The sequence below is a fragment of the Furipterus horrens genome, unplaced genomic scaffold (genome assembly GCF_987537825.1).
Source record: "Furipterus horrens unplaced genomic scaffold, mFurHor1.1.pri manual_scaffold_9, whole genome shotgun sequence".
In the NCBI taxonomy this organism is placed as follows: domain Eukaryota; kingdom Metazoa; phylum Chordata; class Mammalia; order Chiroptera; family Furipteridae; genus Furipterus; species Furipterus horrens.
In genome coordinates this window covers 7,071,113-7,215,291 of record NW_028327179.1, presented here as the reverse complement: position 1 = coordinate 7,215,291, position 144,179 = coordinate 7,071,113, and the positions used below count along the sequence as shown (strand labels likewise).

Below are 144,179 nucleotides of genomic sequence, written 5' to 3'. Positions count from 1 at the left end.
AAAGCTGGATTTCGGTGGCACTCTCTACATCAGCGGAGTGGTGAGGGGTGGAGTTTGGGGCTGCCGAACAGTGCCTTCCAACAAGCTCCCTCCAGCTTTCTAGGAGCTGTTCGAGCAGCAGCTACACTCAACACTATAAACATGATGCTGCAGAGGCTCTTACTGTAAGGGAGTCTCTTTTACGAGGCTGAGCAGTGGCCTTGCCTTTAGTGACTGAGTCAGAGTGCTGACACCTGCAATGTCCGTTCATTTTCTTCGCTGACATGAACAAGAGCTGCCCCCTGCCACGCTTGTCTGAGAGCCCCAACTCATGAGAATCAAACGCAATGAGGCCTCAAGGCCGTGATACCTGTGTTCACCCAGGCCAGGTAAGTGGTCTCCTCCAGCACCCAGGTGCTGCAGAACAGGTCAAAGAGGACGCTGAGCACCTTGTCACTGGAGATGGCTGCTGGAGACCGCATCAGAGAGCAGAGTTGGCGTCTGTGATCAGCGGGCTCCCCAGTAGAGGATTCCCTGGAGGCCGGGCTCTGGAGGAGGGCACAGCTTTACAGGGGGCCACATGGAGGAGAGTAACAGGATCTGTGTTCTCTGCAGCAAGATCATCCCCCAAGAGAGCTCAGAGGGAGGAAGAGATGGAGACCACGACTCAGAGTAAACAGGTCCCAGTGGAGTCCTGTTGGATTTACACAGAATAATACATTGTGACCACAGGTGGTTGAGTCCAGAAATGGCATGTTGGTCTAAGAGCTGGAAATCAATGTCATTCAACAGCAAAATGAAAAAATGATGTGATCATTTCAGGTAGAAATGCTGGACAAGAGCAGGGCCCTGAAACCGCCCATGGACTCTCGGTCCTGCTGAGGGTGAGAATGACAATGTTGCTCTTAAGAAAAGCTCATCCCAAGAAGGAGGGAGAGGGAGAGACGGGCAGGTTTCCCCTGTGGAAGTCACCGATCAGATGAGCGACTCCAGAGGCCAGAGCGTCGCGCTCCTGGATGTCCCTCCACGTGAACGGAGGGAAAGGTGCCGGCCTCCATCCTTCCATTGCCTAGATTGTCTTCATCTTTGTCCTCTGAGCTTAAGCTTTTGGTCAACTAGGGGTGTGGCTGCTCCCTGGGGACTGCAGGGAGACCTGCTCCCACGTCTATTAGCCTCAGTCCAAGCGCCCACCGCTGCTTCTTGGCGTATCCTCATAAGACTGCTGATGGGAAATGTATACAGTCTTCCCTCACTTATCGCGGGTATTACGTTCCAGACCCCCGCAAAGTAGGAACCTTACATTTATTCTACACTCTTAAACCTACGTAACTTTAACAACATGCATATACAGTACCACAAAATCCCACGATGTAGTGGAAAATCCACAATAAGTAATTAAATATAATATTTTTAAAAATCCCATGATACAGTGAGGCCGCAATAAGCGAACTGCGATATAGCGAGGGACTACTGTAATTTGTCTCCATAGGCCTCTGATTTAGTTAACTGATTAGGACAACCCCCAAGGCATTCAGTTCCTGAGGATAAAATTTGGTGTCTATTTTCTTTCCCATGTCAAATTATGTCCAGTCAGCATACTAGAGGTTCTGCACTAAAAACAAATGAGTGAATTGCCATCCAGATTTTGATTATTCAAACATCTTCCTTTATCAATCCAATGCCGGGGAGAAATTAAAGTTCCGAGATTAACAACACCCTTGCTTGTTAATGTCCGAAATTTATTCTGATTCCCTGTTCTGCTCATCTCAGCTAAAGGAGCTGAGAGCCTTTAACCTTCCCCCAGAACGACTTCCTGCAGAACTCTCCGGAACAGTGTGGCGGGGGAGCCTGTCCCCCGCTGACTCGCCTGCCGCCTGTCTCACAGCCCCCACGGCACAGTGCGGAGGCCCGGGCTGCGTTGGGTTGGGTTCCCGCTACAACAGGTAGGCTTTCTCATCTTCTGCATCTTCCTGCCCCGTCCAGATGTGAGGCAGATGTGACGCGGTCTCACTTCCTGCTTCTGTGTCACAGGTTTCATTGGGTACTCTCACTGGCTCAGAAAGAACTAGCAAACTGAACGTTTGATACACAGGTTTTTCTGTCCCTAAATAAGGGCAACCCCCAAAAGTTTCCCCGTCACTGTCGGAGAAGCAGAGATCTCTACGGGCCATCCCTCCGCCAAGGAGTGCTGATGTCTCCTGGCAAGAGTCTGCTCCTCCGGCCTTCAGGGAATTTCTAAACATTAAATACTTCGAACCAAAAACTGACTGGTTTTGCCCCAGGCTTTTGTTAAGAGAACCTTGGTGACGTGATCCTCAGGGAACGTGCCTCATAATGAGACCCTCCTGGTTTTGGAACATAGCTTCATAAATAAGGAAAGTAGTTTAACTTACCTGAAACTACAATATCAGGGTTTTATTTTTTTTTCACTTTTCTAACCATTACAACCAATTTTGATAAATAGCTTCTGACATTTAAAATGTAGCTCTACAATCTCCCTTCTCATTAAAAAAAAGGAAAAAAGGGAAGTTTGGGAAATAGCCGTCCCTCCTGGCTCTATTAATGGATGGTTCACTTTTTAAATAAATGCTTTTACTATAAAACTAAAACATGCATATTAAAAACATTTGGAAAACCCAGAAAACTAGACAATAAAAAAAGGCACACTTGGCCTCATTACCCAAGAAAAAACACAGTCAACATTTTAATGCTTTCATTTAAGACTTCTTCTTCATTTTATGCTTATAAAGTATTTTTTTTGTATAGAAAATAGGTCAATCACCCTATTAAATTAAGTTATTCATTTAATGTAATATTAAATGGTTATTTTTTTATTAGAATGCAATTCTAATTTTAAAATTCCCATGGGTTTATTTTAGAATGAATTTACTCAAAATTCAACCAAAAGTATAAATAGACTGGACTACATAAGAAGTTTTGAAATGGCAAAAACAGAAACAGTCTGGTGACATACATAAAAGTAAAAATGCATATAATCTTTGACCTAACAAATCAACGTAAGGAAGCTTTCTTTAAAAAGTGTAACACCAGGAGGTAAAGATACATGTCAAAGGGCACCTTGGAGTGGTTTGTTCTGTTTTGCAGCTGCAGGTACAATGTCAAACTCATCACACTGCTCAATCCATGGAACGTTAGTGACATCCTCCACATGTGAAAATTACTATCACTTATTTTTGGTTCTTGTGTCAGTTTGTCCCTTTAGCTCTCCAATCCTCTTTCCCCTTTTTCTCTTTCCCCAGTGATCACACACCGTGTTATAATAGTTCATGCTTTCAGGTAGGGCACCTAAATTGCCTCTAAGATATTTTTTTATCACAAACAATGCGCAGGGAACCTCCCCCCACTTTTCCTTATAGATCTATGTAAAAAAAGTAACTTAACAAAAGGGGGGAGGAGGTGCCGCTAAAGCAGAGGCTAAAGAGAAATTCGGGTATCAATCATTAACTTCTAAAGTTCCATCTCAACAAGCTAAAAACAAACAAAGAAGGAAATAGGATCAGCAAATCCTACCGAATGAATGCGAATAGAAGAAATAATAAAAAGATAAGAGCACAAGTCAATGAAACACACAAGAAATACCGTAAAGAAAATCAAGAAAGTCAAAGCTAGTTATTTAAAACGTGTCATAAAATTGAAAAAGAAGGAGAAGAAGAACGCTTCTTTTTAAAGAGCAGTTTTAGGTTTGCAGCAAAATTGAGATGAAAGCACATGGATTTTCCACACACCCTCTGCCCCCACTAATGCATAGCCTCCCGTTAGCAACATCGTTCGCCAGAGAGGTCCGCTTGCTACCACGGATGAACCTGCACCGGCGCGTCACGATCACCCGAAGTCCATCGTTAACACCAGGTTCACTCTTGATATTGCACCTTCTACGGGTTAGGACAAAGGTTTATAAAGACACACGAGTCCGCCGTTATAACATCACACAGAGTGTTTTCACGGCCCTACAAGTCCGGTTTCTGCCTTCGTGCTCCTACAGGTGACTGTGCTTTCTTCCCATGGCGGGTTTCCATCAACCACGTCCGCCCTTTCCCCGAGGCTTATTGTACCCTTTGAGGGGCTTCCTGGGAGGAATGGAGACCTCATCCAAGATCACTGACAGAGAAAAGGGTCAGGAGTCTGTGACCTGCAAAGTTGGGTTCAGAGAGTAACTGGCTTCAACTTTTCTGAAATTACTAGACCAGGAATAAACAGGTGGGATGTCTCTAGCCTAGGAAAGTTCTAGAAAAAAATAAAAGGAGACCTTCAGCATGTCCTTCAGTGCAGAAAGAAGGAGGGAAAGAAGCCCCTTCCAGAGAGAAGTTCTTCCTTGAAAATAAGCCTTAGGGATAATCAGGAAGGGCTGAGATGGGCAAGGCTGATCCAACCTGGAGAACAAGCAGGGGAAGAGGAGCCACAGAGCTGGCAGGTGTCCCCCTGCTTTCTTGTTTAGCCGTCACCTTTCAACTTCCGGTGACAAATATGTCAAGAGACTGGTGTACTTAAGAGAGAGAGAGACATGGTGGTTCTTATCAAATGGAACATCATTTCTTATGAAAGGGTTCTTGATTAGGATAAAGTCTGAGATCCTTCTGGATTCAAAAATGTGCTTCGGACCACACTGTTCTCTTTCCTTGGGTTACTTGACTCATCTAGAAAGCCAGCTCTTTATCCACAATAGAAAAAAGAGAGAATTCATTACCTGAGTTGATGAAAATTTTTAGCTTGGTAAAACAATTCTATTCACATACCTCCTTCAGAGAGGAAAAAAAAACACATTTTCAATACAACTCTTTAAAAATTATTCTCTAGTCTCATTAAGAAATAAATGCAAAAGTCCATTAAGAACTACGTCCCCTCATTATATAAACGGTTACTGTAGAAAATAGTATAATAAGAAAATTGCACATGAAAGAGGACTGGAGAGTACCTTAATAAATATTCAGTTAGCAAACTACTCCCAACGGCCCGATTCCTGTCTCCTTTGTTTCCTTGCAATAAAAACTGAAACAGCCGCTAAATGAGAGTAGACGAAAATGCATTGTTTTGAAAGATTACATGGACATTATCTATCATAGAGGTCACCAATCATGAAAAGGACATGTTCAAAGTAAGCGGTCTCTTCTCAGCCTGACAATTCATCTTAAGTCCTTATCTTTGAGAATAAGAGTTTTAAAGAAAATGTGATGCCTTTAATGGTTTGTTCTGTTTTCATTTTTGCTCCGGTCACTGTTTCTGTTAATGACTGGAATATGGACAGGAATAGTATGCTGCTTTTATAACCCTGACCAGAGGTGATGGGGCAGGGGTGGGGGCGGGGATCAGCGTGGCAGCCCCAACTGCAGAAGCAGAGATTGTTAGTGTATCAGAGGGTGGAACCGGGGTCCAGTAGGCACCACCATACGGCTGGGAGCCATTCTGTGTCAGCCAGGCAGGTGCTTATTCAGTGACAGGTTCAGTAGAAACCAACAGTCCCGCGTGGCTTCCAGCACAGTCGATGTGAGTCTGAGGCGCACGAGCCCCGGAACAAAGGAAGTCGGAGCCTCGTATCTGCTGCGCCCATCACGCACGTGAGCTGCACAGCAGGGTTCAGTTCTGGATTCTACCCGTCATCATGAACTGCTTACGCAAACCTACTGCAACCAGCAGAGGAGGGCACCCGAGACGGGCCAGACATCACAGGATTGTCCCACAGGGAGCTATTGAAGAAACACAGAGCCCGGGACGGGGAGCTCTGTTGGTTAGAGCCTCATCTTGATCTGCCAAGGTTGCGGGTTTGATCCCAGGTCAGGGCACATACAAGAATCAACCAATGAAGGCGTCAATAAGTGAAACAACAAATCAATGTTTCTCTCTCACTCTCTCTTTCTCCCCCCGCCCCATAAAACCAATCAATAAAAACTAAAGAGAAACAAAGAGGAGAAACGATACACAGAAGACAAAACACATGTCTGCCTGCCATCGCCGAGGCTGGCTGCACGCCAGTGTGAGGCGGAGCTCTGAACAAACAGGGCTCCCTGTGCAGGGAGGGAGCCCCACTGCTGAGGACAAACAGACAAGCTCTGAACAAACAGACAAGCGTTAGCTGGGGAGGCGTGGGGGGCATTCTTGGGCTTGAATAGAGGTGGTTGGCAGTGGCTGGGGATTAGAGGACAGGCCTAGGTGGCCTCTGCAGTGACCTCCACGCCAAACTTCTAGGAGCTCCGAGTGAGCCGGGTTTCCTCCCATAACCTTCTCCTTCCTCTCACCGTTATTTTTAAGGTCCTTAACTGTGCTCCCCACATTCTGCCCTGCACTGCGCTGCTCTGTCAGTGTGTCCTTGCCATGCAAGTGTGAGCTCCAATGAATTAGGAGGGGCTCTTCCTTCCTGTCAGTGCCATGCCCTTTGCCTTGTCAGGAGTGAATATGTGCTTCATTGTTCACATGCGATAAGTAACCTGGAAAATAGAAGAACCTGCATTAAGAAAAAGGGGAGAGACCTCGGGTGTACTAAGAGAACAAGCCAAGGCTGAAATGCTCCATTATATAACCCACGGACATTGGACTTAGATAGAAAATCATTTCTTCGGAACTGGAAAGTACCCTTTACACATTGTCAGCCATACAATGGCCCAGGGATGGAAAACCAGGAATTGGGAATTCAGAAACATGGAGTGGGGCTCATTAGAGCATCCTCGAAACGCCAGGGTTCTGATTATGCCAGTCTGATGTGTGGGACAACCAAGCCCAGAGTCAATGGGAAATCCTATCTGGCTGTGTCATGGCTGTGCAACCTCATCCGTGACTCTGCTTCGTGCTGCCTATGGCCCAGAGTTCACTTGCGAATCTGAGGTCTTCGCTCTGCAGCGAGAAGTTACAAGACGGGTCTTTCAGACTCTTCAGCACAGGGCAAGCTGTCGACTTGCCACCCATGACTGCAATGGCTGGGGGAAAGCCAAAGGGCACGTAGTAAGTATGAACAGATGTCTTTGGGACTGTCAGAAGTCAAGTTATCAGAAAAGCTTCTGGTCAGGGCAAAATTAGGATGTGCTTTGATGACACTGTCTAGAATTAATTTTTTCATAATGTGTATCAACATTTGTCCATGTATTGATTACTCATCAACATCACTTTCTACAGAGTAAGGGTTGAAAACAGGCAGAATAAGGAGTCCGTGACCCCAGAGAGATGACAACCCCTTTGGGGTCTGCGGTTTTATAAAGGCTGATGTTTGGAAATAAGGGACAGAGAAGTACAGAAAATTGCAATAATGAGCTCTCCCTTGTGACATTATGGGGGCACCAAGTGCTGCAGAGGCAGGCTTCTTCCAGGGCGCCTGGACAATCCTGCACTGCAGGCTTCAGGCAAGCATTATAGAAGAGGTACCAGAACACAGACTAGAGTGTTTCAGAAAAGACACCATCTGGCACCATCCAGCACCATCTAGCACCATCCAGCACCATCCATCACCATCTGGCACCATCCAGACCATCCAGCACCATCTAGCACCATGCATCACCATCCGGCACCATCCAGCACCATCCGGCGCCATCTGGTGCCATCCAGCACCATCCAGCACCATCCAGTGCCATCCAGCGCCATCCAGCACCATCCAGCACCATCCGGCACCATCCAGCGCCATCTGGCACCATCCAGTGCCAGCCAGCGCCATCCAGCACCATCCAGCACCATCCAGCACCATCCGGCGCCATCCAGCACCATCCAGTGCCAGCCAGTGCCATCCAGCACCATCCAGCATCACCCATCACCCGGCGCCATCCAGCACCATCCAGTGCCAGCCAGCGCCAGCCAGCACCATCCGGCGCCATCCGGCACCATCCAGACCATCCAGCACCATCCAGTGCCAGCCAGCGCCATCCAGCACCATCCGGCGCCATCCGGCACCATCCAGACCATCCAGTACCATCTAGCACCATGCATCACCATCCGGCACCATCCAGCACCATCCATCACCATCCGGCACCATCCAGACCATCCAGCACCATCCGGCACCATGCATCACCATCCGGCACCATCCAGACCATCCAGCACCATCTAGCACCATGCATCACCATCCGGCACCACCCAGCACCATCCATCACCATCCGGCACCATCCAGCACCATCCGGCGCCATCCAGCACCATCCAGTGCCAGCCAGTGCCATCCAGCACCATCCAGTGCCAGCCAGTGCCGTCCAGCACCATCCAGCGCCATCCAGCGCCGTCCAGCACCATCCAGCATCACCCGACACAGTGAAGTTGCCCCATGCTTCTGGCTGACCTAACTGTTCATGGCAGGAACCCAGCTGAGGGGCTGAGGATCCTGGACAGGAACTCTCCCTTAGAAGGAGGGTGACAAGAGCTGGCCACCATAAGGGCAGGACCCAGGGAGGCCAACGGAGCCCCCAGAGACATCATGCAGTGGGTTCCTCTGAGGCAGCTGCTCTCAGCGTTCCCCTGGTCGGCTAGCACACACCTGGGAGTGTACCTCAACTTTGACAAACGTAATCCCCCCAAACTTACTTGGCATGGCATTTTAACCATCTTATAATTGTAAAAACAATGAAATTAGTCACTTGCCTCCAAAAAAAGTTGTCAGCAGTATGGCGATGATGGGGGTGGGGGTAGAAAAGGGATAAGTTGTGATAGAAAAAAAACACAATAAAAAAATGAAAAAAAAAGTCATCATTTGAAAGAAAATCATAATAAATGTAACTAATCTGATTTTTTAAACTTTTGATTTAGAACAGAACGAGCAGTGTTAGCTGCCTGTGGCTCGGCTGGCATGAAATAGAGGGAAGGTCGCTGCGGCTCCGGCTGGACGAGCTCAGACGCCTCCTTTTCCTCTCACTCAGAGTCCGAGGGCTAACGACAGCCTGACCTCGCCTCTATGCTGTTCTCTCTAATCGCAGATGAAACGAGAGCGTTGGCACACTTCGGCTCTGCGGGACCAGCGACCGCCCCCACAAATCATCGCAGCAGCCGCGGAGTCAACAAGAAGTGTGGGTGACGCAGGCTTCTGGGAGCCGACCGGCTTCTGAAAACCGCCTAAAGGAAAGCGTTCTCTCCTGTGAGCCTTCTGCTCACGGGTGTCCCACTGTCCCCAAACGTCCAAGGAAAAGACAACACTTTAATCCAGGAATAAGTAAAAGGGGGTAGACAGGGACCCAGTGGGAGGGACACATTCACAGAGAAGCAAAGCGGAGGGGCTTCCTTTTTTCTTATCACTCCGTCACTTCAGAGAGGAGAGGAAGGTCTTAATCACCGCATGGGGTTATTACAAATGAGTCCAATTAATGCGTGATAAAAGCACGCTCCTGTTTTCTTCACCACAAGCCTTTCTGGAAATGGAAAGACCAACCAGGCTATTCGTTTGCGCACAGTGCCTAGCCCGAGACATAACCTTTCGGAAGATTGGGGATTTGAACCTCCGTGGTTTCCTTGGTTATTTTTCAATAGAGGCAGAACTGTGTATTAAATACAAAGGCTTCAATACAGGACTGACATGTTTACCCGCTGTGGGCTCTTGGGCCTCGGTCTTCTCATCTGTTAAATAGGGGTGATGACATTACTGCTCTGGATTTTAAAAAAGAGATGCTTCTGTATGTCCAGTGATTAGCACAGTATTTGACATGCAAGGAGCACGCACCGTGGGCCACGTGATAGCTAACCGGTAAGAAAAGCGATACAGATGGTGGCAAAGAGTGTGGACCCTGGAGTTAAACCGGATCCATACCCTGGCTTCCGTTTTGAATGAACACTAAGCAGGTTACTCGGCATTCTGTGCCTGTTTCCATACTCGTCTCTGTAAAATAGAGGTAAAACAACACCCACTTACAGGGTTCCTGTGAACAGGTACAACCACAAGGCGCTCAGAACACAGACCGCGCATGTCTGAGCTCTCGGAGGTCCTCTTCAGCTGGGGGGAGCATCCTTTCTACCCTTGCTCCCCGAATCCCATGCTTGGACTAGAAATCAAAGATGGCAGCTTGCGGGGGCTGATTATGGGTGGCTGTTTGGGGATCTCCTGGGCTCCTCCCACTGGCAAGTGACTGTGAATTTCTCATCCCTTCTTTAAACACCCTGGACATCTGTGAACAGTGCACGCTTCTGGAACACAAGACTCCTATGGGGTGCGGCTTTCCTGGCCTCTGCTTGTCCAGCGGGCGACTGCTTCTCGGACTCGTCTTTGGAAGTCTCCTCTGCAATAGCCCTCTCCGGTGAGGCTCACATGCCCGCCTCTGCATGGCACAGCTCGTGCTCATAACTGCTGTAGGATTTTTCAGGTGGCGTTCCGACTGCCCGTTTATTGTGTGTCATCTTTCCAAACAGAATGCAAACTTCACTCACTCCTGTTTCCTGAAGGCCCTCCGGTGGCTGGCATAAAGTGTGTGTTCAATGATTCTATTAACGTAAAGAAAATCTGTCCAGCATTTCAGTATATTATATTCTCAGCCTCTTTCAAGGTCACCCCATTAGCCTGAAGTCCTTCAGGGCAAGGTAGTGTTTTCTTAAATCTCTCTGCCCCAGGATAGCCCAATACATAGTAGGTGCTTAATAATCACTTATGGAATAAATAAAAGTATGAATTTGCAGACTGATTTTTTGAACATAACACTTTACTAGCATATAGAATAAACCAATAATTCCTAGGTTACATAAATGGCACAATTCATCAAATTAAAGGAAAATTAAAGATAAATATAATTTAATCAAAACTAAGGTAGCATCTTGTAAGTGGAATGTTTAGCTGATCTAATGAATTGGCAGTTGTTTTCAGATCCTAATCCTTGATCCTCAGGGAAATTGTGGCAATTTAACACTCGCTGGGTTTTCAAATTTTGCATTCATAAGTTCCATCCAATTTATTGAATTAATTTATAAAAAAAAAGAGCTCAGACATATTTGTTGTTGTTGTTGTTTTCTTTCACCAGCTCTCTCCAAGATGAATGTGAAACCAAGGTGGGGAACCATCCTCTAACTTACTAGCCTTGTGGTCTTGAGCAAAAACTTTCTCTAAGCCCCAATTCCCTCATCCGTAGAATGAAGATAATTGTCATGCCTCCCTTCAAAGGTAGAGTAATATTTAAGTGAAGTAATCTCCTAAAAAGTGCTGAACACAGTACCTAAAATGCTGAAAAACCATGGACTACACATGATTATTGTTTTCTTAGCAGTATCACTTTCATTATTGGCGTATGAGCCTCACCACCCAAAAGCCAACACTGCCACCATGTTGGCCAAACACCCTAACTGCAGGTTCCTGTCCTCTGTATTTAGATGACTAAAACTAGACCACCCTGCCAGTCTTAACTCAACTTGTCAAGTAAGAGAGATGCTAGCTGGTAAGTGTTCCCACCCGCCTCTATCTGTCAATTTCTGCTACCAAGGCCTCCATATTCCCTGTGATTTCTCAGAATTAATTAAGGCAAGTCTCACGGGGGCCACTTGCTCCTGGGGAGGGAAGGAAAGGCGACTAAGAAAATGCTCTAAGACAAACGTTCAAAATGTTATCCATCCCAAAGGAGTGAAAAGATGTCTGGAGAAAACCTGGTATAGGGAAAATTGTTCTGAAAGATGATTTGGATTTATTCATTAATCTTCTTCCTGTTATCTATCTAATGTCCGTTTCCATTTAATTAATAAGGAGCCAGATTAATACATTCTAGGCACATTGTGGCACATGCAAACGCTTTAAGAAAAGCTCAGAAATCAATTTCTGTATTAGCATTAGGGAAAACAAGGTAAACATTTATAAGAAAAATATATGCTTTGCCTAGAAAAAAATCCTTGAAGAAAATAGCTCAGGAATTCCATATTCTTCTATGAGGGGGGAGGTGATAGGAAAACAGAAACCAAGTCTTACAGCTGAGAAAACATCAACAGCACAGCTTCAGTTGAGACCACATTGACCCGATGTCTATACCACATACCTCACCTGCACCTCGATTATCAAAGCAATCTTCCCAATGCCAAGGAAGGGGCCCTACTGTTACCCCAGGATTCCAGGAGAGGAAATGGAGGCACTAAAGGTGGGGCTTCACAAGTCCAAAGGGCTCTTCAAGGGGCAGAGAGAATGTGTGGCTTGCTTCATTGAAAGGTTGATCCTCCTTCCACTAAACTATCCTGTGTGCCGGCGAGAAGAAGTCCACAGCTAACAAACCACTGCTGACTAACACAGAAGAGTCTCATTGCTGTGCTGGAAAAGCTCTGGGAATGACAGGCTCTGAGGGGAGAGTGTGCTGTGCAGGGGGCTCCCCTGGCCGGGAGCACTCATGTCCGATGGCTATTATACATTTGGGGACATGAACAAGATGGTTTTAACTTTGGAGTGGAAAGAAATTGGTCAGGGGGGTAGAGGATACTTTTTTCTCCCTCTGTTCTTCATGAATTCTTAAAGACAGAGAGAATTCTTCAGCCAGTGTCAGAAGGATGTGGCAGAGGCAGCGGGAGAGCTTTGCGGTGTGAGAGAGAAGGCACAAGCCGTTGCTGGAGGGGCCCGGTGGGAAACATGACAGGAGTGCACGTAGCCCCTAGGAGCAAAGATCCGTCCCAGCTGGCAGCCAGCAGGAAAACCCGCACCTGGTCCCACAGCTCCAAGGAAGGGGATTCATCCAGCAGCCTGAGCGAGCTCACGTGCAGATGTGTCCCCAAGCCTCCAGCGGGGGGGGGGGGGGGGGGGGGGGGGGGCAGTCCTGGGAGCAGCCCTGGGAGAAGTCAGATGCACGGGGAAGGGAGGGGCAGGTGCCTCCCACAGCAACACCGTCTGTGCCTCCCCGGCAGTCTGAGCTCTGTCCTTGAAGCAAAAGAACACATTGGGAATCCCGCCTTCTCCCTTTGTCTGGGGCAATGTATCTGAACAGGACTCTAAAACTCTCTCACTGACTCCATCACGGAAACAGAATAGATATGATACCTCTCCATTGGAACGGGTAAATAGAGAAAAAGCTTCAAATCAATGAAAACCATCAATAGTTCCAAAGAAAACAGACCCTTCTGAGAAAACAGAATCGAGACTTTCCATTAAAGAGCAAGTCAAGGGAAAATATATGTTAACAATTTCTGTTATATTTTCAAGAAGACTCCAGAGAAATTTGTTTCTCTGAGAAGTTAAAAATCTGGGGTAAGAAACAATAGTCTTTGGATAATGAACATACTTAGGATAACTATATAATAGAGGCTGTGAATGACAAAATATGTATTTTTAAACACTGAAAGCAGTTAACTTTAATGAAAAAGCTTAATAAATTTTCTCAGGATGAGGAAAAAAAGAATCACAATGAATGTGGTGAACATGCAGATGACAAGGAAATGACAAGGAAATTTTATTCACCTATAATAGGAATGAGAGAAGGAACATATAAAAGAGACAGAATTAAAATTACTTTTTAAAGTAATAGAATAAAGTTCCCTGAGATGTAGGGAAGCTTTCACCTTCAGGTGAAAAAAAACTACTGAGTACCTGGCAACATGAATGCAGAGACCCACTAGCCAAATGTAATTGAAAGTCTGCTTGCAAAGGAGTCTGGGAAATGTGGTTTACAAGGTCACCTCCAAAGTTCATGAATAGGGCAAGGGCAGGGAATAGAGTTTAGAGCCAAGAGGCAAACTAGCACAATAATCATGTGCTATTTATTTCATAAACAAACTATAATTCAATATAAGAAAATCACTTATGAGAAGTCATCATAGGATCAACGAGTATAATAATAAAAAAATGAAATGGCACTTGAAAATAGTAATAAAAGGACAAAAACAATCATACTTGAGCTGAATACTAAAGACAGCCCTAATACAGTCAAGGTTGATTTTGACAGTTTGTTACCATTAAGTTATTAAATTATTCAATATTGTTCTGGATATTTTGGCCAATGCAAGAAATTCTTTACTCCCTACTAAAAAGCAAGAAGAGAAAGAAAAGAAAAAATTGAGAGTGATAAGTATTGGAAAAGAGGACACAAATTACTATTATTTTCATATGCGGTCAAATACTAGGTGAATAACTTAGAAGAAACATAACGCAAAAAGCACTAGAAGACCTTCCTCAGCTACCTAATGAGAAAACATGACTAGAGGACAGAAAGAAGACATCCTTGGATACAAAGTTTTCATATGTTATAGACCAAAAGGTTGTGCTCCCTCCCTTCAAAAGTTGTGTGTTGAAGCCCTGACTCCATTGTGGCTATATTTGGAGTAAGGAAATGATTGAAGTTAAATGATGGTGTTATAAGGGTGAGGCCCTGACCCCATAAGGTTAGTGTCCTTATAAGAAGAGACACCAGTGCTCTCTCCCTCTCTCTCTCTCTTTCTTCCCCCCAACTCCTTCCTCTCCCTCTCCCTCTCCACTCACGCACCAGTAGAAGACCATGTGAGGACTCAGCAAGAAGGCAGCCGTCTGCAAGCCAAGAAGAGAGCCCTCATCAAAAACCAAATTTGTCCACACCTTGGTAATGGTCATCCAGTCTCCAGAACTACAAGAAAACAAATGTCTGTTGTCTAAGCCACCCAGCCTGTGGTATTTTGTGATGGCAGACTACCCTGGCTACTACACCATATCATTAAGGTGTTGATGATTTGCAAATTTGCCTATAAGTTACAATAATTTCAATCAAAATGTCAAAGAATTATCTTTGAAAACTTAACTTTGGGGCCTCAACAAGCTCCTTAAAATTTAATTTGAGAAACAAACTTTTTCTCAAATAAATTTGAAAACAAAACACCCTACACTAGCATGCGCTAATACATAGAAATCACATAGTTATGTTATAGAAGAAAGGCTGGCATATAATGAGGATTCATAAAAATGTTAGTTATTATGGTCATCATCTCCCTCATTATTATTATTCACTTTTCATAGGTATTTAAAATGTTTTAACCGTTATTGAGGGAAAGTAGACAACACTTAATTAATTAATTATAGCAGGGCAATTTCATCTTTTATGGCCAAGATGGTGGCTGTAGCTCTGTTTATAATGGCATGACAGTGAAACATCCCAAGCGTTCACTAATGAAGTGATGCTAAAGAGATCAATATTATGGCAGATCCATAAACAGGAAAAGGGTTCAGCAGGAGCATCACTGTCGGTCCCAGTCCAGGACTAGAACTGGTTACACAGGAGACAAAAGAAGGGAGAAGGCCACGGGGATGGTGAGGCGGCGCACGTGGGGCAGGGGCTACTGTCACCGCGGCAGGAGGTTGAGGCCTTCTCCCAGGAGCCGGGGTTCTGGAAGAAACTGAGGCTGCAGAGCAAAGGGCTGCCCTGCACCCGCTGGAGCTGGGGAAGAGACCAGTTCCTTTCCGAAGTCACACTCAACGCAAAGGGCAAGGCAGAGAAATACCCTGGCTTTTCCTCCCATTGGTGAATCTACCTGGGATGTAGTGGAGACGCAGGGAGCCTAATCCCCGGCAGCTCAGGGCAGAACAGTGAAAGGTGGGGAGTGAGCTGGGCGAAAACAGCAATAAGCCAACATAACTACTATGTGATACTTACAGATGAGGAAAACATATCCGGGATATATTTTAAGGAAAGAAACAGGTTATGAACATTTATAGTGTCCAAATAAACATAGAAATATGTAACACACATACGTAAGCACATAGAAAAATGTCTAGAGAACACACACCAAGATATTAATGTTAGCATTTGTCCGAATGATATTGCTTTTGGATTATTTATATCATCTAGTTATTCTAAAATAAATAGATAGCACTAATGACTTTAAGTAATAAAAGGGTCATTGTGTTTCTGTGTTAACAAAAAGAGCAACTGGATTGCTAGCTCCTCGAATACTGGACACAAAGATGAACTATCTTTATCATGTGCAGAGCCTTTATTTTAGAGAAAAATAAATAAGTTAAATTTGTCTTCCAATACAACATATGCAACTGCATCTACTGATGTTGACCATCAAACAAAATGGTCAACGTATTTTTCCTTCCGTTTGCCCTTTCCTGCTCACACATATAATTGAAATAATAAGATAGAGTACCTCTGATTCATTTGTATCTCTTTCCTTGGTGCATCATAAATCATCTCTTGTAAGGATCCTTTCACATTTGTTTCATTTTTATCATGTTAAGCTCTGTAATGCAGGCAGTTCTATTTCCATGGTTTCCAAAGTTCGACATCATTTATTTTGCAACATGTGTTCTCTGTCCTTTTGATTTTAATAGTTTTGCCTCAAAACACTACGCATTACTTGCACAGTATTAGAATACAGATCTTGTTTGGGAGGATAATTCTGATGTCTCTATGAAATGAGAACCTTTTCCTTCTCCCTCGATAACCTTCTTCTAGGCTTGTCTCAGCCGGTGTTCCTTAAGGCGGCAGTGATCACACCAGTGATTTTTACAGAAACAATTTGATACAAAATAGAATTAATTACGTATTGGTGAGCTGGAAATGAAAACGAGGGGCGCCGATGTTATAACTACAAGAAGCAGTGACCATCCGTACGGTTGGGGGGACAAAGAGAAGGGACTGGGATTATTCAAACATACATACTTAGAGGAGGGGGTCCCCCCCCCCCGAGGAGAGGGTGCTGCCTTACCAATACAGGGGTGACACCTCTAATCATGGAATGAATTGGTTAAAGAATTCCTAAGCCTTCTTCACATTCCAAGTCCGACCCTTGTTCTGAATATGACACACATATAAAACTGTAATAACATGACTGCTTTGTCTTCTTGTAATTTAACACTCTGTGGACATCCTGTTTTCCCTCCTCCTAACTCATGAGATCTCAGAAACAGTCTTGCTTCCAATTGTGTGAACAGGATGGTTATTCTTTGCCATTCCTTCTGTTGGGCAGAGGTCAGGATGGAAGGACGGAAAGGGATCAGAGCGCAGGCTCAAAAACACCGAAAGACAGTGTGGGAGTTACTGCAAGCATCCAAGCAGATTCAAAGAAGTTAAAGGAAGTCTGGAGCTAGCTTTGTCTAGAAGCCGCCGCTGTTCACTCAGCTCTTACGTATCATAAACAGGTGCCTGTCCCGCTGGGGATCTCCACATTGAAAGACCCCTCAGTCCTGAGGCCAGGAGGCTGATGATACCTCATAATAACACACTTCACAAAGCTGCCACCGCAATCACCTCCCTGGCCACGGCGTTAAGGCTTTGATTAGGCATTGTTATCATTTCAAAAAGTCTTATGTAGACAAAGGAAACACAACTGTGGCCATCTTTGTAAGGATTTAAGTTGTTTCCCTGTTGAAGTTTTCCTGGCACGGGCTTCTCAGAAGCAAAGTGCATCATCTACCTCCAAAATGTAACAGCTACATTGTCTTTTTTTATTGTTGTTAGTTCTAGACCTGATTAGAGACTGCATGTGCCATCTGGCTCCGTTGTGAGAACCCCCCCCAAAAAACTGGAATTATACATTGGAAAAAAATATCCCTCTATACATATTCTCTATGTATATGTTAGCATATGGAATGTATGACCAGCAGCATTTCCATGCGTGTGAAAGCCCTGCTTTGCTTCCCCTCAACCCTCTCTGTTCCAGGAAGGATCCTAGAGACCGGACTATACAAATTCAAAATAAAGAGGGCTCTACAGCTCCGATATGATTCTGAGAGCATAAGCTGCCCTTTCAAACCTAAATGTCTTCAAAGAGATACTAACTATACATGTACTATTTGACTTACTCTCTTCCAAAAGATATTTTGATTGTAATAAGCAAGCTGAGGTAATATGGATCTAGAGAATGGTCACACATGGTTGATGATTAAAGCCCTATTAAAGCAAATAACTGAAAAACAACGAGAGATTAATGAACTCTTATCCAGGCAATGCGCAGCCTTTAACTACAACAGATAATAAGAGTCAGTTCTATGTTTAATAATTTTTAATTTTTTCAAAATGTTCTAAGCCGCTCAAATTTTCAGTATGTGTTACTTCTTAAAATGTATTCCATCTTCTGATTCACAAAATAAAATTGTTTTTTACTTGATGATTTAACTGATGTGGATAATCAGATAAATGAGTTTCATCCGATTTATGGGTAAATATCCTTTTCAGTCAGTTGTGTTCATTGCTTTCCAAAGTCTGGCCTGTCTTACTTTCCAAAGAATTCTTTATATGTCTTGATCCATGTTATACATAAATTCCTCCATTTTTTAATTTCCTAAAGAAAACTATGGAGCTGAGATATGAGATTGGGATGAGGTTCACACACAACTCCCACTTTCACCTGAAATTTTCCATTTTACTTCCTACATTTATCATTGATTATAATGATAATGACAATGATGATTATGATGGCGATGATGGTGATGATGCTACCTTCTATTCCATTTACTCAAATGTCATTCGTCTTACACCAGATGCCTTTACAACACGTTCACATTTATTACTTCATTTAATTCTCTCATCAATTCTAAAAGACAATATTATACACAATTTTATGAACAGTACAAGATGAAATAATTTCACAAAATGACAGAGTTATCAAGGACCGGTGCACAGAGTAGTAGTACCCACACCTCCTAAAACCCAGCACACAATGTTTTCCATTACATCCTAAGTGTAATTAATTTGAGTTTTGATATCTCACATACCTCAGCTGGAATTTTATCTCTTAACTAATTAGTAAAAGTGATTTTAGGTAAACTTCTGACAACTCTCCTTGAGCTTCAGTTTCCTCATCAGCAAAGTAAAGATAATAAATAACATATATGAACCGCTTGACATAGTTCCCAGCAAATCCTACATTTTTAATAAGTAGTTATAGTGAGGATGCTTCTTGGTACATAAGCGATGCTTCATAGAGGCAGGTTTCTTGCCTTCCAGCCAGATGACAGCAAGGTTCATGGCAAGTGAGACTGTCATTAAATGAGGATTAATGGAGTAAAAACTATTCACAAATTAAGTTGAACAATTACTATTAATAACGAACATGTATCAAGCACCGACTGATGTGCTTTACATGTAAAGATACATACTATTAGTAACTCCATTTTACATATTAAGAAACTGAGTCAAAAAGAGGTGACGTAACGTTCCAAGGTCACTGAATGGAGTGTGACAGAGCTGGGATCTGCACCAGCCACTCTGGTTTGAGTCCTCCGAATATAGGTCAATTCCAATATCAATATATCCAAATTGTTTCAGCCAAACAATACTGCCAGCCTGCACACGAGGAAGCCCTGATTTGTTTTATATTTTTGCACTAATCAGGTTTTGTCCTTGTACCACTCACCATCTAAGCTTAATAAACCAACATTATCAATATCTTGATAAAAGGCAAAAAGTTGCCCCTGAGAACAAGCCAACCAACATCTGTTTTTTAACCATTAACTAATAATTAAAATCCTGTCTTTAAATAGAAAGAAGAAAGACCCCCTCAAATAGATCAGGATGGCGTTATCTCGCTTCCTTGCTCAAAGGCCTCCAAGGCCTTCCTTCTTCCTACAGAATCAAGGTCAGATTTCTTAGCCCGTCCCTCAGAACCTCCAAAATGTGCCAGTCATTTAGCTCTTAAGTCTTATCTTCCCTTATCCACAACCTGAAGTCTCCACTTTTCTCTTAATTGCACTTTCCAAGTCTTATCTCCACAGCTTTCCTTTCATCCTTAGTTCTTCCTACATCCAGAATGCCACGTGCCTTCCCTCCATTGCCCCTTCCCATTCTCCAAGGTACTTAGGTAATCGCAGCATCTGGGAACCACCCCTCACTTCCACTGTCGTCAGAGGTCCTCTCTTCCCAGCTCGGGGAGCACATCAACTCCTCCGACTATTTGATGTCAATCCTCACATAGATTGAGCGCCCATGACGTACTGGCAGTGGGCAAGGAATTCATTTTAAAATTAAATTATTTGTACATTGATGTGGCAAATATTGTATCTCGACAAAAAACCTATTACATTTCTTGAAAGACTATCACCATATTCAACTTCCTGATTATATCAAAAATTCCAGCACCTACGAGTTAAAAAGTTTGTGAAGAGATGGGCAGGGCAGAGTGAGGAAAAATGTATGTGAGCAGCCTTTCCCATTCTTCACAAGGGAAAACAATAAATAATGTCTCATTCCCAGTGTCAATAAACTACCAAAATGAGGTTTAGTCAATTTATTTAAAGATACAAAAATATATATTAGTAGAACAAAAAAAAACTTACATAGCTTTCATATTACAGAAGAAAAAAGTTGAAAACCTTTAAAAAGATAACATAAAAAAAACGTAAAAATAACAAAGACTAAAGAAAACATTTAAAATAATAGTAAAGGACAAAAAACAGAGGTAAGAATCAGGCAGTTTGTATAAAAAAAAACAAACAAAATGTTTAATAATAAATACTTGGTTAAATTACTGTCTCATTTAAAGATACTCTAATATTGAGCAAAAGTGAATAAATGTAACCTATTTACAGATATACCTAAAGCCAATAACTAAGATAAGGAAGAAAAGATATACAGAGGATATTAATGAAAAATAATAAAGGCCAATGCGCCAGTGGGTGATATCTGCCAGCCCCAATATCCATGCTGAACTGACGTGATTAAAGAACCCGCATCGTCTGGGGCATGGCAATAGTCCCAACATCCTTACAAACAGGAGAGGCCGTAAAACCAGTGAAACAGGAGTGGAAGTTACTGGGGGGGGCGTTTCTGGGAAAGCTCCTTAAAAAAGAGCTGAGTCCCTGCAGGAAATACAAGGTGCAACTTGTTGGATTTCAATGATAATGGGAAACACAAGCAAACTTGTCTGAGTCTTTGAAAGAGCATGTGGACGAAAACTAAAAGGGAAGGAAATTGAGGTTCTGAAAAACACAGTACAATTAATAAGGCTGCCCATACACATTGGCATTTGCGTGTGTGTGATTATTTGTCTCATTTTTTTTCAAAAAACGATTACATAAAATTTTTAAAATATTTCGAAGTATAGGTCTTGTCTGCAAACCATAATTCAGGAAATAAATAAAAATTTGAAATGACATTGGGTTGGACAAAAATATCAACATTTGGAAATCACTCACAAGCACCTCTTTGGTCCAAGAAGAAATCAAAACACACATTATATATATTGTCAAACATAATGAAAAACAGTAATATGTGTCAGAATCTAGAGGACATTGCTAAAAGCATATTCAGAGGAAAATTCATTGCCTTACCCATAACAGAGTGAAGATAAATGCCAAGCATTTAATCCAAGGGTTCTGATAAAGGACAGCAAAATTAAGACAAAAAAAAAAAAAAGGAATAGATGAAGAAATAGCAGCAACTGTACTTCAAGAAAATCTTTTGAGGAGATTACCAGATGAGGGTTTAGAAATGAATGTTCAATGCGTAGTTTTGGAAAACCCAGACAACTTAAATCTCGATTACATGGGGATGATTGAATAAATCATGGCAATATTACATATTAGCATTACAGAGAGCCCCCAGAAATGACCATTGCATGTATCGATATAAAAGCCTACAATAAATGAACTTAAAAAGCAGGATGCAACCCGGTGTGCAGACTCTGATCTCACGTGGAGCTGCGGGCTACGTTACCAGTTAATATAACTGTGTTTCTTCACACATTCAGGTATTTACTTAGAGTAGGCAAGTTTTCCTATTAAAATTAGAACAATACACTTCTAAACGCACGGATGACTAAATCATATTTCTCCTCCTGTCCTCTTTAAAATGGAACCTCGCATTCCATTTCTTTAGGGAATATATCTCGTAAATCACCGTAACATGTGCAACTCCTCGTACCTATTAGAGCAAGCAATTACCAGATGTATTACTGCGCTTACCTAATCCAGCATCCCAAGGATTTCTCTCTGTCTTCAAAGAAAGCAATTTTCTCATACGAGTGGTTTAGAGCGAGCCCTCAGCACCACATTAAAACGCGGGGCAAAAATATCAGGACTGCGGGAAAGTTACCCGGCGAGGAAGTCAATGATGGCTTCTAATTGTACTTTTCTCTCTCCTTTACCAAGTGGTCTCTGCCGCTTTAAAATGGGGAATATTGCACCCACTTCAATATTCTGGGAATTAAATGTGACTCCTGCCAAGTACGCACGCAGCACAGTGATTAGGTGGAACTCCCCTTTTTTCTCCCCCATGTCCTTTTCTACCTCTGTGTGCATAATTAAAACTCCTCTAACCAATCCAATGCTCCGTAGGTTCCAAAGGAGCACACGGAAGTCCAAGTGCAGCTGCTGGGCTGTATCGGACTCGCATAACCCGGGAGACAGGATGACTAGCCCAGGCAAGGCTGCCGGCTCATGCCTCGCAGGGAGAACGCATGGGGTGGGGTGTCTATCAGCCCCTGGAAGTTCATCTCCGCCGGCAGCGCGCGTCCTGGTAGCAGAGGCTCAAAGCCCCTCAGAGGCACTCAGCTTCCTTCGCCCTAAACCCACAATTTCTCAGCCTTCTCCACGAGGGAGTGGGGGTGGGGGTGGGAGAGACAAAGGAAAGCAGCGTGCTTGCTCCAAAGGAATTAAAACCCCAGACCTCCTTGTAAACTTCAAACCCATGATCTTTTCCTCCTCTGGTCTCGGAACGTTAACTCTCTTGCCGACGCACTTGGAAAGGAATCCCACCCCGGCCGAGGCTGCCGTGATGCCGCCCGGACCGTGTCTCTCTGTCCTCTCCGCCCAAACCACGACCTTCCCCGCGGCACCTGCCATGGCCTCGTCCTCGCATAGCAATTGCTGAAGTGGGTTTTTGGGGATTGATACCCTTTTTCAGTTCAGTACCCCTCGAACCTTTGGACAGGCCGAGAGGTTGTCCAACAACTTGGGGCTGCGCTACGATGAGACTTGGGGAGGGCTGTGGCGGGAGGGGCAGCGGCGCAGTGGTGGCAGGGAGACGTCCCCCCCTGGGGGGTCTCTGCACACATCTCAAGGGTTAGGCAAAAAAGGGGGTCCCGAGACTGGACAAGGGCAGGTGTGGAGGGGCGTGCCGAGGCTGATATTGGGGGTGGGGGGCACCACTTCCGAGCAGTCAGCCTGCTCCAGGGAAGGGCTGTGAACTGGCTCAGGCCGCGGGAAGGGACAGGTGGATCATTGGATCATTTTGTTCCCACGGGTCAGCGAGCACTAAACAGTTCAGCTCAACATCTAGGAGGCAGAGAACGGGAATTGGAGGGTCTAGGCCTGGCCCTGTCCTGGGCGTCGATGAGCCACAAGGGGGCACCCGTGAGTCTGCTCTGCGCCCTATGAGGAGCGATGGTTAAGGGCAGGGAGGCCTTGGGGGAACACAAAGACAGGGTTAAGTGTCTCCAGGGCCCTAGGGCTGAGGTATCAAGTTCAACGTTGTCCGAGGACACAAAGAAGAAAGGGGCTGCTCCTGCCCTTGAGGAATTTGAAGACTACATGAAGAGCCCAGAATAATTTATACACGTTCAAAAAATAGTCATAATTATTATAAGAAAGGAAAAGGAAAACGTGAACATGAACAGACAAGCAGTCATCATATCATTGAATTCCCTGAGGTCAGGAAAGCGGAACGAGTTCCTGGATGCCCCCCGCCCCCCGAAAGAGCGACAAAAATCTAACAGGCGGAGCTGGGCTTTGTAATCCACGCTCCCTTCCTTACCTGGAAATCCTCCTTTCGGGCTTGAGCTGGGTAGTTTTTAAGGAAAGCAATGGTCCTGGAAAGGTGAGCCAGTTGCATGTCCAGGTGTCTCCCAAACAGATGTTAACTCTGCCTTCCTGTTGCTGAGAGGGAGAAGAAGGACTGGTGGCCCCCAAAGAAAGAAATGAAAAAGCGCCCTCCCACTCTGCTTGGCTTGAGACTACGGGTGCCCGGCGACTCCAACTGGGTCTTGAGAAAGGAGAGCACAGGCATGATGTGGGGCTCGCTGTGGGTCCCAGGAGGGCCTGGAGCAGCCTTCCGGGCAGGTGCAGCCAGACAAGGAGGACAGGATGGTGGCCCCAGAATGGAGACCATAGGCTGGGAGTAGGGACCTAGACATGGCTGTTCTCCTAGGACAGGGTTTCTTTTCCCTGGATGTCCATTGGAATCACCTGGGGAGCTTCAAAACCCCAGGCTCCAGGCTGCTTCCCAGAATAATCCCATCAGAACTTTTGGGGGTTAGACCCAAGCAGTGGTATTTTTTCAAAGCACCCCAGGTTATTCCAATGTACAGACAAGAGTGAGAACCTGTGTCCCAGTGAGCAGTGAACATGTCCCATACAGGACTTTGTGAACATGTCCCATACAGTTTCCATCGGGCACTTAGAGATGTGAGACCTTGAACTGAACGAATAAAACACGTGTGGAAGAGGAGCAGAAAAGCAAAACCTAAACAAATGATCGTAATTCCAGTCCTTGCTCCCCAAAGGGCTTCTTAGCTTCTATTTTACGTAAATGAAGTCAAACACCACACAGTCTTTTGTGTCTAACTCTTCTGTGATCCAAAATTCACGACTGCCGGATTTCTGCATGTTGTTACCTGTAATGGTAGATCATTCTCATTAGTGTATGTTTTGCATCATAGGAATATACCACCATCTCTCTTTCCATTTCGCTGTTAATGAGCACTTAGGTAGTTATCAGCTACAAACAGAAGTGCGCTCTTCATCCTCACATATACACAAATGTTCCTAGTGGCGAAACCGCTGGGTCAGAGAATCTACATATGTTCAGCTTTAGATAACGCTGCCAAGAAGTTTTCCAAAGCATTTGTACCAATTAACATCACTGCAGTAGTTACGGCAGTCCTTCCGCCTGTGACCCGTCAGTGCTGCTGTTGTTTGTGTGGAAAGGAGCCAGATGCCATGCGTATCCATGGGGGTGTGCCAGGGAAACATAACCAAGAGGATGGATGGACAGATGGACAGATGGATGGATAGGTAGATGTTGACAGATAGACAGATGATGAGAAACCGGCTTATGTGATTGTAGAGGTGGATAAGCCCCAAATCTGTAATCAGCAAGCTGGGGAAATAGGAAAACTGGTCTTGTAGTTTCAGTCAAAAAGTTGTCAGGCTTGAGAAACCCCAAAAGAGCTGATGTTTTAGTTCAAGTCCAAAGGCCTGAAGAGATCAAAGACCCAGCTCAAAGCAGTCCGCAGGAAGAGTTCCCGCTTGTTTGTGGGAGGACCAGCATTTTTCTTCTATTCAGGCCTTCAGATGACTGGATGAGGGCCACCGCCTTAGGTAGGGCAATCTGCTTTACTCAGTCCACTGATTGTAAAGTTAATCTCACCCAAAAACATCCTCACGTGGGGATTACTGGACCACCAGCCCCAGCGACAGGAAGAGAGGCCCTCAGCTGCTGGGGAATCCTTGCCCCAAACCGATCCCCCAACATACGGAGAATCTCCTGACCTCCAGTTGCCATCCTAGACCCCCTAAAGAGGGGAGGGTCTTAGGGAGCCATACCTTGTCATGTACCATTAATAAAGTTCACTGTACCCAGAAGAAAAAAAAAGAGAGAGTGAAGGGATTAGTCAAAGAACACACATGAAGGTCCCATATACATGAACAATGGTGTGGGGATTAACTATGGAGGTGGGGGGGCGGACTGGGAAGAGGGGGGCAAAGGGGTAAAATTAGGACAACTGTAACAGCCTAAACAATAACACACACACACACACACACACACACACACACATCCTCATGAACACAAGGAGAATAATGTTTGAGCAAGTGTCTGCGCACCTTGTTGCCCAGTCAAGTTGACACATAAAATTTACGGCCACACCACGTGAGTTTGCCATTTTGTCTGCAACCCTTCCTTTTAAGTGCTGTATAGTATTCCACTGTGAATATTACTTGCTGTGGACCATTCCTTCTCACACTATTTCATTGTGTGACCAGATGGAAAGTATTTATCCAGTCTACTATTAATGGGCATGGGGGCCATTTCCAGTTGGGAGTGTCTTCTTGGTACTGTCACCATAAATATTTGAGTTGCTTCTCCTTTGTTCCTAAACAATGCTGCAAAGGCAAGTTCCTGCGTGTCTCCTTGCACATATACAAACATAAATGTTTCTCTTGGGGAGCCGCAGGTCAAGAAATGACCCTCTGGACCATGAGAGGAGAGAAAACAACACATCCAGAAAGTTCTTTTTCCACTTGTTCTCCATCCGTGGCATTACCATTTCTCCCTCTGCATCCTCACTGCACCATGACTTAACCAGTGCCTACCACCTCCCAGAAGTTACTCACAGATTTTATTTTATAAGTCTGTATTGAAGTAAAATACACCTACAAAGAAAGTCCTTGCATTTTAAGCATGCAGTGCAATGCATTATCCTAAATTGAACATCTGTAAGTAACCCAGATAAAGAGGTAGAAAATCGCCACCATCGAGAAATGGAACGATGCCTTACAGGCCAGGTAATTTTATCCTTACCGACCCTGCCAAACTGCTCTGCAAAGGGACCATGTCAGCTAACTCTCCCACCAGCAGTGAAAAAGTAAACCCATTTCTTGTCATCCTTGTCAACACTTGGGGTGTTCACACCCTAGTTTTACTACACTGATAGGTAGAAATTCTGTCCTGTTGCTTTAAGTTGCTTTTCCTTAACGTTTAAATACTGTTGAGCATCTTTTCATGTTCATTCGCCAATGGGAGTATTTTTTGTTCATTTTGCCGTTGGGTTGTTCTCTTGTTTTACCCTTTCTCTGAGAACTACAGCTCACACGTTCTGCACAGCTCCCTCCTGTTGGCTGCCCCTTCATTATAGACTTAATATACTCTCATCCCCAGCACACCGATGCTTCCTGGGCTTCATGGATTACGCTAAAGCTTCCGCAGGAACCTCCATGAGGGCAGGTCTTTTAGGATCATCACTACACCTGTCGCCTCTTGGGCCAGTTGGCATTAACCGGGGGCTGTGCATCTGTGGCTTCGCGGAGCGTTTTCAGTGTAGGTGACCAGTAAGTATGATGCTTGGTGGCCCTACAAGCAGCTTGGTTCCCACTGGTTTACACCTGGCCTGCCACCCAGGTTGACTTCACACCGACACAGGCACTGGGGACTTGCTGCAGCTCAGAGGCCATGCAGTAGAAGCACCTGCGTAGGACTTTCTGCAGATGTGGGTTATCATCTCATCTCCATCGCCAGCTGTGGGGTCTCAGACACGTCACTCCAGCTCTGGGTGTAACCTGAGAGCCACAGACGCAGTCCCTGCCCGCCTCACAGAGTGGTTTCGGCTATCAAATAAAAGAACACTGGGCTGTTCAAAGTACTTGCCAGGGCCCAGTCCCAGGCAGGACAAGGGACTGCGGCTTATTGACAAACACAGACCTCATGCCTTTCAGAGACCTGCCCCGTGCAATCCTGGAGCGGAACCGTGGGTGTGAGATACAAACGTGCTGTTTGCCCACATGGACTGAAATAACGTGCAGGTTACTCAGTGAACAACCGGGTGAGGACTGTATTAAGTCAGAAAGCACCCTCCGCTGAAACAAATGCGTAATTATGATTGGATCTCAGATGTGCAAACATGCCTGAATTAATCAACCTGCCGATTAGCCCCAATTCCTGCATTGCTGAACCCGTAGCACAAAGCTGTGCGGGAGGGGTCCATTGCGGAAGGAAAGCGCATCTGGGCGGGGAGGCCCGTTGGGTGGCTCTCACCTGCTCCTGGGCGAGGCCGGGGCCCTGGGCAGGACTGCGGGAGTGAGACTGTGGCTGCTCCCGGATCAGAGCTCCCAGATCAAAGCACGTGGGCCCTCCCTGCCGTCAGGCAGGGCTCTTCAGTGAGGGGGGCTCTGGGGGGCCCTCTGCCTCTGCGTAGCCGAGCTCCAGCCAGAAGCCTCGCGCGGAGGAGGAGGGGCAGCTGCCGCCGGGCTCCGGGAGGAGCTGGACTCGCGTCCTTGGCTGCGGGCGCGCGGACAGCCGGGCTGCGCTGCCCCCGAGCCATGCCGGGCAACCTCACAGAGGGCGGCCCCCGTGCCAACGGGACTGCGTCCGCGCCGGATCCTTGGGCAGCCGTCTGCTCCCCCGCAACTTCCACGGAAGTGGTGGCCCAGGAGGAAGCGGGCTCCTTCTACTCCTCCTTTAAGGTAATTGTCCTGCCTTCCATTCCGGACGCTGATTTTAATTAACGGGACAAGGAGAAGGCAAGGGACCCCTCGGAAGTCTAAACAGCCAGTATGGTACACAGGGGCAGTTTATTTTCTTTACTTAGAAGAAGGAGTAAAAGTCAAACTGAGAAGCTAAAGCAACAAGTTCTGCACAGCAAGGAAGGACCTATATGCTAGTTTGTTAGGAACACAGGGATTCTTCTTCCTGCTGCTGCTGAAACGTGTCAATATGAATGCATGATTTTTAAAAACGTTTTCTCTGTTGCTGAGGTGAAAGTTCATGTAATTAATTTTATCATTGTGCTTGAAATGCCTCTCCTGTAGGGCTTGTTGCCGTGAGTTTTTTGCTAGGAACATCGGAGGGGCGGCAAGCCCACACCCCCCAGGACAGGACATGCCAGGAGAGACGCAGACCCGGGGTTATTGATCTTTTGCATTGAACATCAGTAAGAAATAGATTGTTGGGCTGCAGTGGGCGATGTGACTGTTTGCAACAAGTGTCTTAGAACAAAGAAAAGAATCAGAGTTTGGAGAGTTTTCAGTTTGAATGAATGTGAGGGCCGCATGGAGGAAACGTTCCTCATTAAGCTGCTACTGCTGTTCCCTTTCGTGCAACCAGACAGCCGTTAGGCCAAACCGGGCACCTGGGAAACAGCGCTTCCTGCTTCTCGCGTCGGGATGCGGGGGACACCAGGTTATTCCCACGCTGCCCGGTGGCACTCTCAGCCATGGCAATAAATCTCAGGTCTCAAGCTGGTCCTTTATACCCAAAAGGAAAATACCGCATGAAAAATTCTAGCAGGTGTTTTTTTTTTTATAGCCCTCTTGGTGCTCTGGGAATGATTTGGTCTTTACCCAACAAGGTACAATGGAATTACTGTATCATGCTCCTCTCTACTGGAGCTTTGATTCCGGGGGAACGCTCTGAGTAAAACTTTTAGCGGGGGGGCTGTCCCCAGAGTCCGCCTCACGGGCCTCAAGGACCAAGATGTGCTGGAGCAAAGCAGAGTCCAAATAAGTCACTGAGGCTGGCTGCGCGGGACCCAGTCCCTGGGAGCCCCCGGCTAAGGCAGGCACACGCACGCACGGCGCAGCTGCCTGGCCCCACAACAGAAAATGCGCACTGCAGTCGGAGAGCGCTGCCCTTTACCCACTGACTGCAGAAGCCCCTCGGTAAACTCTGTCTGCGGACCCAGAGAGTCCGCCTTGGAGAAGCGGGCCCCGTGCACCAGGAAACCTGCACAGGGCTCCCTCAGATGTGCTGCCACTGCGGCCTCTGTGACATTTATAGAACGTGACAGCAAACGGGGTGAAGAGAGATTGCTGGTGGCAAAAGTGACAACGATAATGCGGCTGTTCTGAGACTCAGCCAATACCCCCTCCCAGGTGAAACCCTATTTGCCATTTCTTTTTTAATTTTGAATATTTGGACAAACAAATCCCTCCCCGCTCTCTACTAGTGTTTGTGCTCTATCTTTGGAACAGCGTCTCTGAGCGGTAAAGGGAATCCCCTTGTTCTTAGCTCATTCCTGTTGACATGTTTGCCACCAGAGAGGCAGGCCACTTGGCCGAGGAGAGAAGCAGCAAGAGAGCAGGCCAGGAGCTGCCAATGCCCCATGTTAGTTTTTGAGAGATGAAGCCTTGACCAGAAACAGTGACTTTTAGTTACAGAGCAGTCAGTGGCGGTGGTTCTGGGAACCTGGCTGAAATGTCTTAGAGTAATGTTTTCCCACAGCTCTCCTGGAGCATAAGTAGCTCTGATGCACAATCAAGAGAGAAACAGTTCTAATAAAAAAAGAATTTTTTAAATACCCTTGTTCACTGTGATGCTCTGATCCCACAAGTTTCTCAAGAAGTAAGTCAGAGTTGGGTTTCTTTACTACCTTCCAATAGTGTGTCCTTTTAATCTCCGCTGCCTTTACCAAAAGCAGTAAAAATATGATAAAAATAAAAATGCGAACAGCAGTAAAAGCAGCAGAACTAATAACAGCAATACCCACGTATCTCATTTGCTGAGGGTTTTCTTGGGGACAGGAACCCTTCTAAATGGCTTCTGTGAAGTATCTCATTTAATTCTCACAATTCATGGCGTATTCTTCCATCACCATCTGTGTTTATCTAAGTTCTACTCACTCTTTGAGGCTCCCTTGATTTATTCCCCCTTCTGAGTTCCAGTAATGTCATGGAGCGTGACTCTCCCCTTGCCACTCCTCCAACTCTGTCTTCATCTGCTCTTTCAATGTGTACAACAGTCATTAAGCTCCTTGAGTAAAAGCAATGCCTGATGTTTGTTTCAGGTTCTTTCCAGAAAGCAGTACCATCCTGGCACCCTCACTAAACATTCACTGCAGAAAAGCAGCGTGGTGTTCTCTTTCTGACAACTGCCAGCATCCTGGCAGACTGGGCATCAGATAGCTTGCTTTCTCCATGACAGCGTGGGGGTCTTGTTCGACACTCCTGCACGGGTGGGCCGTGCACTGCCTGGCCTCTGCCAGCCGTACGCACCAAGGTCCTTCTCCGCAGGCACATTCGGCACATCCTTGCCCCCTTTCTCAGCCAACGTGCCCAGGGTAAGCTATAGATTTTGGTGGGTGGGGTACAGAATTATTCGTGGCACTGTGGACGGGTTCCCCTGTCCCTGGTTTAGCCCCGAGGAACCTGTCCCTGCTGCACTGCAGACTTACTGAGACTCGGCTGACCTGCCTCAGTCTACATGCCTGGGCTTCTGACTTAGTTCCGTACCCAGCACTCTAGTTCTTCCCCGAACTCCAAAGCTCTCTTGGTAGAAGACAAGATGTCCCTGTCTAGATCTTGCTAGTCCTTCCCTCACAGGCTTAGGTCCTTTTCCTCCTTCCTAGCTTCACCCTCAAATCCTTGCCCTGCTCCCCACTGGTCTAACCGACTCTGCCATCCTAAGCCTGTCTTTGGATACCAGCAGGGGGTAAGGAGTGAGCTCACCACCATCTTCCTCTATCATGAACTTGAAGTGACTGGCACTATGTGGTCCTGGGTTCAAGGTCCTCAGTTCAGGTCATGGTTTCCTTCAAAGTTTCCAGTTTCTCATACTTTCAAGGTCCCATCCCGCTTCCTTCCTCAGGCCCCACACCCAGTGTTAAGGAATTATCTACCAGAAGTTTTCAAGGAGGACGGGGCCAGTCTCATCAGAAAGTAAACTGGGGGCCTGAAGAGAAAGCTGTCCACGTTAGAGACAAAGAAGGAGTAATAAGCCCTTCGTAATGGCCTTTCACTTCGCCGGGAAATTCACTAGCAATCTTTTCCAAATCTCTGATTCTTAATGATGAGAAAATTAATTCAAAGTAACTGGGAGGGAAACCTGTCTCAATTAGTAAATTGCCTGTGTTCTAAAATAAGGCAAATGCACGCAGTTTTATTGCTCTTAGGCGAGGGGAGAAACTCGAACCAAGACTGCTAGATATTACCTAATGATGATCTTTTATTGCATCTCCTTTAGTAGGTAGTTGGTTACAAATGGTATGCAATTAGCCTGCCGTTTGTATGCAAATGGCAGCTTCTGCATGCTTGAGGGGACTAAACACAGTGTTCCCCTCCTTTGCTGCTCTCCCCACCTGCTGTCTTACTGTTCATTTTCCGAACACACCCTTCCTCCATGAACCTAACAAAAGCAAATCCCAGTTCAGCCCATGTTCCCATGATCTCACCCTGGGCTTTCAGCAAGAGCGCAGCTTAAGAAGTTCAGGTGTGCTATACATGTATGTTTGCGTTATATTTAGGTTGATAATTCACTGGTGAGAAATTCTCCCTACTGAGTACTGGCGTTTTCACCATCAGCGACCGTCACTTCGGGTCCTCTCTGCCCGCTTGCCTGCTTCCCAGAACCCTCCTCTTTGGCTGTGTCCCACACCTTCAGGACCTGCTTGTCTCCCTTCCTGCCCTGGACCCCAGGACCACATCAGGGAGACCCTTCCTGGAGCCCAGAAGCCCGGAGTCCCCTTGGCTTCCCATGTTATCTCCTGCAAGCGATAACAAGGGGGCTTGCATTTGCATTATGCACTTCGATCCTCTTCTCATTAGCTCCACTCCATATATTCATTTTCAGTTTCTACCATTGAATCCTGCAGCTGTTCCTGAGGAAATTACTGCTCACTTTGCTCAGTGAAATGATTACCGAGGGCCTGCTATTTCCTGCCTCTTTCTGCTCCACGGCCCTGACACTCTTCTTCAAACCTGTTCCCCTCGGTAAGCTCCACCACGTGCAATTTCACTCCGTGTCATGGAGAAAGGCACAGATGTTGCCGGCTGGCCCCACGAGGACGCCATACCATTCCCAAGTCACTTACTCTAATTGTCAGAAAGGAAAACTTTATCACTTAATTTCTCCTCGTGTGACTAATGCGCCTGACGGCAGGACACGTCATCTTAGCGACTCAGAGCCCCCTGGGTCATCACAGAGTTTCTCGGCCTGCGGAGGGTCTTCCCGTTGCCTGACTCGGGAAAGGCATAGGAGCGGTAGGGGCTGTTCCTGCAGCGTGTTGCCGCGTGTGGCAGGGATGAGCGCGGGGCCGGCCCACGGAGGGAGCTGAGCAGGCTGCCATCAGCTGAGACGCGCGTTCCTCTGTCTCTCAAAGGTGGCCATCCTGGCCCCGACCCTCATGTGGATCCCCGCCCAGCCCAGATCACGCGTGCACAGCTTCCCTTTATCATGCTTCTTTCAGTGACACCGGTGGGCACAGCTCTCTCCTTCCCTCTCTCAATCCCGGCTAAACGTCTGTGTCCTTCCTTCCCGGGAGTGAAAAGCTGAACGTCTTCACTCCCAGTGCTGGGCATCGGAGAGCTAAGTGGGGTTGTCTCTGGTTCTTTCGCTACCTCCATGGGTAGACACTCAAACACGGACACCGCAACAGCTGGGAAAGTCCCCGGGGGCGGCACCCTTGGTTCCTACTCAGCAAGCCTCCCCCTTACCCTGAGCCCCACACTTAGCAGTATTGTCTCTTCCTCTCTCTTTCTGTGCTAACCTGTGGCTGGGCCATTAATGTCCTCCCCTCGGTGTCCTGCTCCCCTGACATTGGTCCCACCATCACACCTGCTAACCCTTCCATATTCTTGAGCTCCTTGCTCTGTCGTGAGGAACCTGACCCCACGGTTCTTCCAAATGTCTAAATCTAGGTCCCCTGCTCTGAATGGGCAAAAGACACCTCCTCTCTCAAGCGAAAAGGCCGTTTCTCTTCACCCTCCAAGAAACCTTTTGAAAGACTGGTACTGACTTCTTTCTCTCTGTCTGCAGTGATAGAGTGAAGATTTTCCCCTGAGGCCAGATGGAGTACAGCTCTCTGCCTGCCTGGCTGGTGGGGGTTTTAGCAAGGAAATGGAATAGATCCCATCCATTAATGCTTCAAAATGTCCCCCAAACATCCTTGAAATAATTTCCTGTTCATGTACTGTGTAAGAATGTTCCCAGCCATGAACTTAAGGAAAGGAATCTGGCTTCTCTTTCAGGCCCCCCGGTTTTAGAAAACGTAGCCTAGCCACCCCCGGGTATAAATTCAGACTCTCAGACCTTTGTCATTTTGGTGAGGCCCAGGCTCCGACACCAGACGGCTGGGGTCAAGTCCGTCCCAGTGCCACCACTGCCTGTCTGTGTGACCTTGGCCATCCGCATCTGCTTGAGCCTTGGTTTACGCATCCAGCAAATGACGGTGATAAAGGAAAGTTCTTCAGAGGGTGGTCAGGAAAGGTTAAGCCATTGAATGCTTGTGAGTGAAGACTTTAAGAACAGCGAGTGGCCTGCAGAGAAGAGTTCAATAAATGTCAGTCTTTATAGCCCCCGGTCCTAGGAGTGTGACTCTTTTCTCAAACCTGTGACCTGCGAGGTGACAAGCCACCATTATCTAAGGACCCTAAGGGAGCTAGCTCTCCCCAGGCTGGGACTCTCCAGGGCGGTGTCAATAGCACTGGGTCCTCAGACAGTGGTGTGAGTTGAGCTGTTTCTTTTCTTTCAATTAGACCATGGAAAATATAGATGAGATATTCAGAGAAGATTCCATTTCTGATTTTATCGTCCTGATAGAATGTCTGATTTTTATCTAGACAAGCTTAATGGCTAACCGCATGAAGGGCTATTCACAGAAGTGGGAAATTATGCCCTATCCAGAGAGAGACGGGATGGGATTCCTCTGTGCCATAACGGCTTTCTCGGCCACAAGAAAGCAAAGCCACCCAAGGTCACCGTGAACTCATTAAGGAGTAATCAGGGTCCTTTTCTTTCTCTCTTAGGCAATATTGATGGCTGCCTAAAAACAATGGGGCTCTTTCTTAGTCCAGTCAACACTGTGTAGTTAACAACAAGATTTCACGCTGTGTTTTAGAATCTTCCTTCAGCTCTAGGAGGGTTTAAAATTGCATTCTTCTTTGCTTTGAACCAGATGTGAATATGAAGTCTAAGAGAAGTCAACAATGTGAACTTCTTAAAAAGTAAAACAAAGTAAGAAAAAAGGAAGGAGGAGAAGGAGAGAGGGAGGAAGGAGGGAAGGAAGGAAAAATTTTAAATATGATTCTTCTGCTGATTTTAGTCAGGATAGGTTAGACTCTGCAACAGTAAATAGCAACCCCTTAATATTAAGAAAAGAGTCTGTTTGTAACTCAGATCAGCTGCGGCCTCCGAAGGGTTAATGGGTTAACATATCAAAGGTTTATTGTCTTCTCATGTCACAGTTGCAAGCAGGTCACTCCTTCGAGAACAAGTGGTTTCCAAGGGAGACGGCAAATTCATCTGCTTTGGTCCGAAATGACACACGACTTGGATGTCAGTCCCATTGGCAAGAGTTGATTAGCTGATGGGCATGGGACATGCAGCTTCACGGAGTGGCTTTTGTTGGGGGAGCACAGGGCGCGGCTTTAACGTGTGGATCGATCTTCACCGTTGGCAGATAAAACCCGATTCTTCACCTGGCCTGTCACCTTTCACAGTCCAGCCTGGCCACCTCCCCTGCCCCACCCCTCACATCCGGTCCCACACGGCATGGAGCATGTCACATATCCCACGGGGACGAGGTTCTTGTTACCGTTCGCAGAAATGCCTTTCTAACACCTTTTTCTTCCGATGTCACCCCTAATCCCAATGTCCCCCTCTTCTGTGACGCCTTCAGGGTCATTTAGCTGTCCAGTCCCATCGCTATTCCAAAGTGCTTCAGACCTCTGTGAGTCATGATCCGTCTCGACATGCACGTCTGCCTACACACAGAAACACATACCACACACAGTCATACACACGCACACACACCGTAGATGTCAGTTACTTAGGAGCAGCTCTGAATCCCATATCCTCCAGTGTCTGACAGAGAGTGGTTAGATGGCCCATAAATATTGTGTTGAACAAAAGAACGTACCAAGAAACAATCTCTATAACAAGTTCATTTGTAAGGTCTCGATAAATTCATGTGAAAAGTTCAGAGTGGATGGAGTCTTAATCCTTCTTCTATAGCAATTGGGTTTGGATTTTAAAGACACCATGACTCGGGGGGCTCACAGCCAGCCACACTGCAGAGGGGGGGGGGGTGGAGACAGATCTTTGGACCTAAAGCACACAGCACCGAGGTCTGTCTGTTTCCCTTCCCACACCACCGGCTCTGGTTCTGCATCTGAGGCTTGGCGACCGGCCACCTCTGAGCCCCAAGCCACCAGGCAGGTATGAAGAAGAGCACCTGTTAACAGCCACATCCCTGCCCCTTTTCTGTGTGTGTTACACACTTTCAGAGCTACGGCAGAACCCCACCGTTCAGTGGGTGCGGTGCGAGGCATGGTCCTCCCATTTCCTTTCTTTCTGCCCTCCCTCATGTTATTTTCCTCCCAGGTTTTTCCCCACTCCAACTCCCAGTTGAGTTCTTGATAGTGATTTCTGGATTAGGCATGCAACCTGGGAACTGTCTATGCCTCCAAAAATCCATTTTCCCAATCTTGTGTCATTTTTCTATTATCATTAGGATGGGTGGAGCCAAAAACTGTGCTTGGACTTCTGTGCCAAGTGGAGAACAGTAAAAAGGTGGAATTGACAGGGGCAGGTGTCAGGCTAGAGGACCAACCTGGGCCAGGGGACCACCTCTGCTGGGATAACCAGGGCTCCTGAGCATAGGCTCAAGGTGGTGTGGCCAACCCTGTTCAAATCCAGGAGGCCTGCATGGGGGTGGTGCTTGAAGTCAGGCAATGAACGGCTGCATCTCTAGACCTTGGATAGGTTCCCATGGAGTGACTGATGAGAGGCGGAGTGACTAGTAGGCCCATCCTGGGCAGGGGAGGCTTGTGAGACTACAAGACTCACATAGCACATCGGGGACCTGGGAATGCAGGCAAGGAAATGAGAGGACAAATAGAAACCAAGGCAGATGACCGACTCTGAACTGGGTGCACACTAACTTATTAGCCTTTTAAACTCCACTGACCAGCCAGCCAACTTAGATGCACAGAAAATGAAGCCAGTAAGAATGGCAATTTTAGACATTCTGCCTGGAATCCTTGTCCTGAGTCACTCTCGTACCCTCTTCCCCTGGCTGATCCCTGCCAGCACGACCAGCTTCCTGCCCTGGCCTCACATCTGCTTCTGCTCCTCCATGTGCGAGCTCCCCAGGCTTCTTTTGAACCTCCTGGCCGGACTGGAAATTACAGATTGAAAGTATCAGGGTCTGAGCTAAGATGAGCCCTCGGGAGGAAGGGAGGGGTTTTCTTGGTCACCTTCCTCTGTACATTAGCACCTCCAGAACAAAAAAAGGAATCCCCCAGGCTTATTTTATAATTACATGGATCACCAGGAAGCATAGTTTCTTGATATTTTTATTACATAGTAATTACCTTGACTTCTACTACCATGTAGGAATTTGAACCTAATTTGAACCAATTATTAGTTTTCTATATTTGAAGGGTCTAGAGCTCAAATAGCAATTTAAATGTTAATCTCAGTTCGGGGTACACAGCAGATGTTCCATTCATTTGTTCAACAAATCATTACCTGGACCCGGAGCCTTGCCGGTTTTCAGATGATTTCTTACATCTCTGGTCTGGTGTATTATGAGAATTCAGATGGAATCCCAGAACTTAATTGCCTCGAAGCTTCTGATACATCCTGTTTGTGATTAACTTGGAGGTCCTCTTGTGACCTAAGAATAAATCACAAAAAGGGACTCACATTAAAATGAATGTGGGACTCTGGTGTTTCTGTTTCTGGTGAAATCTGCAGATTCACTCACAACCAGAAAGCAGAATCAGACAGTTTTGCGAACAGAGTCCCATGCACTGAACTCTGATTAAAAAGTGAACAAGTCAGGCAGTGGAAAATTAACGCTGCTACTTGAACATGAACTGTGACCCACGGTAGTCGTGAGGAAGTGCTCTAGACCTTATACGGTACTTCTCACCCTTTCTGGTCAGAGTAGGTATAGATTACACTGGAGGAGAAACTAGGAAATAAATGTCAGGCAGCAAGTGGCTTCCCTGTTCAGTTCCAGTTTGAAGGAGGAAAAGTATATTCTGTCACCTGTGATGATGGCCAAAGGCCACCCCCACAAAGAAGACAATTGGAGAAAATTCTAGAGAGGGAAAAATCTTTCCTCTTGGTTACAAGTTCTTCTAACTCAGAACAAAGACCCAGGGCAGACCTTGCCCCGTATTTGAAATAGTTGGTTTTCAGGACACTGGTCTAATTTTTAATTTATATACATGTCTTCCTCTGCTCTGTGACCACACCGCATGCTCATCTGTCCTCTGCCTTCACACATACTTTTGCCAGGTACCCTGCTTCTTTGCTTGGCTAGTTCTACTCACTTTTCAGACTCAACTCACATGTTAACTTCTCCAGGACATACCTGTTGACCAGCCACGGCCAGCCTCTTCTCCAGGTCTCCATTATAGCAGGTCACATGGAAATTTTTGTCTCACAGTCTGAAGGTGAAGGCATACAGGAGTGGGGAAAAGTAGGTTTACAGTTATAATAAAAATAAATAGTATGCTAATAAATAATAATACAAGAATAAGCTGCGTTTCCTGTACTCACAAGTGTACACCTGCTTTGTCCATCCCTGTATGCCTTCACCATCAGACTATGAGCTCCTGTCTTAGCCTGCCTTCCATCCCCAGAGTTTTTTGAACTTTTCTACTAGAATCTCAATAAACGTTTGCTGCACGTAATTACACAGAATGCAAACCAGTATAATCATGTTCACAGCAACATGGTTTCAAGAACAGCTTCCCCACTTCCAGCCTGAGTATAATTTCTAAGCCATAATATATATGCCAAGGCTCTCCCCTCTGGATAAATGCGTCCCCCTTGGATGTACCACATGAGAGATCACAGAATGACTTAGTCTACACCTATCCGGAACCATCTAGGTCCATAGCCCCGCTGTCACCCTCCACAGACCCAGGCCATGACAATACCTCCCATCCCATTCATGTTCTCTGTTCTTCACGCAGGATTCCCTGGTCAGCTTGTCCCCCCAGGCCCTAGTCAGAGGGTACAACCTACATCCCTGCTCTGCATGCCTGTAATGAGATGAAAACCTTTACAAAAATGTAAAACTTGAATTAACAACCCCACTTCTATGTTGCTTTATATCATGTTTAAAATATTTTTGTAATAGTAATTCATTAAAATGTCTTGTTTTATACTATATATATTTTTGTAGTGGAATACTAGAAATAAAGACTATCCTGGGTAATTCAAGATAGAATTCCCATAGCTCTCGGTAAAGCGGTTAGAAAAGGGGACTGCAGGGGCCAGAGGGTGTGGTGACAATAACTCAGCTGCATCTGCGAGGGTGGCTCCCAGCTGGGCTCCTGGAACGGTGGCAAAAATGCAGATTTTCTAAAGGGGCACCATCGGAAGGAGGTGGTCCTGGGGAGGAAGCCTAGGTGAGCCCTCCTGAGCAAGCCCAGTCCTCCCCGTGGGCCTCCTGTGTGACTGTTCTGAGTGGTGCCCCCTGGCAGGGCCTTCCGAAGCAGCAGGTGGGGTCAAACACAGGGAAAAGCGGGGAGCAGCTCCGGAATGAGTGGTTCCCAGCCGTTCAGACATGGTTACCTCCCTGGGGTCTCTGACTGTACGCATCTCATCCCCAAGTCTAATTAAGGAATCCAAAGCTCTACAGTCTGATCCTACCTGTCCCGCTTTAAACCGTGTGCTGTGTTACACGGTGAATCATCATCAATGGATTTAGACAGTTTCAGATCTCTGCTCCTGATATTTCCAACCCACCTCTGCAAAGTAATGAAGCTGTGAGCGGCCTCAGAGGCCGGGTGCTGAGAAGGAGGAATGGCACTCAGGTCTCAGTGACGAGACCACACAGCTTGTTCGCCGGCTCCCTGAGGACGGCGGCTGAATTATAACCTTTCTGAGACTTCACTTCCTCCCCAGGGAAGGAAGGTGTATTTGTTCTTTCCTGTGTTCAAGATATGAATCCTCAACATCACCGGAATAACAATAATCATAAAATGAACCATGAGAATATAAGGGGCACATAAAGCTCTGTGATCCCTGGGCCAGACGGTGTAGCTGTATCTTGTGTGACATTTAAGACGACTGTCCTGTGGAGGTCACGCATGGTGCCAGGTCCGTCATTCAAACACATTTTCAGCACTGACATTTTGCTCAGCCTGGGGGTGGGGGTGGCTGTGTGTGTGTGTGTGTGCGCGCGCGCGTGTGTGTATGGGTAAGAATGCTATGAATAGATGAAAAACACTCACAACTAAGTGTTCTCATATGTCGTGACCCCACTTGGTGAAGCAGGACTTAAGCTTGACTGGGTATAAATTATACATGCTCCGTATACATCTTAACATTGTAGATAATTAATTGATGTTGAATGAATTAATACACAAATAAATAAATGTATTCTTAGGAAGACTCCAGAAAGCAAGAGGGGGGCACTTCTTCCATCTGGAAATTTCCTGAAGACTATGAGGTCAGGTGAGATTGTCTTCCAACAGAAAACTCCAGAATAGACGTCTGGCAAGATGGTAGCATAGACAGACAAGGCTCCCCTCCTTGCACAACCACATCAAACTTACAACGAAACTATAGAACAACCATCCTCAGAACCATCAGAAATCAAGTTCAATGAAAGGCTGAGAAGAGGCAACCAGTCTCTGTATCTCTCACACATTGATGCTTCTCTGCTTGTCTCTAAAAATAAATAAAACCTTTTAAAAAATACAATGAACAGAAAATGGCAATAAATGCATATCTATCAGCAAACAAATCTGAAAAACAAACTAAGCAAACAAGAGCAGAGGCAGAATCATGGATACAGAGAACGTTTTGATGGTAGCCAGGTGGGAGGGGGTGTGGGGGACGATGGGTGAGGAGCTGAGGGGACTAAGAAGTATAAACAGGTGGTCACAGAATAGCCATGGGTTGTAAAGTACAGAACAGGAAATGGAGTAACCAAAGAACTTATACACGTGCCCCACGGACATGAACAATGGTGGGGGGATTGCCTGAAGGAGTGAGGCGTGCTGGGTAGAGGGGGACAGAGGGGGAAAATTGGGACAACTGTAATAGCATTAGCAATAAAAATATGATTTAAAAAGAAAAAATAAACCTCCGAAGTGCGAGCAGAGGGCTAGTTTCCCAGGACTTGCTCAGCCTGCCCCTAGGCAGCATTCAATTTCAAGAATAGATCTGTTTGCAAAGCCACTTCCAGCTCCCCAGGAAAAGGCTGGGCAGGCTAAGCCAGCCCTGACTGCGTCAGCCCTCCTGACCCCTGACCTCCAACTCACGGATATGCCCCACCCCCAGGGAATGTGATGTGCAGTGTCTGTCACCGAGTGCTCCAGCGTGGCAGATCTGAGCCCCAAGCCCCCTTTGCAGAGACGGGGGAGGCCTGGGCGGGGACTGCCCAGAACAGAGGTACGAAGAAAGCAGCCACTCCATGCCCACCGGGGGCCACGGGACTCCTTCATGAGAGAATCCTGGTTTCTGGAAATCTGAACTTCAGTGCCAGCGGCATCACCACCAGCGCACCGTGTGAAAAACAAACTGGTCGCCTCCTACGGTGCTGTTTTTCTGGAAAGGGGGTCTAAAACCAAATGATCTGGAGAAAACCTGACTTCTAGTCCAAAAGTACCTGAGTTTCTCTGATCCACTCTCCTCCCCTTTCCAATTCTCATCCAAGGGGCCTTCAGGGTCATTGTGGTAGAAGACGGCTTTGTGGGAGAAATAGAACATGGGTGAGGCTGCCCCCTCCTGCTGGAAAATCGGAGGAGCCTCTGGCAGGGGTCCTGAGGTCAGGGAGACAGACCCAGTTCCTCTGAAGTAGGTATTTCATGTGAAGTAGGAGTGTCCCCCTGCACCAGGAAGGGGCTGGCCCCGGGGGGGCTCCCCTGCAGAGTCTAGAGGCAGGCGCAGGGCAAGCCTCCAGAGAGCAGATTTCTGCACAGACATCCTAGAGGAAGGAGAGTGGCGGCCAGCTGCTTCCTCCCAGCCGAGGGGCGTGAGCAGCTGCGCAGGGCCGTGGGTGGTCCCCGAGAAGACCCAGGTCAGTAAGGAAAGCAGCCCGTAGGCACAGCCTGCCCCCGTCCTTGTCCGCCCCCTGCCCACCCGCCGCTGAGGTCTGGATTTCGGATGTGGAAAAGGAAGGAGCAGCAGCAGCAGCCTAACCCTTCCCTTCCTTCTTCCTCTAAGGCCAGAGGAGTTCAGCAGAGACTGACTTAGGACTGGACAGGCGTGGAAATCCACCACTCCCCAGGCTGAGACAATCTGCCAACGTGATACAGAGCTCTATAATTTGAAAGAAAAAAAATTAATTGAAAGCATTGAAATGCTTCTTCCCCTGAAACAGGTTCACTGAAAGAGACAGGAGAGAGTCTTGGGAAATCTCGCATTTGTATTTTCAGCAGGACTAGGCAAGCCCACACCTGCCAGGCTCCCAGCTCCTTCATCTTGTCCTGAACCAAATGCCCCCAGGGCACCATCTGCTTCCCTGAGAGCAAACTGGGCCAGGACTGGAGTGGAGACAGAGCTGCATCTCCACCCGGGCCCTTAACCCTATCCTCTGCCAGCATCCTAGTGGCAGCGAGACCTCTGAGGACAGGGGCTTCCAGGCCACCCAGTTTCATACATCGGTTCCCTGCGTTGCTCTTCAGTTGGAAAAGGTAGCTCGTCTAAGTTCAAACCACTGCCTTGTTTACATCCCACCAGCTACAGCGTGGGGACCATCCGTCTGGTACTTCAGGTGTCTCCCCTGCGGCCCCTGTGCTGACAGCACCGTTGCCTGTCCCTCCGTCTCAGGGGTGAGAGTCCTCTTACCAAACTCCTCCCCCACTCCACTGGGAGCAACCCTTTCCCTCTCACTTAGTTCTCGTTCCTGACGCTTTCTCAACACCGCCCAGATCTAGACCACCAGAGAAATGAGCCAGCCCCGAGAACGCTGTCCCTCTGGTCAGAAAAGGGCCAGAGAAGAAGAACGTGGCCTGGCACTGAGCCCAGACTCTGCCCTCCCAGTGGGAGAGGACACACGCAGGCTGGGGATCGGGCACCTGCCGCCCGTGCCCTGCGGAGTAGTAGAGGTGCTCCCACTTCCAGGGTGCCCCCCCAGCCCCATCCCCAGCATCTCCATAATGCCATCCTCCCTCACTCCCACCCCCCTGCAGCTCCCAGACCCTGGCCCCACCCAGGACCTCAGGAACCCACCTGTGAATCTGAGATGGAGAACCCATGCAGGGGAACCAGGTGCCGGCTCCAGCCTGGATTCCTGGAAAGAGCAAGGGCTGGAGGAGCCATTTCGAGAGCCTGCCCTCCCCACCCCCCACTCTGGAATGCAGCAGGGCTGGCTCTGGTTTCCTCCTGGCCATCCAAGCCCCCCACTCACATTCACATCGCCCTTGGGGAGAATTCGAGAACCCAGGGCTGGGAGAACCTGAGCTGGCTCAGCATGCTTATCGGCTCCCTTCCCCTGACCCCCAGCCCATACGCTTCCTTACATCTTCAAATAGTATTTTGTTTCAGTAAATTTAATCCATTTCTTTTCATTGAAATATTTTATTTCATTGTATGCAAAGCAAGCTGCATGATATGTGGAGTAAATATCAAACTGATACCCCACCCCAAAAAAGTACATGTGCACACATGCGTGCTTATAAAGTATTTTTCAAAGGATTGGGAGAAAACACAGTTTAATCAAAATGGTATTTACCTTCTGGGAGAGGGGAGATCATCCAGATGGAGTGTGGTCGTCAAAGGGGATTTGCTCTGTATCTGAACGGTTATGGTTTTTAAAGAAAAATGTATTTATCTGCCATTGCTTAATTTAAAATTGATTCAGTATAAGAAAAAGCGCTGCCTTGATGGCTCACTTACTCAGGGAGTGTATCATCAGCGTCCTCCAGGGAGGGAGAGAGAGAGAGGCTTGTTTTAAGGAATTTGCTCCTAGGATGGTGGGGCTGGCAAGGCTGACATCCATCGAAGGAGCCGCGGACTGGCCTCCCGGGCACGGTTTCCGTGTCTCTCAAGGAACTCCTGCAGAAAATCTCCTTGTCCGGGATCCCTCGCTATTGCTCTTAAGACTTTCAACCCTTTGGATGAAGCCTACCTACCCATAGAATGGAAGGTAATTGGCTTTATCCAAAGGCAGGTCATTGTAGATGTCTATCAGGGCTCAGCGCCTTCACAGACACGCGCGTCATGGAACAGCGAGGCACCGCAGCCTGGCCGCGTGGACATGTGCCTTTCACCGTGACAAGGGGCTTCCTCGGGCTCGCCCGCCTATCTCCCGTGAACAGGGTTAGCACACGGACTTGTCTGACACTTGTGCACTCTTAACGGGATTCTGCCTGGACCTGCTGGGCTACTGTCCCGCGGCCGCTGGTTTTGGACTTGCCTCTGCACCCCCTTGGCCCCAAGCTTCTCGTCCACAGCCCAGCCCTGGGTCCAGCCCCCCACCCCCCCAGGGCCCGCGACCTCTGCTTATTCTGGGCTATGGGCTTGAAACAGGTGAAAAGCTCCATGTGAAGGAATCATGGAAAACTTTTTCTGAAAGACTTAGCATTTTAAACGAGTTTTTCCCGTTTTTACTAATTATACATTATTCAGTAGAACTTTAATATCACTGTATTATAAAATTCTGTCAAAGGAAAGAAGAGTAAGGTAAGCCATAATTACACTACCCTAAAATAGCCATGACTAACATTTTAGCATACTTCAGTTTTTTTCTTACATGTACAATTTTGCAGTAGTAATCTTACCCAATGTATAATTTTATCATGTTTTTCCACTTATCATAATGAGCATTTTTAATGTTGCTACATAATCTTCATGGCTGCCATGGTTAATAGCTACATAATTGTTCACTGAATTGAAGTGCTTGATTTACTTAACTATCCTGTTATTTTTAAACAGTTTCCAATTCTTCTAACAATAAATATGCACATCTTTGTAATTGCAGCGTTCTTTGTCACACCTTGAATTTCTTTCACACGGACTTAAAATTGCTTGGCCAAAGAATATACAGTGATCCCTCACTTATTGTGGGTATTATGTTCTAGACTCCTCCACGACAGGTGAAAATCCGCGAAGTAGGAACCTTACATTTATTTTGGTATTTACTGTACAGTGCTGCAAAATCCCGTGATGTAGCAAAAAATCCACGATCAATAATTAAATATAATATTTTTTAAAATCCTGCGATACAGTGAGGCCGCGATAAGTGAACCGCGATATAGAGAGGGACTGCTGTATACTTTTCTGGTCTCTTGACATATATTTCCAAATAGATTTTTGTTACCGATTGCATCAATTTCCACTGTTGTCAGTGGAAATAGGGACCGCCGGTATTTGCTCTCTTCAGAGTAGAGCTGTGACAGGTGGGGACCTAAGACCAGAAGGAAGACAGTCCAGCCCCGAAGCCTGGCCCTTGCGTTGGCTAAGTACACTGGTCCTTACTGGGCACCGGTTTGTTTGCTTGTGTTTCACAGACCGAGCAGTTGATCACTCTGTGGGTCCTCTTCGTGTTCATCATCGTCGGAAACTCCATTGTGCTGTTCTCCACGTGGAGGAGGAAGAGGAAGTCAAGAATGACCTTCTTTGTGACTCAGCTGGCCATCACAGGTAAGCAGCCGTGCAGGTGGGAGAGGAAGAAGCTGGGTGCACCATTCCTAAGGCTTCTCACGTTCAAAGATTTCACTAATGGAAATAGTAGACTACCCATCCAAAAGGCCTCAGCAAAGTTGGGAGCAATTTCTGTAGGGATATAAAACCCATATTTGAATGTTTCTTCCAGCAAATTTAACACATTATAAAATTATAAAAATAAATTCACTATACAACAAAGTTGTACAGTGTTTCCAAAGGGTTCTAGAATGTTCCACTCTCTACATACAGAGCAGCCTCCCTAGTTCCCGATGGTGGTATTACCATATCATACCATATTGTGAACTGAAAGAAGAGATCCCAGAAAGTAAACCAGAATTATCTCTATTTGATAATAAGTGTGAAGTCTCAGGTACTTTGCAGATTTTCAGTTGTGGGCATTGCTTTTGAAATGTAAGTGGCATGCAACATCATTGCTGGGCACGGCGTAAGGACATAATACCAGGGTCAGATGCTTAAATGTGGATTTGGGAATGGCCAGCAGAGTGGAGTGTGAACACATCACACCTACAGGGGCAATGGCATAACGGTCTCAAGTTTAAAAATGAGCTGTGGGGGGAAAAAAGACATCCTCAGAGATGGGTCAAGTTCCAACTGGTAGGAAAACATAACCAAGGAAAGAGTCTGATTCCACAGGCCAGAGAAGGGAACGGGCAGGTGAGACTCCCAGAGGGTCCAGCCATAGACAGGCTTTTGTCCTGAGCACTGGGAACCAAGTGTCTGTCACATGAGTTTAATTTGAATCAGACTGTAAGACAAATGCAAAAAGATGATAATAATAATGAAATCAAATAAGTATTAAGTGCTAACAAGAAGCAATGATAAATGACAGTCAGAAAGGACTGTTTGGTATATTTCAACCTTGTCAGGTTGTACTGTGTTGCAGTAATGGCAGTGGAGACTTTTGGGGAAGTTAGTCCTGAGCCACATTACATGAAAAATGCAAGGCTGTCACCTACAAGAGAACCGTCACCACGCATTGTTGATAACCTGAAACACGCACCCCCACCCCAACAGAGAGTAGCAACCCCATCTGCCTGTGCTGGGCTGCAGTGACCAGCGTGGAAAACAAAGGTACTGTTTAGAAGTATGTCTACGAGAAGCCCAAGTCACAGAGGTGGGTCTCGTGACGGGAGAAAACGCCTTCAATCTTTCCTACAAACAGGAGCCCCTTTTCATTCCTAGGGTTTTAAGAGTAAAGGGTAATGCCCTGACCAGTGTGACTCAGTTGGTTAGGTATCGTAGCACAGAGAGAAAGGTCATGGGTTCGATTCCCTATCAGGGCACATGCCTGGGTTGCTGGTTCGGTCCCCAGTTGGGGCACATACGAGAGGCAACTGATCAATGTTTGTCTCTCAGTTCTATGTTTCTCTCCCTCTTTTTCTCCCTCCCTTTCTCTCTCTCCCTCTCTCTCCCTCTCTCTTTCTCTCTTTCTCAAAATAAATAAATAAAATATTTTAAAAAGAGAGAGCAAGAGAGTAAAGGGTAGTTAGGAATGTCCAGCAAATACTGAGATGCAAAATCCCTGGATGAAGATGCGATAACTTACTTTCATTATATTTCTTCCATTACCATGTGGTAATAGACACTCTTCAGAGTCACGTGCTATTTTAAAGGATAACAACTAAGAGGTGGCAAAGATATCAGCTTGGAATTGAAAGTGTTGTCAAAAATTAATAAATGAATAATTGAAATTTCACCGTCTATTGTCAAAGAGAGAAGTTGTGTGTTCTACTGAAATCAATCGTCTACTGTATGAACCTGGGCTTACTGTCTCATAAGCGTTCTAGAGTCTGGCTTTTGTAAATTTGTCAATCCTCTCTTAGAAAAACTCAAGGGGTCAGATGAGGAGTATTTCAAGTAAAAAATTCTTGCCGAGGTAAGCTTTGCCAGGGTCTAAGATTGACCTAACTTCTTATTTAAGATGATACATTTCCCCATGATCTCAGATCTTTTAGTAAGTAAGGGAGTAGAGAATAATATCTGAGTCTTAAGTAAGTCTATAAAGATTACTCAGGTATCACCAAAGAATACTATTCTTTGAGATTTATATAAATTTATATAAATTAGATTTGAGTTCCCTATCCCATATTGATGGCTTCCCCAAGACTCTTCAAGTTCCTGGAGAAATAGTCTTACTCATATTCCTGGTTCTTGCCTGCTCGCTCCCCTGGACTCTCGCCCTCTCTCGCAAAGATCTCATCTTTGCTAGTTAGCTTGGCTTTTGTTTATTCCATGCTGGCCCTAACGAGGCACTCAGCTCCCTTGTCTTTAAAATCGTCCACAGATACATGACTTTCTATGTTTTAAAGACTTTACCTAACATTTCAAGCCACAAAAAGAGATGGCACCACAGGAGAGCAACTATCTTAAAATTTAATGTTATATATTTTCAAAACTTTCAGCTACCACCAGAAACTTCTCAGTTTGCCTTGCCCCAGCCACGCGCCCTGTCTTCCTCTTGCCACGCTCTCTCTCCTGCAAGTGTCTGCTCACCTTACGGCAAGTGTCATCTGAGCGTGTGCTTTGCGGGGAGCACAGATGAAGATGGGAGGGTTTCTGGAGCTAATGACATCCTTGCTTGTAGCTCCATGGATGTCCCTTGTGCTAAGTCACCAAATTATGGACTTAGGATTTGGGCCCTTTGTGTAGTTTGTTTCAGTAACAGTTTATTTATAAAACATAACACCTCAAAATAGAGGACAGGTTGCAGGCTCAAACACCTCCTCCTTTATCTTTGCTTTTTGACTTTTTCTTGGTTTTTTTTCCCTTGTGTTTGTTCGTTTGCTTTTGGCCTTTTTCCAGTTCTGCTTCGGGGCCTGCGTGCTGCTTCTGTTGTTTATGCGTCTGGGCTTTTCCTTCTTGCTGCCCTGGGTTCCTGCAGAGCTGGCATTGCTGCTGTGGCTTTGGCTCTGCTTCCAGAGCCTGTGACCTCTCCTGGGACCAGGAAGCTGTGACTTCTGCTTGGACCAGCACGAGAGCCGCATTGGCTCTGGCTCCCACTTAGCCGGCCAGGCCGCCTGCTGCGGTGTCCTGTCTCAGCTCTTTTGTCTATCACGTTATTGCTCGGATCCTTGGATATTGTTCCAAATTTCCTATTCTTTTACAGATACTCTGCCTTTGCTGTCATCTCCATTAGAGTCTAGTTCAAAAGCAGCTTAATCGGTTTCTCTAGTTAAACGGGAGAAGAGTACAGAGGAGTGCCTTCACTGGGATTAGGCTAGATAGCCTAACCCTGACCCTGACCCTAACCCTAACCCTGACCCTGACCCTGACCCTGACACTAATGTTAACCCTAACCCTAACCCTGATCCTAACCCTAACCCTAACCCAGACCCTGACCCTAACCCTAACCCTCACCCTAACCCTAACACTAACCCAGACCCTGACCCTAACCCTGACCCTGACCCTGACCCTAACCCTGACCCTCATTCCACTATAAAATTCCAGCCTGCTCCTAAAGTCTGAATCCCACCTTCAATATGTGAGTGGAACATTAAGCTTTGGGGGCGGGAGGTGAAGAACTTAACATTGATCATGGTTTAGACAAATCATTTGTTTGACAAAGTTTCAAAATTCATTCTCTTTTAAAAAGTTGCTGTGTTAAGACTCTCTTCTCCAGTTTCTTTTATTATGATTTTTTAAAAAAACTGAACCAATAGATGCCTCAGGAACAATAACAATGAAAATAAAAACATAAAGGAAATTTGTCTAATGCTATGAAATCCAACCCACGTAAGCTGAAGTCTTCATGATTTGCAAATGACCACTTAGATTAAGGAGAAAAGTCAAACCAGCACATCCTTATATCTGCTCATCACTAACATTCTTCCATCAGAAGAGCACAGATTGGGCTTCTCTACACGAGGGATAAAACATTGACAAGACAGGGGCCCTGTGAGGTTGACATTGGAACGGAGGTTGCTGGCTGAAACTCAGCACGACCGAGCTGTTATCACATCAAGATGCTGTTATTATTAGCATGTCCCTGCTCTGCAATACATTTGCATGAATATGACTGTAATTTTATAGGTGTCTTTCTCCTGGCACCAGGAAGCAGGTGTCTTGGTCGGTCATAACAAAATGCTACAGATTGGGTGGCTTAAGTCACAGACATTGACTTGCTTGCAGCTCTGGGGATCGGAAGTCTGAGGTCAGGGGTCAGCATGGTGGGGCCCCGGGAAGAGCTCTCTTCCCGGCCTGCAGCGGGCTGCCTTCTCATTATGTCCTCACATGGCCTTTTCTCTGTGCCTGTTCATGAGGAGAGAGAGAAAGCAAGCCTCACGGTGTCTCTTCTAATAAGGACACTAATCCTATCAGGTCAGGGTTCTAGCCTCATGGCCTCCTTCACATGAGTTACTGCCAAAAACACATTATCTTCAGACACAGTTAGGTTGGGGGTTAGGGCTTCAAAATATGGATTTTGGGGGGATAGAAGCATTCAGTCCATAAAAAGGGAAAGAACTAAGTGCCTCAGAAGATCGCAAATGAGTCAGAACGGTGGGACACAGTGCGAGGAGTGGAGGTCCTAGACCAAAGGGAGAAGCAAGAAATGAGCAGAAGCAGTGGCGGGGAGTGTCACATGCCCTGCGAAGATGTTCCGGCTTCACCCTGAGCACACGCTGTGCCTGACTAGCTTGAGTTAGACCATCATCACCTTTTATGTGGAGACTCGGAGTGGAGAAAGTGATTCCTAATCCAAAGAGTGGGAATACCTCTCAGAGTTGTGGAGAGGAGTAAATGAGATCATATTTATGACGCGCCTGCCGCAGGGGAGGCACAGGGGCACTGCCCCATAAACGCTGGCTGTGAATGCCACCACGGTGGCTGTTTCGCTCACTGAAGTGACGTGAATGGAATGATTACTTTAAAATCCTTTGAGCCAAAGTTTTCCAAAAGGCTTGAAGTTCATTGCCACCCTCAACCGATCTGCTCTTTTCTTCAGGACAATGTCCTTTGCTCAGGTCTGTCTTTGGCTCTCAAGTGTTGCTTTGAAGGAAGACCAAACTTTTTCATATAAACTTATCCTTAAATCACCAGACCCAACTGACATTATTGGTGACACAAAAATTTAAAACTACATCCAGAGGCATTCTACCTGGTTCTTCCAACGGAGAAAAATAAGCACTAACAGTCATTGTTGGGTAAGGCAATACTAATGCTTTTCATTGAATAATATTTCCATCATGACCCACCTCTTGAGAGCAGTCTCCTACTTACAGACCAGTAGCCTTGAGTGATTCTTTGAGGAACCTTTTGGTTTCCATGTGGCCTTTTATTTATTTAGTTGGTAAATCAGTTGGAATTAGATTTAGCTGCATGTATATAAAATACAGAGAATGATGGGTCACGTTTGTAAGGATTTATTTTTATCTTACGTAAGGAATTTTGGAGGTAAGCAGTCAGGGTTCATAATGTGTTTCCCTTATCAGTGGGGACCCAGGCTCCTCTATATTTCTAGTCCATTAAAAGAGTCCCATCCTCAAGGTCAACTCATCTTGGTTCTAGAGGCTGCTAGAACTCCTGCCAAATTCTAGTCAACAGGAAGGAAGGGGGGAGGAAGGACAAGAGGGGCCCATGCCAGCTATCTGTCCTCTTAGACAGCATCCCTACAACTCCAACCCATTAATTTTTTGCCTGCATTTCATTTGCCATTTCTAACTGAAGACAAAGCTGTTTGTTTGCTCATTTGTTTGTTTTTCACCAGGGCGCATTGGCCAGAATAAAATTAGGTTTCTTTTCCTGGGGAAGTAGCAGTCCCTGGCATAGCGTGTCTTCCACAATTTCATTGAGAAAGAAATTTAGACAAAGAAGTTTGACGACCCCGCCCCCAGCCTTGGGAACGCTTCCTCCAAAGAGCCATACTCTCTTGCTCTGGCCTCCTACCTCGGCAGACGGGCTCCGTACTCAGTCTGCATGCCCTTGGGGAGCCCATCAGATGGTTGAACTCTTGTTGGCTGCTTCTATTTTTCCAAAAAGATTTTGGCTATTAGAAGCAAACCTACAATGAATAGTCTCACACTTAAATCTTGTGAGCATTATTTGTTATTTAGGGAAGTTTATAGAAGTGGACCTACTGCCCCAAAGAAAGACACTTTTGTAACTTTGAAGTTGGCCGATATCCTTTTAGGTCACACGGGACTAAAAGATGATGGAAAATGCCCTCAGACAAATGTTCTAGAAGCCACCAACATAGAGTCGCACTGAGTCTTGTTGGAAACTGTCTTGAAAACAAAAGTTCTGTTGGCTTGCAATAGTTACAAGTAGTTTCTTGAGGCAGGAATTCTCTCTGCTTACCATTCAAGATACTTACACCCATACTCAAGTATAATTTGCTTATTTTAAAAGCAGCATTTTCTTCCATGGGAGCCAGCATATCAGAGAAGAATCCAAACCTAATTAGTCTCTTTTTGTCTCACCGTGATTAGTGCTCCCGTATTTGCAAAAACAAAGAGCACACCCACCACTTACCGGAACATCTGGATGGAGGAAGGGCTCCAGTTTTGCACCTGTTTTAACTCACTTTCCCCTTCTCCACATTTCTGACCCATTCCAAAGACACATCCTGACTAATTCTTCTCTACATCCATTAGGGATTTGAGCTGTAGGATTACTCTTGAGAACAGAGAGAAACCAGAAGATCTTGAAGTTGCTATTTCTGCACATTCTGCAATTTTCGCACTTTTGATTCTAACAATTTTCTGGGTGAATTTAATGACTGTTTATATTTTTATGAGCTCAAGTGCCAATTAAAAGTTATTAGACATTTATCATCTTCAAGACTGACTTGACTGTTTTATTCAAATGCAGTAAAGAAGGGGAGATAATGAGAGCAACTCCCACACAGAACGTTCAACAAAGGAAGGAAAGAAAACATATTTTTGGCACACATCCAAATAACTTTTTTCTGAAAGAGCTCAATTTTCTATTAGTAAAAGAAATTAGCTTTGCCTCAAAGCACTTTCTGGAGAGCAATTGACTAGTGAACTAAGGGATGCTCCACCCTCAAACGCTCTTGTTAATTATCTGAAAACAGAAAACTGAGAGGTTCCGGACCAAGGTGAAGCCAGGGATGCTGAGGTGTCCCAGGCCACACGTGGCATTCAAGACCACTTTTCTGTGCTGATTTCAGTCCCTTTTCCCCATGGGGCTTTGAATTGCATACTTAGTTCTTTTATTTATTTTAATTCTGCTCTTTCATTTTTTTAATTTTTATATTTTCCACCTTTATTGAGATAAAATGAACATAGAAGGTCTCTAAGCTTGAGGCTTCCAAAGCAAGATATATATATTGAAAAATGGTTACCATAATGATTTTAGTTAGCATCCATCCCCTCACATAGTTGCCATTTATGTGTGTGTGTTAAGAACTTTTAAAAACTTCTCTCTGAGCAACTTACACATATGCAATACAGTGTTGTTTACCATAGTCTGTGTTAGACTTTCTGTCCCCTGAACTTACCCATCTTGTAACAAGAAGTTTGTGCCCTTTGACCAGCCTTGCCCATTTCCCCGAACCCCACCTCTGGCAGCCACCAATCTGTCCTCTATTTCTATAAGTTTGGGTTTTTTTTTTTTTTTAACATTCCACATACAAGTAAAATCACACAGTATCTGTCTTCCTCTCTCTGACTTCACTTAGTAGATTGCACTCAAGATCTCTCTGTGTCATCATAGGTGGGAGAAGCTCCCTTTTTTATGACTGACTAATATTCCATTGTGGCTATAGACCCAATATTCTTTGTCCATTCATCCGCTGATGGACCCTCAGTTTGTTTTCATGCCTTGGCTACTGTATACAATCCTGACAGGACCCTAGGGGAGGGGGGGTGGCAGGTACCTCCTGAGATGAAGATCTCATTTTCTTCAGACAGATACTGAAGTGTGTGATTGTTGGAACATATGGTAGTTCTGTTTTTTAATCTTTGGAGGAATTTCCACACTGTTTTTCTATAGTGGCTGCACTACTTCCCATCACTGCTTCTCAGGGGTTGTTAGAGAGAAGCACAGGGGGAGAGGGCCCTCCCCACTCAGCGGTCACCACAGCTGGTCCCCACAGTGACAGAATTCCAAGGGGCCCATCCATCCTGCTGGAATGATAGGACGCAACTGTGAATTTAACCACCTACAACATAATTCCCTTTTTCTGCGTGACTTTGCGTCTTTGCAAGGAGCAAGCCCATTCAGGGCTTTGCTAGCACAGTGTGGTGACGTAGGAGGATAAATACCCTCCACGCATAGGAACCTCAGGAAATAGGATCGCGAGTTCACTGCACACACATGCCAGGCCCTGTGGCCATGCACACCTCAGGGCAAGATTATTCACATAAACAAGTGTCCATCTCTGGTCACTGATGGCTATGTGACTTAAAACATCTCCCCTCATGTTTCTGAGGACCAGGAAGTCAGACAGTACAGAGAGATGGCTCTTCCTTGCTCTGTGACATCTGGGGCTCAGCTAGGAATGGCATGGCTGGTATGTTGACACCAGCTGACCTCTGGGAGCTTAGCAAGGACTGAGGGTCCCTGGCTACTCTTCACATGTCTCTCCCGAGCTTCCTTGAAGGGTGGCAGCTGGGTTTCAAGAGCACAAGGCAGGAGCTTCAAGGAGTCCAGGGCGCGGGTTTAGAAGTTACAAAATACCACTTTTGCCACTTTGCACTAGTCAAGCAAGAGTCAGAGCCCAGCCAGGGTTCAAGAGGAGAGGACCACACAAGGATGTGAATGACGTGAAACATGGCAGTAAATGAGGGGGCACCTTCAAGAGTAGCCACCCCACTGCTGGGATGCGGCAATGTGCCAGCACCCTGCTGTGGTTGTGGAAACCCCAGTATGAATAGAAACATGGGTTCAGAACATGAGAAGCTGATGGAGCCCTTCAGAAGTAGCCCGAAAACTGCCCCCTAGAGGGACCTTCATGCGTGAGAGCACCCACAGGACTCTCTCTGAGTTCCCAATGATGACGGGTCCCTGGAAGACAGACTCAGAAGGCAGGTCCCCACTTAGCAGACCTGGAATGGGAGTTCCCAGGCTGACCAAGTGGGGAGCCACAGGGTTCCCCATCCAAGACTCAGTCATGAAGCAGAGCTGGGTCAGGGCTGGGTTGGTCGGAGGACTATCCAGTGACTTCAGCTGCACATCAGAGTGTGCCATCGGGACCAGAAGCACAACCACGTGCTCTTATTGCGAAGGACACAAGAGCACATGCATGTCCGTGAGAAGCTGTACGAGCATCTCAGTGATCTCTGAAAAGGGGCCCCAGGCCGCATAGTTCACAGCGGAGGTGTGTGCTCAGAGGAACACAGATGACAAGCCCCACTGTGCTCCCCGCATCTGGGGGACAATTAATGAGGACACCTGGTGTGAGGAAGCACCGGAGAGGAAGCAGCCTGGCGGTCAGGGCGGGCGCTCTGCATGGCGGCCGGCTCCCCTCTGCTGAATGACACTTCCGAGTGGAGCAGAGAGACCACGGCCTCACACCCTAGGCTGCTCGAAAGACAGTAACAGAAGAATGCCTCATTTAGTAAAATCTAGAAGCTCAAGCATAGAGAGGCCCTGTTTTCCCGAGCCAGCATTGCTCTTGGAAGAAGCGAATGGAACTGAGATTCCATAAAGACCTTCCCCCGCAGAAATCCTCTTTTGACAGCCAATCTGGCCCAGCAGGCTTGTGAAGTAGCCCATGTGCGGAAGCATTTAAGAGTCAGAAAACCGTCCTGTCCTCGCAGCCCCTACCAAGGAATTACCAGTCAGCCTTCCAGAACATTCTGTGTGCCCTTACATTCAATTGGTGGCAGAAGTCATGCCACAGGTTCACTCTATTCCATTTCCGAGTCTTCCTTTCCCAACAGGGCCATGTAATTTGTTCAAGACAGTGAAATGTGGGCAGAAGCGATTGTTTCACTTCCCGGAGAACCCAGAGACGGTCATATCGGAGGTAACTTCGGTGCAGAGCTTCCTCCTGCTCCTGCCCTGCATTGCCCAGGCCCCAAGATAAGATGAAACCCCAAAGGTCCAGTGGGGCATTCAGGTCCCAGGGTTCAGAGCGTACGGTGGGCCTACACCAGCGCCCAGAAATACTCAGTGTGCACATCCCACAGGAGTGGGACAGGAGGCATTTTCCTGAGGACACATCCCGCACAGGATGTTCTGACTGCCATGCAACATGCCTGCCCTCTCATTCACTTGAAAGTTCTGGAACCCTCTGGCCCAAGAAGAGTACCCCTGCAGCCGTCCAGGGAGCACTTGCCCAGGAATAACTGTAACCGGTGAGTCCCTTGCCTCAACGGGGTACAGTACAGTAGACACAAAGAGGCCGTCCAATTTGAACCCAGGTTTGCCTGACCTCAAAGCCTATGCTTCTCCCAGCCCTGCTGGCCTGGGGAGAAGGCATCCAGGGTCAGCAGGGATCAGAGAGAGGCAGAGGGCGGGTGTTGTTCTGGAAGTTTCTCCAGAGCCCGAGGCATGCGGTAGCTGTGGCGGAGTGTGTGAGCACTCGGTAACGAATGACTGCATGGCCCCGGAAGGCCTATGGGATGGGTGGTCGCTTATCAGGGGGCCCCACAGAGGGGAAGGCTCTCAGAGCACAGACGCCCTGGACGCAGACGCCCTCTCCCCTGCCCCTCTGGGAGGGAGGGTGTTCCCTCCCCCTTCGCTTAGACATGGACGCCTGGCGTCACTCACTGCAGCTTCTCTCCCACGACGCCGCAGGAGAATATAATCCGACGGTTAGTTAGATTGTTAGGATGCTCCGAGCTGTTGGAGCAGCAGGCGACCCAGAAGAGAGCCGCCCTAAGAAAAAACGGGTAGCACGCTGAGCCCAGGTAAAGGTGACTTTCTGTCTCTATGACCTGTGAAATAATAATATTCAGAAATATCATGGCAGACAAGGAAGGGTTTCTTCCTACAGCTGACACTGACCTACCTGATGTATATTTCAGATTTGATTCTTTAATGAGGATTTAGAACGTATTCTCAGGCTGCTGCCGCAGAATGTTCCTCAATCACAGATTGTTTCCATTGGCTAATGCAAAAACTCTAGATGGACTTCCAGTTCAAGACTATGCCAGGCTCACGGCCTTCAGTGCAACCTGTCACATGCTCTCACTTTAAAAATATGCAGGAAAAATATGCCAACTCTTGTTAGTATTGCAAACCGCCACTGCCCAACGATCTAATGTCAGAATCAGAGAGGAATGAATGCTCCTGATAAGGCAGGTGGAGGTACACCGAGAAACACCAGGCCACGGAGCCCCGACACCACCCCTGGATTAGTTCCACAAAACAGTCAGCAAACGCAAGACAGAGGAACCCCCTGAGCCCTGACCCGATCGGCCGGCCAAGAAGGTAGCTCGTCTTTAGATGCCGTCGGTCTATAGTGCAGGCAGAGAGCCACTCTACCCCAGGAACTACTTTCTGGAGAGGAACACAGGTCCCAGAGGAAAGGGACCAGGTGCATAATAGTGAAGACTCAGGATGTAATGCAAGGTGCGCTCCCCCAAGCAAAGGGCTGGCTGTGTGCGTTGAAAGAAGTCCTCTGGTAACAGCGCCTTGTTGGGAATTGTGCGTGGTTTGTGTGGGGGTGTGTGATGCATGCGTGTGTGTGTGGTATGTGTGGTGTGATGCATGTGGTACAAGTGTGTGATGTGCTGTGTGTATATGTACATGTGGTGGTATGTGTGGTGTGTGTGATGTATGTATATGCGGTTGTACGCATTCACATTTGTGTATATGGTGCAAGGAGGGGGGAGTAGAGTGTGCGTGCGAGTGTGTGTGTGTGTGTGTGTGTGTGTGTACTTGAGTATGATAATTGAGTCCTAAAGAATCAGGCAATTAAAGGAGATAAAGACCCATCAGAAACTTGGAACTAGCCTGAAGCTGTTGGTGCCCACTGACCTTAGTTTCCAATGTGGCATTTATGCAATATTCATCATTGGTCTCCATATGCTGAACAGAAAACAGGAATAAGAGTAATTCATTTACCATATCTGCTTCTAATCATCAGATCTGGGAAGAAATCTAGTTATTTTTTGACAAATAAGTAAGGAAGCCATCAAATCATTTGGAACTACAGAAGCATACTTCATACAAACAAACAAAAACCCAACATATGGAAGGCTCCAAAGAAAAGGCTATCTCTGAAAAAATATATCCCTCAACGACCAGAACAAGATATTTTAAGGAAAGGCTTTGGTGTCATTCAAAGGTGTCAGAAGACGCAACTAGACGGTGTCATAAGCAAAAAGACAGAGTGAGTGAAGGAAGAGGACGATGGGAAGGGAGCCGTTGCAGGACAGGAGCAAGCAAAACCCTTGTGGCACCAGCAACCAAAAACGGACCCATTCATGGCGCAGAAGAACCCCATCGGTTCCTGGAAGAACACGTTTGAGAAGCCTTTCCAGAGGCCAAAGGAAAAGGAAATCAAAACATAGTCAGGGGGGATAGGAATGAAAGACAGCAAAGAATGTTCCTGGAAGAGAAACAGGAATAAATAAAGTAGAAACAGAAACAAATATATTGTATAGCAAAAAAAAAAACCTTTCCTGAGCTTAAAAAAAGAGGGAGAGAGAAGCTTGTGTAGCAGGCATCCAGTCTCAACATTTTTAGGCAAAATAAGCTTCACTTCCACATCCCCTGGTCACACCTCAGCACAGCATTTTTACTTATTCATTCAACAAATATTTGATGTGCCAGGCACTGCAGTGATAGAGATTAAAGAGAAAGTTTCCCAAAGTTTTAGGTAAAACAAAATTATTTACTTACAAGACCCGCAATGACTTGAGATTTCTTTGCAAAACCAAATGTTGGAACATTGTGAGAAGTTATCTGAAGTCTTTTCTTTTAAATTTTATGTATATAGTTTAGTTTTTAGAGGGAGGGACAGAGAAACATTGATGTGAGAGAGAAACATCGATCGGTTGCCTCTCAAATGTCCCCAGACGGGGGACCCAACCTGCAACCCAGGCCTGTGCCCTTGACTGGTCATCAAACCGGTGACCTTCTGCTTTGCAGGACGACACCCAACAAACTGAGCCACACTGGTCAGGGCTGTAGTTTTAAGGGGATAGTTTGTGGCCAGGTAACCTTCTGTGCGTGAAGGTAACAAAATGACATACACAAACACGCAGTTGTTTAAAACCCATGGCGTTAAAAATATACTTAAATATATTTTACAACCTATGGAAAGTTCAAACAGAATTAAAGGCCTAAGATGGAAGAAAACATTGTACAGAAGTACTGAAATAATTAAAATACAGATAAGTATATATAATTGGGACACGTGGTTGTAAAATGAAACAACATGTATCAAATATTATACTAGAAAAAGAATATATATAAATGTACATACCCTTAACAATATAGAAAAATTTCCCAAGGGATTATTTACGTATGGGTGTAATGATTTCTAAATAAGGATATAATTTGCAATGTTAGTTATAAAGTAAATAAATTAAAATAAGAATCAAAGAATGGTGGCATTGGTTATATGAAAATAATACCTATAATAAAATACAATAGAACAATGTAGATAAAATCCATGTATAGGGTGATAAGCTGTGATATGTTACCATGCAAAAAAAAAAAAAAAAAAAAAACAAGGTAAAGCCCCACATTTACAGTATAATTCTACTTTGGGGAAAAAATATATGCATGTAAATAGAAAATAAAGTCTGGAAATCTCTATAGTCAAGCGAGAACGGTTGTTCCAGCTGATGGCGTGCGTTCGGAGCGCTTGTTATTTTCTGTTTCACATGCTGGTTTGTTTTCAGTTCACCTGGAGTTTGTAGGTTTCCCGCGAGTTACATGTAAGAGAGGTACACAGAGCTGTGACAGAATTAGATTTTCAAGGGTAGCGACAGGACCGCAGGGTCAGGATGGGGGACACGGTAATGGAAGCAAATCGGGCGAGGGATGGCGGCAGCCCGAGCCAGACGTGGCGGCCGTCGGGAAGGGATGAAAGCGGGCAGGCTCGAGGGAGACGCAAGACAGGAACCGAGGAGGCGGGAGGCTGGGCCCACGCGGGAGCGAAGCTGCAGAGAACGACTGAGTTGTAAGCGACAAGGGGGAGTCCGCCAGATGGAGAGGAGGGGAGGTCATGGCGTTGGACCTGTCTGCCCCACGGCGGCCCTTCCCAACCAGACTGCAAGCACACAGTGACTGCGATCATCCTTTCCAAGGGAGCGGGAAGCACCATCTCTTCTGGAAGCCCTGAGCGTGGTAAGCAAGTCACAGCGAATTCATCCGTCCATCCCGCCGGCCACGGCGGTCGGTCCCCAAGAAAGGCGACCTGAGGCAGCTTTGCAGAAAGAGATTACCCGCTGCTGAGCGCCTCATTGACTCCTGAATGGAGAACGCCTGGGGATTCTGAACCAGCCAAGCATTGCACAGTGACTGTTCTTGGAAATTTTCATTTGGCCCCAATGCCTTACAATAGCAGAGCAATGTTCCGTGGCCCAGCGATAATCACTGTGACCTTCATGGGAAGGAAGTGTCCTTTCCCCAAGGACCTGCTCCAAAACACTGTCTAGCAGACTGAGCACCTGTCAGAACGTGGAGAGTCATCACATTGACAGGTTGTCCCCGAGGGCTCCCAGTGCCTGAGAATTTGATCAGAGCATCCTTTCGTGTGACGGATGAAGGGGCGCACAATCCTCATGGGTACGAAGGAAGGTGGCCTGTAATTAGCTATTTGAGCAGACGTTTAAAGTCAGAAGACTCATTGGGATTTCCGCTGCAAACTTCATTGAAGTTCTTGATCAAAAGACTTCTTTTTAACTTGATCCAGTCAACATTTCTCACCAGTTATGGCTTATAGCAATAATAAGGATAATCAGGATAAAATAATATGAACATCTGTTAGTTTGCCAGACCCTATTATGAACTCGTCTCGTTTTACCTTAACATCCCTTAAAGAAGGTCACCCAATTTCTCCAGATGTCAGAGAGGAAACTTATCCATTTGAACCAAAACCCATCTATCTACTTCCCACCCTGAGAAGTCAGGCTTTCCTTTTAAAGAATATGCTGCTTTCCAGAAAGAACCATTATGCTTTCACGTTGACCTTTGCCCTCAAAGTCATGCAAATCTGAATTACTAGCTGGTTTCTCCAAAAGTAGAATTAAGGATGCCTCTCTTTTCCTCACCTCCTTTATCTAGATCTGGAAAAATGGTACAGCTAGCATAAAGTAAAACTGCTAAAAAGTATAACCATATTGCCACAGAAACAGATCCCGAAAAATAAACCTAGGAACTCATGAGAAAGAAAGGACATTATATAAGCTTTCCCCCTCCAGTATGGCAGTCTGTGTCCATGGTAGGCTCTGAGCTCCTTCAATTCTTCCCATCAGCCCACACGCCGTCACTTGCAGGCATCTGTTTTCTCCTCCCAGGCCCTGAAAGGTTTCTTTCTTCTGATGGAGTGTAAACGGTTTGTGGGCATAGGTATGTTCAGAAATCGGGGGAAGGCAACCAGCTTTCTCTCCAGTGCTTTTAGAACAATGGTCTAGACTCTCTGGAGCGGAGGATTTGGTGCCGGTATGCACATGGTGGCTGTGAAAACGGAGAAGAGACGCCTGGGATCAGATCCCAGCTCTATGTCTCCTCAGCTGGGTGAGCATGACGAGTCAATTAACGAAGTCTCAATTGTCCCATTTATGAAGTGGGGATGATAGAAAAAATTACTGAGATCATGTATATATGCGAAGTGCTTGCTTAGCACAGTGTCTGGATTACAGTGGGTAATCAATAAATGAAAGTGATTATCATTATTATTATTATATTATATGCAATGTATAAAACAGATAGTGCTCTATATAGTATGTGGGAAAGTCCTTTATTTTTTGGACAAATAATTAAACACAAATCCCCAAATGTCTGTTGCCCCTGGGGTCAGATGACAGGAATACCTAACGGTAATGACAACATGTGTTACCAAACTACCCCAGTGGATAAGCCCTTTAAATTCCACTTCAAAAAGAAGCAAAAAAGGGAAGGGACTTCCAAAAACGACTGAGGCTTTCTTACCAGACTCAGAGCTGGTAAGATAGAAAGCCTGCATGTGGGAAGAAAAGCAAAAACCTGCCTTTGCAGTAAGTGGAAGGGTTACCCATCAAATCCCCATTCTCGACCCCAGAACTCAGAGAACCAGGAGCTGCAAGTAAAAGCTATTCCAAGTACCAGTTCTGGGAGAAACGCACCAAACTGTGTTGCAGGGACCACAGCATCCTCCCTGTCTACTCTGGGTGGGAGGAGGCAGGCTGGAGGCGGGGCGGGGCTGGATGGAGAATGGGGGTGTGGAAGTGGGGTGCGTGCCTGCAGAGCCCTTTCTTACCTGGGGTGGGGAAGCCAAGTAAAGGGATCCAGCAGTGCCTCAGACCCTGAAAAGGAGCCCAGACTCTAGGTGGAGTAAGTGCTCCTGCCTTAGTTTCTAAAAATAACTGGACTTTGATCTGGTCAACAGGATCAGGAAAAAATTCCCCCTCCACTGTTGTCTGCTCACCTACAGGCTTTCAGGAACTACAGAAGTATAGGGACAGGACTGACATCATCTCTGAAAGAAATAATCTAGCTCCAAGTCTGGTGTTATGACAGACCCCGGGTCTCCGCAGGGCATGAGACCCCTGGCTGACAACCACACCGGGGTTTCTTCTCCTAGCCCTGAAGACTGGGGCGATTCCCATATAAGCTGCTAATAGGGGCAGAGAGAGGACATAAATTGTCTGTAAATTCCTCAACACGATCTCTCTTTGTTGAGAAAGCATTTTTGCTGGCTATTTATATTTCTATGAAAGAGAAGAGAGGAGCTTGCTCCTCTGCTTCCCAAGAGGAAATGGAAAGTTAGGTTTGATTTCAGAGTGTACCCCAAGTTTCTGATAGAAGGAAACCGATCAGGGTGCCCAGACTCCTGCACCTACCCTGTGCAAGAACCCAGGTCCCCTCTCAGCTCTTAGTAAAGCCATTGGGAGCGCATCCCCCTCTTTCGGGGATCCCTACCAGCTCCGGACCCAGGCTCTGCAAGAATCCCACCTGCCTGAGGGCTGTGGCAGGCACTGGGCCCTGGAGACTGCTTAGCCTTCCACGTGAGGGGGAAGAAAGGCAGGGCAGACCCCCTTGCCTGATCTCTCTCAGACTCTTTGGGTCCTGAAATGTCCATCTCCTTGTGAATAAAAGAATCAAAGTATATTCTATCCCAGACAAGGGTGGTATCTCTGAATTTTGCAATATTAAAACATTTTGAAAAAATGTTTTCTGAGAGAAAAATCAAAGAACACATACAAAGATTCTGTCGTTCAAAAGGGAACTCTCTAAAGAATGTAAGCGCAAGCCAATAAGAAAATAACAGAATAAAAGGTGTAAGTGAAAAAAAAAGAGTAAAATTATCAGTTTGCAAATGATGTGACTAAGAAGAAAACCCAAGGTTATTTAATTAAAGTAGCTAATTATAAAATCAACAAATATCAAAAGCAATTAGCTTTTTAATACACTAGCAATAACCTGTTAAAATATAATAAAAACTAAAAATAGATTTGCTATTAGTAGCCAAAACACAAAATGCATATGAATACACTTTGAAATAAATATAGTGACTTATTCAAAAAAACCACAGAAGTTAACTGAATGACAGTTAAAAAAAATTAGCTATTGAAAACCCATCCAATGCTTCTGGTCAGAAGAAACACGTTTGCAATTGTTTGCCCTATTACATGTTATCATATTATCATTGTGGCCAACTGTGATCTTTACTATAGTGTAACAGCTTCAATTATCCCCAAACCAAATTTTAGTTTCATGCAGTTCAGCTGAATGAAGACTCCCACTGAATGTTCAATTTTAAAACTAGCAGATATTTGAAAGCACACCTGGAAAAATACTCTTGAAATTTTTAAAAAGCTTGCAAAAGGAAAAACAACGAGAAAAACCAATACAAAATAATATTGAATGTAAACTGTAATTAAAAATTATTTTTTAAATGTTTAACCTTAAAAATAATAAATAATAAAAAGAAATATATATAAACCAACATTCCACACACATTAGAAAAACAGTGAGTGAAATAGATAGCTGCTCCCCTTAAAACAGGGCTTGCAGCTGCTTCAGATTTGAAAGGGAAGAAACAGGATGAAAGGCCAGAAACTAATCAAATACACATTAGACTTTAGGAGGTAAGGGAAGTGCTTTTGAAATGAATACGCAGGAGAAAAAGAAGAGGTTGAATAAGAGCCTTCTTGGGCCTTCCTAACTAAATTAGCACCCTGCAGAGGGTTTGAGGGATTTCAGGGCTGATCAATGGAATAAGTAGATGCAAAAAGGAAATGTGACTCCCGTTTCCTTGACGTTTTATGTTGCCACAAACAAAATACATGCAAATGAAAATAACAGTGAGCCGCCATGTTGGCCTATTAAGACCGTGGGTTTCAAGAAGTTGGTAATACATCAAGCTCTTTTTATTAAATAAAATCTGAAATGGCATCAACAAAACATTACCAAGTTTGTCTGGGTCCTACGTATTTTGCTGTTTGGTATTTTTTTATTATTCGTCTGTGAATATTAATTATGTAATAAAAAAGGAATTATACAAATATAGAGTTGTGCTAAATCTCTGTCTCCCAGGGTGAGCCGATTATGGCCGCAGCACCAAGAACTGGTGATGGGGTGCAGTTGGGAGGTTGGGGGGGATGTGGCCCTTCAGCAGCGCAGAGGGGAAGGTGGTCTTTCTGTCCTTCGCGGAAGACCAGCGGATGCGGGTTGACACCGCCCAGATGGATCTTGAAGTCTCAGTGAAGGTGTTCTCTGTGGCCGGAGGAGGAAGCACTTACAGAAGAGAATGTGCAAACAGGGAGGACTGCGTGGAGCACAGCAGCGTCACACTAAACACAAGTGACACCGTGAATTCTCACTTCTCAGAACTCACAACAGACACTGAAAGTTTATCACGTAACTGGGCTCAGGGTGAGGTTCACCTCACTGGTTAGGGGTAAAAGACAGGGTTTGATGAAATTTGTAAAGCAAGGGTCAGTCAAAAGAACTCATTTCTCTAACTGGTCACCATGGGAGGGCTGGGACAAGTCATGAATGTATCTTCCGGGGGAGGCACCCAGCTTCCCCGCTGTTCCCCTTCCTTATTGATTAAGGAACAGGGCCAGTTTGTCTGTGGCAGGGGAGGAAGTGATGGTGGCCAGAGAAGGATTGGTTGGGCACCAGGCAGGGCGACTGAAAGGTCAATTGCTTGCAGAAGTTGCTTAGGACAGCCAGCTGCCAGCTTGAGATGCCAGCGGAGCTGAGTTCAGGTGCTGCCCCACCACCCAGTATGGGAAAAATCCATTGTCCTCACTGGTGCATCCAGGTAACTAGGGGAGAGTTCCTAGGGTAGCTTTCAGACCACTCTATTCACATATAACAGAACCCCAGGATCACTTTCAGACCCCTTTTGGTATCCACACTAGAGATCCATGACACTTTATGCATTTTAGTATTACTGACGCTGTATCTGATGCATCCATGCATTTGAGGGTAGTGGGCAGAGTACATCACTCAATCACCTGGCAGTCACGTCTCTGCTAGACTTCTTTCTGTGCATTTATCAGCACAGAAATGCACACCTTCACAACGAGGCTGCAACTGTGTGAACAGTAGGCACAGAAACAGCGCTGACAGCCAAAGTTGGTGGTGGCCCTACAGAGCGAGAGGTTGACAGTTTCGGGGCAGAAAAGAGAAGTTTTGGAAAAATGGCAAAGAAGAGAAATATTGACTCATCTCTTTGTTCAAATCTGAATGATAAGGCTAGCACTGAGAAAGAAGCAAAGGTGATTCCTGAATCTGTTTTAATGATTACCTGAATCAATTCATCCAGTTAGAGGCCAAAGAAACGCATGGTGAGATGGTGGTTGACATAGAGTGTCAGCAGGGGGCTGACTTCACCGGAACCGTGCGCCACCGAAGTGCCATGAAGGCTTCAAGAGCACATGCTGAAACATAAAAGCTGGTTGGAAATTTTAGGAAATATTTTTTTTCTTTGCAGAATTTAGATAATAGGCCTTTGTGAGGATAGGGCTTCTTAATCACTCCTCTGTACCAGTGTGGACTCTGCAGGAATGATGAACCTCATTCATCATTCTTGGTTAGTGCTGCCATAGAGATGTAAGGTATTATTATAGGGAGGTCATTTTCATAAAAGAATAAACTATACGTGTTACTTAAGTTACCTTATTCTGCAGTTATAGGGTCATGGAAGTCACAGATTTTTCAGTTACAATAGATTGTACTATATGAAAAGAAACTATGTGACATTCAAGAAAATAGAGTTTTACAACTGTGTTGAGATATTTCTCTTATGAATAATGAAGATGACTTTGGTACTGCGATAGCCGGGGTCCCCCAACCTCTGGGCCTTGGACCGGTATCTGTTTGGGGCTGTTAGGAGCCTGGCCACACAGCAGGAGGGGAGCTTGACTGTAATGCACTTGAATCATCCCAAAACCATGCCCCCTCCCCAACAGAAAAAAAATTTTCTTCCACAAAACTGGTCCCTGGTACCAAAAAGGTTGGGGACTGCTGTTAGGATTTGTGGGGAGAAGGGCACAGGAGTTGGTATTGAGGAGGTGGCAGGGCAAAAGCCCACCGTGATGTTGTATTTTTAAGCCATGCCTAGAGGTTAGGGTCATGGAAAGGTCCCAGTCTTTGAGAGTGACAGAGTTTGATAGGCTGCCCTGGAAAGCTGGTTCCCCTGAAAGAGTCCCCTGGAAGTGGTGTGGAAAACAGACTGGGAAAGGACCCCAGCTGGAGGAGTCACAGTGACAGCATAAGAGGCTATTTTAACAGTCCCCAAAAGCCTCAAATCTAGTGGTTCCCAGCCCTGGCTAGCTGTGAGAGTCAGCTGGGGAGCTTCTGAGACCACAGCTTCCTGAATACTACCCCAGATCCATGATATCAAAATCTTTGACGGCGACACCTGGGCATCGGTACTTTTCACAGTTGCCCTCATGATTTTGATGCAAGAGGAGAGCTGGGAATGCTGCGCCAAACCAAGCACTGGCAATAGATGTGAGCATATTCAAAACATATTTAGGAGGTAAGACTTCACGATGAGTAATAGAAATGGAGGAACAGGAAGCGCCTACTTTCCGGGTGAGAGATGTCAACTTCATAGCTTAGGGGAGAAGGTAGCCCTTACTAAGATGGAAAATACGGAGGACCTTCTCAAAGCTGAACACATTTCAAGCTTTGAATACACGATACCATGGAGCCTCTTCAAAGCCTAACCTTCCTTACAAACCTATACATTTGGAGTGGCCATTAGCAAAGAAAGCTTCTATTTTTTGAAAAATATCTCTTTCTACTGTTGGAAAAATTATGTCCACTCAAAAGTCATACCAAAAAAAAAAATGGTTTGACTATAGATGCCTGTTCTCAAGGGAGAGCTGGATATTGAAACAGCAACATTTCATTCTGAGGATTTTGCTCCTGTCTGATATTAATCATTTTTTTCCTTCAAGACTGAAGTGGAGCATCTCCTCAGAGGATCGTGTTTCTCAGCGTATTGGCCTAAATGGCCATGAAGTTTCACGGCCATTTGTTTTACATTTCAGTCTTCTTGAAGACCCATGTCCTCCCACGAGTGTGCTCTATCACCTCCTGCTGGCCTTGTCGGCTCTTCGCTGGCTGCCCTCTCCTGATTTAAAGGCTCTATGTCTCTCGGAGACGGTGCTTCTCCCAGGCACAGCCTCTATACAAGGCTCCCAGCAGCACTAGACTCCATCCTCCTTGGGGCTGGTAACTGGACTCTGTGGTCGTGGGAGGGTCGACTCTGATTGGCCAAGGCCTGAGTCTTGAGTTCACCCAAGGTCGGGGGAGTGAGTCAACAGCACCCAAGTCATGTAGATTAAGACCCGGATGGGAAAGGATAAACACAACACAGTCACCAAGAAGAGGAATATATGTAGTTAGATAAGCAGAAACAACAGGTGAGCAGCAAACCTTCAGCGGGTCTTCAATTTTCCATTCCCCTGAGTCTCACCATGGCCGTGTGAACCCCAGCGATGATTCACGGGCTGCCGTGTTCCCTCCCCTGTCACCACGCACAGCCATGGGGGGAGACACGATGGCCATGTTCAGGATGAGGTTCTGGGGGTTTCAGAGAAAAGACCACCTTGGAGGTGACAGCTGAACAGAACTGCCAACTGGTGCCATTCACGGCAGGGCCGTTTCTTCCAGTTCTTATCCCAGAGCCCCGCTCCTCGCCTCTGCTTTGCTGACTTTGAAAAGTGAATGAATGAATAAATGAATATCTGTGTGGGTCCTACACATATGTCCCCCACAAGCCCCACGCCAGCCTTCCTTCTTTTCTCTAAAATATAATTTGAGTGTTTATAGGCCATACAAGAGTGAAAAGGCAACAGCTCTCAACTCAGGATCCAGAGAAAACAGAACGGGCTTGTATAAAGTAACGCTTAATGAGCTGACTTCCAAAAGCACAAGGCAGAGCTTTAAAAATGTTAACTTCTGGGAAATCGTTGTTAAGGTTTTGATCATCTGCCCCGAGGAAGTCATCTAAAACTGCTGATAAGGCTTTTTTTGCAAGGATTTTTATCACAGGGCTATTTATAACAGCAGAAAATTATAAACCACTTAAATGCCAAACATTGAAGGAACAGTTAAATAACATGCTACATCCCCTCAAAGTGTGTAATGTACCATTAAAAACGTTAATAATAAAAGTGTAATAATATAGAAAAAATCTCATAAAGTAAATGATAAGCAAAATAGAAAACTATACATACACAGTGCATGCCAGCTATATAAAAAAGTAAATGCCATAGACATTTTTAATTAATCTTTCTTACATCCTCAATTTCCTCTACGCTGCCTCTTTTCATCATATTGCTCGGCAAAACCACAACCTTGGTACAATCTCACTTGGCCACCTTTTGGTAGAGCAGGCTGGAAAAACAGAACAAAACCACACAATACTGCTCACTCTCCTTAGCGTCATAACTCAGAACTCAAACAAGCCATTAATTCTGCCCGGCAACCCTATGCCCATTTCTCTATGGCTCATTGAATTTCTGCAAATAAAAATGTCACATATCTACCAAAGAGCGTAATGAGATTTTAAAAAATATTTGCACTTGTTCATATGACCTTGAGATAAGAAAGCGGTATCTCAGGCCACATTCCTGGCTCTCCTGAGCTCGCTCTTCCCTTCCCTCTCCTCCAGCTTCCAAAGCCTTGCCTGTGGTCCTCCTTCCCACCGCATACATGACTGCATCCCACGCTGCTCAGAAAACGGGAGCAGCAGCAGGACTCTTCCTCCTTGTTCTCTTGCAGCTCTACCCCCTCCTGCCGCCGTCAGCCTCCGTATCTGCTGCCTTCCACCTGGGAGTGGGGCTGAACTGCCCATGCTTCCAAGGCTAACGCATCCCCTCGTGCTTTAGATGTCACGTCACTACTCCTGTTGGTTACTCTCGAAAACTTCTCCCGCCCTGATGGCTTTTCCCTTTCTGCTAGATATTAACCATCAACACTTACAATGCTGTTGTTTCTCAAAGAAAAAAACAAAAACACAGAAGAGTTCAATCTTCTCACTCCTTCCTCCAGCCACAGCTCTGTTTCTCTACCACCCTTTAGAGGACTATTTCTATATTCTTAGTGACCCATTCTTCTTCTCCCATCCCCACTCAGATCATGCTAGTCAGGCTTTTGCCCCTACCATACCTAAAAAACAGCTCCGCTTAAGCCTCTTCAATAAGCTGCATATTCTATAATAAACCTAGGGGCCAATTATCAAGCTTCAACTTATGTGCACTTACGGCAGTATTTCTCACAACTGATCATTCCCACTTCCTGCAAATAAGTCTTGACTTGGCCCCTAGCCATGAAAATCTCCTGGTTCAGCATCTATACTACAGGCTGCTCCTTCTCAGTCTCTTTTATTGGTTCCTTCTCTTATTTCTGATGTCATGTCAATAGAATGTCTTCAGCTCTGAGATCAATGCTTTGATCCGCATTTGGTGGCATCATCCTGTCTCTGTGCCGACGATACCCAGAGTTTCATTGCACCCAGGAGTTCTTGCTTGAGCTCAAGTTTCCTAAGTCCAACATAAGCTGTGTTTATTGTCTATACCCCACCACTGGGGTATAAACTTCATCAGAAGCAGCTTTTTATCTATTTCAGTCTCTACACCTAGGAGAATGCCTGGCACTTAATGGGCATTTAATAAATATTTGGTGAGTGGATGAGTCAGCAATGCTACACCAGCTCTCTTTTGGTTGCTGTTTGCATGGAGAACTTTTTATATCCTTTTACTTTCTTCCTATTTGTTTCTTTGAATGTAAAGTGAGTCTCTTTTCAACAGGATATAATTGGATAATAACTTTTATCAGTTCTTTGCCTTTTAAGTGGTGAATTTAATCCATTTACATTTAAAGGAATTATCGACAAGGAAAGATTTAGGTCTGCCATTTTGCTGTTTGTTTTCTGTTTATAGCATTTTTTTTTTTTTTTTTTGGCTGCAATTAAGTTTTTGACATCCAGCAGAGGAGGCGTTTATACTAGCAATTAATTTCAGTTTTAGAAGATGAAGAATATTATTTGTCTTGCGCAGCTACAAACAAAAGTATCGTGCACGCTTAGATTCCAGGAACGGGTGTGACCAGTGGGAGAGGGTGAGGAGGGATGGAGGGAAGGGTTCTGGGTACCACCGCCAGCCTGCTTTCTTCCTATGGGGAATACACCTCCAATGGGGCTCACTGTGGCTGTAGGCATGTTTCCTGCCGAGCCCTGTTCGGCAAGGCTCTCAGCCAGAGAGCATGATTGATGTGCACAGGCCGGGACTCCTGGCAGCTAGTGGAGCCAGAGTGTCTAATTCAGAGAAAAAGGAATTGGGCCTCAGCCAGTCACATACCCTTTACGCTTTCATATGAGCATCCGTCAGACCCTGATTTCAATTTGACAAACCAGGAGAAATAAAACTGTCAGCATCGAGGCATGTTCTTTCCTGGGGCTATTAGCTGGGTAATGGAAGGAAATGTTATTGCTCTGGGCATTTGCATAATATCTATTGATCAAGCTCCCTACTATTTTTCCCTGCGAGGTTCTGGCTACGAGGGGAGACTGTGTAGGTCACACATCACAGCCTCTTCACACTCAAGCTGGGTCACAGCCACTAATGCCATTTGAGAATGAGGCGAAAAGTCTCCATTGTGACCCATCAAGCAGCAGCCTCAGGTGGGGGCAACAGTGTGAGGCTGGGAGCAGGGACAGCTGGGTTTTAGTCACAGCTCTGCCACCACCTTGCCTGGTGCCCTTGGGCAAGCTGCCAGCCCCTTCTGTTCCTCTCTTCAGTCCACACTTCCTGGAATACCTCCATTAGACAGTCTCTCCAGGGCCGAGGTTTGATGCCCTCATTAAAATGAAAAGGCTGTTGAGACAATAAGTGGCTTTAGCCATTAGCCTTAGAGAATTAGGACTAATTTTCAGTCAGTAAAATTTGTTTACACTCCAGAGCTTTTTGGTCTTGGAGGGCTGATGGGGGATGGAGGGTGGGAGCAGGTGGGAGAAGACTAACTGGTGTGTTGGGAATCTTCTTCCTGGGGGTGGGGTGGAGGACACAGGAGGAACCTAGTGGGTCATTATCAAATCGGAGACAAAGGTCTGTGAGGCTTAGCGTGGGTCACGGTATCCATCACCCCCCAGTGCCTGAATCCCTAACACACAGACCGAGGATCCTCACACAACCCCTTCCAGCAATGGAATAATTGCCTCCTCCTGAAAGCAAGCTACCAAGATATTACTGAGAAAAGACCCCGAGCCCAGCCCCGTATTAGTCAGAAGTCATTGTTTCTCCCAAGTGACAGCTCTCAAGGGTATATACGCTAAGGTCAAGAGTGTGACCTTGACTCTTCTTCCGGTTACATAGGTCCTATCTTTTCTCCGCCCCATGGGCAACCCCGATAAAGCTGAGCCCCCTTATGGCCCGTCTCAGCCTGCTCTTGTACCCCAAAAATCACCCAACTTCAGTCTCAACAAAATCTCTTGGAGGCTATGGCATTTATCAGCGGTGGTAAACTGCATGAAACACAGAAAGATGTCTTAAAATTCCCCTTTAGGTACCCATTCGCCTCGCCTAAAATCTCCAACAGATGCCGGAAATCTCTTCATTCTCTGTCCCGTAGGCTCTCTTCCCAACAATGTCTTCTTAAACCTTCCCAGGAAAGAGGGACGGGGTAGAGAGGGAAGGGGTAAAAAGCCAAGAGGGAAGCAGGAAGGAAGGAACACTTCTGTTATCGAGAGCCCGTATGCCCCAAACACTTAAACGACATTTAATCTGGACATAGTCGGTGTGCTTGTCTGGATTTTATAAGGTAGCCGCTCAGGCTCAAGATGTCTTCTTTGTGTTCTGTTCACTCAGGTGTTGGCTTCGTTCTATTCCACTCGACAGCTGATCAGTTCATTTGACCACCCCTGTTTTCTCAGTGGGTGTCAAGCATGTTAAATTAACTGGCATGCATTACAGAAGATAAAACAGCCAGTCTTTATCGTAGATCTAGTTTAAACACAGATTCCACTTCTTACTTACTTTTTTTTCCAGAAAACTGTCTCCCAACAAATTGGCTAGGAGCTCAGGACTATAGTGAGTCGCGCCCTCCCATTCCAGCCCACAGAGCCCTCTGTCGAGTCATTCAGCTCTACTCATGACACCCGCGCCAAGAAGATGGACCAGGGGTTTATGTTCCAAACATTGTACTGAGAACTTCACACACAGTAGCCCATTTCACCTTCGCAATAGCCCTACAAAGCAGGTACTCTTACTATCAAATGTTTACAAATGATGCCCTGGCTGGTGCGGCTCAGTGGACTGAGCACCAACCTGTGAACTAAAGGGTCGCCGGTTTGAATCCCAGTCAGGGCACATGCCTGGGTTGCAGGCCAGGTCCCCAGTCGGGGGCGTGTAAGAGGCGACCACACAATGATGTTTCTCTCCCTTTCCCCCTTCCTCCCACCTCTCTCTAAAATAAATAAATAAAACGGACAACAGGGTAGGGCTTAACTGTGGGAGTGGGGTGGGGGCGGCGGGACAGGGAAGAGCAGAGGGGGAAAATGGGATAACTGTAATAGAACGACAATAGAAAAGAAATTTTAAAAGGTCAAATAGCTTAAAAAATATGTTTATAAAGAAGCTGATCCAGGATGGAAAGTGACATGCCGGAGATTGCACAGTGATTATGTGGCAAAGTCAGCATCTAAAACCCTGCGTTCAGGCCCCAGGACCACACTGCACCATGGCCCAGACATGTAACATCACACCCACCAAAATGAAAAATGCAAGATGAGAGCGTTCATGGAAAATATTCAGCTGTAACTAGAGACCAGGAGTTCGGCTTTGAGGCCCTGTCAGGTCACTGCAGCTGAGCGGGTTTCATTCCGTGCTTTCTGGTGGCCCAAACTCAGCACAACGCAGGCCGATGCCGCCCTGGCCAGTGTGGCTCAGTTGGTGGGAACATCGTCCCATAAACCAGAAGGTTGTGGGTTCAATTCCAGTCGGGTACATGCGGAGGTTGCTGGTTCAGTCCATGGTTGGAGCACATGTGAGAGACAACCAATCGATGTTTCTCTCTTGCATTGATGTTTCTCTCCCTCTCTCTCTCCTTCCCCTCTCTCTAAAATAAATACACATGTCCTCAAGTGAGGATAAAAATATTTAAAAATTAAAAATACCTGAATTATTAAAAAAAAAACTCATCAGACACAATTCATTCTAGCCTCGAGGAAAAATGCCCAGCCAGATGTTTCCTGATCAAGAACATTGATCTGTGGAGCTTTATATATAGGACTTCGCTAACACATCAGTAAAATATTCTCATCAACATCCCTAAAATGAGTGAGTCAGGAATTCTCACAGGCCTACAACAGGAGCCAACATCATGGTGCCGAAGCAAGGCGGGTAGGCTGCCTGGCAGATGGGCTCTGAGCACAGAAGTCGTCATCCATACTAGTTTCCAGATCTTGGAAGCTTTCGCGGTGGCTTCACTTTTGAGCAAATAAGATGTTTGCTAAGATCTTCGATTATGCAGAGACAGCCTTGAAAACCATTCCCAGGCAGGGAATGACCTGTGTTCCTTTCTGCCTTACCTCCTATTGCCTGTTGGAGTTTTGGGGAAATGGATGCTTAAAAAAAGAATTAGCCATGCAAAGGTTTTGGGGAACGTCACACCTATGAAGAGAAAAGGGAAGAAGCAGGAGAGAAAGTCCCGTCAGAGCACCGTGGCAGCTGCCAGGCTCTGACAGCTCAGTAAAGGATTCCCACGTTGGATGGAAATAACCAGGCCCCCTCCCTGCACCTCGCTCAGTCATTGTCGGAGTTTGCACTAATAGTAGCATAATCCCAAGTAGAAAGCTGAGGCTAACTCCGGGGAATCGAACAGCTGGAGGGTGCCTGTGAACCACACTCGCAGCTGGACAGCGAGATTTGTTCTCGAACAGGGATCTGAGCCATGTAGCCCCACGTCTGCCTCCTCTCCCCATGTGTCAGCCTGTATGTGGCTGCAGCAGGGTGAGATGAGAACCAAATATTTCTCGTCACAGTCTACCACTTCCACCCCTGCCTGCTGCAGCTCAGCTGTCCTTGAGCGAGAACTGCAAAGAAAAAAAAAAGACATTCAAAGAACTCATCTCTTGGATCATTACAAATGGAACTCTCCTCTCCTTCACTTGGGCCTCTAAACATCCAGACCGTTGGTTTCCATTCTTCTTATTAGGAAAACAGAAATCTCATTACAAGAGGAAACGGGTTGTCCATTGCTTCTATTTACACTCACAGCACACTTTGAGCCCCATGTTGTGCAAGGTTGATTGCGTGCAGCCATCCTTCAAGAAATGTCACCTTATAACAGAGTGAGGAGGAGAAATGGTAGGAACTCAGTGCCTGACTTGCATTAGTTTCAAGGAAGCACTTGCCCTTGCTGAGCCCGTATTTGTATGCGAGTGTCAGGGTTCTTCATCAACTCAGCCATGACCAGCGACCCAGGCTGACCAGTTGGCCTCATTCAGTGAGATTCTTAACTTTTGCACAGAGCAGAAGCAAAGAGCATAGGTTTTAGGAGGACTTGGGTTTCTTTCATTAGATACATGGTTTTTATTTTACTTGGACCAATGGAGACAGAGAAACATGAATGACATTTATGACTTGTTAAGACTAATTAAAAACTTCAAGAACAAAGCTTTCTGTGAAGAGTGTGCCATAATGAGAATGGATGTGATTATTATTTACCTAATTGATCAGTAATGGCTGAGGTACGAGCCACTTTCTGGGGATTAATGAAGAGCTGGGGCGTTGGCAGTTGGGCCATTAGCTCAGCTAGTACTTAATCTTGGTGAAGGGCACAGAGCCAGGATTATACTGGTACTGTAAAATGAGCCCAAAAATTAGAGACACAAAAACTCACTTTTGGGGGGAAATAATCTTAATTTGAAGTTGAGCACCTGACATCAGACTGGGCAATGGAAGTTCTATCATTAAATAAACATTCACGTGCAGTCTTCAAATCTTGTTCTATTTAAGTGACTTCAAAAAAATAAATAAATAAATAAAGTGTCCTCAAGCATATGATTGTTTAAAGAGTGGGAGAGAGAGGGACCCTTAGCAATATCAAAAGTAGTTCCCTGTGCAGCTGCAAGAAAAAAAGCTATCATCACCTTCCCTGGTTAAAAAAAAAATCACTAGAGACATTGAGTCGAGCTGGGAGCATTGTAGACCCTAGAGCTTCAGAGCTGACATTGTTACCCACCATGTTCTTTCAGGAAAACCAGAGTCCCTCTCAGCCATAACACTGCAGTTGGAGCTAAAATGATCTTACATTATTAGAAATATCCATGTCACCATAAAAATTGTATTTGCATTCAATAGCCTCCTATCCAGTGCAATAAACGTTCATGTGCTCCTCGCTTGCAAAGAAAAAGAGTCACTCAGCTTGCTAGGTGTTCGCTGCACTACAGTTCTGCTCCGTGTGGAAAAGTCCAAACCTCAAGTGAGGGCAAGCAGGAGTCTAAGAAATGGTCTTCAACTCGCTCTCTATACAGGGTGGGTTCTCCACCAACGGCCTTGCATTTTCAAGAAGTCCCCAATGTGTGGAGCAGGACAACATTCCCTCCTTTATCTAGCAAGCCCCGCAAAGCTCACAAGACTCTGTGAAAAGAGATGAGACTATCAACAAGAGTACAGCACTGTCCCTGCCAGCCAGGAGCCTAGAATCCAGCAGGGACCTTAGAATCCAGAGAGCTCTTCTGGAAACCTGCTAGGGGATCCAAGTTCTCAATCATGTTCCTCCTTTCAGCATCTTGACCCTGTCATCATTATCTTAACCCATATGGGAGAAGATGGCCATCTGGCTCATTCTGCTCTGGGAAACCAGCTCTGCCACAGCCCACCAACCCAGCAATGGTAGTAATAATGTCGTCGGCAGCCGTCCGTCTCGAGAGACGATGGTGTAGCTTCTTAAGAGTCTATCTGCACCGCCGAGAATGGCTGTGCAGTCCGACTCGGGAGTGACACGGTATCTGTCTCCTCCCGTGTTGAATCGACATCTTGCGATGACGCTGGAGTGTCCTCTCCAGTGAAGCTGAAGCTACAGAGCCTGGGCAGGGTGATATGGAGGGTCTGCTGTTGCCCATGCAGCAGACCCCCCCTCTCTTCGCAGCTGAAGGGTCCAAGGGAAAGACGGAGTCAATACAGCTTGGCTTCAGGTGCGCTGCACCTGAATAATGTAGTCTCTCATTAATGGAAAGTTGCCAAGCCCTTACTACATCACAAGACAACGTTAGGGTCTGGAGACAGGAGGTGAATATAAAATAATCTCTATCTGTTCACAGTATATGGGAATTAAAGAGAAATACAAAATATATGTGTTGTGGGTACTTTGATAGTACAGCAGAGAGAGACCCAGAGGAGAAACTCAACCAAAGTCAACATAAAGGAGGTAACGTTGAATTCAGCCAAGAGGAGTTAGGAGGCATCTCAGGTAGAGGTGTACAAAGAACCTCTAAGTCAAGGGAGCAGCACAGAGAAAGAAGCCGACTCAGTGAACAGCTCGGGACGGTCAAGGAACTGGAAGGACTCCCAGCCAGAGCTCCCTCGGCTGCTCTTCTCACCTGCCTCCCTGGATGAACCAACAGCCTCCACTCTTTCTGCAAAACACCCTGAGTGCTGAGCACCCGTGACCAGCAGGATAGTCCCTAGTGAGCCTGCCCGTTTCTGCTCCCCGCTCTCGGCTTCTACGGCTCAGAGGGGTTTGTTCCCAAACCGTCCTATGCCCGTTGTTCTCGTGATTGAAATTCTGTAATTAACATAAACAACACTGAAGAGTAGGCTGTTTCCATAAAAATTAATATGAATACTTTGGAAAGACCTGAGTTTGTTTGTTTATTTGTTTTTATTGTCACTTAAAGAAGCTTCAGTAAAATATAACTCAGCAAATGCATCGATGAAGGAATGAAGGATGATAAGAATCCCTCCAATGAGATTCCACCTTAAATAGTTTTGCTGCTCCCGTGTTGAATCGACATCTTGCAATGACGCTGGAGTGTCACTCCCGAGTTGGACTGCACAACCATTCTCGGCGGTGCAGATAGACTCTTAAGAAGCTACACCATCGTCTCTCGAGACGGACGGCTGCCGACGGAGTTTTGCTGCTCTCTAAGGTTCTCTCTCCAATTTAAAGGAACCGAAACTAGAGATTATGGGGGTATTTTATGCACAAAAAAAGATGATACATCAAATCAAAGTCTTGGCCTTGCTTTAAATCAATGACAGATCGGTGCCCACTCGTGTTTTATATTTAAGCATTTGAATGGGAGTGGGTGTGCTTCCTTCTTTGACCCGTGTCTCATCCACGAACCAGCTGCCAGCAGGAATGCGCTAGTTGGAAGGGTTTCTCGGAAGGTATGAATTTGGGGTAGGATGAGAAAGGATCAGACCCAGGAGGCTCCAAAAGTCACAATAAGGTATTTGGAGTTCGTCTGCAGGCCAAACCCAGCCTGAAGCGTAATTTTATAGATGAAGTTTTGTTGGGACACAGTTCTCTGCATCGGGCGCAAGGACTGCCTACGGCTGCTCCCGCACCCCAACAGCAGAGTTGAGGGGCTATTGCGGGGCCAGCGTGGAGGACTCCAAGAAGGGTTAGGCCATGCCTGCGGGAAGCCATGAAACCCTACCCTTCTGTCTCACGCTTCTCTCAACGAAACCGTAAGCCACAGAGGGACAAGATACTATTGCCCTGGAGCAGAAGGAAAGGCACAGAAGCAAACCACAGAAGCCCCTCAACTCTTGGAGAGGGAGGTACAAAAGGCTGGTCCAGCATAGTGCACAAATTCCGTCAGAAGTCTCCTGCCCCGAGGAGAAGGGCATGAAACTCTCTCCCACCGAGATCCCACACAGAGACAAGGGAGGAGCTTGATTGCCATAGTGGGGGAGAACGGGGAGATTGAGAATGTCCCACCCCCCAAGGCCCCGGCCCATGGGCGCATGCAGGACTGAGGCTGGGCCGGGACGGGGCTGAGCTCTGCGACCGCCAGCCCAGCCAGCTTTGAGCGGCAACAACAGCAGCGTTACAGGCATAAAAACGCAGCCGGAGGTGGAAAGTGGAGCCTAAAACCCTCCGGCATCGCAGCTCCCACCCCAGCAGAGCATCTGAAGAGGAATTTGAAGCCCATGCCTGACAACAAAAGCCAAGCCCAGGCAGGTTTCTGGGCGCCCCGGTTCAACACCCCACGCCAGCAGCCTCACAGACACGTGCCACGTCCAGACATGAAACTATTTATCTTACTCTCTCATGAAGTTCGATTCACAATGTCCCCCATCCATTCCACATGTATGACGCAAAAAGGAACTGTCACTCACTGTCCGAAGCCAAAGCAATCAACAGAACCAGACAGATGAGTCAATGTTGGAACTATGAGATCGAAACTTTGAAATAATTATGGGAGTGTTCTTATCGGCTTTATTTGGAATAGCCAAACGCTTTTTTTTTTCTTTTTAGGAAAACAGGGAGAGACTTTAAAATAACATTCCATAAAAGAGGAATATGGATGGCTGATAAGCCCAGGAAAAGACGCTCACCATCCTCGACCAGCAGGGAAACGCCGATGGAAGACAGGAGGCGGGACACGTGACATCTGGAGAGGGACCAAAAGGAAACAAACTGACCCTACAGGAGTCCCTGTAACCAGTTTCCGTTTCTGCAGGTTCAGTTACCTACAGCCAACCGCCACCTAAACATATTAAATAGCCAATTCCAGACATAAACAATTCATACGTTTTACATTGCGTGCTCTTCTGAGTAGCATGATAAAATCTCGTGCCAAGCTCTCCACCCTTTGGTCAGTTAGTGGCTGTCTCAGTTTTCAAAGTGACGGTCACAGCATCACAGTGCTTATGTTCAAGTTACCTTTATGGTACTTGGTAATGGCCCCGAAGCCATTCATGTAACTTTTATTACAATATATTGTTATAATTGCTCTTTTATTACAAGCTGTTGTTAATCTCTTACTGTGCCTGATTTGTAAGTTAAACTGTATCATAGGTATCTTTGCATTGGGAAAACATAGTATTGGGTTGGCCAAAATGTCCATTATGTTTTTTCCATAAAAGATCCATTTTTCATTTTCACCAATAACTTTATTGATTTGGATATTTTGAGCATGTCCCACTATTGGCTTCTACTGGGTAGAGGCCAGGATTGCTGCTAAACACCTTCCAATGTATAACACAGCCCCACGACAAGGAATTATTTGGCCAAAATATCAGTAGTACCAAGAAATGATACAAACCACTTTTGAAATGTTCCATCAGTCACAGCACCTTCTCCATACACTGCACAAATCCTTTTTTGCATTTCAGTCATGCTTTTACTTTTCTTGAAATAATAAAGCATAACATGCTGAAAATGTGTATTTCCTTCCATCTTTAATATTAAAATGGCTGCACAAAAATTCACCAATTTTGATTTTTTTTTTTTTATGCACACTGATGTGACAACTATCACACTACAGTCTAACAAAATTATTTGGAATGAAGTTAGAGACAACTAAGCACTTACTAGAACCAGCTTATGGAAAAAAATGTAATGGACTTTTTGGCCAACCCAATATATAGAGAGAGACTTTAGTACTGTCTGAGGTTTTAGTCATCCACTGGGGGTCTTTGAACATAAGGGAAGGCCACTGTCTCGAGGGCTGGCAAGGATGCAGAGCCACTCTGTCCCTCACACGTCTCTTTGTGAGGACACACAGTGTTAGACATACCCACCCTATGTCCCAGCCATCTTACTCCTGGGGCTTTATCCTTGGGAGATAAAACTTACGTCCACATAAAATCCTACACGTGAATGTTCATATCTGATTTATCTGGAATAGCCAAAAACTGAAAGCAACCCAAATATTGCACAATAAGCTTCTCTTCCTGTGCTCTCAGGAGACACCAGTATCTACCAGGGACACCTCAGCCAGGAGCCCATACCACACTGTAGACGTCTTCTTCTATCTCACATTGAAAACATCTCAGCTTCAGTCCCCCAAACCTCCTCGTTTGACCTTACAAAGTCTGTCTCAGCCCACGTCTTTGTCCATATCTCGTTCTTGAATGTCTGCTCGGTCCCACACAAGTATAATGCTAATTTCAGTACTGAATCTACCAAATTAACCTGCCCTGCTCCCCACTCCAGTAACTAAAAAAAAATCTATTCAAAACACATGTTTGAATACATCAGCATTCCACAGCTCCCACAGTAGACAGGAGAAATGCAATCACATTTCATTGGCACATGAGACCCAAAATGGTCTGGATTCTTCTCTCTCCTGCCCTGTTCTCCACTTCCAAGCTCCTATTCGAGGCTCCAGCAGCAACAAACTGAGGTTGTTTCGTGTCTAGTTTCATCTTACTTGTTCTCACCCCCAGAGCTGTGTTCCTGCTGTTGTGGGTGCTTACAATCAAGGTCCCTCACTCCCTTTTCCCCCGACCTCTCCTTACTGGCCCTTTGGGGTTCAGCTCAGGAGTCAGACTTCACTCTTCACTTCTTCACACTCCACCCATATTCTTGCTCAGCTGGGAACCCCATTCACACTTGCAAGAAATCGCATCAAAGGAATGGTAAAGCCTGCTGTGAGCCTACTTTGGGCTTTTCTGAGTATTAGCCTTTCCTAGGATCTTTGAGTAAATTTTTAAAAGCAGGAATAATAATATAGAACATGATGAAGCCTTTAAAGTGTACATTTTGTTCCCCAGGCCGTGTTAATTACCATTTAGGAAAGGTTTATTTGCCATGTACTCAATTACTTAGGTAACTAAAGAGATTTCTACTGATCAGGTAGAGCAGCATTTGCTTAATAGTAAATAACAAACACTCATTTCCACTGAGAGTCTATTGCCAGATGTGGGTTTATTTAAGGCTGAGCTCCAGGGGAGAACAGGAATTTACTGCAGTGCATGATAATTGTTCAGATAGCCACGTTGACCTATAGAAACCCAAGTATAGGTTTTTCTCCCGTTATTTAAAATTAAGGAATAAATAAACCCAGAGAAAATATCAAAATTACTCCAATGTCCCTTCAACTCATTAAATTCCTAGGTGATGGGCTCCCAACCCAGAAGAAGTCTCAGACCCTGCTCAAGTCTGACCTTCTCAGTGAGAACTTCTCTGACTCCCCAGCGCAGCCATGAGATTTCTTCTCCAGGTTCCTGACACCTTTGCTGTCACCCCCGTGGGCTTGCCAGTGTTTCTGGTTGCTGTTACCTACAGAGAAACGAAGAGGAAGGGAGAGACAGGCATAAGGCGGGGAGGGCCACATGCCCTTCTGGGGTAGACCGTGTCATGTGAATGGCCAGGGAAAGCGTCTGGGGAAGGGGACTGGGAAGCTACCAATTGAAAGGTAGATACAAAATCAGTCAACTGATCAATGGAGGGAAGCCATTCCCGGCAGAGGGGATTCATATCTGAAAACACAACTATGTGATCCATATGGTGTCCAATCCAAAATTGCCAGGTGGGGAGTTTGGCAAGCCCAGATTGTAAAGAGGGTTAATATACTAAGCGGGAGGTGGGGCAGGGTTCAGACTATCCTGTCCACAGTGAAGATTGAGAAAGGGAAGATTTATCTCCCCAGTTTTCTATAGGAACAAAAGCGACTTTTGTGGGTGGAGTGGCCCTATAACTAGAAAGGACTGAAAGGGAAATCAGAGCAGCCAGTGCAGGAACAGAGCATGGGAGGAAGACTTACACCTGCCCTTTAGTCTAGGGGATACAAGGGAATGCATACAAGGAGAATTACGAAGGAAGGAAGGGAGGAAGAAAGGAAGGAAGGAAGGAAGGAAGGAGAGTAGAGAGGAGGGAGGAAGGAGAGGCAGGGAAATAAAAGGAGAGAAAAAAGGAGAAATTAGAAGAAAACACAGATAGTGTGGTGAACACCATGAACCCTGACACCCAAGAATCTGGGTTCCAAACCTGACTTCCTCTCTAGCTTGCTATAAAATCTCAAGAAAATGTTCTCTCCTCACTTAGTTTACTCATTTATAAAATGGGGAACTTGTAGGTTATTATTAGATTAAATAATCTTGAATACTTCAAATACATAGAATCTATCCAAGGACAGAATAACTGCTTATTAACATCCCTTAAGAGCATGCTCAATGCGGGCTGAGAGTCATGATTCTCCTTTAAACCATGCAGCAAACTCTAGTTATATAAGATGTCATCATTGGGGCAAGTTGGGTGACAGGTACATGATATCTCTCAGTAATGATTTTGCAACTTCTTGTGAGTCTATTTCAAAATAAAAAATTTAATTAAAAGAAAATGCCCTGGTGCCTTGGCCAAGCCAACGTGACAATTCATTCAACAGGTATGTTCTGAGCACCGACTACATGCCATATGCTGCCGCAGCTGCCACCCTCTCTTCTGTTTCAACATCAACAAATTTTCCAGCATTCGCTGAAGCAATTAAGCTTGATTTTTCAGCTTTAGCTGTTCCTCTTCAGCAGAAGCCCAGCAATAAACACAAACCACTAGAAATGGAAGTGCGAGTGGCCTAGCTTCATCGCCCAAGTTGGAGTTTCTTTGTGCAGCTGTTCCATTTTGTAAGTGCCTAAATCAGCCACATGCATCCTCTTTACTAAAGAGTAATAGAGCAGCTGAGCCTGTGAGTCTGCAGTCAAGCTCCGGGACCCACCCAGTTCCTGCAGGCACCAACCATGAACCGAATGACCTGAATGAAGTGAAGACTTCCACTTGGCCTTCCCCACTATCATGGGGAAGCCAACATGGAGTTGCTGCAACTATCACATGTATCAATTCAAATGAAATGCTCAGAGGCTGGGAAAATGATCAATAACAGGTCTTCAGGTCCTGCACATCGTCCCACTACACCCAGGATTCTAGTTATTACCTGGCCCCATGAGATTCCGTTCTTCAGTGAGTCCGCAATGACACTCCAGGTCTCTAGGTATCATGTCAACATAGACACTGTGTCTGGCACTCCTCCAAATATCTAAATCTTCCTCTTCCTCGGTGTAAAGTCACTTAGGCAAGTGGCAGCAGGTCCCTTTGGGGAAGGATTAGGAGAAGCATTACAGTGCAAAGACCTGAGTCTATGACCACCGCCCTGACCGTCTGGTCCAGCTCATAGGTGGGAGCCACCACCAAACCTTTTCACCACGCTAATTCCTCTCTCACCAGTGCATTCCTGGGGAACTTGGTGAGTGATGTGTCTTCTGAGACTTTCCAGGGAAGAGGATTCTCTGTTGGGTCTTCGGGCTTCACTGGATACATCAACTACTGCATGTTCATCTCCGTGGGCCTTTATATTTATTTCTCTACCAGAGCCAACACAGGCATTTCCGTTTTGCTAAGGAAAGACCACGGATCTCCCCAAGCTTCTAAGGTCTACCCTAGTGATGAGGTTACCCTGGTTCTGGGGTCCTTGACAGTATTATACCTTGTCTCAAGGAAGTGACCCTAAGTCAATGAATTCTTGCTTATCCAGTTTGAAGTTCCAGTCCTATCCATCAATCTGCAGAGACTCCCTGCAGCGCTGTTTGAGGAAGATGCTGGATCCTATCATCAATAGCGGGATCTGTCATGAGGGGTGAGAGGGAGCTTCTAGACATTCATATTTTACTGTTTCTGTTGTAGACACCCATGCAACTGACACAGTCTGCAGCTACAGGGTTGAGTAAAGATGACCGCAGAGCACAAAGGCTCTGACCTTGGACTCAGTTCCTCTCTAGTTTGACCAAGAGAATTAAATTGATCAAGTGCTTGGCTTTTTTCAAGGGCAGATGTTAAAAAAGGAAAGAAAGCAGAGGAGCCTAGGAAGAGACAGATTATAATGGGTGGTAGGGAGGTAAAAAGAGGTCTAAGCTGTGAAACAGGGGGTGCATAAAAGAGAATTTGGGGGGGCTTCTTGAAGATAAATATTTTTCTTTTCTCAATTTTGCCTTTTATTGATCCTCACAGAGTCCTCGTTTTAGCACAGGTCTGGACCTCCTTAAATCTCTTCTGTGTTCAAAAAAAAAATGTCAATTGTATGATTAGTATGATTCCTCTGCGGTCATCACCTATGTCCTCCCTAGGTGGCTACCTCTAAGTGGTAACAAGGTCTGATGACAGAAGTTGAGAAAGGGACACCTGTCCTGCCTTACTTTTTCCTCAATAGCCTCCTGATAAATCAGGGAAAAAAGTCTCCCAGGAATTCCTTTCTTCCATGGCATGGCTGCAAATATGGAAGAGACTGAAATTAATCATCCATGTGCTTTTCTGTTTAGACTCCTTCACAGGACTGGTTAACACCTTGACGGATATTATCTGGCGGTTCACCGGAGACTTCCTGGCACCTGACCTGGTGTGCCGAGTGGTCCGCTATTTGCAGGTAGGCAGCTCCTTCCAAACGGGCTGGGACAGACTGACTGCAGAATCAGCTCTGGGATTTTTCATGGGAACATAACACAAAACCTCACACTCCCACATAACAAACTGCTCACTTCCTTCTAGTTAAAAGGACAAGAACATTTGTAAGATTTTTTTTCAATGTTTTTCTTTTGCCAAAAGTAAGACACATAAAGAAAATGCAAACAAGCAATCGTAAGAATATCAACATTCATATCGCAAGCATTAAATGCAGTTTCCAGGCTAATGTTAAGGCTTCTGACATAGTCTGGCCATCTCAGTACATTCAGGGCATTACAACAAAAATACCACAGAGCAGGTGGCTTCATAAATAGCAAACCTTTGTTCTGCACGGTTCTGGGGGCTGGAAGTGTGAGGCCAGTGTGCCAGTGTGGCCTGATGAGGGCCCTTCTTCAGGCTGCAGACTTCCCATTATAGCCTCACACGGCAGAAGGGGCAGGGGAGCTCTGGGGTCTCTTCTATAAGGACACTCATCCCATTCAGAAGGGCTCCACCCTCGTGACCTAATCACTTCTCAGAGTCCCCACTCCTAATGCGATCAAACTGGACTCTAGGGTTCCAACGTGTGAATTTGGGGAAGACACAAATATTCAAACCACATGTAGCACTGAGTAATCTCCAGAAAAATTTTAATTTCTTTTTGCTTCTTTTCCCCTTCAAACTAACCGAACACTGGCTACTGTTCTTTTTGAAAAAATTTTTTAGCAGTTTGTTAGAAAATAGGTATTAACTCTAGTAGTTTTAACTTATATTTCTCATATTACTATCTAAATTGGACCTTTTAAAATATCTATTGACATTTGAATTTCTTGCTCTCTAAGTTGCTTGTTACCCTTTTTCATTTCTTTTTAACCAGCATACTCATTTTCTCAGTTATTGCTGATTCTATTTTTAGATTAAAGACATTTATTTACACTTTACCTATTGAATAAACTCTAATGTAAAAATGTAATTGTTATATATATATATTTGGTGTAAAATATTACCTATATACCATATATATTTCATTATTAATACATCATATACATCATACGTGTATATTATAGATAAGACACTTCAGCTTAGTATGGAAAGAATGGGGTATTTTATAACTGGTGTTAGGATTAATGTGTTTTGTTCCTGAGTTCTTAAAACAATTTTCCATTCATATATTTAATTTCTGATGCCAGTACTTCAGGTCTAAATATATTTCTGCAAAACCTTATCCTCTTATATTCCATTTCTTCATATGATTTTCTTAAAGAATCTTTGCATCATATTTATAAGTGAGATTATGATTTTCACTTGTTCTATCATTTTCAGATCTCGGTAATGGAGTTATTCCATCTTCAGAAACTAGAGAATAGTTACAATTAAAAATCTCTTTCATGCTCTGAGCCTACCCTTGAAAGTTTAATAGATGCAAAAGAGCCTTTATTACTTTCTGGGGCTGGTATTTCCTCAGGGGTAATATTTTAAAAAACATTTCTTTTTGAGGATTTTTGCTTCCTTATAGATAAACGTTTTCAACTGCTTACTCTGTCCATTGATGAGAAACAAATTACACCAATGCTTAGTGGCTTAAAACAAGTAGCATTTATTATCTCGCCGTTTCCATTAGTCAAGAATGCAGGAACAGCTTAGCCTGGCAGATCGAGCTAAAGGCTTATCACAGAGGTCGTCAGACGGGGCCCAGTGCTGCAGTCATGGGACGGTCTGACCTGGACTCGGCACAATTCACGTTCGAGGTGGCCACTCACAGAGCAGACCAGTTAGTACCAGCTTCTAACAGAATGTTCAGGTCTTCCACACCTGGGCCTCTCCACAAATATTCTCTAGTGTCTTCATGACATAGCAACCAGCTTTCCTGGTCATCAGCAACCACAGAGAGCGCAGGAGAAGAGGCAGAGCGACTCATGTCAGAGGTTACACATCACCACCTCCACATTGTTCTATCAATCGCAGGGGTCAGACCTGATTCTGCATGGAGCTAGGGGAGCCACAGAAGGGCATGAAGCCATGAGGCAAGGTTCACTGGGGACATTTTGGAGGATGGCTGCCACACGTACCCTCGCATTTTTCAAAAACACATTATAACTTACATTTTTTTCTGATTGCTAAAGGAAATACGCTTCTTTGATCCAGAGTTATTCATGTCACTAATATTCCTTCTAACAGTATGTGTAATGAATATCGAAATAACACTATTTATAAAATATATGCTAGTAATAAAGGAAACTCTGACCATTCTCTACTCCATAAAGGCAAAGGAAACTTACAAAATAATGGTCAGAATCAAAATTTTAAGCACTCTGGAAATTAAACAAAGGTTTGCAATAATCCAGGGAGCATTTACTTAATAAAATGCCTGAATCTCAGTAAGAAAAATGGTATTTGTGGTGTTCTAGCTTACTAGTCTCACCCCCGGCCTCCAGCTTTGTGGCGGCCTGGAAAATGAATAGCTCGCATTTACAGAGAAAACAAATAGCCCGGCAGAGAAGCAAAGAAGGGCCAGAGCTCTTTAAACACCTCATTCCCGGGAAACCCTTGTTATTTAATAGTCTTGCCCAGCTGCATGTATTTTACTTGATTCAAAAACTCACCCACTGTGAAGAGCCTTCTCCATGCGGGCATTTGTCAAAAACAATTACAGGCAATTGATTAACTTCATGCATGCCTGAGGTATTGGATTAGAGTCAGGGGAGACAATAGACTGACCTGGAGCTTAAAACCATAAGCTGGTTTGACTTTGGGTGGTGAGCATAGAGTTGTACCTGTGAAACTTAAATAATCCTATTAACAAATGCCACCCCAATAAAGTTAATAAAATTTTTAAAAAAAGAAATATAAACCGTATTTTTTAAAAAATAAGCAGAGTAATGAGATAGTCATAGGGGCTTTGAAAATCTCTGACAGAGTCCTGAGAATCCAGAGGCCAAGAGCATGCTCAGGACTGTGCCCAGGCTCAGGAAGAAACAGAGAAGGCCTTAAGCTTTTACCTTTGGCTGACCTTGGAGTTTGGTGCCAGCAGGAAGTGAAGCCAAAGGCAGAGCCATCAGTTGTCTGGCTGAGTGTCAAAACCATGCCCCAACATTCACGCAGAGACTCTCTGCAGTGACTGGGAGGCATATTGGTTTCCGGCATCTGTTCGCTGATTCTAACACTCCTGTGTGGGATTTCGCTAATGAGGGAGGCTGTGTTATGTGCGGGCTAAGAGTGCATGGGAGGTCTCTATACCTTCCACTCAGTTTGGTTGTGAACTTAAAACCAGTCTCAAAGATGTGTATTTTTTAAATGGAATAAAATATCCAAGAACTGTGGGACAATTACACAACATGTAAAAAATTAATTAATATATTCCATCACATCAAAAAGGTAAAAAAAAAATTTAGATGATCATATCAATAGACACAGAACAGCATTTGAAAAAAATTCAACACCCATTTATGATTTTTAAAAATGTTCAGAAAACTATGCAGAGTGGGGAAACTTCCTAAACTTGATAAAGAATATCTACAAAAAACCTACAGAGAACGACATACTTAAGGGTGAGAGACCAGAAGCTTTCCTCCTAAGACAGAGAACAAGACAAGGGTGTTTTCTCTCTTCGTTCCTACTCAGCATTGCACAGAAAGAACCGACAGGACAAGAAAAGGGGAATAAAAGGTATACAGATTGGAAAAATACAAAATAAAAATGACTTTGTTTACAGATGACAAGATTGACTATATAAACGATCCAAAATAATAATAAAAAAAAGAACTGTAGGACTATTAAGTGAAAATAGCAACGTTAAGAATACAAAATTAGTGTATAAAAGTTCATTGTTTTTCATATATTACCAATAAAAAATTTTAATTTAAAATTAAAAACACAATAGCCTTTATGTTAGCACCAACATATACTGAGATATAAATTTAGCAAAATATGTGCAAGATAAATGTTAAAAACCTACAAAACTCTGATGAGAAAAATCAAAGAATAAATAAATGGATAGATATTTCGTGTTCATAGATAGGAAGATTCACAATTATTAAGATGTCAATTCTTCCCAATGTGACATCACACTCCGAAGAGGGACTCCAGCAGCTAGTCACTTGCCTTTCCCACGCATGCAAGGAGTTCGGACTAGCCATCAGCCTGACGAAGACGAACGTTATGGCTCAAGGCACGGGGACTCCCCCATACATCACCATCGACGGATACACCCTGGAGGTTGTCAACGACTTCACTTACCTGGGTCCACCATCTCGAGCTCTCTGTCAGTTGACTTGGAGGTCAACCGGAGAATCGCCAGGGCAGCCACAGTTATGGCCAAACTGAACCGGCGAGCGTGGAACAATTCCAGCCTCACTGAGAAAACCAGACTGCGCATCTACCAAGCCTGCGTGCTCAGCACTCTCCTCTATGGCAGCGAGACGTGGACCACCTACGCAAGGCACGAAAGGAAACTCAACAGCTTCCACATGAGGTGCCTGCGACGCGTCCTGCATGTCGCCTGGCAGGATAAGGTCCCCAACACCGAGGTGCTGAAGCGAGCCAACATGAGCAGTTTGCATGCAGTTCTTAGTGAGAGACGCCTCAGGTGGCTCGGCCATGTCAAAAGAATGGGTGCAGGCCGTATCCCCAAAGACCTCCTCTACGGCGAGCTAGCAGAAGGCAAGAGGTTGATAGGGCGCCCAAAACTGCGGTTCAAAGACATCTGCAAAAAGGACATGACACAATGCTCCATCAATCTCAACACATGGGAAGTTCAAGCAGACGACCGCCTAGCCTGGAGGCTCACGGTCAGACAAGGTACATCACGCGCAGAGGCTGCGCGCAACGAGGAGGCGGTCCAGAAAAGATAGAGGCGGAAGCAGCGTCAGCAGCAGCAACAACAGCCATCTGCCTTCACCTGTAACAAGTGCGGCAGGGATTGTCACTCCCGAGTCGGACTGCACAGCCATTCTCGGCGGTGCAGATAGACTCTCAGGAAGCTACGCCATCGTCTCTCGAGACGGACGGCTGCCGATGACGATGATGATGGATTTATGAATTTGATACAATCCCAATCAAAATCCTGCCAAGTTACTTTATAGATATAGCGAAACTAAAGTTCACATGGATAGGCAAGACACAGACTAGTCAACACAATACTGAAGAAGAACACGTTTGGAAGACAGGCACTATCTGATTTCAAGATTTACTATAAAGCTACCGTAACCAGGACACCATGGAACTGGTGGAAGAATCAACACATAGATCAAGGAGACAAAATAGACCTCAGAAACTGATGCACACAAATACAGCCAAGAAAGGAACCAAGTCAATTCAATGGAGAAAGGATAGGGTCTGTTCGGGAAAGGTGCTGGAGTCCACGGACGCCTACATGAAGGAAGAGGAGGAGGAGAACCCAACCTTACATCTTTCACAAAATCTGACTCAGTATAGATCATAGACGCAAATGAAATATGCTTTACTATAAAACTACTAAAAGATAACATGGAAAACCTAGGGGATTTCAGGTGTCTCAATGACTTTGTAGATATGACCCATGAAAGGAAAAATCGAAAAGCTGGACTTCGTGACCATTTTAAACCTCTCTGTGAAAGACTCTGTTAAGAGACCAAGAAGACAAGGCACAGAATAAGGAAAAATATCTGCAAAACACATATTTGATGAAGGTTTTATATCCAGAATAAACCAGGAACACCTAAGACTGAGCAATAAGAAAACGAACAACCTGCTTAAAGATGAGCAGAAGATCTGAACAGAGAGTTCATTAAAGAAGATATACGAGTAACAAACAAGCATACGGAAATAAGTCCGACACTGTCCAGCATTGGAGAATTGCAAGTTAGAACAACGATGAGATACCTCTATATACCTATTAGAATAGTCAAAATCCAAAAAACAATGATCACATGAAATGCTAGAGAGAATGTGTAGCAAGAGGAATTCCAATGGTACAGCCACTTTGGAACATAGTTTGGCATCTTCTTAGAAAATTGAACATGCACTTACCATATGATCTAGCAATTGTGTTTCTAGATATTTACCCAATTGAGTTGACAACTTATGTCCACATAGAAACCTGTACAAGTATCTTTATAGCAGTTTTATTCATAATTGCCAACAAATGCAAGCAAGATGTTTCCTAAAAGCTGAATGGGTAAATAAACTACGGTTCATCCATGCAATAAAATATTATTCAGCAATAAAACAAAATGAACTATCAAGCCACAAAAAAAGATTAAGGATAAATAAATGATGGTATGTCCATATAATGGAATATTATTTGGCAATAAAAAATGAGCTATCAAGATGTGAAAAGTCATGGAGAAATCTTAAAAGTATATTGCTAAGAGAAAGAAGCCAATCTGAAAAGGCTACTTACTATGTGATTACAGCTACTCAGTATTCTGGAAAAGGCCAAACTATGGTGATAGTAAAAAAAATCAGTGTTGCCAGGGATTTGGAGGGATTGAATAAAGTAAAAAGGACTTATATTGAATAAAAATAAAGGACTTTTATTTTTCTGATACTGTGATGGTGCATACATGACATTATGTGTTTGTCAAACCCCATAGGTTATATGACACCCAGGGTGAACCTTAATGTAAACTATGGACTTTAGTTAATAATAATGTGTCAGGATTGGTTCATCAGCTTTAAAAAATGAACCACACTAATGTAAGATGTTCATAAATAAGGGGCAGTGTGTGGAGAGAAGGGTTAACATGGGAACTTTCTGTACTACCTGCTCATTTTTTTCTGTGAATCTAAAATATATTAAATATTTTAAAGTCAGTCCAGGAATCCTCCTTTAAATGAATCCAGTCTGGCATTTTTTAAAATAAAATTTATCTAAGTTTCTTTTATTTAAATCTCACATCCCTGCAAGATTTTATTTGGTTTCATATTTCCTGGGTCATTTTTGTCAGAAATGAGGGGTAGGGTAGTGAAAATTCAAACATATGTCCTTAAACTGCCGTCTGTTCTCCAAATGGCGTCCCATATGTTGTTGATGTGAAGAGTTTTCATTGTTGACATTTACGGATCGACTATAATTGTACTTTGATTTCCTTCTTGACTCAAGTTTAATTATAAGGGTGTTTAAATTTTCAAGTGGTATTAAAAAAAATGTAATACTAATTTCAGCTTTTAATGCTTGTATGCAAATTGCATAAGTTCCACATTTTGGAATCTATTGAAGGTTTTTTCCTCATAGCTTAGTTTATGACCAATTTTTGAAATGTTACCTGGATGCTTTATAATAATGTGCATTCTTCTTAAAGTTTGTTTAATTTTTTTCTACATATTATTATGCTTTTTCCTCTGTAAAACTACGAACATTTCAGTACAAGAGTTTATATTTAGTGTTATGTTACATGTTTCAATAAGTTTCTTTATATTCTCTTGCTATGATGCATGGCATCTTTTATTAATATAAACAATCCCTTTATCCCATGTAGTAGTACTTGCCCTGAGTTTAATTTGTCTAATAGTAGTATAATAATGAGTGCCTTCTAGTTTCTAGCTGCTTGCTAACCCTTTGGCCATCGGTCCATTTGTGAACTGTGATAATCTTTTGGTTTCAGAGGTTTTGCTTCTAAACAGTATACAGCTGAGTAGGTGATGTCAGAGAAGGCGGTGGAAGAGAGCTCCCAAGGGAGAAGCCCTCCCTGATGTTACCTTCTCAAGTGAGTGTGGCCAGCCTCAACAATTACAAATCCATGGGTCACACATAGAAGTCCCAACTTTCTCTAGGGAGACAGTTGTCTGATTTGGGGGGTTAAACTCGGCCATCATTTTTCTTTCTGTCCCTATAACACCTTTTTAGCAAGAGGAGAATTTCTCCTTATCCTCCTCACGGAGCCTTCCATCTTGGATCAGTCCTCAGAACTGCCGCCCTGTGACGTGTTTATGGAAGTGATATAGAAATAAAAGTAAGAACAACAATCAAGTCGGTTGGTATTTGTGTTGGTTGAGCCAGTGAGAAAACGAAAAGGTACAAATTCAGACAAAGGTTATCGCCAAAGTCACATTATTTGTATTTTAGGAAAAAACTCAGACTCTCACCCTTCAACTTGAGTCTCCATGTTTCCCTTTGACATGCTCTGGGTTTGACTCAAAGGCGAGGAAGCAGCGATGCGGGGGGGACTCCCGGCAAAGAAGAGGCTCCAAGTCAGCTGACAGTCCTTCACCTTGATCGTCTTTTCAGAGCTAATTCATTTCATTTCATTACATTTTGAGTATGCTCTTCACATAAGAGACACTGAGGTCTTATATCCTAATTTCCTTCTCTGCGGAGTATGCAAATAACTCTGCACGGCGGATAATTAAAGGGCGCGGGTAAGGTTAATAAAAGAGAGGGTGAGGAGGAGGAAGAGGGGACCGGGGGCCTCCCGCAGGGCACAGCTGGGCCAGAGGCGTGGATGAGGAAGGCGAGCTCTGAGCGTCAGTCGGCGAGAAACGATTTTAACCAGCGCATTCGAGCCCAAACCCCCCCTTCCATCATCTCCCCACAGCTCGCGCTGATCACAGGCAAACAGACTTCTGGGTCTAATTAGTCTGGGGCGTGCATCGTGGCAGAGAGCGGTAGTTCAGCTTTAAACGTCCATCACCCACAAAGGTCCCCGGTGAATGTCCGAAGAGGGGCTGATTCTGGGCTGTGGAGCGTCCAAGAAGCCGAGTGAGAGAGGGGGCCAGGGCGGGCTGGGAGCGGTCCCAGCCGTCCCCACTCACGACGCGAAGTCCAGCGCCTGGAGCAGCAGCCTGCCTCCTGGGACGGGACTCAGTCTCCCTCTCCCGAACCCGACACGCATCCCTCTCTGGGTTCGCGGCCCCGCACAAAACCCTCATCTTTCCGAGCCCTCACCCGGGGGGCTCACGCGGCCCCTCTCGTTTCTGTCTCCAGGTCGTACTGCTCTACGCCTCCACCTACGTGCTGGTGTCGCTCAGCATAGACAGGTACCACGCCATCGTCCACCCCATGAAGTTCCTGCAGGGAGGTGAGCCGCGCGCGCAACTGCTGTTCCGTAGGGGGTCACCCCCGGGGCGGGGGCGGTGGTGTTCATGTTCACGGTCACACTCTATTTATTTATTTATTTATTTATATTCAGAGAGAGGGGAAAGGAGAAAGAGAGGGAGAGAAACATCCCTGTGTGGTTGCCTCTCACTCGCGCCCCCAACTGGGGACCTGACGTGCAGCCTAGGCATGTGCCCTGACTGGGAATCGAACCAGCGATACTTGGTTCGCAGGCCGACGCTCAATCCACTGAGCCACAGCAGCCAGGGCCACTGTCGCACTCTTAATGATGGTTCCCTTCCTCGCCTTTCTTCTCCTCCTCCATCTCCTTCAATGCTGGGTCAAATTGTCCAAAATAACGTTTAAAAAAAAAAAAAAAAGGTTGGTGCCTGGAAAAATGCTGGTGGTTCCCAAGGATGGCCAAGAGCCACCAGGGAAGGTGGTCTGCTGCCCACTCACCTTGTGCTAATGCCTCCGGAGTCTACCCTTAGAGCAGCATTCATACCCATACCTGTCTGAGGACGGGAACACTCCCACCTCAGCTCGTTCATGTTCCAGAAACAAGCACGTTGCCCTCTTTACCCCCAACCATAGAAATAATTGGAAAGGTGTTCTTAACTGCGAATCATACTGCAAAGAAGGAAACCCCTCCCCGATCCAGGGTTAGTGAGGAATTCCCGCCAGAAGGAGGCAGAGGGCTCAGAGGGAAGGCTGAAGCCACCTACCGCCCATAACACCCGCAGGTGATGCCGCAGTAATGTGGGTGTGAGCTCAGGGTGCTTCCTGGGTAGATCGTGCAGATGCCCAGAGCAGAAAGGGCTCCCGGAAGCCGGCAGGGTGATTCCTGAGCCCCGTGAGCTGTGGTCCTCTCTGCTTCCAAGCAGTGCAGAGTGGCATTCCTGGACGCAGAGGTGCTCTGGAGGACGGTGGGCACCTAGTCACGGGACTGCTCTTCATCACTCCGCCACAGGCAGGGCCCGCTCTTCCCCAGGACCCCCGAATGCAAGTCAGAACCCACCATTTAGCAACCCATACTACACCCTCCAAGCAAGCTGTGAGAACAGAAAACGAAAGACCCTAATATAAAATCTCGACTACAAGTGTAATCAAGTATCATTTTAAAAACATGACAAAAACCAAACTGTGGAAAACAGACAATATATTTAGAATACCATCCTTCAGAATTGACACCGAAGCAAACAAAATTAATAGAGCAAGCAGAACTTTAGCATCAGTAGAATTAATGTCATTAGACACTATTAAATACATCGTGGGCACAGATACTTTGAATGGCAACTTAACAAGTTCTAATTAAATATAAAATGTGCAGCCCTTTGACATAGAAATTCTACTTCTTGGCATCTCCTCTGGAGAAGCGCCCCGGTGTATGCATGTATACATGTGTTGCATCTTGTAGCATTGCTTAGAATAGCAGGAATGCAGTGCTAACCTTGGTGTCCGTCGGTGAAGGAATGGCCAGCTGTGCTCAGGAGCATGGATTCCATGCTATGTGCCATTCCTGACTGAAAGCTCTTTACATATGTTAGACCCTTTAATCCTCAGGACAGATCTGTGAGGTGGGTTCTATTATCATCTGCACCTTCCAGTCTGCGCTATTACAATTCAGAAACTAAAAGTAACTTGTCCTAAGTCATGCAGCTAGTAGGTGCAGGGGCAGAATTTGAACTCAGACAGTGAGGGTTGAGCTCAGTGCCCCTGACTAGCACGTACCCTCTCTCAGTGAGGGTGTGGTAGAGCCATAGACAGTAATGTGCATTGACAAAAATAATATCTACATCTAATTTTTCAGTGATAAAACAACATGCAGAATAACCCATGCAGTATGATAAAATTAACATAAAGACAAATTCGAAGCAATGCTAGATATTGTGGAGAGAGAGAGGAAGAGAGCAAGAAAAAGAGAGAGAGAGAGAAGAAAACGCAGGAGAAAGGGAGAGCCCAGAATAACATACAGTTGCCTGCACGGACACACACCCACCCCGCCCTCACTTCGGGGGGTGGGAGTTGAACCAGCCATAGCGACCCCAGGGACTTGCAGGCAAGAAAGTAATTTTTAACCAGAAACATATCAATGATTGTGTGCAATTCAAGTCATTTTTAAATAGAATTTACACCTGTTTCTTAGGCTTTTTCTAGATTATTTGCGTGTGCGCGTGCGTGGACAGCATGAAGATTTCTGGGCGCTGCTGCTCTAGGGATTATGGTAGAGAAGGGGGCGGGAACGCGACACGGGGAAATAGGAGAGACCCTCCGTGAGGTGCGTGCACAGAGGGGAGGTACACTTATTCGTCCATCCATTTATCTCTGCCCAGCAGGCTCTGGGAGGGTCGGTATACAAAGACACCTCCACCAGTGTACTTTAAGGGTGAAAAAATGGGGGACAAGGGAAAGTAAGTATCAGAAAGCATGTGAGGGGTGTCTCGGGACGCGTGCTGGAGGTGGAGGGCCAAGGGGGAAACACGGTCAGTTACACGTCTCCCCCTCGTCACTGGGTAAAAGGAAAATCCACTGTGGAGCTCACGGCAAATACGATGAGTTCTGGGAGACACGGCACAATATTCTGAACAGTGTCCTAAATTACAGGAAAGGCCGTGATGAATGTTATTATAGTGTTTGTTTAATTATGTAAAGCTGTTTATTTCCTTACCCCAAAATTAACAGAGGCTCCACACAGACCCTTGGAAAATTGTTATTTCCAATAGCGTCGGGAAAGAAGCAAGCGTGGAAACAGACATTAGCCACTTGCCCTTCCCCTGCCCAATCCCAGCTGCAGTCCTGGGGGAAACACGAATAACGGGGAAGACCCACAGCTGGAAAGGGAGCCAAGGAGAGAACCCTCCAAATATCAGAAACTTCAAGGCATTTTCGCATACAGGGAGCTGATTTAACAAGGATGCCAACTTCCCTAGGAAAGCTGGGTGGCCTTGTAGGAAGCGGCAAAGGTCCTCGTGTTACAGGGTGAGGTAGCAGGTAAGAATAGGGCATGAGAGGGACCCAATGCTGAGTCACCTGGGTGTTGCAGCTCACAGGGACGCAAGGGCAGCTGTGAGGGGCAGGACGGGGGTGTACATGACTGAGCTAAGGGAAGGAAGGAGAACAGATGTCCCAAGGAGCACATCGCTGTTTCAAGCCGGTGGGTAAATCAGGGAAGGAGGAGGAAAGTAGACATTGGGGTGCACGGACCTAGGCAGACATTCCCTCTTTGATCACCCTAGATCCCCATTTTACAGATGAGGAAACTGAGGCTCTGAGAGGTCCCTAGTTCCTCTCACACAGGACTCCAAGTGGGCTCCCAAGGAGAGTTTCCAGACACCATGCCCTCCCTCTCTTTCCTTTGAGCAGAAAAGCAAGCCAAGGTGCTCATCGTGACAGCCTGGAGCCTCTCCTTCCTGTTCTCCATCCCCACCCTGATCATATTCGGGAAAAGGAAACTCGCCAACGGCGAAGTGCAGTGCTGGGCCCTGTGGCCCGATGACTCCTACTGGACCCCGTACATGACCGTCGTGGCCTTCCTGGTGTACTTCATCCCTCTGACGATCATGAGGTAAGAGGCCAGCGGGCCAGGCTCCCGCGGGAGCATTCCTGTTTCGCCGGCTGCCTCTCTCCTCCCCTGGGGGTCACTCCCTGCCCCTAGTATTCCTGGGGGGAGCTTGTGCGAAGCCCAACTGCTCCAAAGTAGAGGAAGGGGCAGAAACTAACATTTTCTGAAGGGGTTCTATGGGACAGGCCTGGTGCTAAGCGACTAACCATGACCCCATGAACCACACCACAACCCTATGGAATAACTACTGCTATCTCTAGTTAATAAATGATCAAACTCAGGCTCAGATGGGTCGCGTGACTTACCCAACCTCATACAGGATGTGAACCCAGGTTTGTCTGATTTCATACCCTGTTCTTTCTCCAGCCTTTCAAATATAAGACACAGTACCAGGTTCAGAGATCTTATCATTGGAACGATAGACATATTGAAACAAAATTGAACAAGTAACACAAATATGCTAGAGTATGTGTGCAGTGAGGTCAGGTCATGGCAGGGAATGTTTCTTGGAAGCCACCATGGAAGGATGGAAGGGTGCAGAGAGGAGAAGGGGAACGTGGGAGAGAACAGCTAGCTCCCTGGTGACCGGAGGTCAGAGTGAGTGTGGTGACAGAGGACAGGTGGGTGGCACCAGAGGGAGAGAAGGTGACAATAAGGTCTTTCTGGGTGGGATGAGGCTCGACTGTGAAGGGCCTTAGTGACCAAGCCATAGCATGTTCCCTCTGTCCAGTGGCCAATGGTGGGCCAGAGCTGGTCTTTCTGCGCAGAAGACCAGAGCCACCCGGACAAGGCAGGGCCGCCTCGGGAAGGGCGGCTCTCCATGGGTGGGGGGTTGCAGGGAGATACCTGGGTGTTCAGTGCGTCTGCAAGCCATGCTGACCCTGCGGTCCTGCACCCTTTGAGTGTCCCCAAGCGTGCCATGGTGCGTCACATAATTCCTGACAAAGGAAGACCAGCCTTTGGTGTTTGGTAGTATAAATAATGCTGCGATAAAAATCCTCGCACTTGAAGTTTCTGAGTCTCTGATTATCGCTCAGAATCATTCTAGTGGAATTGCTAGATCAAAGATGGTGCTCATTCTAAGATGGACGCATATTCATCAGCTGTCCTCTGGGAAAGGTGCGTTCTGGCCAACAGCAAATAAGAACTCTGGTTTCTTTTCCCCGACCCCATGGAAGGTGATGCCATTTTTTCATCAAATCTTTGCCAATCACAGAGTTTAAAGAAAAATGATCTCGTTGTTTCCACATGCATTTGTTTGACCCTTAAGTGGTGAGGCATTTTTCAGGTGCTTTCTGATATGACGGGAATCACTTGTTCTTGCTCATCACTCACATTTCTTCTCAGAAAACACTAAAGCCGGAGAAATGTTATCCGTCCCCTAGCTCAGCCCCTTAAGTTTTCACAAGAACAGACTTAAGGTGAAAAGAAGCGCAATGCCTTGCCTTCCATCAGAGTTCGAACTGGGCACAGCGATCCCCGTAAGCCAGCCCCGCCAGCAGCCTTGCTGAGACCGGAGACTGTCCGGTCATCTCTGCTCAGTCGATAAATTAACATTGACAGTTCACGCCAACTTCCTGTGCTCCTCTCCCCCACGCTGAATTTGGGGGGAATCTTGAAAGAGAGCTGAAGGTTATTTAGGCAACCAATTAAGGATAAGTCGTAGCAACATCAGACGGCAGAGCATGGGTGCGGAGAGGTGCTGGTTCCAGCCGCAAGGAAGCACTGGAAGGAGGCAGCTCAGGCCGCCGCAGGCGACTGACTGATCGATTTCGTGTGCAGCGCAGGTCCTTGCTTCTCTCCTGATTGATTTCCTATCAGCCCCTGAAATCAGTCACAAGCCTTGCTCAGCAGGGCGGATAGCGTGTGAACCACGTGGCTCACACAGTGCTGTCTAGCTGGTTGTGTCATATGGGTGTTTCTGAAATGTCCCCAAGAATTTGAGCCACTTCCTCCCACCAGGACATCTCCTCAAACTTGCCTGCAGCCCAACTGGTATGTTTTCGCGCTGTCCTTGGAAAAAGTAAAGTATAACTTGGTGATTCAAGGGGATGATTTCTAAACTGGGTGTCACTCAGCGCTCATCAGACAAACCAAGGTCTTCTTCTTAAACCCTGTTCCTTGCTTCCAGCCAAGGCAGGACCACAAATATTCAGCGGGGCCTCTCTCTGCCCTTGAGCTTCTCAGAAGCATTTCCTGTCTGCTCAGTCATGACCTTTGCTCTTGTGAAGTCAGGCTCTTCTTCCCCTCCCCCACCTTCTCCTTCCTTCTTGAAATAAGACCAGGCTCAGTGGAAATTTTCCAACTAATTCCTGGGATAAACTGCTACAATTTCATATCTCTCAGAGCTGAAGTTCAACTCTTTTTCTTTCCTCCTTTTCTTTCTTCCTTTTTTTTTCTTCCTTCCTTCCTTTCTTTTTCTTTCTTCCTTTCTTTCTCTTTCTTTCTTTCTTCCTTTCTTTCCTTCTTTCTTTCTTTTCTTGTTTCCTTCTTTCTTTCTTTTCTTCTTTCCTTCTTTCTTTCTTTCTCTCTCTCCCCCCTCCATCTCCCTCTCCCTCCCTCTCTCTCCCTCTCCCTCTCTCTGTCTCTCCCCCCTCCCTCTCCCTCTCCCTCCCTCCTTCCCTCCCTCCTTCCCTTCCTTCCCCATGCTTTGGCTTCCTGAGCCTGATGCTGTTGCTTGTGGTTCCTTTAGATAAGGTTAAACTCTTAATTCCAAGTTTCAGGAGACAAAATTCAAACAAGGTGATAACTCACTTTATTAACCTGTGCCTGGTGCTTCCTTGTCCCTCATGCATTATGTGTGTGTGTGTGTGCGCGTGTGCGTGTGCATCCTTACCAAATTCGTAGGTAAATAAATACATATAGTTGTTTTAATTTGCATTTTTTATTACAAATGAATCTGAACACATTTTATACATTTATCATTTTGCTTTTTTAAATAAATTAACAATTGATATTCTTTTACCCATTTTTCCCTACTTTGTTTTCTCTCTACTAAAGATATTGTTTACATACTAAACGCTTCCCGTTCGTGTGTTGAGAACATTTCCCTAGTTTGTCTTTGCCTTTTTATGTTGAATATGGCTTTATTTTGCCTTCAGTTCATAAGATGGACATAAGTAAGAAAAGCAGAGGCAGCGGGAATTACTAAAATTAGAAATGAGAAAGCCAAATAAAATGTTAAAAGAATCAGAGAAAAGCACTTTGCACAACTTTGTATAAATATCTGTGAAAATATGAATTAAATGCGTATGGCTTTTGTGTAACATGTAGACATTTTGAATTTCAGTGCCGCGATTTTTAACAGGTGGGCCGCAAGAATTTTTAAAACACGCTACACCTGACTGTTTAGTCAGGGGCACTGACTTCTATTCCCTTAGATGGTCAAATAAAAAATGTCAACAGGCAACACAAAAATAGCTGTCCAGGGTACATGGATCACAATTATACCTATTTTTTGTGGTCAGATTGGCAAAAAGTAGAATATATTTTGGGGGCACGCCACCGCATTTCAGTAATTAGTTGATGTCTGCCATGAGGTGAAAATAGCTTCATGGGTTCACATCCACTTGTGCTTCTGTTGATATTTTATCTTTTTTTTTCTTCGGGAAATTGCTCCTTCCACATACTTCTCTGTGCTTTGATTTAATTTTTTATGATTTATTATACTGATTATTTGAAAATAATTTTAGTGTTGGGAGCACATTAAAAATATCACTTTAAAAAAGTATATTTTATTTGATTTGCCCATTGTTCCAAAGTCAATTGCTTTGGATGTTAGAGATGAATTAGGGATCTGTTAAATCTGGTTTTTTAATGCAAGGCCATTTGCTCCAGCACAGCTTGGGAATAATCTATCTTTTCTCTGTGGTAGGAAGTGCAATTCTATCATATACAGATTTATATTATTTGTCCCAACACCACATACTGAATAATCTATCTTCTCTCTATGGTATGAAATGGCAATTCTATCATACATATTTACATTATAAATACTCTGTTTCTGAACTTTTATTCTCTTTATTTTCTGTATTCTACCTTTAGAGCTATTTCTTATACAATAACCTTTATTATGTGTTTTAAATATTTCCCTAGTTTGTCATTTTCTTCCTAATTTTGAACATGTTTTTTAAAAAATTTTAGTTAATAGTGACTGATATAATTAAGGAGAGGACATAAAAGTAACTAAATTAGTGACTTTTCTGCCCCTCACGTCCCATCATTTTAATTATTGTAGCTTTATGTACATTAATATCTTCTAGGACAAGATTGCTGCCTCTTTCAAAGATTGCTGGCTCTTCCATGGGATGCGGGGACGCACTGCCCTTGCCCCTCGTCCTCCAGCCACAGCTGCCCTCTCTCACTCTGGGACTCCCCTCCTGCCCTCCCACGCCCCCCAACACCCCTTCCTGCTCCCGTCACACAGAGCCTTTGTACACATTTTCCCTCTGCCGGAAGCTCCTCCAAACTCACCGGCCTCGGCCTTGCTTCCAACAAACTAGTCCCCGTTCTGCAGCTCCCACAGCAAATGCCAGCTCCACGTGGAGCTGTCCCTGCCAACCGAGGCCACGCTGTGCCTCAGGGGTTCACCCGCCCCCCCTCCACCCTCAGTTTGTCGTGTCCCCGTGAAGGCTTGGAGGTAGTGTCATCGTTGCCCCCTGCGCGGCTGTCTCTCTTCAGTACAGGGACTGGAGTCTCCTAATTTCTGGATTCCAAGTCCACCACACAACGGACACTTTGTTAATGCGGGTTGAATGAACAATGCAGGCCTGACTGACACACCACACCCATCACAGGACACAGGGGTCACATCGCTGTCACACGCACACACCCCTCACACAGACATGGCCGGCCGCTTAGTCCAGATCCATTCCTGGCACGGGGTCTATCCTCCCTATATACAGGCGATGGGAAGGCAGAAAAGAAAGGCAGGAGAGAGGAAGAAAGAAGTCATATTGATTTTTCTGGGTCAGCACAACTTCTGCTGTTTCCAGACTCTCTTGTCATAACTGTCTGGCTGGTGCCGGGGAGGTTAGTGGCCCTGGTGTAATTGCTTTGCCTTAACTGTGGTTATTTTCTTGATCCCTAATTGATTTCTCACTCCACTATCACTTTACCTCTGTGAGCTGAGAGAGTGGAGGCATAAAAGGTCCATGGCTGACCATTGAGAAGGAGTAAGTGGAAAAAAGCCTGTTTGTCATGGAGCGCTGATCCGTGTTATATGAAACAAATCCATTTATTTGGCTCGGGGAGCGAGGATCTGACTGGGAAAGCCCCGTGCTGCAGTTGTTACGGCCCTGCGGAATACGAGGCCTTTGTGGGGGAAAGGGGGTCCCAGGGTCGGGCCAGCACACCACGGGCATGAGGTCCGAGACCAAGGAGGACGACCTGCCCCGTCACTGAAGGAAGTGACTTCTTACACACTGTTACTTTTATGCCTCTTCCCATTCACGAATACCTGTAGGGCACCCACCCTCTGCCAGACACAGGGCCAGCAAAGGGGCTACAGAAATAACCAGACATACATGGTGTCGGAGTTCAGGAACCTTCTTGCCTAACGGCGGAGGCAGCCAATTCAGAGAGAAGTTGTAACACAGGGTAATGAGTGTTACCGTAGCGTACATAGAGAGTCCCATGGGACCCCAGCAGGGGGCGTGAATCTGGTCTAGAGATCAAAGAAAGCATTCAAGGGGTAACTAGACGCACAGAGATAATAGCATGTGACCCTAAATAGCACCCGCAAAGGTGCCTGCAGCGTCCCACGCTGGTGAACAACGCTCAGCAGTCAGAGGCCCCCGACCATGGCCCAGCTCTGCCATCCTCTAGTTGTGTGAACTCAGTCAAGTCAAAGATGCTCTTAAAACGGAAGCCTTCCCCCCTAGAAAACGGGACGACTACCCGTGCCAACCATATAAAGTTCTGGAGAGATTACATGAATTTCTGTGAAGGGTTTGGCCCGATCATTAGTTGGCTGTCCTGGTGAGCAAATCACTGCTATTGTCACTGAAACATCCCATAAGAACTTTGGTGATGAGCAGACCTGGATTTGACTCTGGTCTCTGACGCTTCCTAGTCATGGGACTTCAGCCTTGTCATCCATACTATGAGGACAATAAACTCTTCTTCCCCTTGATCAGATATAAAATCATAAAAGAAGAACTTGCAGGGAACAAAAACCATCATCGATATGTATGAAGCATGTACCCTCTGGGGCCCAGCACCATGTTAATCAGTGGGGTTATGAGGCAGGGTGTCAGGTGCTTTACAGAGGGACCGGCACCAAGCAGGGCTCCGTGCTGACAGCTGCCCCCCACTGTCCCCTCCATGGGCTCTGGGGTGAGAGGCGCAGCTCAGGAGGACTCTGTTCCCATCTTAAGATTCCGGCACCGCATAGCTTCCGTTGCTTGTGGAGCATATTCTTTCCTCTCTATTATTACGCCACACACTGTAGTCATTCCACTAAGAGATGGAATAAAACTCAAGGACAATTGAGTTGGGATATACTCCCAGGGTTATTAGCATTTTTCATTCTGTCGCGTGCAATGGCTTCCTATCTACTCTTACCCCTTTGAAGTTCCTATTCTATGTGACCATCAGAGCCACCGTTTTGTTTGGGAAATTGCTAAGCATAGAAAGGAGTGTGAAATGAAAAATAAATATATTCCTCCCGCTTCCCCCCTTGTCCTGCTCCTCAGAGGTAGCACTGTTAAGAATTTTTTGTATACCTTCCCAGGATTGTTCAGTTCAGATACCAGCATCTACAGCTATCTAGAAACAACTTCTCATACTAAAAAAATGTCTGACCTTTGAAAGCAATGCCAATCAATCATTTCACCTTTCTGATGAACGCCCATCAGTAAATTTTTATTGTTTCAGAATACAGTTCCAAACCTCTCACCCTGCACACAAATCCATCCTCATTTCAGGTCACACAAATCGCCTGCACGCAGGCTTCAGCCACACTGGCTTTCTCTTCCCAGGGGCCATGCTTCCTCCTGCCTCTGAGCCTTTCCACATACTGTTCCCTCTGCCTGGATGATCATCCCCCTCTGCATGTGAAACACCAATTTATCCGTCAGATCTTAGCTGAGAGTTCCGCTCCCTTAGGAAGGGGTCGCTGCCCCCCCCCCCCCAGAACAAGTCTGGGCCCCTACTATATACTCATATATCACCCTGCATTATATCTTCATAGCATTTGCTCCTTTGTAATAACATATATAAGAGGAAGACTAGGGGAGGTTTTGGGTACCCTGCATAAGAGACTGGGTACTATCTTGCAGGGAAGCGGAGGTGCTGCCAGGCCCTGAAGCCCGGGAACAGCTCTCCGCCCTCGCGCACCAGCTCTGCATTTGGTGTGAGCATTGCAGATGGCAGCAGAGTGGGAGGTCTCCGAAGATTATGGCAATGATCGGACACAGGATTATAGGGGTGCTCACTTTGGCAGCAAGTACACTAACATCAGAGTGGTAGCGAGGTTAGTACGGCCTCTGGGGAAGAATGACACATGCATTCCTGAAGCCCTCCCTATTTTTGTGTTTAATTGACACAGAGTTTCAGTTTGGAATGATGACAAAGTCCTGGAAACGGCCGGTCACACAACAAAGTCACTGTACTTAGTGCCACTGAACTGGACACTGAAAAATGGTTAAAATGATCAGTTTCATGTTAGGTTTGTTTTATCACAATAAAGCTATAAAGCTCATCAACATGTATAAAAAGAGGTTGTAAGGGTCCTAAAGAACAGGAATGGAGAGGAAGGGACAGATAACAGAGACATTTTGAAGGGACAAGCCATGGAACTTGCTGATTAATTAGAAGAAAGAAATGAAGGAGGAGGAGACAGATATGATTCAGAGGTCTCTCTGATACATGACTGTTACATTCAGAGCGGTGGCCTGATTCCGACAATAAAGGAACGGGGCATTCTACTTACTAGGCACTTTCCGGGCAAACAGTCAAGCTTTCTTCTCATTTGCTCCTTCAAAGATGAGGTGGCGGCAACATAGGTCCAAACCCCTAACACATAAGGACCATTTTAATTTCCCTCCTGTTTGTGGTTGCCGGTCAATAAATACTTGAATTATTGATCGATTAAGTACTGGGCTTGCAATTATGATACACAGCCCTCCATGGTGCTTGTAACCTTTTCTTGTATTTCATTTACCTGGGGAAAAGTTTCCCTGCTCTAACAACTACTCAAGGTAAAGAATAGACTCACTAGTAATTTTCTTCTCATTTTTTCTCTTTAATGTAGACATACAAATTCCAGAAAAATCCCTGGGCAGGTCTATGAAAAGGAGGGGGAATATTCCAAAAAGGCCTCAAGTTTCCTTAGAGCACTCAGAGGAGTGAGCTGAACAAGAGAGGAAAAGCATTAAGAAGCAGGGCATTTTAACACAGTCATTAATTAAGTTATATTCCTAAGATCATTAAAAGCAATTAGTGCTTTGTCAGTTGCTACAAACTGGAGCATGGTTTTTTTTTTAACCAATGACTCTCAAGAGGGAAGCTGATGAGGTTTTAAAATAAAACAGTGCCGCCCTGACAGGCGTGGCTCCGTTGAGCATCATTCCACAAAGCAAAAGGTTACAGGTTCAATTCCCAGTGAGGGCACAGGCCTGGGTTGCAGGTCTGGTCCCTGGCTGGGGGTTGTCTGAGGACAACCAATCGATGTTTCTCTCCCTCTCTTTCTCTTCCCTTTCCCCTCTCTGTAAAAAATAAGTAAATAAAAACTTTTTTAAAATAAATAAAACAAAGCAGTGCTTTCTCCCCAACATTTTAGTCAAGATACTTAATGTATGTGAGATGTTAAATAACATGGAAGAAGAATATTAATTTTTAGACTGATCAAAGGGAACACAGGATACAAAACTTGCGGATGCGTTTGAGTCATTAACACCTTGATTTCCTATAGGCAGATTATATCCCACAAGAGTAGATGTGATGTCATGTGAAAAATGGGGAAGAAAGAGGGACAGAAAATGACATTCACTGAGTCTCTGCTAATTTTTAAGCTCTGTGCTTGGCACTTTAAATGTTTTCACATTTGATCCCCCAAAACTCTTGAGAGGTTAGTATTTTTAATTCCATTTTACAGTTTCAACCAGGGCCCCTGCCTTTGTGCACTCGGGCCGCTGCAGCAGAAGACTGCAGGCTATAAGCAACAGGAATGTGCTTCTCCCAGTTCTGGTGGCTGGACGTCTGCAATCGGGGTGCCCGGGGGGCTCGGCGAGGGCCCTCTTCCAGGCTGCAGGCTTCTCTGCTTCCTCACAGGGGTGAGACTGCTCCCAGGGTTCCTTTTAAAAGGGCCCTGGTCCCATTCACAAGGACCCCATCCTCATGACCTAAGCATCTCACAAAGACCCGTCCTCCAAATACCACCACATGGGGCCCTAGGATTTCAACGTGAGTTTTGGAGGGACACATGCACTCAGCCTGTACTACTCCATGTGTTCATCTATAGCTTGATAACAAATGATCATGACCCTGATGACTTCAAACAACGTACTTTATTATCTCACAGTATTTGTGGATCAGGAGTCCGTACGTGGCTGAGGCAAAGTGACAATCAAGGTGCCGGCCAGGCCTGGGGTGCCCATCAGAGGCTCAACTGGAGAAGAATCTTTTTCTCATCTCTCATGGGTTCTGGCAAAATTAATTTCCTGGGGTTGTAGGAGTTATGATCCTGCAGCCCCAGGAAATTAATTGCTTCTTCAAAGCCAGCAATGGAGACAGACACTAGCAAGACAGATGCCGCACTCTTATGTAATCACAGACATCCGATCACCTTCATCCCGATGCATCGATTGGAAGCAAGTCATGGGTCCTGTCACAGACATTGGGATCTGCATTCCAGAGGCAAAAATTATGGAGCCACAGTGAAGACTGTTTAAACTCAAGGTCATACAACCAGCAAGTACAGAAGTCCCTCACTTATTGTGGGTATCACGTTCTAGACCCCCCCTTGTGAAAATCCGCGAAGTAGGGACCTTACACTTATTTTAGCATTTATATATATATTTAAGGCTTTATAAACCCTTCCCACACACTTATAAGCCGTTCCCAGTCCCTTATTAACATTTCCCACTCCCTTATTAACCTTTCCCACACTTTTATAAACACTACTTATGTTCTTAAACATATTCTACACTCTTAAACCTACATAACGTTAACAACATACGTATACAGTACCGCGAAATCCCACGATACAGTGAAAAACCCACGATAAATAACTAAATATAATATTTTAAAAATCCTGCAATGCAGTGAGGCCGCGATAAGTGAACCATGATATAGAGAGGGACTGCTGTAGTTGAGCTGGTTACAATCTCAATCTTTCTGACCCTGAACCCTGTGTTTGGATCCTAATCTCAGCTACGCCTCTACCCACTGGGACGATCTTAGAGAAATTTAACCCCACCAGTCTTAGCCTCCTCACTTAAAAAAGGAGCCACATCCGGATGACCTTTCTGGTGGCTTTCAGGTCCCACCTGCTATGATTCTATAGTCAGCACAGCAGAGCGGCCCCTCCTCCCTACCACACACTCAGGAAGTGGGAGCGGTCCCCTCCCTGTGCCCTCCTGGTGGGGACCTGCCAGCCATTTTCATGGTACCTTTGTTCTGTTCCACAGCGTCATCTATGCCCTTGTGATCCGAACCATTTGGACTAAAAGCAAGGCCCGTGAGACGGTGATTTCCAACTGCTCAGGTGAGTCTCTCAGCTGCATGGCCCGTCTCCTGGCTAACTCGGCCTCTGCAGAGCTTTTCCCCTAGCAAACATGAGCTTCGGATACAGCCAGCCTGCCCCATTGTGCTGGGGTCCAGGCGGCAGATGGGACCCCTGAAGGTTGCTCCAGGCAGCCCCGCCTTCTCCACCTGGTCTCCCTGGGAACTGGGAGAAGGAGGGGGGAGCTTGGAGCCTGGCCAAGCTGGGTCAGCACAGGGTCCTGGTCTGCAGCCTTTGAGCCAGAATCCAGGGTCACCCCAGCCTCTCAGGTATGGGCCCGAGGAGGACGCGGGATGAAGAGAGACCTGTCCAAGAAAACACCATACATTCACCAAACACCAGAGCAGACATTTCTATCAGGCTGAGCTGACAGATGGAGAAAGTTGCCATCGATCCACAGAACAATCCGGGGCCCCAAGCCAGTCAAAGCACAGTCCACAGTTCCCCCGTCCCCACACCCCAGCTGCCAGCAGACTGAACCTGAGATGGCCACTAAACTGTCCCCGAGAACGTTTCAGTAAAACTGAACACGCAACACCTGCATGGCGTGCACTGGCACCCCGAGGTCCACCCGGCTCCCAGGCAGGTATGGCTGGACCTGACTGAGGTCGCCCTGGAGGGGACCCAGCAAACCAAATGCCAGAGGACACCAGCCCTGCCCAGGTTCCATGCCTTCCCCATTCCTTGTGCACATACAAGACAGGCCCGTGCACACAGATGCACACACCCACACCACCAGTCCCATACATGCGCTCACATGTGCACACACATCATCACAGGCATCCACCCCCACATGCTCACACACAGAGCAGCAGGGGGGGATCCAGCCACCAGGAACGTGAAGAGCTGGCTTCTGTCCCACATGTGCCACACAGAACTGGGCCACTTTGCCAAGTCATTTAACCTCTCTCGGCTCCATCCAGGAGGTTAGAAGGAGGGGACAGACTTGATTCCCTTTGTGTCCTCCTCTTGTCAGACTTGGAGCTGATTCTTCTCCTGGACCCAAACCAAGCTTGTTCTTCTCCCTCTTGAAGCTCTTTCTTCCAGCGTGACTGGGAGAATCAAGAGGACTCGTGTGTAGTATTGGGCCGTAATACCCTGTGTCCATTTCCCTGGGAGAATCCGTGGGGATGGAAGTGCTGGTGTCTTCCTGTGCATTCAGTTCAGTTCCGCTGTGAGCCAGCGCACATGCGGAGCGGTACAGCCGACGGGGGACGTCCGATGAATAGACACTATGGTTCCTGCTACAGGAGACCTCCAGTCTCGTGCCCTGCGTCTCTGCCCTGGCTGCACGAGAGCGTAGTGGGGACACTTTTCCAAGGCACCAATGTCCAGACTCATCTGGAGAGTGGTCTGGGCACCATTGCCTTGGAAAAGCTCTTTAGATGAGCTGTGACAGCCTCTGGCCCAGTGGGAAGCACAGTCACTAGCAGCTGGCTTTCACACCGCGTGACAGGAGGAACCCAGAGGTGTGCACAGGCTCCTGGGAAACGGCCCACCTGTGCAGAACCTATCCTTCCGCTGTGACCGATCCTTGTGCCTCCCTCCTGCTGGCCTCTGTGCCCTGGTTTTTCCAGAAGAGCAAGAGCAGAGAGGATAAAGACAAGTGCGTTTGTTTTAGTCATTGTGAGTGGCTCTGGTCAAAAGTAAGAATATTTGTCTAAGAAAATAAAGATGGATGAGCGCATCCTTACTCTATCCGATGGCAAATAAAGAGAGGCGCAAGGCCTGCTGTTCTTCAGGTAGGCTGAGGTCTTCCTGTTCTTTCAGATTGGAATCAGGATGATTTAAACCCCTCTCCTGGGCCAGTTCCAGGGGCACGGTGAGTCCCTCCCTGCCTGTGACTCTGAGCTCTTACCATCTTTGTCTCACCTACAGCTCTCTGATCCCTCTGGTCCTGTCCAAAGGGCCACGGTGGAATCCACCTCATTTTCCTTGAGCCCGTAACTTACAAGAGTGAATAGAGCAGATGTTGCTCTATTTCACATTCTATCAGCTACCCCTGTCCCAAGGTCTCTCCCACAGCCCTTGCCCGATTCTCAGCAGACCTTTCACCACCGTGGTGAGGTCCTCTGTTCCTCTCCAGTGTCCCCCATCCTCCAGTCACTAGATTTTCCAGCCCCTGGACAGCTGGATCCCCCATCCTCCCGTTTCTGAAATAGTACAAAGCCACACAGAGGTCAGTTTCCCTGCTGGCTCACAGTACGCCACTCCCCTTGCCAAAGGTGGAAAGGGAGACAGCCTGTTGTCCTTCTTTAACACAAATTCAGTCTCCCTTATCCCTACTGTTCTGTTGTCTGCATCTTTACGTCACCACCAGCGACCCCCCTTCTGGAGTGCGGAGCAGATGGCAGTCTGAGAAGCCCGCATACGCTCTGGATCTTACTCATAAGTGGAACGCACTTGGCTTCATATCTGTCATCATAGCCAAGCAGCTCTGGAGTTGGCTGGTGGATGGGCCCCCCGGCGTGTTAGCACGCCAGGAGGGTGGCTCAGCGACCAGGGACATCAGCCATAATTAGTGTGAACAGAAGCTCACTCTGTAAACACGGGCTGCAAAATTCAAGTCATCATTAGTTTGACAACCCCTCTTCTCGCTGGCAAATATGTCTAGCTTCTCCCCCTGAAAGGCTGGCAGAAAGAAAAAATAACTAATACATGATGGGAAGACTTTCCCACCAACAAGTGCGAAGGACAAGAGGTAGGGGAGGGGAGTTTTCCAAACCTGTGCGTTGCTCTCTTTCGTGAGCCAGCATGCTCTGGGTGCCAAGGGCATCTGCGTCCTCTTGTGAAATAAAAGATTTATTGCACAGGGACAGGAGATGGGGGAGCCACACCGCAGAACAGACAAAAAATAACATCTGCACATAACTGCATCTGGCCATTATGACTTGGAAGACATGATGTGATTCTTGCTGTATCCAAATGGCATGTTGTTAGGTTTTGGGGACTCAGCGGAGGTAGAGAAGGCCAGCCGCCAAACGCTGCACAAGATTGTTGAGTATGCGACATGGCAGGCTGGGGTTGGGGCAGACACCAGCAGTGAGGGTCAGGGCGGAGTGAGTTTTTAAGGAGTTCTGAGGTCTGGAATACATAAGCAGAACAGGATAGACTAAGTTGCCCCCTTGTACAGCCAGCAGGTTGGCTGTTGGACAGCTTGCATCTCCTGATAGTCGCCTGAGTCTAAGGTAGCAAGGGGCTGGGGGAGTTGGTTCCGAGAACCCAGAAGTTGCTAGATCCCTGTCTGCAGATAAGGATACCTTTGAAGGACACAGGCAGCAGGCAGGCATGGCCCCAGGGGCAGCAGATTTATTGGGGGTTAGGCAGTCCCTGACACCAGCCGTTACTGCGAGGGCTTGCTGAACACAGGCCTGGGTTCCCAGACCCCAGGTCTCATGCCTCAGACGTGATAAGTGAAGGAGGACAAGGTGGAGGGTCCTGCAGCGTTATAGAGGAATGAACTTAAGACATGCCCATTGCCCCAGCCCAGTGGCTCAGTGGACGGAGCATTGTCATGAAACGGGGAAGGTCGTTGGTTTCCTTCCCAGTCAAGGCACCTGCCTGGGTGGTGGGTCTGGTCCCCAGTCAGGCGTCTAGGAAAGGCAGCCAGTCAGTCGATGCTTCTCTCTCATCCATGCTTCTCACCCTTTCGTTCTCTCTCCCTCCCCTTCTCTCTTAAAAAAAATCAGAAGTAAAAAAGTAAGATAAGCCCATGAACTGCCCTGAGCACCTTCCTTCATCAGCGCATGTGGATAAAATGCCTTCTCTGCAAACAACTGCATTTAGCCGAAGACATAAAAAAACTTCATGGAAAAAGTATTACAACATAAATAAATGAATCTTATAACATGTTCATGGCTAGTAAGGCTCAATAGCATAAATATGTCAGTTCTCCCCAGCTAATCTACCATTCCAATCAAAATTGAAATGGGACATTTTATTGAGCTTGACAAGCCAATTCTGAAAGATACATGGAAATGTCAAGGGCCAAGAATAGCTAGGGCATTCCTGGTGAAGTATCACCGGGCAGGAGAGGCTTACTGTACTAAATATTAAGATTTATCATAAAGTCAGAGTGGTTAATAGGGTGTGGTATTGACACCAGACAGTAGACAAATGGAAAATAAAACAGCCCCCAAACAGACCTACTCATATATGAGAACTTGGTAGATGTCAGAAGATCATAGGGAAAGAAATGAACTTGGATATTCACCTCAATTCATAGGCAAAACAAATTCCCAGTGAATTCGAGACTTGAATGTGAAATATATGACTTTTAAAACTTGTATTACAAAAAAAAAAAAAAAGGTGATATCTTCAAGCTGTTGGAGTGAGGAAGAATTTCTTAAACAAGGTACAAGATACATTAAGCCATAAAAGAAGTGATGGATACATTTGGCTCTGTTACTATTTAAAAGGCAAGCCACAAAGTGGGAGAAATTTGTGCAACATATTACCTGGGAAAAGATTATTACCCATATTTTTTAAAACACCTAAAAGTCAATAAAGAAAATATTTAAAGCTAAATAGGGAAAAAAAAAAAAAAAAGGAGCGAGACACTAGTATTTTACAGAAGGAAAAGGAGAATAGCCAAAAATAAGATTCTCAACCTCATTCATAGTCAGAAAAGAACTCATTTAAATCTCAGTTATGTATAAATCTCTACCCACAGGATTAATAAAAATTTTAAAGTCTGATATCTCTAAGTGTTGACAAAGATATAAAGCTCATGGTTTCTTGGACAATATTATTTCTCAAAAGCTCAGCAGGCTTCTGATCTCTTTTCTTCCGATCAGTTTCACGTGCCAGCATCGACATCCCAAAAGTCTTTATTAATATAGCTCTCGGGTCTGACTTGTTCTTTGCTTCCTCACCCTGTCCCTTTCGGGTGACTTGGGGCCGTCAGAAACAGTGCGGGAGAGGCTGCATCCTCAGTCTGGTCTTTGTCTCAGGAACGATTCAGGATGAGTCTTCGCTGGTTAAGACCTCACAGTGTTCGGGCTCAACGTGTGGACCAGCCAGCTTCATTGCCATTACACAGCCACATGTGTTCCCTATTGATGTTGTCTCTCTGGAGAGCACTGGCTACCACACCCCCCTCATCCTTTGGGATTTAGGCTCAGGACACACACAGGCTGCCACCACACGGGGCATTCCTACCTGATGGCTCTCTGGTGTCCCAGCTCCCAGTATCAGGGTTCTGGCCACCTGCTGCCTGCCTACTAGACCAATGCCCACGTGTATTAGGTTTTTAATGACAGCACTTTGTGTGATATACCAATTTCTGCTTTCGTTAAGGAAACACTAGCAGCTACAACAGAGAAACCCCAAAACACAGTAGCCTGCACAGAAGTTGGTTTGCTCCTCAGTCGAAGTCCAATTGCCAGTAAAGGTCAAAGGGACCGGCACAGTGGCACAGAGTTTTTCAGAAACTCAAGCCAGTGAAGGTTCTGCCACCCAGGACAGATGGCCTGTGAGGTGTCCCTTGGCATCCACGTCCCACTGGCCTACAGGGTGGGGAGAGGAGGGAGCAGAGGATGGCCTAGGTGGTTTGTCTCAGCCAGGCCAGGGCCTGGTGCACACGGGTTCTTCCCGTGTTCCCATAGGCAGACCTTAGTCACGTGACTGCACACCCTGCTGAGAGGGAGGCTGGGAAATGTAGTCTAGCTGTGTGCCTTGGGGGGACAGAAAGAATTTGATGAAAGCTAAACTGTTTCTGCCATAATGATTCTAGGCCTATCAGGGGTCCCGATTCTGCCTGAGCTGAGGAGCTGAGGAACAGAAAGGCTGTGAGTGGGTGAGTTAGGTCATACCTCCTTATACCGAGCTGTGACCTCTGGTTTGCCAGAAGGTCCAAAAAAAAAATAAAATAAAATTAAAAAATCCCTAGGGAAGGAATTGGCCAAAACTACAGTTAAGCAGATGAGCTAGAATGTGCTAAAAATATGTAACATGCAGGTTTTATTTGTAGATAAAGAGGCCATCAATGATCAGAAATCAAATATTTTAGAAATCATACCTTCTAAAAATGTTTAATTTTTTTGAATCACCCTGACGTACATATAAAGTTTCAAACACATGAAAAATATTTATTCTAAAATATGACTAGGTAGACTTCCTGGTTAACCAACAAATCATCTGCACTCATTCTAAGTCCACAGTTGGTTCAAGAATAAATTCTGTCTCATTTTAAAATCCCAGGGTAACAACTGTTCCCCTGCTACCTCTACCCCCACCCCCACTTCTGTGGCTCGGCCCAGAAAAACGCATTCCCAGTGGCTCCATGAAGATTGGGGAAGGTGAGGAGCAGGAACTGGCCACTTGGAGACTAATTTCCAGTGTGGGCCCCCTCGGGACTCCTACTTCGACTACAACAGCCTAAGGCAGTTTGCTGAATCTAATGGACCCGCTGCCCCTAGGTTCCTGCAGCTATTAATGCACAGTGACAGCTGAATTCAACTGCTTTGCCCTCCAGCTCAGCGCCAGAGCCTGGGTGGAATTAATCCTTTTATCTCCCAATAAAGGAGCATTACCGGCATTTTGTAGCTGGGCTGTCTTTGAAGGAGCATCTTCAGGAGCCCAAGGCTTTGCATTTCCTGGAGCAGTCAGGTGAAAGATGCTTTTCACGGACCTCAGTGGGGGATGGAAGGGCGGGGAGTTGATTTCATTGTCACCCATCTGCCCTGGGGGAAGGACTGAAAGTTTCCATTTTAAGCAGATTTCAGGGCACAAATGTCATTCTGGAGAACTTTCCTGAAATACCCAGTCCTCAGAGCCATACAGTTCAGGAGTCAGCTGATACTCCAGCTAACGGGGATACTTTGAAAGCATACAATTTGGTCTGCTGTCTTTCTTACTTACCACCAGCAGGTCTAATCCCCCCCCCTGCTCCCCCCCCCCCGATAATTTCTGGATACATATCATTCCTATACACAGATAACAACACTGTATAGTAACCTGTCTAAATGTAGTAATATCTCCTGCTCACTTCCCTAAAGGCAGCTTATATTCCTGACCCCCCGTTAAAACCTCATTCATCCCAACTAATAAGGGAATTGGCATGCTCAGCATAGTGCTCAGCATCTTGACTCCAGTGTTTTGCTTTAATCCTCAAAATCGCCATGAATTGGGTGTTTCACGTCTCATTTCTAAAGTTAGGAAGCTGAGGCTGGCAATGTGCCTCCAGCTTCACAGTTAGGAATTAGTGTAGCTGGGAATGCATTCAGGTCAGACTCTGAAACCACCACCTTTCCCAAGATGCCACCTTAGCAACCAGGGTTTTCTAACCTTGGCACTATTGTGGTTTTGGACTGGAGAATTCTTGGGGGTTGGCGGAGGGGGTGGTGTTCTGTGCATTAAAGGATGTTTAGCAGCATCCCTGGCTTCTACCTACTAGATGCTAGTAGTAACTCCCACCAATGTGATGAACAAAAATGTGTCCAGACATTAGCAGAATAACCTCGGGGGGCAATGTTGCCCCCAGTTGAGAACCACCGCTGTACGTGCTTCTGAAGCTTCTATCACTGAAGTTTGGTGGCTCTGGGAAATGCACAGAATAATTTGAAGGTCTAAAAGGGGTCTTACAGGGTCTGCATTAAGAAATAAAAAATGAATTATAACTAGTATTTCAGCTCAGGACACCGAAAATAGCCCCTTATTCCTCTCATTCCTGACCGCTCTCTTCTCTGTCCTTACTTGGCTTTTGTCTCTCCTGTCGTCCAGCTTGGTGGGGCGTCTGTGAGCTTCCACGCTGGGCCGAAATTTCCTGGAGAACAGGAATGCTGTTTTGTTCCGTTCTTATCTCTCAGCAGTCATGCTGGGCTTGTTGGATGGGGCAAGACTGGATTGGAGAGGGGACAGAGTAAATAGTGCAAAGGTAGGCATACTGGTTCCCAAGGGGATTAAAGTGCCTTTTAATTGTGAAATCTGAACCATGGAGTAAGGACCCGTGAGCCCAGAAGTTGGCCTCTCGGGTAAAACCTAGAGGTTGTACCCTAGGCCTGGGCCCGTAGAGTGCTAATCAGGGACAGCCCACTGGAGGGGCGTGGGCTGGCCCCGTCCTGGCTGCCGCGCGCAGGTGTGATCCGCGCAGGGCTGTGCGCGTGCAGAGAAAGGGCGCCTTCCCGGTTTTCACAAAGGTGCCCCACAGGCTGACAGACAGACAGACAGAAGCCCCAACAGTAAAAACTCTTCCCCGGCAGCAGGGCCTTTGCACCCAGCACCACCATCCCCAAATCTGCCAGCTCTCTACTCCTTTTACGAAGCCTCTTAAACTGGACCCCCAGCCCATCCCCATCAACCTCGATTATTACCCCTTCTTGACGGGAGAGAGGCTCGTATGAAGGAATTCATTCAACAAACATTCATCATGCACTAAGTTCAGAGGATACAGGAGTGAAGAAAACAATGTTTCTGTCTTCATCGAGCTGATATTCCTGACGGAGCCTTACATTTATGCTTCGGGATGTATTTGTTTTTGATTTTTAATATCCCTGGTTGGAGCTTTTGCAAAGAGTGGAGTTTCTGAGTTAGATGGAGGAGTTAGTCTGGGGTTACTGTTCTAAGAGAACAGGGCTGTCCTTGTTGCTGAAGCAACCAGGCAGGGGGTCACCTGGCCAATTCCAGCCTCAGCGGACTCACAGCAAACAGCTGGGCCTCTGAGGGAGTCTGGACGCCCCGGTACATTTGCATTTTATACTAAGCTGCATGCGGAGCAGTTTCCAACATCCAACCCAGGGCCATCGTTACTCTGAAAATGTCCAACGAGGTCCTCCGGGGCGTGGGTGAGCAGGACCTCAGTGGCCCCGTGACGGCGGTGGGACGGACTTGCAATGTTCCTGGTGGCAGAAACAGCCCTTCACTCTACCACCCCCTTCTTGTACCTACAGATGGGAAGCTGTGCACCAGTTACAACGGAGGGCTCCTCTCAAAGGCGAAAGGCAAGGCCATCAAGTACAGCATGGTCATCATTCTCGGTGAGCGGCGCCCCGCCCCGGGTGGCAGAGCGGGGCAAGAGCAGGCTCGCACCTGGGTCCTGGGAGTGGGGACCCCTCAGGAGAAAGGAATTCGTCTGTGGACCCTTCCACCTCTGTCTGATTGGAGAGGGACCTGTGGAACTTATCAGTCTCTCTGTGGTTCCTTCAAAGGATGACATTTGCTTCCTAACCTCTCTCTCTTCGTTAACATAGCGGTCCGCCGAGGCCGTGGTGCAGAATTCGGGGAAAACCTGATTACTAGCTGGAGCTGATGCCCGCCCTCCCCCAGCAATGTGGCCCTCCCACCCGGTGCCTTCTTTAATACATACCATCCCCCAGGGCAGAGGCTGGTGAGCAAGAGGGAGACCAGAGGGGCATTTCACTTCTCCTGGATAATTCATTTCAAGATCCCTGTAAATTCCTCCCCAATCTTCTTACTCACTCCCTTTTCCTTTCTCTCTATTCTTAAGACCCATAGAGTTACCTTATCCCAGAAAAAAAAGGGGGGGGGGACTTCTGGAGCACCTGATCTCTGTCAGATTGGTGTGTGTTCTTTGTTACCCTGAAACCTTCAGAACTTCCTTTTCCTGAGGTCCTCTGAGCTAGTGACCTTGATTCTTCTCTCACTAAGAACCATAACAAAGCAGAGTAGAACGTCCTCCCGCTCCTGCTCTCACGAGGACCGACAGGAAGTGTCTCTGCCACGTGCTCTGTCTTTTCTCCTCTGACTGGGGATGAACAGGCACTGCCTCTTCCCATGTCCAAACTGTTCTGCTGAGCCCGAACCCCACCCCTTCCCGCCCACTCAGGAGTTCTTCCTTCCCCTTCACAGGTCACCCCGACTGGGTCCCATGCACATTAGCGCACTAATGGCTCCCTCGATGACGTCTTTAGTAACAGGTCCACCTCCTTCCTAGCCCTAGTTCTCTGCTTTTTACCTCTCATTCCCTGGGGCCGATTTCTGGTAGCTTTCCTTCCTATGACTCCGGTAAAACCACCCTTAACAACGTCAGCACAGCCTCCCCGATGCCAAATGTCAATGTGCATCTTATTAGATTTCTCAGCAATATTTGATTAGTTCCTCCTCCACTGCCTTTGCTTAGAAATGATACCTATTATTTCTGCTTCAGAGTTCTAGTTGCATGTCTAATAAGTTGCTCCGGCTCAACATGGCAAGCTGGAAGTCTTGGCATGTTCTACCCCCTGCAAAGTGGTTCTTCCCCGTGTTGTCCCTGTGGGAGAACAAACTTTCCTCTGCCTTCAAGGTTCTGCTGGCTGGTCTAATAACCAAACAGACATGAGCAGATTAGCAAGAAAAAAATAACCAAATGCAATATGTACATGTGTAAGGGAACCGCACATACATGAGAGGCAGAGCCCCCACCTGCAGAGAGGGTCTGAGTCAGAAAGGGAAGATGCGAGCCAGGGATGGGGTAAGATGTCCGGGGGCTTCAAAGGCTCATTGCAGGAAGGTAAGAAAAGCAGACCTTGAGTAAACAGCGGTTTGCCCTGCCCTACAGATGCATCAAAAGAAGTTACCTCTCATAAAAGCTCATGGGCAAGGCTTCTAATTCAAATCCTAGGTAGTTGGAGCAGGGGAGAGGGGAGCAGACAGAAGTTTCTCTTAAGCCTTGAGCTAAAGTTGCCTTTAGCTCAAAGCAATCTGCCACCAAAGAGGCACATCTTGGGGTGGCTCGTTCTGAACCCCTATGCCCCCAATTCAATAAGTGACACTATCTTTTACCCACACCAAAAATCTAAGGGGTCTCCATCTGTCAGTATTGTATGTCTTTCACACCCCGCATATCCGGTCCGTGAGCGAGGGCTGGAGGTTCTCCCTACAAGACAGATCTTGAATCCAACCCTTCTTACTGTCTCTACAACCACTGCCTTGGCCACAGCTTCCCCCAGCTTCTGCCGTGGGCCTTCTTGTATTTCTTCTCTGCAAAACAGCCAACGTGACTGTTTAAAATGCAAAGCAGACACTGTCACTGCCTTGCAGATCCACCTGTGGCTTCACACGGGACTGGAATAAAACACGACCTTATTCCATGTCTTACAGGCCTGGGGGATCGGTCCCCCAGCCCAGTCTCCAGCCTCATCCCCATCATGCCTCTCCTCGCTCACTCTATACCAGGCGCTCTGGTCTTCTTACTATTTCTTCAGAATGTCACCTTGTTCCCACCTTGAGGACCTTGCCCTGTTTCCCCACCTGCCATGCTCAGCCTCCAGATGGTGGCACGACTCAGTCCCTCGTGGTACTGTTTTCTAACAAAGCCACCTCTGCAGAAGGGCCTTCCAGACGAGCCCTAGAGAGCCCCCCTGAAGCTTTCCCCCTGCTTGGCTTCCCTTCCTATCCCTGCGTCTACCCGACACCATGAGATATATGTTGATCTGTGTATCATCCATGTCCCCCACTGGACCAACAATCCCATGAGAGCAATGACTGTTGCCCGCATGTTCCTTACGATATACTATCACCAAGGCCTTAAACAACACCCGACACACATACCCACACACGCACTAGGTGCTTGGTTAATTTTCGTGGAATGAATCGATAAAGGAGGACAGGCAAGAAGAAAGGGGATCTGTGCTATCTCCTTCTTTGGTAGCTCAGCTACTGCCCCGCCGACCCCTTGGGCGGCCCCTTGGAGCCCTGAGAGAGCACAACCCTCATGTCAGCTGAATGTCAAATCACCACAACAGTCGATCTCACCTTTTTAAACACAGCAGCAAAATGTCAAACAGACCCGGCGAGTGTGACTCCGCCAGCAGAATACAGACACAAAGCAGCAGAGCAGCAGACGGGGATGAAGCGCATGCCACCCCCCGGGGCTCAGAGCTGTGCCCCAGAGGCGTCGGAAGCCCATGGGGTCCCTGGCCTTCCCAGACAATGGGAGGCCCAGGCACGCACTCCCTGGGTGAGGAGTCAGAAAGCGTATTTTATCCGTATGTGTGTTCCGGAGCCAACATCGCCCTCTGTGATCAGCAGCCACGTACCCAGGGCTGGGAGGCCTTTCGGGCAGAGAGCAGGGAAGCCCACAGGAGGCTCAGCCAGTGTCAACGACCAATCAGACCAAGACAGTCCTTTCTAGAACAAACATAGTGCAATGCCCCCTTCCCATCCTGAAATGAAATGTATACATAATACGATTCACCTAACATAATTCTCAATCAATATCTGATAATATAAAAAGGGAACAGAAAGAAAAGAATTCATAACAAAACAATGCAGATTCCAACATGGAAATACGTGGGCACCGCTGCACTGAAGGAGCAACGAAGCAGCCAGCTAGATGCAGTACCCGCCGCAAACGCCACGCGGTGCAGGCGCGCGTTCATGGAGACGCAGCAAATAAAGCGCGACTCGGTTTTCCGAGCAGGTGCACAGTCCCTGCTGCCGTTCCAAATGAAACAAGTGATCTTTCCTCATTGGCAAGGGAATTGCATTTCTGGAAAGTTCCATGTTTATTAAAAAGACTTGTGTTGCTACATAAAACAGAGTTAGGTTACAGAGTAGGGTACTTATAAACAGGGTTCTCTGCCATGGAAACGGGAGGGACTGCCCTGCTTGGGGCAGGAGGGCTGATGTCCCTGCGAAAACCGGCACTACAGCCCCAACACACACACTTAAACAAATCCACACACACCTCGTCCAGGTGCTCCGCACAGGCAACTTACCCCTCCAGGCTGAGACGTTTCCAAGCTTTCAATAAAGAGCCACAACAGTGGTCACATAGGACCCTCTCCGTACAGACAGACCAGCTCCAGGAAAGTCTCTGTGGGGTGTGTGCATGTGTCTGTGTGTGTATTTAAATAAACATGGCATTAAGATTCACATACCCCACTGTTTTAAATATTTCTGAGCGATCCCAGGTGCTGAGGAAGGCCTCTGGACTGTGGCCTCTGGGGGTGCTAATGGCTGTCTCCCCTCCAGCCTTCATCTGCTGTTGGAGTCCATACTTCCTCTTCGACATGTTGGACAATTTCAGCCTCCTTCCGGACACCAGGGAGCGCGTCTACGCGTCTGTGATCATTCAGAACCTGCCCGCCTTGAATAGCGCTGTCAACCCTCTCATCTACTTCCTGTTCAGCCCCCGGTGGGTGAGGGGCATGCCGGCCACTCCCCTGGGTGTCTTCCTCCTCCCAGCGCTCCCCGGCAGCTCACACGTGAGGGTCAGAAAGGTCCCACTAGTTTGACAGCCCAGGCCCGAGCCATGGCCCATGCTCTGTGTCCTGGAGCACGACACCTTCAAAAGCAATTGTCTTCACCTGGGTTCACAGCATCTCCACACAAGGGGCCTCCATGCACAGCAGGACATGGAGGATGGTTACCATGTCCCAGAAAAGCAAATGAAGGTGCACCAGGTCCAGTGACATTACTGAGGTTACAGGAATGATGAGCAGCAGAGAGGACATGAGCTCCCTCCCCCAAGTCTGCAGTCACGTCGCTGGTTTTCAGCTCTTTGCCTGCACAAGCTACAGGGAGGAGGAGGGGAGATTCATAGGAAACAGAACAATGGAAGGGTTTAAGGTTGGGTGTGATCCCAGCGGCTGAGGTTCAGATCCTGCCATTGTGGATCCATAGCTACCTGAGATCTTGGACAAGTCATTTAACTGCTATAAACCTCAGTGTGCTTACCTGTAAAATGGGACTGACAGCAGTACTTACCTCTTGGCCAGTGATGCCTGTTCACTGGGCTCTGGTTTTACTAGAGGGATGGAGGGATGTAATTGGTGGGGAAGGAAGGTCAAGGGTATTGCATGGAAAGTGCTTCGTACGGTGTTTGATCCTTAACACACACTCCATAACTGTTACCTCTTAACGTTCCTATTTCCCTTTTCATTAAGGCAAATGATTTTCCCTCTCTGCTTTATTCTTTCTCTAGGAAGCAAAGATCGCGGGATTCCAAAACAACACGGCAGGAGAGAGTCCACAGGCATGAAATGCAGGTTCTGTCTCAGCCAGAATTCATTTAGATCCTGGGGCAGTGGAGGTGCTAGGCTGAGTTCCATCCACTCTCCTGCGTCCCCATCACCACCTCCGGCATGTGCATAGAACCTGAGCCAGCGTCTTCACTCTGTTCCTTCCATCACCTGGGTGATTCACCAGCAAACATCCTAATGGGTATATCACCTGCATCAGCAAGTATTGGCCAAGACAAAATAAAGTCACCAGCCACTCATGCCAGCCAGAAAAGATGCCCCCTCCTTCCCCAACTCACAGCCCTCCTTCCCAGGGGTTGCCACCAGAGCACTATGGGCAGAGACATCACTGGCCCACGGTCCAGGCCGGGACAAGCCAGGAAGCATGGTTGTACATGAGTCTTCTACTTACAACTTAATGAGTAAATCAAAGGTCTATCAAGGCCTAGATTTCCCCCACCCCAGGTTTGGGCTGGAGGTTCGGCAGTTACAGCCAAGAAGGTGTTTGCCCTTAAAATGCCAACAAGTTCGCTTCCAGGTATCGGCACCTCATGGCTTCTCTGCGGACAGCCTTGGTTTGTAGGTGGGTGCGCTGGCAGCAGCCAACCTCAAGTCTCAGTGTATCAACAGGTGACTTGTGGGAAGACCACGACTGCTGGCCCTTCAGAGCAAGATCAAAACCCAGGGGTTCTTTCTCTGATCAGAAAAGAGTTAGCGCTAAGAAGTCATGGACCACAGACCTGCCGGTCTCTGAGAGCTGGGACTGGGTCTCATGTGTCTTTGCGGCTTTGGGAAGGTCCTTCCCTTCGCATTCAACAGTTGGGCCACTCTGGGCTCATGTCTCACTCTTCAGGGCCATGCTCGCCTTTGACCTCCCTGAACCCTCGATTTGGTGGGGAGCCGCTTTCCTGTGGCTTTTTCAGGCATGATGTTTCTGTAAGCTCTTGATTCAATTTTTTTGCATATTGCTGGCTGCTATCGTCCATCTAACACCTTGGCCAGGAAGTGCTCATGGGGTTTATTTTGACAAGTCTGGAATTTGGTATATATATGCATCATCCAAGTGAAATATGACTAGATGTTTTCTAGTCAATTTTTACCCCCGGATTTTTCCATAAGCGGAAAGGGAAGAATTTAATTTGATTATATATACATCCCCACTCACAGCTCTGGGATGTGCGTGAGCTTCTTATTTTTAGCCTCCCATACATTCTTGACATTAAAATCTCCTTGGCAAAATCCTCCTTCCCAGAATTATTCTGAGCTGAACTTTTTTTTTTTTTTTGGCCTGCTGCCAGTGGAATCATTAAAATGTGCAGCATATTTTAATAGCATTCCATTCCTCATTACGGTGTCAACCCAGAGCGGCGTGTTTAAGGTCACAGTAGCATTTTTTCCATAAATTTCTTTTCAATTCCATGTGGCTTCAGGGAAAGTATCTCTTTAGGCAGAAATCAGATTCCTCTAGCACTGTCTTTCTGAGAATTATTTTCTGAAGCCGAGAGCCTGAATAATCTAGTTTTATGTCTACACAATAGTTTTGAAGGCTGCCTCCCTCTCCAATCACAGAAAAGTGAGCGTCCCTGGAAGCTTGGAGCGGTTGAGAAGTACTTTTCAACATTTCGCTTTGAATCAGGATGGGCCACTGAAGACCCACAGAACCCCTGCTAAAATAGCTGCCCACCAGGGCGCCAATTAACAGAGCAAAACCTGGCTGGTGGCCCAAATGACAAACTAGGAGGCCCGGATCCTCTCAACAGACGTTTTCAATCTTTGTCAAGTTCTGGTCTGCAAAAGATGTTACCTGCCTGCCTCATCCATCAATAGATTCTGAACGTTAAGGAGAGTGTGCTTGGGGGCTTTGTGCTCTGGCAGCTGTGGACGAGCCTCTGTGGTTGGAATGGTGTGTCTCCCATCCCCCAGAAGGCTGGGGATCCCTAAGATAATGCTTCAGGCTGCTGCAGCCTAAGCGGCCATTAAAATGAAGCTCGCTTTAAGGTGTTGCGGACTCCAGGATCCTTATTTCCAGGTAGAAATTGCTGAGCTTGGCAAAACGTGACTGAAACATGAGAATGCAGGTAATTACAACTTCGGACACATCCTTTTTTAAAAACTAGTTTTTGTATTTTTTTTTCCCCATAGTCCTTTAGACACATCATTTATTGTTTCTGAGCATCACTTGTCTCATCTGTCCAATGAGAACAGAAGAAGGCTGGAGCAGACGGTTGGTTCTGTGGTTTCTCCACAGCTACAGCCTCTGAGATGGAAATGAGCTAAATTATATCCCGAGAGTCAGAGCTTCTGGAATCCTTTCCGCAGGAGATCAGTGACTCAGGGACTGAGCGCTGTCTCATTTGCCCTTTAGAAGTTGTAACTTCCCCGCTGTTCGCTAGGAACTCAGAGAGACCTCATTTCCCAGCCGACCCACACAAGTCGGGGCTCAGAAGAAAGGGAGGAGCTTGGCACTCTTCCGTCACTGTCTGTCAGCCTAGGGAACGGGGGTCAAAGTTAGCAGGTGCTGTATGAGCAAAGATGCTTACTTTCCACCCCAAGGTCTCAAAGAAGTGTCTGGTTACACATCACATATCTCAGCCACAGGTGAAAATTTCGGGTGACAACAGTAGGTATGTTTAACATAGTTAGCCACGCTGCAGAAAATAATTGATCCCACTTGACTCAGCTAAATTAAATAGGAATGGTAAAAACGGCTCTGCTTCTGGGGCTGTGGGAAACAATTTCATTGAAGTTTAATCTCACCAAGCAACATCTCCCACCCTTTTTCCCCTCAGAAAGTGGTAATGCCTTCTTAACGGCTTTAACTTGTGATGAGGCATGAGAAAAAAAAAGAAAATCCTTTTGAACCAAACAAACATGCGGTTTAAACTGCCTTCCTCACGTTATTCTCTGCACACACACACAGACATGGCTTTGCCTCTTCTGACCACGTCCACAGTGTGGAAAGGGACCACTCCCTGCCCCTGCAGGGGAAACAAAAACCTAGTTAGCAGGAAATGAAGTGACCCTGCTCTTGCAGAACCATCTTAGGTGAGCCACGGACCTGCCGGCAACTGCCGTTCCTTCATCGTCATTGGAGTAGGTCTCATTTTATACGCAGGTCCACCAGGGTTCCCCGAAGGTTGAACCGTGTTTGATGAAAAGGAGAGTCCCCTAACTGTTTAGGTGCCCACCTCCTTGTTTTTACAAACTTGAAAAACAATCCTGAACCTGGCCGGATCACAGAATCATCCAAGGAGTTTTTAGAAATACGGATTTCTAGATCCCCAGCCCCAGAGACTCCGAGTGGGAAATCCATATGTAGAGAAGCAGCTCAGGGGGTCCCAGTGCGGGGGGCTCCGGTGCAGCGCTTCCGTGGGCACGTGGGTGGTTGGAGCCCGAGTTCCTCAGGGCCAGGAAGTGCGCAGGCTCCCTTTGCTTCCTCCATCCCGTTGCCCTGGGTCCAGCCGGAGGACGAACGTGGCCTCCTGAGAGCCCGCTTGATCACTGTGCAACTCTGCGGGTACCTGTTAGATAAACCCAGGACACCTCTAATTTCCTTCTTTCCACTCTGGATTAAATGCACTTTTTCCTCCATTAAGAGAGACCTCAACCTGAAGTAGCTGTGCAGGTATGTATATAGATTCCCGAAAGAGGGTCAGATGGGGAAATACGGCCACGTGTCTCCATGGTGCCTGGGAACAGGGAAGGGTGCCATGAACAGGTGTTTGGGGCCTCGAACAACGTGTGGAGGTGACAGCAAATCCAGTTTCTCTGGAGCGCGCTTGCTCCTCCGCTTTGCTCTTAGGACCCCTTCACGTGTTTGTTTATAGGGATTATATCCATCGGCATTTACATTAAAAATTAGAACTGAGAAAATGTTTAATATTTATTTATAAATAGCGATAATAAACCCAGTACGTATAACACACATATCTTTCCTACGAAAAGTACCAATATTTCTTCAGGAAAACAGCTAGCAAGAAGAGAAGCTGTGTTAACTTTTTTGCAAATCTCCCTAAGTTTGCCTTAACAGACAGCTGGATTTTTATGTCTTCTGCATTCAATCTGTGGCAATATGTTGTTTTGATGGAAATATATAAGAAAGTCAGGCTTCACACAAATATGTAGTTAGGCAAAAAGGAGTATTTTAATCTGAGTCTGCAGTCACTCTGTTGAGCTATTACATGCTGCGTAACCTCTGGAAAATTCTGCCGTACATACGACAGAATGAAAACGAAAAAGACAACGAATACCCTAGTTCGACCTCACAGACTCGCCCCAAACAGTTCTCAAACACACAACCCTCCACCCACCAGGTTCAAGACCACAGCCCGAGGACCGCTTCGCATCTGTTTGCAACGCTGGTTGGAGCACCAATTGCAGACCCTTCTGATTGAGGCTTTGCACCAAGACAGCCCCGCTGCCGGGGAACCCAGTGCTGAAGCCCGTCTCCCCCGGGGGCCAGAGCGCAGGGGCCTACTCATACCAGCCGCGCGGGGCATGTCCAGGACCGGGGACAATGGGCTGTTTGGACTGAGCGACAGAATGATCAACACTCACCTCCAAGGCTGCGGCGCTGGTTAGGGTTCTGAGTGGGACAAGTGGCGCCCCCGTTTGTTCGCATGCACCTGCGCAGTGAGGCTGCGGCGACCAGACTGCGCCACGGAGCCCTGCGCTGCGCACCCCGCAGCCCTACGCCCTTGCCGCCTGCTTTTCTCTGCACGAGCACTTACTGCCTTCCAATATATCATATAACATATCTGTTGGTTATGTTTTTTAATTTACTGCCTCTCTATCTCATGAGACAAGGGCCTCTGTCTGTCTTGTCCACGGCTATAGCCCCAGGTCCAGAACAGTGCCTGGAATGTAGACAGGCGCCCATACATGTCCATTTTCTGAATGAGCTAAGATTGACACAGGGAGGAGCAGAGCAGAGCGCAGCTTCCGGGGGGCAGCCTGCCCCTCCCCCACCCCAGGGAAGGGCAAGGCCTTGAGCTGAGCGAGCACAGGCCAGGCTCCCCAAATTCATGATGCAGATTCGGCAGCTCCTCCTGCCCTGGGTGACTGCAGGGCAAAGAGAAGCTGGGAAGCAACACCTCCCCATGGAAGGAGACATCAGGCCAGGGGAGGGGTCATCTACCAGGACTTCCCCCACCCCTGGCTCTCCACCCATTTGTGCCTGACCAGGGAGCCTGTGACCAGCCGTGCGGGGTGGTCCTCGGAGGAGAGCAGTTCTGGCATGACCTTCTCCCCCTCCTTCACCAGCCATGCCCCGATGCTACCCACTGCGTCCAGGTCCTTGACTCCCCACTGTTGCCCAGCTCAGAGCCCACCTCGGACTCCACTCTTGACACGGGCTGGGAACTCTGTCGACCATGCTTCCCAGACCCCCTGGACATCGGTGTTGCTGGGTGGGGTCTCCCTGAGGGAGACACGCAGGGGATTGAGCAGACAGACACAACCTGAGGAGTATGGGTTGGAGGGGGGGGGCTTCCTTCCTGTTCTCCAAGCACCAGCCTTGTCATCTACTCAGAGTGACAAGCAGCATCTGGGCCTCCCCTCTCCTCAGTTGCAGGGAGCTTGCCCCAGGATCCAGCCCCCACCCAGGGGGTCTCCCCTGAACTCGGGATAACCCCACCTCTTTCCTTTTGTCCTTCCCAGGCTTGGCAATACTAGCAGCTTCCTGCAGGTACTAACCTGTATGTCCCCCAACACCTGTGTTCAGTTGTAGCCAATTCCCTGCAGTGAGGCCCCTCTGTCGGAAATACTTGCTGTGGCCCCTCTTCCCCTGACGGGTACAGCTCCTTTGCGAGTCCTCCTGAGACCACTGATGGACAAGTTAGCAGTCATCCTCAGAGGGCTATTGTGTGGGTCAGAAATGTTTCCTTAATTAAATCTACTGCATTCATCCCCTGTTCCATTTCTCTTTCCTAGTTATGTCCTTTCACATTGTCCCATCAAGCCAGGTGACTAAACATCCCAATCAACCCAAACCAGACCAGGGTTGTGCCTCTTGTCCCAGCATAATTATTAACAGGGGCTCCTTTCTCTCTCAAAACTATCCTAGCTTGGATAATAAATTGTATGGCCTCTCTAAATATAGACCATTACATGTTCTACAATGAAATGAGTTGAAATGCTCTAGCAATAAAATACCAATTACAAAATGTTCCAAATTTGAATATCAGCCCCTTCTCATCATGAATTTTCTGGGAAGATACTAAAGTTCAATGAATAAAATCACCGATTAAGTTAAAGTCCAAAGATTATTACAGTCCACAGGATTTGAAGTACAAAATCATATTTTTCCCTTGTGATATAGGGTTCAAAGAAAATTAAAGTCCATGTCTCCTCCTAATTTGTTATTCACCTGCCTTATTTTTCAATGTGCCAAAGCCGTGCATTCATTGTTGGATTTGAGGGGTCCAGAAATAGCCCCTCTCTTTCCCATGAGAGCTTTGAACAGATTATAAAATAAACCAAAGAATGACAGGCAATAAAGAGCAGGAACACCTTATTACGAATAAATATGGCCATGGGCAGGAGAGTCTATCAGTAGCGAACTCTAGAATTAGGGCCCCCAGCTAACCACCCGCCCCTCTCCTGGGCATGGCCGCACTATGCACTTCTCAGCCTCCTTTAGAGTTAACGCTGATCAGATGAGATTTGGCCAATGGACTGGGAGAAAAATTCGGCGCGCCCTCCTAGCAGGCGCCATAAAAACTTCCCATGAGTGTTTCTTGTGACTCCCTCCACCCCCAGCCCATCTGCAAGCAGAACAGGGAGGACTCTGACAGCCTAGAAACAGGTGAAGCTACTAAAAAGTTCTGGAAATTGCTTCTCACCGAGAGTGGCCTACCTTGTCTGATTTCCCCACCGAGCACTTGGAAGCACCGTCCCAGGACAGGTGTTCCCGTGAGACAGTGAAAAGCGGAGAAGTTCTTCCCCAAGCCCACGCCCAAGAGAAAGAGGGTGCGGCCGAGTTGAGCATGGTGGACATTGTCCTCCCACCTTCAAACCAACCAGATGAAGCCCCACCCCGTCGGAGAGAGGGAGCCTCTTTCCAGAGGTTGGGTGATGACTCCCCCACCCGGAAGGAAATAACTCGCCACCAAGAAATGTGTTTTCTTCTTGTGCGCCTTCTGTTTGATCTCTAATGATCTTTCCTTTGCTCCCTGTCCAGACTCATTGGCTCTTTCCCAAGACAAGCCCCCTCCTAGCTTCCTCAGTGGGTGTCAGACAGGAGGACAACCCTGCTTCTTCCTCGTGACCAGCTCAGGGGTCCCAGCCAAACAGTCCTCTTTAAGCCAAAATGAGCAGAGGTTCAAGGAGCGACAACTCTTCCTGACCTCCCTCACCACCTTCTCTAGATTCCACAAAGAGTCATTCTCAGGGGATTCTTCACATGTTCTGTTTTGTTGTTATTTTTTAAAAATAGTGGCATTTGGCCCCGGCCAGGAGCCTCAGTGGGTTGGAGCACTGTCCCTTGCACTAAATGATTGCAGGTTCAATCCCCTGGTTGAGGCATGTACGGGAAGCAACTGATCAATGTCTCTCTCTCTCTCATCAATAAACATATCCCTGGATGAGGATTTTTTTTTAAATAGTGGCATTTGCTTATGAATCACTAGGCTATTTCTGAGGGAAGTTTGTGCCTCATCAGCTCTGAGTGTGCCCGCCCTGGGGACCACTCTCTTCTCCTACCTTCACTTGAAGTGGAGAGAGGAAAGCTCAGACCCTCACCATGGCGAGAATAAAGCTGGGGCAGGGCCCTCGTTAGTGTGCTTGCTGTGCCCACCGTCCCTTCTGAGGGACATTGTCTTACATGGCTCTTAATACTTGGGCCAAGATTGGGTTCCTTGTGGTCTAGTACCTCTTGGCCAAAGCAGAGAAGACCAAGGTAGGACACCCCCACCCCCAATCCACTGGGGCTCATCCATACACTGGTCAGCGAACTATAGCCAAGAGACTGCACCCAAGTTCATGGTATAGAATTCCACCAAGAGAGGTCACAATAGACCATCTCAAGCGCATGAGGCAGCAGGACCCGTGAACAAGTAGAGGCAGTTGGCTGACAGACACAGGACTGTGGTGCAGCACATGTGTGCCGAAAAGTGCACGTGGAGGGATGGAGACACAAGGAGAGAGAGAACCCCGTTTGGGAGACCATCCACCGGGGTCTTGGATCCTTAGAGTTGCTCAGTTCTTTCCCTGTCTGTCCTCATCATCCCTCCCTTCCCCTGACCACGTGCATCACTATGCCTTGTCCGATAGAATGATCTCTTTCCATACTGTGTTATCAGCCCGCAGCATCCAGCTTAATTGTAAAAAGCTGCAACCCCACGTGGGGTTGAGACTGGTGTCTCCCAAGAAACTAGAAAGGTGTCACATGAACAGCTCACTCGGCTTAGCATTTAGGGCCAGGGTTCCGAGGACATGAGTCCCATTAAGACCACAGGAGGAAGATGGCCCACCCTGCCTTCCTCCAAGACAGGCCTGACGATACAGTAGCAGGCAGAGCTGCTCCCAAGTGACAGCCTCTGGACCGCGGGGGAGCAAGTGGCCTTCACGACCAGGTGAAGGCAAACATCAGGGACACGGGAATTGGAGAGTAAAACAATCCAAGCGAAACAACAACATAATTCAAGGGGAGAGAACACAGGCCCATTGACTCGCAGCGATTATTGGTGACATCGGATTATTGGTGACATCAGATTATTGGTGACATCGGGTCCTGTTTCAGATCGCCGCCTTTCTTCCATTCCTCCACACGCTGCCCTGGCTCAGACCATAATCACGCCCTGCTAGGGTCACTGCAGTCATCTTCTGCCACCCGTCTTTCCCTGCCCCTCCCCCTTACTGCTTTTGGGAATCACACCTTGAACCCTTCCTCCGGGGTGAAACTGCCAGAGCTGGGGAGGGGAGTGTGTTGGTTGACAGGTGACAGAAAGCAATGACTTTCTGAACTAGAATTCATGTTCTTTGTGCCAAGCATTGCGCTAGGTCCTTTCAGATGCTGCCTTTCATTTAATTTCATTGTCACAACCCCTCCCGCGGCAGACGTCAGTATCTGCGCTTTGCAGACGAGGAAGATGAGCCTCAGAAAGGGTATGGAAATGCCTCCGCCACGTGTCCTGCGTGGGTGAGGGCTTTGAATGGGGCCTTCCTGACATCCTGCCCCACGCGTGGCCCATGGTGGCATTTTCCTGCCCTTGCCTGCCCTCTTCCTCCTCTTCTTTTCTCAAAGCCCAGGTCTGTGCCCTAACTAACCCTCACTGTCACCTCCTGTCCTAACCGTCCTTCACCCCTTCATCTCCCTGCCCCCCTGAGCCGCCCAGGCCCTGCCAGTGTCTGCGATAGCTGCCCCCCCTTTTCCTTGAGAACAAAGAACGGGGTGTGTGCGAGGCCCACCGTATTTCTGAGGGCGGTGGCGGGCCAGGCAGGGGCGTTTGGGGGGCGGGGGACAGAGGCTGTTACAATAGGGCCAGGCTAAGCGGCACACACAATACCTTGCATTTTGTCTCTCCATCAGCTGCTGGCCTATCTGGCTGTTTCCTGCCACTGAAATCCTATAACACCTGCTGAATAGAGAGCCCTTGTGCTTCTTTCCCTGTCTCTCCAAAATGCAGACAGAGGGCCAATCATTTTACTCAGCATTTACGAGGCCACGGTCCCCGGTCCTTATTTTTCCCGAACAATAGCAACCAGGTCCGCACAAGAGCAGGAGTTGGCACTGCTGCAGGCCCCCAGGGAGCGCTGGGGCTTGGCCCCCTCTTCGAGAATGGCTCGATTCCTTACCTTAAACTTGGGGGTCTTCAGGCTGGAGGACGGGCCGGTGAGGGGGCTGCAGGGTCCGGACCCCTTCCCAGGGCCTCTCTGTGGCTTGCCTGCAGGAATAGCCTCTGATCTAGGCCCCTGAGTCCCACCAAGCGCATGGGCACTGAAGCAGCTACGCTCATGGAAGACCCCCCGCCCCCCAGGGCAGGGCTTTCCATCTCCACAGCAGAGGCATCACCTGGGGCGGGCGCAGGGCGCAGGATGGGATTCAGCCTGCGTCTGCATTTCTAGGAAGCGTCAAGGTGAGGCCAGTGTTGCCGTCCGGGGACCATAGTTTTACTAACAAGGGCTGAGGACTTGCGCAGACCCCCAGCTAGGATTAGAGCTGAGCTGACTTCATGAAGGGGTTGTGTGAGGCTGTGAGGAAGCCTCCATCAAGGTCCGGGCCTCCGGAGAGACTCGACGGGGATGAGAGAAATCATCCGAGGTGCTTACAGGGAAAGAATAAAAATAAAAAGACATCTGTGGGTCTGTGGTGTTATTAGTGAGAAGGTGAAAAACAGGTGAAGGGCTGGACTCTTTCAAACGAGGTGTTACCAAAACGCGGCCACACGTAGGAAGGCCCAAGTGCTTACCGTTCCCATGAATCTGTCTTCTTCCCCGAGTGCTCTCTTCCTCGTCCGCTCCAGGGGGCCGAAGGTGAGATGCCCTCCAGGAGAAGCCAGAAGGAAAGGCAGCCAGCAGGTCTCTCTCGGCTCCTCCGCCCCCACTGCTTGGTGCTGCGGTGGCCCTGGGCCCGGGGCCCCTTCCAGCTGCTTAGGACCACACTGGAACCCCGGGCATCGGGTAATATCTCTTCCCCAGAGGGAGCGCAGGCCTGCCCGCACCTTGGCTTCCAGTGATACTGATCTCAACTCTGGTCTCCGGAACTGGGGGAGAATAAACTTCTGTTATTTGAAGCCACTAAGTTTTGGGGAATTTGTTACAGGAAATGAATACAGAGGATAAAAGATGCATTTCACTAATAAGCAAGAAAAACTCTCTGAAGGTAACAGAAGTCCCCTGATTTGTGCTCCTCGGCACCATGAGGGCGCATGCAGCCTGGTGTCTCATCAGTGTCCTGGGTCTCCACCTGACGAGGGAGAGTGTGAGGGCTAAGGGGGCCCAGCTGGGCACTGACCGTGTCTTCCAGGTGAGGAAACTAGGGTCTAGGAGCAGTTAGGGAGGTAGCTTCTAACGAGTGAAGCTGCCTTAGGTCACTAGTCCTAGTCCCCGGCATTTTGTACACACACACACACAAGGTCATGGTAACAGGAATATAGTCAATGAAATAATGACAAAATAGAAAAAAAGAATTAGAATATGTAGAAAATATGATTAAAAGAATAATATCAAAGCAAAAACAAAAAAAAAATTAATGAAATACACAGAACCCCAGAGCCCACAGAATATCTATGGTTAAGCTTCAAAATAGATGGAAGGACGGAAGAAGGAAGGAAGGAATTTGGAAGGAAGGAATTGAGGAGGAAGGAGGAAGGAAGGACGAAAGAAAGAAGAAGAAGGAATTTACCCAGGAAGCTGAGGGAGATCCTTCAAGGAATCCTCGTTCATTCATTCACTCATTCATTCATTCATTTTAATGGAGTGAAGTTTGTGCTGAGAAAGAGACAGGCAGGGGTTGTGAGGCGGGGGGTGGAGACTCAGGACAGACGCAGAGGACAGCGGGGAGCAGGCAAAAGAACGAGCTGCCCAGCGACCCCAGGCCCGAGGAGGCCGCAGGCCCAGCTCTGGCAGTGCATCAGCCGCTGACTGGTTTCGGGCGGAGTCCATCCAGGCAAGGGCTCAGGATGCGACACCCCCTGAGGCACTCGAAAGGGGCCGAGGACTTGGGTGCTTCCTGGCTCTTTCTCTGCTGACGCTTATGCTCTCCGGCATCGTCACTTCCCCGTCCCTCGTGCCTCTGCACAGCCTCTGCTTCCCGCTGTGCGACTCACCAGCCCCCTCCTCTCTGACCCCACACACGGCTTCCTACTCCACGCAGACTTCACTGCCCATGGCCCCACCCTGTCCTTGCCTGGACCGCCACAGGAAAGGTGACTCACCTCGACCCTGAGCTTGTGACCCCTTCCTCACACTTCTCTCCACTCCCTGACCACCCACCACCCTGTGTCTGTGCCCCAACAGTGGGTCAGCCCCTCTGGCTCTGTGACACACACTCTCCAGATGCAGAGGTGGGAGCAGAAAGCCAGCTCAGAGACGGGACGGTGACGGGAATCCGAGGGACTGCCCCCAGGGCAGGGGAGCAGGCCAGAGTCCGGAATCTCGAGGCCGCCCCAGGCTGCGTGCGCAAAGGCTCTTTCCGGGCCACGTCCTCTCCCTGGCGACATCCAGCTCCCTCCTCGGCTGGATCACTCCCCTCCGTACGCCAGCGCACCCCACTCCTGGCACAGCCCCTCTCTCCAGCTGAGCTGTCCCTGCAGCCCCTGAGGGCTCTCCCTGAAGTGCGGGTGCACATCAGGGGTGGCGGGGTCTGTGGTGAGCGAGGAGTGAGATGCCTTTCAAAGGAGAGCCACCGCTCAGTTCCAGCCAATTGCCACCATACGACAATTTTAGCAGATTTTCAGTTTTAAAGAGAAGGCGATCAGGCTTTTGTGGGAAACTTAACAGTTTTAAAACACTGTGCAACCTAGCTTCGTCCCATACTCTAAGGGTTGCAGGTTTGATTCCCAATCAGGGCACATACCTAGACTGCAAATTCAGTCCCTGGTCAGGGCACGTACGGGAGGAAACCAATCAATGTCTCTCTCTCTCTCTCTCTCTCTCTCTCTCTCTCTCTCTCTCTCTCTCTCTCTCTCTCTCTCTCTTTCTAATCAATGTACATAACCTCAGGTAAGAGGAAAACAAAACCAAAAAACAAAAACAAAAAACCACTGCAGTATAAATTAGCTAATCGATCTGTAAGCCAGATTCAGCCTGGAAGCCACTCTTGTGAGACCCCAGCTTAGAGGCTTATGAGATAATCTTTCTTGCCTTGGCTTTTGACGTGAGAACACCTCTAGCAAGAAGTCTGGATGCTTTGGTGGGACTCTGACGAGCCAGAGGAAGAAATCATTCCTGGTTTTTCTCTGCAGGACTGTAGAGATCAATTACCGTGGAGTTACCACCTGGATACTGCCTTACCGCCCGCCTCCTGCCTCAGCTGGCAGGTCAGCAACCTGGTTCAGGCCGGAAGGTGGGGTGGGGTGGGGGGGGGGCGATCATTCCCTGTCTCCTTTTCCTGGTCCTCCCAGCCAATCCGTGCCCAAGTCCCAGGCGCTGCAGTAGCTCAGAGATCTGTCACTTCCACCTTCCTTTCCGGCCATGTCATCTTGTTGGTGCTTCCTAACAGGGGCTCATGCCTCCACCCGGCCAGGTCCTCCTGCAGAGGTAGCACCCAGAGCGCACCCCGTGTGGGAGGCTACCACCTGCCTCGCTCAGGACCAAAGACTGGCCGTCACTAGCAAGTCAAAACCTGGGCTCCTTGGCGTGGTGACTACGGGCGCCCAACGGCTGGGGGCACGGGAAGCAGGAACATCAGGCAGGGTCCACGCGGTGAAGCGCCCGGAAGGCCACACTGAGGCGCCAGGCTGACTTGTACAGCCACGTCGAACTAGGGGAGGTCTGGAGCGCAGAAGCACCGGGTCTAAATTTTGTACCTCTCAACACTCTGTTTGCTTCCTTCACGGCACTTCCCACAGTGTGTATTTCGTTGACTTGTTTATTTTTCTCCGTACCTCCCATCCGACTTCCAACGATGGGAGGAAAGGAACCATGTGTGTTCCGCTCACGTTTATTTCTCCGCTACCCTGCACGTGCCTGGAACATAACAGGTATTCCATACAAAGGTGACCAGGTGAGTCAGCAAGTGGGGGATGCAGGGACGGATGAGCAGAATCCACACAAAGGTAACGGTGCGTCCCGTTCAACCCCAACCTCGCCAGTCCTGTTCACATCTAGGATCCTTCAGGAAGGTGCCGACATAAGATGTGCGTTACGGCGGAGCATCTGCAACACAGGATGCGGCAGCAGCGCCTGGACATTAATAATAAGCCTGCTCTGGAACCGAGTACAATGCAGAATCGCTCGTAAGTAATTTAGAGGAATGAGACTTTCAAAAGTGCATACACGCCATAATTAATTGAAAAATCTTCTCACTGTTACTGGGAGCATAAATGCCAAGATTTGGTATTCAACTTGATCTATAAACATGAAAAATCAAGAAAATTAGCAACAGTCTTTATTCAGGCATGCCTTGTATAAAAATTCAGATCAAGTTCTTTAACAATTGGGTCATACACTGAAATGTTATCAGGGACTTTTTTTGGGTCATGAGATATTTTCAGTTTCCCCCAATTTTCAGTAATAAGCACGCATTACTTTTTTTTTTTTAAATCAGAACAATACAACCTTAAGAAATGGTTTAAAAGGGGGATTGATTTATTGTGCTGTCTAAAGCCGTATAATGAATATTTTTCATATTCTCCCAATACCACGTTCTTCCTTAGAATGATACCGTTTTAGAGTAGGAGGAAATCTTGCAAGCTCGTCTCATAGAGCTCTGTCATATCTCACAGGTAAATTCTGACTACACAGTGTTCCTCCCACACGACATGTGATTCTAGTAAAACTGTCAATCATGGGGATGGGCGGGGTGGGAGCAGTGTGTGGAAAGGCTGAGGAACATGATCCAAGCTAAGCAGTATGAGTAATTTATTTCCCTGGAAACAGCAATTAATCTGGCAGAGTCTCAGTGTTTGCGTGACTCCAATGGCCATTCAGATCACTTCTGCTGGGCAGAGGATGACGCCCTTTGTCTTCGCCCTCATGTCAAGGAAAGACGTAGCTTTGGAGAGGACATTCACACCGAGTGGAAGATGTGTCTGGCTCAACTCCTTGGACTTCCCAGAAATGTAATAAGCCAATAAATTAGCCTTTTTGATGCATGTTTGAATATCTGTCACATGCCTCAGAAAGAATTCTTAAAAAATAACCACCTATTACTAATGCCACTTGTCCTCTTTATTAAGGTCTATAGTAAGGCCCCCTTTATTAAGGACTCCGAAATATACCTGAGTCTCCTATTTTTGTGTTTCTAATAGTGATAGTAAAAAAAAAAAAACCACCGTTCCTTACGTTCAACTAAACGTTCTACTATAATTATAATTTTAAAGACTTCTGCTTCCACGTGAGTTAGAATAACAGAAACTGAATTTACTCTCCTACTGAAATAACAACATCAACAAAAATTAAAAAACAAAAAAATAAAACAAAGATTTACAAGTCACTGGGTACTAGGCAGTGACGGACAGTGATCCTGAGATGGCTGATGAATGAGGTCAGCCCTATAACTGCCCCCCATTTAGCCTTGAGAGAGTTTACAGTCTGCAGCATAAGAATGAAAAATCTAGAGAGCCTGGTGGGCTCCCGGCACTGGAGAGACAGAGCTGAGGGGAGCTAGAGCTTGCAGGACAGAGTAGCAAAATAGGGGGAACCGGGCAGAGTGATCTGGGGAAGTTCCTTCTCGGGTATTTAGGACAATACCGACCAGCCTATGTGTTTAAGGAAACTATCCAATGTCGGGGCAGAACTATCTGGAAGGATTAGAGAGCGTGGCCAAGGCTCACACAGGGCTGTGAGTAGTGCGTGTTCCTACCAGCCAGAGGGAAAAAGCACAGCCCGTGACACGTTGGGAGAATACACGGGAAAGTCATGCCTCAGGAGCAAGGAATACCAAGGCCTAGACTGAGCGAGCATAGCCAGGAACCCACCTGAAAAATCACAAAGGCAAGACCCAAAAGGATCTGTTTCAAAGGAACAACTGCATCCCAGGACAAAGTCCAAGGATGTTTATAGGAATATAAAAATAGCACCAAACAGGATAAAATTCACAATGTTTATCATCAAACCAAAATTATCAATGTGCCAAAAAAAAAAAAAAAGCAAGAAAACATGACCCATAGTGAGAACAAGCCATCAATAGAAATTGACCCCGAACTGACACAGATGGGAGAAAAGTGTTTATTATAACTGTATCCCAAAATGTTCCAATGTTTTGCAGAGAAATGGGATATATTTTTAAAAGACCCAGTGCAACTTCAGGGAATAAATCTATGTCTGGGATGTAAAATCCACTAGGTGGCATCCACAGAAGATGAGATATTTTAGAGGAAAAGATCAGAGAAACTATCCAGTCAAAAGAATCTCTCCCTCCCGACCCCCAAAATGAACAGAGCATCAGTGAGCTGCAGGACAATTACAGGCAGCCTAGTATTATTAGCTGGAGGCTCCAAGATGGACACCAGGGAGAGAGAGGTATGCACAGAAAATATACAGTATGTGAAGAAATAATGGCTGAAGATTTAAAAAATTTGATGGAATCTATAAGTCTGTGGATCAAAAAAAAAAAGCTCAATGAAACCCAAGCACCAGACACATGAAGAAAATTACACTAAGACATATCACAATCACATTGCTTAAAAGCAGTAACAAACAGCAAATCTTAAAAGCCTCCAGAAAATAACGACATATGACATACAGAGGAACAAGATAAGGATTACAGCCGATTTCTTCTGGAAACGGGTGAAAGCAGGAAGACAATGGAGCAACATCTTTAAAGTGCTGAAAGAAAAAACTGTCAACCTAGAATTCTTCGTGCAGTACAATCATATCTCAAAACAAGGGCAAAACAAACATATTTCAATCATTGAAAAGCTGGAAGAATTGCCCTGGCCAGGTGGCTCAGTTTGTTGGAGCAACATCTCATACACCAAAGGGATGCAGGTTCAATCCCCAGTCAGGGCATATGCCTAGGTTGTAGGTTCCATCCCTCATCAGAGTATATACAGGAGACAACCAATTGATGTCTGTCTGTCTGTCTGTCTCTCCCCCGTCCCCCTTCCTCTCTCAAGTCAGTAAACATGTCCTCGGGTAAGGACTAAGGATTTTTTTAAAAAGCTGGAAGAATTCATCACCAGCAAACCTGCACTACAAGGAAGTCCTTCTGGCAGAAGGAAAATGATTGCTGACACCCAACAGAAACATGGAGCCACACAAAGGGCACTGGAACTGGTAAGGACGTGAGCAAAAATGTAAGATTTTTTCTTAGTATTTAAATTTTAAGTCACTCCCCATTCACTTAGCCCTCCATGACCTCTAGCCCTTCGTGTAACTAAAGGTCAGTTAAAGTGCCTTTTACCCATCTCTCCTTCTAATTGAACAGCCTTATTTCTATTGATTCTTATTTTCATGGGACTCCCTCTCGGTGCCTTCGGGACTCGGGCTGCTCTTCTGTGGATCACCTTCTTGAACTCTGTAACTAAATGTCCAGGACACGTGTCATTAGTGCCAATATAAAGCTATAAATGGCTTGACTGCCACCTGCTCTGTTAAAGGGCTCCTGATGCTATGACAAGTGGCACATTATCCTTGTCCTGGAAAGTCATGGTGCGTGTCAGCGTAGGGAAGGTTCTCAGGAGGTCATTACTCAGGTATTCTAAGTTATTTATGCCCGTATTCCCCCAGCTTACTGATGTTACGGCTACATAGGCGAGATTGAACACTCTGAAGCGGTGTATAAAGTTAAGCAAAGGATTTTTAATATTGGCCAGGAGTTGGGCAGACCCTGAGCAGGTCTCTAACATGCTCCAACCTACAATGGAGTCTAAACGCTGGGCTTTTATACTGGTGCAGTCTCTTTGTTTCTTCTTTGGCGGGAAACAGCCTTAGGAAGAGGGGGCTGGGCAGGACTGCAGGAATGTCTTGGCAGTAACAGGAACAGAAATTCGCAAGGCTAAAGGTTATCTTCGACGGCAGCATAGCTCTTCAGCCAGGGACGAACTCCCTGTGAGGCAATTTATTTTCAAAGGGCTAGACATTCTGCAAAGCACAACCTTCACAAATGTTATAAACCAGACACAAGCAAGCAAATGGGAGGTGATAGAGGCTGAAGTCCTTTTAGCTTGTAAATTACTAATTGCTATAACACTTCTTCTTACATTCCTTTTTCCAAGGCCTTTTAGCAAGTCCTTGCTACTTCTTACAAAGAACATTTAAAGCCCTTACATACTTACATATTGAAACTTTTTACAGGGAATATTTGGTGCCCCTACATAATCCCCCCTCTAGTCCCTGGACTAAACCTATTAGGGACGTCTAGGGACTATAAGTAGGGTTTTTAAACCCTGGTTTTCAGGAGGGGCTTAGTAGCAAGGATAAGGAGTTGGGTATTTATAATGCTAGCTTTCAGGAGCTGCAAGGAAGAAATTAAGTTTTCAGAAACAAATGATAATGAGTATACAACATTCCAAAACTAAAAGGGACACAGCAAAAGCAGTTTTGAGAGGAAAGTCCATAGCAATACAGGCCTACCCAAAGAGGATAGAAGAACTCCACACAAAAATTTAACCCCACAGCTACAAAAACTAGAAAAACAATAATAAACAAAGCCCAGAGCAAGCAGAAGGAAGGAAATTATTAAGGTTAGAGCAGAATTAAATGACACTGAGACTAAACAAACAACTTAAAAGATTAACAAAAGCAGGGGCTGGTTCTAGGCTTATAAAGAAAAAAAGAATCCAAATAAACAAAATTAGAAACAAAAGAGGAGATATTATGACCGATAACACAGAAATACAAAAAATTGTAAGAAATTACTATAAACAACTATATGGCAAGAAACTTGACAACATAGATGAAATGGACAAATTTCTAGAAACATATAATTTTTCAAAACAGAATTAAGAAGTAGAAAGTCTTAACAGACCAATAACAAAGAAGGAAATTGAAACAGTAATCAAAAATTTCCCGGCACACAAAAGCCCTGGACCGGATGGCTTTACAGGCGAATTGCGAATTTTACAAAATATTTAGGGAAGAACTAACTTCTACCCTTTTCAAACTATTTCAAAAATTCAAGAAAAGGGAAAAATTCCAAACTTTTTCTATGAAGCCAGTATTACCTTAATTTCAAAACCAGGTCAAGACATAACAAAGAAAGAAAACTACAGGCCAATATCGCTAATGAACATAGATGCTAAAATTCTTAACAAAATATTGGCAAACAGGATCCAGCAATACATCAAAAAGATTATACACTACGATTAAGTGGGATTCATCCCAGAGACACAAGGATGGTTTAATATTCGCAAATCAATAAATATAATACATTACCTTAAACAAAATGAATGACGAAAATTACATGATCATATTGATAAAGTACAACACCCATTTATGATGAAAACCCTTAGCAAAATGGGAATAGAGGGAGCATACCTTAACATAATTAAGGCTATATATGAGAAACCTGAAGCCAACATTCTACTCAATGGACAAAAACTGAAAACATTCCTTCTGAGATTAGGAACAAGATAAGGATGTTTACTTTTTTCCTTTTCCTTTTAAACAGTGTTGGAAGTTCTAACTACAGCAATTAGACAAGAAGAAATTAAAGACATTCAAATTGGTAAGGAAGACAAAACTGTTACCACTTGCAGAAGACACGATAGTATACATAGAAAACCTTACAGACTTTACGAAAAAACTACTTGACCTAATAAGTGAATTTGACAAAACAGCAGGGCACGAAGTTAATATTCAGAAATTAAAAGCGTTTCTATATACCAACAATAAAACATTAGAGATAGAAACCAGAAAAAAAATTCCATTTACTATAGCAACAAGAAAAACAACAGTATTCAGGGATAAACTTAACCAAAGAGGCAAAAGACCTGCACTCAGAAAGCTACACAACCCTGAAGAAAGAAATTAAGAAAGTTACAAATAAATGGAAGCACACACCACATTCATGGATGGGAAGAATTAACATTTCCAAAATGTCCACATTATTTAAAGCAATTCATAGATTCAATGCAATTTCTATTAAAATACCAGCAACATATTTCACAAACTTAAAGCAAACACTTACAATTTAATTTAGCAGACATTTGTTAAGCACTTGCTATGTGCCATGCATTGTAGATTCAATGATTAATAAGAAGAGCAAATGGAATGTTAGCAAGATAATGGAAAACAAATTTCCAGACCCTTATGGAAACATTAAATTAACAACTAGGAACTGACTAAAATAAGTTTTTACAGCTTTGAAAACTAGTCAAAGATTAATAGCAATTAAGGAAATGCCCAACAAAGAAAGCACTACATTCAAAATGATAGAAAATTTTATGGCACTGTACTTATTTTTGCCTTACCCTTTTTTTTTTTCAGTGTAGTGCAGTATACTTGGGAGGAATTAGCCTAATTCCCAGTTTTTTTTTTTTTTTTCTTTTCTTATAAGGAATGGCTGAAGCCCCTGTATAATTCCCCTCCTTAGGCTTAAGACCTTTTATTTTATAAGAGGACAATGGGCGAAGGTCTCGTGCTTTTTTAGCTGCTTCAAGCTGAACATGGTCGTCGTCCTACCTACCCTTGGGTCTAGGAATTTCTAATAAGAGTGGGGGTGGAGGGGAGTGCGGCCCTCCCTTATGGGGAAGGATTTTGCAGAGTCCAGGTCAGTTGGCTGTCCCCGGGCAGCGGCATTCTTGGTTTCCAAGGGCTGGCACTGTTGGACAAATTGACATCCTTGTCATATTCTGGAGGCAACAGATTTGGCAACAGGGTTAAAAGGCATCATTTAACCCACAACCACTAGATGACAAAAGACAGAGATTAATTTTTCAATGTCCTACATTAGGAAAAGAAATGGCTTCTTTGGAGGAAGGTGTGCAGGGCATGTCACACCTGTCCAAAATTCTTTTGCTCACTATACTTAGCTAGGGCTGAGGGAAATATTTTAGGTTTTTCCCCCCTCTCAGACCTTTAGGTCCTTTTTGTCCAAGTCATTAGGATAGATAAGAGAAATAAGTTTTTAAAGTGAAGCTTACAGACTACCCCATACTTTACCAACCCAACCACTTAGTTCAGCCAAACCGTCGAGTCTTAGGAGGCGGCACTGCAGATGGGCTTCTTAAGTGAGGCCTATAAGTACAATTACTCAGGTAATGAGATCATAAGCTTATGCCCTGTGAAAACAGAAAGAACACACATGTTAATTCACACAACAAAATTCACAAACCAGTCTCCAAATCGGAGAGACTGTCTTATTGGGAAGACATCCAGTTGCAAGGCACTTGACATTCTTCTTGCCTGTAAATTAAGCATCCTTGATAATGTCACAGACCTGGTTTAACATTTAAGTGAAGATAAACTTTATAGACAGTTAGCTGCACTGAGCATTGCGATTTTCCTTGAGTCACGATTTTTCTCCTTAAGATTACCCTCCTTGTTATTAAAGGAACTGCATTAAATACAGTTTTAATTTAGCCTGTTCATTTGCATAAACACAACAAGAGCAGTGATTGACCACATATGATTTTTAAGTCTACTTTGCTGGAACTTATACAAGGAACCTTCATGTTGACTATTAGTCTGCCCACTAGGGCACAGAAGCTGAGCCACACACCTGCCATTCAGCCTTGCCTGTAAACACCTGCTTTTCCCAAGTCCTTTGGATTTTTCATTGTGCCTTGAGGTTCCTTCTAGCCATTTTTCAGGAAAGCAACCTTCGTTCCTTCCCTGGAAAGACTGCCATGAACCGCACAACCAACCAAGGTGTCAGGCCTTTTTCTTATGGGCTTTTCTTAGCTTCAAAAGTTAAATCCAGTTCCTTAGGGCTTCCTGGTAACAACCAGAGCCTAAGCATGCCTCTTTCAGGCATATTATTCCAGTCAAAGTCTTGGTTAACAATACCTTTACTAACAACTGGTCTTTTTAGTTTTATGCAAAGAAACCTAATGTCATTACTTACTTCTTTAAATTGCCAAATTCTGGAGGGATCAGGTAGGGAGAAAAATATACAGTGTGAAGGAAAATCCTTGTTCTTCTAATATTTACTAAAACTGCATTTCCATGCCTTATACTTTCTTTTGTTCACTTTCCTACATGTGAAGTTTTTTTTTTTTTTTTTTCTTTCTCTGGGAAACCTCAATTTTCCTTTCAGATTATATGGCTAATACCAATACAGAGAATTCTAGACCTTTTCTACGTCCCCAATGGCTAATGTCAATTCCAACACTGGGAATTCCAAATGACCTTTCATAGGTCCCAAGGCTAAATGCCAATACAGAGGTACAGTAACCATACAATTAGACCACAAGTAGTTGAGGTTTCCTTTCCCCAGGTTTAAAAACTTTTACAACCTTTTTATACATTTTTATGACTTTCCACAGACCTTTTGCAACATTTACAAACTTTCCATATATTTACCTATTCAGATTTAACCATAATTCATTTCCAATTCTTGTTCTTTTCCACACTGTAAAGGACTCTACTCAAACTCAGTATTTAGCAGCTAAAATTTCCCTAGATTTGTAGATATTCTGCAGTTTTTTGAAGCTTCCTGCTTCTTCTTTTTCTTCTTTTTTAACATACACTTTTGAGCTTTCCTGAGAAGTTTTTCAATTGTTTTATTTGACCTATTACTATTTTATTTAGGATTTTATTGGGAACCTTTTGTTTGGCCAGGACAATTCCCTGACCAGAAGGATGCTTGCATTTTTTATATTCTTATAGCAGCCCACCTGATTATTCCTCTTTCTTTCCTATTGAAGAGGATGTCTAGAATGGACATTAGTTTTATTCATGTGTAACAACACTTTTCCTTAAGATACAGGCACATTCCCCCTGCTGAAGCAGTGAGGAGACTGAAGGCCCTTTAGTTACAGCTTTAGAGGTGTTGCTGATTGGCACCCAAGCAGCTTGCACCAGTTTGAAGAGTGGCCTGAGTTTTAAAAGTGTCACTTTTTTTTTTTTCCTCCATGCTGGAGAGACAGACATTCTGCTGTTTCTGTAACCTGTAGCAAGGGGATTATAGACTGCCGCTTTGCTAGCAAATTTAACATTGCCCCTCCTTGCAGTTTTAGCAGGGACTATTCAGATGCAAACTGAATTGCTAGAAGTTACCTGGGGTGGAAAGAAATGCTGCAAGCAATTTCTCTGGGGAAATTTTTTAGGAGCCTGATTCCTTTGGCCAGGGCTCCAAGGCAGCAAGAGACAGCACAGAGGGTCCTAGGCTTTTTTCTGTGACACTGTCCATATTGATAGCCTTGGTTTTCCTGTTCCCCACCCCCCTCTCCCACGCCTGCAGCTGTTTGAGAGATAGCAATTTGATCTGGGAACCAGGGGCCTTCCCAGATTACAGAATATG

General features: G+C 46.3%; 1 protein-coding gene across 1 annotated transcript; it reads left to right on the top strand.

The window, feature by feature from the left end:
* The first annotated feature begins 27,775 nt into the window (after positions 1–27,775).
* NPSR1 (neuropeptide S receptor 1) lies at positions 27,776–121,489 on the top strand. Its single transcript, XM_090287784.1, has 9 exons — positions 27,776–27,919; positions 44,870–45,002; positions 83,846–83,949; positions 92,869–92,962; positions 96,343–96,544; positions 107,173–107,249; positions 116,156–116,242; positions 120,180–120,342; positions 121,132–121,489. Exons 1-9 carry the CDS (start codon positions 27,776–27,778, stop codon positions 121,220–121,222), a joined length of 1,095 nt encoding a protein of 364 aa, XP_090143910.1. The 3' UTR covers positions 121,223–121,489.
* The last annotated feature ends 22,690 nt before the right edge of the window (positions 121,490–144,179 follow it).

What these genes read in the sequence shown, in the direction of transcription:
- NPSR1 (XM_090287784.1), top strand. Translation starts at nt 27,776, where the DNA reads ATGCCGGGCAACCTCACAGAGGGCGGCCCCCGTGCCAACGGGACTGCG. An exon ending in GACTCAGCTGGCCATCACAG is followed by an intron (nt 45,003 to 83,845) that starts GTAAGCAGCCGT and finishes TTTTCTGTTTAG; the next exon opens with ACTCCTTCACAGGACTGGTT. An exon ending in GGTGATTTCCAACTGCTCAG is followed by an intron (nt 107,250 to 116,155) that starts GTGAGTCTCTCA and finishes TTGTACCTACAG; the next exon opens with ATGGGAAGCTGTGCACCAGT.